Consider the following 139,317-nt stretch of genomic DNA (forward strand, 5'->3'; position numbering starts at 1 on the left):
GTTGGTTACATGTGTTTGCCTTATTCATCGTGGGAGGGGGCTATGCATGGGTGTGAATACCAGAAAGTGGGGCTCTTTGGGTACCATTTTGGAGGTCGGCTACCACACTGGGCAAACATATTGAGGGCGGCCGTTTGCTACTCAACATGAGGTCACAACAAAAACAGCGAATGTTTATTGAGCACTTCCTGATACGCACAGTGCTAAGTACCAATGCACTTAAACCTCACGGTCACCCTGTGATAGGCTGCTGGTACCCTCCCCCCTTGACAGATCAGAGAGCTGAGGCCGAGAGATGGTAAGGAGCTGGTTCAAGGTTATACAGTCCATAAGTGGTAAGGTTGGCATTTGAACTCAGGCCTTCTGGGCTCCAGACCTGGACCTGAACCAGAATGCCGGGACCCAGAGGCTCTTTAGCGGGGGCACATAGGTTCATTGGTTTTGTACTTTTTTTTAGTCACCAAAGTATTTCATCATTTGAATTCTTTGGAAACTCCCAGTGTATAAAGCCAAAATGCAGAGTGTGGGTGTCAGACCTTCACCTTTCAGGGAGAAGGGGGTCCTCAGCGAAACCTGTGGGGTGTTCCCCATTGAACCCCCAGGGGGATGGGGAGCCTGGTTTGAAAACTTCCAGATGGGGAGCCTGAAGCCCAAGGGTGGTGGCTGGGGTGAAGGCCCGTCAGCCCCGAGCCCAGGCCCCTCCGCACCTGCGGGTGGGGAGATGTGGCCCTGGGGCCCTACCCCTGACCCTTCCCATACCCCTTCTCTGTCCCAGGATGGTGGAGCATTGCCTGCACATGTTCGACCGCATGGTCATCTACTTCTTCATAGCGGCATCCTACGCGCCCTGGTGAGTACCTCTGCGCAGTCCCTGGTGGGGGCGTGGGGGAGACTGGCTTCCTCTCCCTGAATGTCTTCTTCTATTTGGTGGGGTAATCTGTTGACTGACTCGGCACAAAAGAGTGTAGGTAAAAAGACGCCCTCTGTCCATTCTCCTTCTGCAACTACTTACAACTCTTGTGTCTCTTGCCGGAGTTATTTTGTGCAAAAAAAGCCAAAGTGTGTGCCCAGAATATTGTAAATGCATCGGTATTCATATTTTTCCTCCTGCTTCTAATACAAAAGGAAAGGTACTATACAAACTGCAATTTGCTTTTGTTCTCTTGGTAATGTCGCTGGGGGCACCTCTCTGTATTTTAGTACATTGAAGATTTCCCCAGTCTTTTTTCTATCACAGCATAACATTTCCTGGCCGTCCCGTTTACGGACATTTCTGGCGTTGGGGCGCTCCGTCCCTTGGCTAGGAGACACCGGGCCGCAGTGAATCTCCTTGTTTGTGTATCATTTAGCACCCGTGTGTGGATATGTTGTCTCGAATCATATGAAGTTGCTAAGAGGTGGCCTTTTCTGACCTCCAGAAATAGTAGTTTCATGTGGTGGAACCTGATCTTTGTGGCGTAAATTCGAGACTTGGATTTCTGGGCGGCAGGGAGTGGGCCTTCTAATTTGGTTAACTGTTGCCGGATCACCACACAGTATATTGGTTTTAACCTACCCCCCCCCCCCCCCCCAGCAAGTGACCTGGAGTTTTCCAACTTGATTTAGTAATCTAGAAAGTTCTGGAATAAGGAAACACTCAACTTCAGGCCACATTCTAAAAGCCCACAGAGCCGTTGAGTTCACGTTTGGGGAATGCGTGGCCGGGCGGTGCTGGGGGTTGGGACCCCGAGGGTCTGGCTGCTCGAAGGGCATCTGTGACGGGACAGTGGTGGCATGGTGAGACCGGCCTGTGTGCATGCAGCCACGGGAGCTCAGAGGAGGCACTGCTGTGGCGTGGGGGCCTCTGGAGGGCTGCCTGGAGGAGGGGTCCTGCTCTGAGGACCCACACGTGTGCTTCTGAAGAGTAGTGGGCCATGGGAAGGTTTGTTCCGTTTTTGCCCAGGAAATTTCTGTTTTTGCCCAGGAAATTTCTGTTTTTGGCCATCACAAGTGGGGCCTTCTCTTTCATTATATCTGCTAATAAACGGGTTTTATTTGTATATGCGAAGGTGATTGCTCTTTTTTTTTTTTTAATTTTATTTATTTGACAGAGACACAGCGAGAGAGGGACCACAAGCAGGGGGAGTGGGAGAGGGAGAAGCAGGCCTCCCGCTGAGCAGGGAGCCCGATGCGGGGCTCGATCCCAGGACCCCGAGATCATGACCTGAGCTGAAGGCAGACGCTTAACGACTGAGCCACCCAGGCACCCCACGATTGCTTTTTAAATATGTTTCGTGGAGGTGTGCCATACCTGGAGAGCATGCACGGTCATAAATGTGCATCCCTGTGAATTTTCACACACAGCGGCCAGCACCCAGATGAAGAAGCAGAACATGTCCAGCCCCCTTCTCTCAAGGTAACCCCAGCTCTGAGATATGACAGGCCTGATTTCTTCTTTTGTGTTAGTGGAGTCCCCATTCTTTTGGATTCTTGCTTCTTCCACACAGCATACGTCTGGAGAAACCCAGGGAGTCACCCATCCTCCCGGCTGGACAGGGCCCGCGTGACCACAGCTCGGGTGTCCACGCTCCTGTGGCAGGCTTGCCATGGTGCCCACATCTCATACAAGGGTAGGGGCAAACGGAGTATAGATAGGAGGCTGTTTGGTCTGTTTTTAGGGGTGATGGGGCTTCAAAGCAGGATATTGATGTGGTTTTAGTGTTTGGGCTGATGGGAGCAGGGAGGTGTGAGGACAGCCTGGCCCAGGACCTAGGGGAGCAGCGGTGGTGGCCTGGACCCCAGGAGTGCCCATGGGAATCAAGGGAGAAGAGTGACAGATCGAAAAGACACTTGCAGACAGCTGAGTAGACTGACTCATGGACGGTGGGAGGGGGTGAGGGGTGCCAGGTTTCTTGGGCCAGCCTCCCCCCTGAAACCAGCCCCGCTGCCGGGTCCTCCCTGGGGTTGCAGGCAGATGCAAGCCCCATGCCCAGTTGGGCTTTGGGAGAGAGGGGGACTCGCTTCTCTTCCCAAAACTGGTACGCTTCTGGCCATCAGATGCCAAGTCGGCAGGCATATGTGTGGAGGCTTCTAGAATAAGCACAGGTCCTGGGTGAGTGGGTTGTGGGGAGGCCACTGGAGCAGGCCAGGAGCAGGAGAGTGAAATCAGGAGCCATGGGAGGGAGCCCCTTCCACGTGGCCACTTGTGGTCGGCCCCAGGTGGGCCCTAGGCATCACCTGCAGTTGCCAGGGGCCAGGTCATCTCAGATTTCCTTTTGGATGCGGCCAAGTATAATCAAGTCAAGTTTTGTGCTCAGCTGCAGTAACTCTCTTTGACGTGGATTTCTAAAACAATCGCGACTGTCGTCCCCTCTCTTGATTTATCGGCTGGGTTTCTAGTCTTTATCCCCAGCTGTGACTGATGGAGAGGTACAGACACTCTCTCCTCATGGGACTTAGGGTCCCACAGGGAGCACAGGTGTTGTACTGACACGGGAATGAGCCACAACTGTGAACGAGGGGTGCAGGTGACACGTCCTGGTTTGCGAGCCTTTTTAGGAGGAAGAGTTGGCCGAACGTGGGGGTTGATCGGATGTGCGGGCGGAGGTAGGGAGACGGAGGAGCTTGGTGACCAGTGTCCCAGCTGGGCACTTGGGTGCGCGGGAAAGGGGTACATGGGACAAGGTGGTATAGAATCATTTGGTGGGTATTTTTCTTTGAATGGCTCTGGTTTTCATGGCATTTTCTGCAGAGCCCCGGAGGTTCCCAGAGGACCATGGATGGGGGGGGCATGAATGACCGTGGGTTCCTCCATCCTTGCCTCAGTCAGAAAACCCCATTTTTTTTTGATGTTTGTTTTTGATAGATTAGACTTACACGTGAGATTCCTGCATACAGTCTTTACTTAAAGGGTGTAAAAGATGCTTGAAAGCCTCTGGCATAGTAGAAAGAGAGGAGCAGAAATATTTGAAATTCAGCACACTTTTTTTGGGGGGGGGATGTGTTCATTTTCTTCTGTTAAAGTCAAGTTGAAATTCAGTGTGATATTTTAGTAAGAAATGACCTGTGTAGTTCGAGACTCCCTCCCCTCGCCCCTCCCCCCACACCCCATTTTATACTCATCCTCCTTCCCATTGGCCTATTTTGTGTCTGTTTGGAGAGCTCTTCAGAATGATCTTCACTGATGGTTCTTCCGGGTAATGAGTCGGATTATTTTTTTCTACCTTTAAGCTTTCCAGTATAAATTAACTTCTTTATAATAACAATTGGACTCAGAGCCGATTGCTTTTTGGGGGACACGGGGTGGGCAGAGGTTGCATATCAGGTGGTCTCATTCAAGAAATTCACTCCGGAAAAAAGTGAGAAAGGGGGGCGCCTGGGTGGCTCAGTTGGTTGGGCGACTGCCTTCGGCTCAGGTCATAATCCTGGAGTCCCGGGATCGAGTCCCGCATCGGGCTCCCTGCTCGGCGGGGAGTCTGCTTCTCCCTCTGACCCTCTTCCCTCTCGTGCTCTCTCTATCTCATTCTCTCTCTCAAATAAATAAATAAAATCTTTAAAAAAAAAAAAAGTGAGAAAGGATCCCTCCCCTCAAGCACCGCCATCCTCAACTGTCCCTTTCTAGATGGAACTCCCACTACCCACTCGACAGGGGGGCTCCGATCGGTGTGCTGCGCATGTACACATCTCTCTTCACGCGTGCAAATAATACAGTACCGTTACTCTCCCCTCACCCCCCACCACCACACACAGCAACATGTCTGGGAGATGTCTGCACCAAAGTCCGGATTGTTCTGTTTTCCAAGCTGCTACGCCCATGCCACAGGATGGTGTATCCGGCAGGGTGCGGTTGGGGGACAGAAACCATACAGTGATTTGAACACGGAACAGCTGGTATAAAGGATTGATCATAGGAGATCGGAGAAGGGGAGAATTGATTAATGAGCGTCAAAGACAAATCTAGGGAAGCCCATAGCGGCAGATATAAGGGACAGTTATGACCAGCCCCGCTCCATCCAGGGCAGAGTTCCCCCCTCGTCCGAAAGGGCCTGGCCTTTGCCCGCGGGATGACAGAGAGGCTGCTGGAGGGGGCCATGGGTGTGGCTTGCTGGAAATCAGCCCTCTGGGGGTGCTGGGGGAGGCTGGCCACTGGAGGCCCCGAGCTTTACCCCTTGTTCTGTGCCGGGCAAGCTGCTGGTTGCTGGGCGCTCCTGGAGCCAGCCGCTGAGAGGCCCCTGCAGGAACCCCGAGCATTTCAGGGCAGATAGTGGTACAGGGTGGAGGTCAGGCAGCTTGCCGGACAGGGGTCCCCACGGGGGGCCGCCAGTGTGCCGGTGTGTGGGGCTGAAGAGGGGGTGCAGGAGCAGCTGTCTGGCCTGAGGCACAGGCCTGCCTTGTCCTCTGTGCCGCCACTGTCCCCTGCATCCACAGCTAGGGATCACACTGTGGCCAAATGCTGGAGAAAGCCGCGCCCTGCAGGCACCTGCCCGGGGGAAACCACCTCAGCCCAGCGGCAGAGAGAGAAGCCTGCTCTCAGAACCTGGTGGGAGAACCGCGGGTGCCAGGAAAGAGGAGCCTTTCCTCCCGCAGCGTCTCTTCACTGCCCTCCCCTGACAAAGCTTAACGTCGCGCCTGGTGGGAAGGAAGAAGGCACGCGGCCCAGCTCCGGTAGCTTGGAGCAGGCAGGAAGGGTGAATTCAGAGCCGAGAGGCAGTATATTGATAACCAGCACAGACGGACATCATCCTTATATCACCTTTCCCTTCTGGTAGATGGTTGGGTGCTTTCCTGTGGGTCCTGTTGGACCGGTGCTGTGATGAATGTCCTCTTCTGTGCCTCTGTGCGTGGATGAGACCGCATTTCCTTGGCTAACCCCTGGGGCTGGAGTGACGGGGTCACTGGACACGCGCACCTCGGGTTTGATAGATTCGGCCCGATTGCCCTCACACAGGCTTTACACTCCTGCCCATTTGAGATGCCCTTTGTCTTTGTGCTCGGACGGTGTCTGTTTTGCTAATTTTCCTCTAATCATTGCTTATTGTTCCAGTCAGTTTCTCCGTCTGTCTCTCCACCCCGAGAGCCCACATCCCACCTGCAGAGCTGTGGGGCACAGGGCTGCTCTGGGGTCAGTCTTCCTGGGAGGGGCTGGGTCCCAGGGGGCCCCCCTCAGCCTGTGCCCTTGGCTTTCTCTCAGGCTGAACCTTCGGGAGCTGGGCCCCTGGGCCTCCCACATGCGTTGGCTGGTCTGGATCATGGCCTCGGTGGGCACCATCTACGTCTTCTTCTTCCATGAGCGGTAAGCCAAGGCTGGGTGGGGGGGCTCGGGGCTCAGGTAGGCTGGGCCTCCTCTCTGCCCTTGGGGAGATGAGACCCCAGGATGACCCCAAAGCATGAGGGTACAGCTCTGCCTGGCATCCCAGGGCTCGGGCCCATGGATGGCCACCAGAGCCACAGCCCATAAGGTCGATCTGAAGAGGTTTTATTTATTTTATTTTATTTTTTTTAAAAGATTTTATTTATTTATTTGACAGAGAGAGACATAGCGAGAGAGGGAACACAAGCAGGGGGCGTGGGAGAGGGAGAAGCAGGTTCCTGGCCGAGCAGAGAGCCCGATGCGGGGCTCGATCCCAGGACCCTGGGATCGTGACCTGAGCCGAAGGCAGACGCTTAACCTCTGAGCCACCCAGGCGCCCCCTGAAGAGGTTTTAAAAAAAGACCTTGTGGGTCACGTGTTACCCACCCTCCCTAAGCTGGGTTGTCAGATGAGGGGAGAGGCTCCAGACTCTCTTCACTTCCGTCCCACCGAGTGAGGAAAGAAACAGAGCTATAGAAGCAAAGGGGAATAACTGACTTCTGGAATCTCCAGGGAGGGCAAATTGGTGTCAGCCCGTGCAGCCGCTCGGATGGGACGGAGGGCGGCTGCCTGGGCCCCTGGGGAAAAGGTGCTGGCATCACACAGTCATGACGGCCCCGGCCCAAGCGAGGCAAGGGCCCACATGCGTGCTGTACTCAGCAGCAGGGACAGCCGTGGCCAGTCATGCCACCCATGGAGACCAAGTCCCCGAGGGAAGGACACCCGCCCAGGGCCACCCAGCTCTGCCAGTGCCTGCTGCAGGTACCTGGGTGAAGTCAGAGCCCAGGAGCGCTGGGCAGAGGGTGGAACTCTTCTCACGCTTTTGGTTGGGGTGTCCCCTCCTACCCAGAGCGGGGAGCTGTATGCCGTTCCTCATGGGGAGGCTGTCCCGAGGCCCAGATGGCTTGTCTTCCTGCCAGGTACAAGCTGGTGGAGCTGCTCTGCTATGTCATCATGGGCTTCTTCCCTGCCCTGGTCCTCCTTTCAATGGTAAGTCCCACCCGGCCGGCCGGGAGTCTCTCTCTCTCTCTTTCTCTCTCTCTCTCTCACTCTCTCTCTCTCTCTCTCTCTCTCGATGGCCGTGTCAGCCCCTCCCCACATCCCCTCCCTGCGTCGGCCTCCCTGTGTGTTTTAAGGATTCAATAGGAAGACCTACAGAGAGGGAATGTGGTGCCTGGGACATAGTAAGTACCCAGTCGCTAAATTAAATCTGTGATGATAACATCTCTGGCTGTGGAGGCAGAGCTGAGGCTCAGGACTTCCAACCCTTTGGTGTTCGCACGTTCTAAACGGCTTGTCCGCACAGGAGACCTAAAGGGGCAGCCAAGGTTCCTCCCCCGCACAGGTTCCGAGCCCTTACGAAGGGCAGGAGGCCTACCCGCAGGATCTTCCTTCCTTGCCCCTGGAGATGCATGTGATGTCCCGTTCAAGACACCCAGGCTGGCCCACACTCGTGTGCAGCCCCTGAGTGGCTGAGCCGGGATTGGGCCCCATCACCACTGACTGTGGGGACCAGGATCTTCGGGCTGTTCTGCCTGGGCCTGTGAGGGGCAGAGCCCAGGAAGAGAAGCAGCTGGGGTGGCCACGCGTGGACCACATCTCCTCTGCGACCCTCAGTTGTCCCATCTGTCAAGTGGGCACAGTAAACTCACCTGCCTGGCACCCTCCATAGTTTATTATCTTACACTGTGATTATTGGCAGGTGGTAAAATTATATGTAGTCAAGTCTAGCAGGTGTTCTGTTTCTTTTAAATTTTATAGTTTTTACACAGAAAAGTGGTATGGTTAGGAAGGCCTTCCTTCTCTCCAAGTTCACATAAATATTTACCCATATTGTCTCCTGTTTCTGTTGTGGTTTAACCTTCCCACTGTGGTTTCTCCTGGACGTGGTGATTCGGGGCTGAGCCCCTAGCCAGTGATGTCAATTATTTGCCATTTAAACGTGCTCCTTTGGTCACATGTTAAATTCACACGTATATGTGGGTCTACTTCTGGGATTTCAGTTCTGTTCCGTCCAGAGGCCCGTGTCTATCCTGGCACCAAACCATTTTACGTAATCTAGCTTAATTACGTTTTAATCTGTGGTCCCGTCAGTTCTTCTGCTCAGCATTTTCCTGATGATTTGTGTTTATTCTTACAGACTGTCTTCTCCCCTCGCAAGTTCATTTTTATTTGAATATATATATTTATCTATTGAATTGTGTAATATCAAATTGTGTAATTTATATTAAATGTTTTAAACGTGTTAAAGTTATAAAATTTTATTTAAACTTATTTTCAAAATTTTAAAGAATTTTATGAAGAATATTAAATAGTACATTGTATAATTTATATTAAACAAATATTAAAGTTTTAAAAAATTTCAAAATTTATTTAAATTTATTTTTAAATGTTTAAAAATTTTATGAAGTATGTTAAATATTACATTATATAATTTATAGTAAGTAAATGTTTCTAACGTTTAAAAATCTTAAAACGTTTAAAAAATTTTAAAAATTATAAAGAATATTAAAATAAATATTACATTGTATCATTTATATTAAATAAAAAATTTTAATTTTTCTGAATTTTAAAGAATTTAAATTTATTTAAAAAATTTTATGAATTATATTAAGCTAAATATTACACTGTAATATTTTGAAATTTTTAAACTTTAATTTTTAGATTTTAAAAAATTTTATGAAGTATATTAAATATTACATTATATAATTCATATTAGATAAATATTTTTAAAAATTTTAAGATTTCTAAAAATTCATTTAAATTTATTTAAAAAATTTAAAATTTTATAAATTACATTAAATATTAAATTATACAGTATCCATCAAATTATGTGTAGGTACACATAGATACTTATATATAGTAAGGGTGTATTTTAATACATAGTCACTGCAAAAAATAAGTCTGAAGATGTGTGAAAGAGCCAAGCCCTCCTCCCCAGTACGATGCCCCAGCTGCAACCACCATTCAGTTTGTGTGTCCTTTTTATTTATTTATTTATATGCAAATCTATGTGGATATGCAGACATACGGACTTGTTTGTTCTTCTACAAAAACGAGGTCACACAAAACGTCCAGCTCTGCAACGTGCTTTCCTCACTTAGCATGTGCCGTGGGCACGTCTCCATGACCGCCACATGCAGTCATGCCTGCCTCATAAGGTGGTTGTGAAGGCTCCGAGGTGCGAGCAGGTGCGAGGAGGCACTAGGTATTCCTAAAGCTGTTACTGTGTCATTAATACTCCAGTATGATGCTCTCCAGGACTGAGGGAATCAGTGTCCACAGGGACGATGAAATACTATGTAGCTATTCAGGAGCTGGAGGTGGCTCTCGCTGTGGGATGCAGACTGGTCCCCCACAGAGCAGTTAACCCAACGTGGAGTTGCAGCATGGTGGGGATGGCGTGAGCCCCTTTGTCTGGAATGATCAGTTCCTGTGCATAGTACCTACTGTGAAGTGCATGCATATCCCGTGTTGCACGTGGGGGAGAACGTTTCTGGAAGGATACTGTTAACAGTGGTAGCCTGTAACATGTGTACAAGAGGACCCGGGGAGACGGGGCGATGGTGTGGCAGGTTCTTGGCGCTCAGTCTCTGCCATTCCCTTTAACCACCAACCCACTCGGGTTAATAAGTGCTTGTCTCTGATGGCTAGGACGACTCCTTTTTTCTTAACGTTTTTTGTTGGGTTTCTCTAAAATTCTTCACCCTGGCCATGTATTACTTTTAAAAAAATTGTGATACAGTGTACACAAAACTTACGATTTTTAAACCTTTTAAATCTATAGTTGAGTGGCAGGGAGCATGTTCACATTTTCGTGCAGGGGTCGCCACCAGCCATCTCCAGAACTTTCTCATCGTCCCAAACTGAACCTCTGTCCCCGTGAAACGCAAACTCCCTGCTCCCCCTCCCCCAGCCCCTGGTAACCTACTTTCTGTCTCTATGGATTCGATGGACTCTGGGGACCTTGTATGCATGGGATCCTGCAGTACTTGTCCTTCTGTGCCTGGCTCCCTTCACTCAACACCGTGTCCTCCAGGTTCATCCGTGTTGGAGCAGGTGCCAGAATTTCCTTCCTTTTTAACTGAGTAAGGTTCCATGGCATGAAATCCCACGAACAACAATTTTGTTTATCCATTCATCCATCCACGGACATGTGCGTTGCTCCCACATTGTGGCCATTGTGACCCTGGATGTACCAGGATCTGTCCAGGTCCCTGCTTTTGCTTCTTTGGGGTACACGGTCAGATGTGTTTTTAGAAAAGACAAGCTAGAAAGTAGTCTTTGAGATTTTGGTAGAAATGAGCAACATTTGAGAATTAATTTGGGGAGAATAGACAACACGTGTCGAGACCTCCTACCTGGGAATCCGGGCTGGCTCGCCATCCATGTCTCTTTTCGTTTTGGGGTGGTGCGGGAATGGCGGGGGGCTCCCAGCCTTGCTGGCTGCTCCTCTGACCTGTGCCTCACCCTTGTCCTTGCCGACAGCCCAACACCGAGGGCATCTGGGAGCTGATGACCGGAGGGGTCTTCTACTGCTTGGGCATGGTGTTCTTCAAGAGTGACGGCAGGATCCCCTTTGCTCACGCCATCTGGCATCTCTTTGTGGCCTTTGGCGCTGGCACCCACTACTATGCCATCTGGAGGTACCTCTATCTGCCCAGCACCCTGCAGGCCAAGGTGTCCAAATGAGGTGGCCCAGACTGCACGGGGCAGAGCATCAGGAAAAGTGTTTCTGTGAACTTTGGTCCAGAGCACAGCGCCCAGGCCCGTCTGCGCGTCCACGGGCAGAGCTTTGGATGGGTCCGAGGCCAGAATGTCCTTTGGGTCCCAGGTGAGAAAGAAAGCCCTTAGTCATTTTGACAGAGGAGAAATTAACCCTGTAACGTGTTTCTATCCTAGGCAAGTGTTTCCTAATACAACCAACGTTAATGTCCTCAGAAAAGGGAGCAGACACTGTCCTGGCAGATTGGGGGACCCTGGGCCCATATGCACTCTTTAAGGCCCTCAGAACGCTATTAGGGAGTCAGGGGATTGTGTGTATCCTGCTGGCCAGGGCCTCCTCTGCTACCAAAGTCCTGGCTGGGGAATTGTGCCCTGTTCAGGGAAAGTCACCCAGCCTGTAGATCAGGGACGGTGTATATCCGTGACCGTAGCAGACATCGCCAATCAACTGCAGCATGGTGCAGAATCAGGATTCTTCTTCAGGAGGTGCTCTGGGCAGCCACGACCTGTCAGTTCAGCACTCACGATGGCACCCCTTAGCCTTTCCTGTCTGATGTGCTCTGCAGTGGGATCACAGCCAGACTGTGTGGGGGAGCCTGCTTATCTCCCGACATGACACCTGTCCCTACTGGGGAAACTCCTGGAGCAGGCTGTCTGGGGGGCAATGAAGGGAGACTGAGGCAGACAGCCTGAGCAGCCCCTGGCCTTTTGCTCCACCATAGCTGGTTCTCAGTACAGAGGAGTGAGTGAGTGGTGGGGGTTGGGGAAGCGGTTACTTGGTCATTTCTTCTGCTGCAAAAATCCAGAGACATTATCAGAGCCATTCATTCGGGGGGCAAGCAGATCCTGGGGACTTGCCCACCTGCTCCAGATTTAGGGCTTGTGCTTGTGATGCCAACATTCGGATTCTCGCTTGGTGCCAGTCAGCAGCCCTGGGAGGCTCCTCAGGATGAGCCCCAGAGGGAAGGCCTCGCTAGTTTGATAGGGATCTGGGCAGAGCGTCTCCGGTGTTGGGATACCCCCCCCTCTGAAGTCCCTAGTAGCCCGTGACAAGGCTTCCGGGGACCTGCCCTCATAGCATCCCCCCAGGCCTGGGCAGGCCCCTCTGTAGCTGCCACTTGGACATTTACTGGCAAGGGGATCCAGCTCCTGAGCTGCACAGGAATCTGGAAATCTCTGAATCGAGCATCTCTCAAGGTAGACAGGCCTCAGCCAATGGCTATCCCAGCCAGCGTTGGCTGGGCCAAGAAAGGATGCCTTCTGCTTAGTTCTAGTACATTCCAAGGTATTTCAGGGTTCCAGCATCTGGAATCCCATGTACCGAAGCCAGTATTAAATCATCAGACACATTCCTCAGACAGGTGGGTTCTGAGCTGGCAGATGCTTTGGGGTAGACTTTGTCCTCTTGCCGTATGTGTGTGTGTGTGTGTTTCTGTCTGTCTGTCTGTCTGTCTACACTGGCACTCCCAGCCTCTGGAAGCTGCCTTCATCTGGTCTGCCCACCATCATTTGAGGTCGGGGTTGGAGGTTGGGGTGGGGCGAGGAAGCTTTGTCGGGGAGAGCCCCCTTAGGGAGGGGCTTGCCGGTGATGGGGGTGGTACAGGGACACTGCAACAGTGATCTCTGCCTGGGCCTGAGGCAGGGGGAGGGGGTTCATGTTTGCTCTTGGAAGCCGGTCAGGAATCTCCCAGAGCACGGCACCAGCACCGTGCCGAGGTGCTGTCCATGAAGGTCGTGTCATTGAGGTGCTGATGGGACAAGGCCCTGTTATAGGACGAGGGCTGGGCAGCCTGGGGACACTGACCTGGGACTTCTTTAGGGGTTCTGGAGCTGAGCTCCTCATGTGACACCTGTATTGCCTCCTGCCCCCTCCTTTTTTTGGCTAGTTGATCTTGCATTTTCCCCAAGGCAGCCTGCCCCTTTATGCCCCACCCCTTTGGAGGTGCCAGTTCACCCCCTCATCCACCCATCTTATTCCTGCTCATCCTCCGAAGCCCTGCTCAGGCATCAGTATTGAGGGATTTCTGGCCTTCCTAGGGGCTCCCGCCTGCTTCCCGCCACCCCCCGTGCTTACCTGCACCGAGGCTCAGAGCTCTGTCCTTCGTCACCCTGGTCCTTGCACCTGCCCCCCACCCCAGGAGCTATTTAAGGGAGGAGCTCTGTCTTGCTGGACTTGACATCAAATATGGCTGCTTCTGTTTGGGAGGGCTTGGGCCAGTTCCTTAACCTCAGTGTCCTCCACTATAAGATGGGGATAACAAGGCAGCAGCTTGCAAGGTTGCTTAAAGATTCGGTAAGGTAACGACTGTGAAATACCCAGCCTGGTATTCTGATTAGCTCCCTTGGCTGCCCGCTTGGGAAGCAGCCTTTGATAATGAAGACGACGCTCTTCCAGAAGCGTCAGCTATGCTAGCCAAAGGAGTGAATCACTAATGGTAGAATTTCCGACTGTGGACAGGCTGGTGAGGACACTGTTCTGTAGGGCCTTGACCACATTCCTTCCCCTTGGTCCAATTTAGAATGTTTCCCATGAACCCTTTCTCTTCCTCAGCATCATTGTGAAAGTGAGTTTCCCAGCATTCCATTTCACCCAAACCTAGGCCCTGGACCTCTTCCAAAGTGTGTCACCAGCAGTGCAGGGAAGGAAAAGATGTTCCTCAGGCCAGTCCCTCCTGTGGGTAAGCATTCTAGTCTGCGCACTGGGCGTGTGGGGTGGAGAGGGCAGGGCACTGGGAACTCAGATGTCAGCTCCCTCTTCCTGGCCACCTTTGAGGCTGTCACATGCTAGAACAATCTGGCAAAGAGGCTGTCATGCTCCAGGGAGCCAGGGAGGAGGTCGGCAGGCCTCTTTGACACTCCAGGCTCTTTAGCAGGTGCTCCTGAGTTAGGCGGGCGCAGCTGGGCTGGGGCGAGGGGTGGGAGCTGGTGAGAAGTGCGCATGAAGGCAGGTTCAGGAGGCTCCCACTGCTCGGCCGGCCTGGGGGTGACACCCTGCTTACCGAGTCCCTTGCCCAGCCAAAGCAGGTGCGCTTGCTGGTGGATGGACCTGCCGGCCAGATGGCAGGATTTCCTGGACCGGCCCTGAGTGGAGCTTGCCGAGGGCTGTCCGCAGGGCCAGCAGCCTCTCAGGCCAGGGGGCTTTAAGCCAACATCACAGACCAGAGCTGCCTTTTTCTCTTGATTGGAAATTGCACATATGGTGGGAGCAGGGCTGAGCGTCCTTCTCCCCATCAGCATCGGGCTCAGGCTGGGAAGAATCCTAGGAAAGCTCTGGGTAGGGGCGGGGGTGGGATGGGAGTTGCGAGGGGGCCTAGACAGAGGGCCTAAAGCCAGGCTGCTGGTGGGTGGGGGCCCCGCACAGTGGGGTGATGTGCAGGGCTTCCCGAGGATGCTGCCGTCCTGGGTTTTCAGGGCACCAGGCTCTCTTTTCTGTATTTGTCTGCAAACGCTGCGGTGCCCCGAATGTTTTCCCACAGCCGGGCTGAGCCCCTGCATTTGGAGTCAGGCCCCCATTGGGAAGAAGGGGGGAGAGGGCAGCTCAGGTGCTGAGAGGGGCAGGTAGAGTTCAGAGGTCTGGGAAATGAACCTAGTGACTTAGTCAAGAAGGCACTTGTCACCTTTGCCCCCCGACACCGTGCAACCAGATGCTGAAAGGTGGGTTCTGGGAACCACATCGCGGGGTCCTGAAAGAACCTATGGCCGTCCCAGCAGCCGGTCCCACGTGAGTATGCTGACACGTACACTCACAGGTATGGCGCGCGGGTCTCTGTGCTAGAGCTTCCTAGATGCTCTGCCCGTTGATTGACACCCTCTCCTCTGCAGGGTAAGGATCATTAGCTGAGCTTACAGAGCAGGAAGCCAGAGCACAGAGAGGTTTGGCGACTTCCCCAAGGGCACCCAGCATCTAACCAGCAAAGCCAAGCTTTGAAGCCAGGACTATCTAATCTCCAAGTGTCAGGTTCCACGGCCAGATCGCCTGTTTCCAAGGACACCCACTGCCCCCACGTCTGTCCTCCAGGGAGGAATGCTGGGCTGAACGGTTTTTTTTTTTTTTTTAAAGATTCTATCTATTTGACAGAGAGAGACAGCGAGAGCAGGAACACAAGCGGGGGGAGTGGGAGAGGGAGAAGCAGGCTTCCCGCTGAGCAGGGAGCCCGATGTGGGACTCGATCCCAGGACCCTGGGATCATGACCTGAGCTGAAGGCAGGCGCTTAACGACTGAGCCACCCAGGCGCCCATGGGCTGAACGTTTTTAATGAGTTCAAAAACAAAACACGGGTGTATAGCATTTGCTGATTTCCATGTGTCAGTGCACCCATGGCCGATTTCAAGCCACCAGGGTGACATCACTGAAGATGTCTTGGGAGGGGATGCTCATGTCGGGCCCTCGAAAGCCCGCACAGGCCCACCTGGCACACCATTGCCCCACTGCTTCCCGCCTGTGCCCCTCACGGAGCTGGCCAGGGATGCCCGGGAGCCTGAGCCGGGAGAACACGCCAGCTCTGAAGGGGCCCTGAGCTGCCCGGACACTCCGTCTGTGGGGTCTGGAACCTGGAGCCAGGCCCACCCGCTCCGGCTCCAGCCCTACGCAAGCCAGCACGCAAGACCCTCAGCTCCCTAGGGTTTGGCCACGGAACCTCTGCAGGGGTTTGCTGAACCCCAGATGCCAGCTGCCACCCACCTAGGACTGCTGCTGAGCCAGTAGGTCAGGGTGGCACTCTGGAGTCTGGACACCGTTTCTGGAAGCCCCACTCTGGAGCTCATCTACTTTGAGGCCATGCCCTGCATGTTAGTGATGGGGTTCCCGAGTCAGATTCCAGAGGACAGACTCGCGTTCAGGGGCGGGGTACCTAACCGATGCTCTTGCTTTGGGCTCTTTCTTACTTCGTTTCCTAGATTCACAATATTAATACACTTCAGCAGCCTGTGTTTCTACACAGGCCATTCCTGAAATTGGGCTCTGTTCCTAATCTTTCTTTTTTGTTTCTTTTTTCTTTTTCTTTTTTTTTGCCCCTAATGTTTCATAAGCTCTGTGCCAGGCCCTGTGGTTTATATTGTCTTTACAGGCACTCTACGAGGTAGGTATGATCCCATTTTACTGATGTGGAGACTAAGGCTCAGAGAGGTTAAGTAACTCATCCAAGGGCACACAGCTAGTAAGTGGCAGCCGCGGGCCCTCCCCCACTCCACTGTCTGCTCCCTAAAATGCTGGCAAGTCCATCTTAGGGTTCCCAGCCTGTGGATAGGAGCAGTTTGACATGCTGGTGGGCTCCAGGTTTTTGCTTCAGCTGGTCCGTGTGCTCTGAACGCTTATACCGAAGGTCTGAAGCTTCGTTCGCTAGCCCCATGTTTAGGCCGGTGTTGGAAACACTGGCAGAAGCTCCCACTCAGGCTTTCAAAAGATGCTTATTTGGGAGAATGTGTAGCCATATGGTTCCTAGTGGCAGGGTGGCTGGGAGGAGCGGTGCTGCCCCCATCCCCGGGCGTACTCCCAGGACATTCTCTGGCCTGAGGCTACAATGCCCAGCACAGGAACCGGATTTCCTGTAAAGGGCTCCAAGGCCCAGGTCCCGGCGGTACACCCTGCCTGTGCACGGGTGGCTGGCAGGAATCTGTAGGTCCCAGAGCCATTGGCCTTTATGGTTGACTTACTTGAGGTGTGATGTGCAAGACTGGGAGCCTGAGCAGCAAGACCTTGAACACGAGGCAGAAGGGGTGGGACAGCTCCGTTTTGTACCCAGAGGGTGGGGGTGAGAGCAGAGGAGTGACATGCCTGGGGCCCAGAGCCGGGGAGAGCTGGGGCCGGTGCCTTCCCCACCAACACCCCTCTCTTTCCCCGGGCACCGTGGCCACTCCTGCCCCTTCCAGTGACAGAATGTGCAGCCTGCAGCCTCTCTCACAGCCCGGTGGCTCAGGTGGTGTGAGGCCTCCGGGTCTGGCAGGGAGGAAGTGCCAGACCTCCCTCATGGCCTTGTTTTCCACTTGTGGATGTGATGCACTTGAGCTTCCCACTTGCTGTGTGACTTGGGGCAGATTACTTACCCTCTCTGGGCTTCCATCTGGTCAGCCGTAAAAGGAGCTGGTGGTCTTGCTCGGCTGATTGTCGCTGCTGATCCGTTTCCAGACTGTGCATGTCAGGGATGGGCACAAAGCCCAGACGGGTGGGCTGGGCTGGCTTGACTCAGCACAGCGGACCCTTCCCCAGTTTGTGGTGAGGTCCCCTGGGGGAGCAGAGGGCTGTGGACTCCGCTCCTCCCCAGAGCAACACTGAGACCCTCCTCCATGCACAGACTCCTCTGATGGATAACGTAGGGAAAATAAAGGAATCCCAAATGGGCTGGGAAACACCAGCTACCGAGTAAGGGAGTGCTGTCCCTATGGTAGCTATTAGGTGCAGGTGGCTAAGGCAATAAAAATAAATACAAATAAAACCTCAGTGCCTCACCGGTACTAGACGCATTTTAAGGGCCCAATAGCCACATGTGGCCAGAGGCTACCTTTTTGGACAGCACAGATAAAGACAGTCCTCACCTCCCAGAAAGTTACATCGGACAACGCTAGTAGATCAGTGTTTCTCAAACCTTTTTTGGGTCGTGGAACCCCTTCGTACCCTTAAAAACTATTGAGGACACCAAAGAACTTTTGTTTATGGGCGATATCTAATATTAACATTCATCATAGTAGAGACTAAAACTGAGAGTATTTGAAAGTACCTATTAAATCACGCAAAGATAAACTCTTTACACATTAACATCAGTAACATATTTTTGTATTAAAAATAACTATATTTTTCCAAACAAAAAGAGACTTAGGAGGAGGAGTGGCATGGTTTCATGGTGTCATGTTCTTGGAAATCTCTTGAACGTCTGGCTTAGCAGAAGCCCTCAGGACTCCCCTGCTTGTGTTTTCGTGAGCATGGAACAATCACCTGTTCTATAGTCTCTGGAAACCTTTGCCTGAAGGCAGGACAATGTTACAGTGTTATTACGAAAACCGCTTCACCTTGCGAGCCCCCGGAACGACCTTGGGAGACCAACGTTGTGGAGAGTCACTGATCTGGACTTTTCCCTCTGTTTTACAGCGGGGCATGAATGCCGAGCGAGGGGTCGAGATCCCAGCCCAACACTCCTCATTTTAGCCCATTTTAGCCCATTTTAGCCGAGCCTGGAGACGTGGGCAGGATGGGGCGGCAGGACGGGTGTGAGCACCGGTCCGGGACACCCAGTTCAGGCAGGCGCAGCACGTCCACTGACCGCGCTCAGTGCCCAGCTCCGTACCAGCGCTTAGTGGGTGCTCCGCACACATTTGGGGGCGGGGAGCAGGGGGAGCTTGGTCTCCTCCTCTTCTGAGGTTGGGAAGGTGTGGCTAGGGAGCCTCGTGGATGTGTTGGCCCTTTGCGTCCAGGGCCGGGCAAGTTCCCAACCGTGGTCCGCGTGGACACTGCCCTGGCCTTTACTCTTGGCAAGTCTGAACATCAGAGGGCAAGCTGGAGTGCTAGTAGGAGGCTCCCGGGCTGGTTTTTCCCAACCCAAGTCTGTAGTGGGTTTGACTCTGCCCCAAGTGGGTCCTATGCCTGGGCACTGCCCAAGAGCTGGTTTTTCTGGGAGATTTGGAGTAGCATGGGGCTTGAGCTGTGGAGGAGGGAGGGGAGCACGGAGCTGTTCTGCAGGTGGTCTGGTTGGTAGTGGGGAGCAGAGCAGAAGAGGGAGGTGGCAGGCCTGGGAGGAGTTGCTACCCGCAGCATGGTTGCTCGGGCCTACGGGATGCCGTCCGACGCTGTCCCCTGACTGTGGGAGTTGGGAAGTCGTGGAGGCGTCGGGGTGCTCTGCGTGCTTATGGCATCCTGGAGACCAGTGGTTAAATATCTCGGGGCGGGCAAGTCGTTAAAGCATGAGCGGTGTGAGATTGGCCTCGGCGGGAATGTTGACACCATGGGAATCAGCAAAGGCTACAGATCAGAGCTTACTATTTTTGGAGAGCTATTTTACCAGCGTGCTGCAGCCTGGGTACACCTCTCTGCATCCCATCCCCTCTTTATCAGCGTAACAGGCAATATACACACTGTTCTGAATGCGTACACATTCACATTCTTATATAGTTCTCTGGCAAAACCAGCAAGACAGGGAAACTGAGGCTGTTTGGAGCAGCCGTGAGACTTGCCCAAGGTCGTCCACGGTGCAGGGCAGGGCTGGAACCCAAGTCACGGCCCTTGGGTGTCACACCCTCCCCCTCTGCTGTCTCCCTGAGAGCTGAGCTCTGGGGCAGGGGATGAAGATCTCCTTAATGTCCTTCCGGGGCCCCATTCTCCAGACTTGAGGAACGCCATCCTTTGGCGGCTAGGTTCCTGCTCTCAGTCAGTTTTGCCTGAGCCCTGAGAAGCCTGAGGATGAAAAGCAGGTGTTCTCTGCTCCTGCCTTTGGGAACTGGCCAGGGCTGGGACACTCTCCAGGGAGTCAGCACACTGGAGCCCAATGCCTCCCCTGGGGCCTGGCAGCCATTGAGCCCTGACCTGTCGGGCGACCCTTCGTCACTGGGGCCCAGTGGGCCGTGGGGTGAAGCCATGGCTGGTTATCCCAGGTCTGCGTGGAGTCTCTCGGCCCACACAACCTCAGCCCGTCGGTGTCCTTACACCTTCTCTCTGCAAAGCTGGCCTCGTGATGGGCTCTCAAACCCTCCTGTACCCTCGTTGTGGCGTTGGGCGGTGGGGGGGGGGGTCCCGCATCCCAGCTGCGGCCCATAACGGGAGGCTCACCTGTACCTTATGGGATCTGCCTGCCCCATCGTGGGGATCAGGCTGCAGGCTGCGTGGGTCCGCTGTCCTCCATTTATTCCAGACGTCAGTGTTTTCGAAACCTTTTTGATCAATACCCATCATAAGAAAAGCATTTTACACTGTGATTCCAGTTCACACGTCCATCGCTGCAACAGGACCTACTTGGGGGATGCCCTGGGGTGTTTCCTACCCTGCCCTACCCTTCGTCTTCTTCTCAAGTTGCTGGTTGCAACCCGCTAAATTACTCTTAGGCGCCACGAGTGGGCCTGAACCGTCAGCTCTGGAAATTGCTCTAGGTGGTTCCGTCCTGGGAAGGCGTGGGCGTTGGTACTAGGTACTTAGTCCCTAGTGGCGTGATTGGCGGGGGTCCGCATGGGGCCAGACCTCGGGAACTTGGGTGCCCAAGTGGGGACCGTTAAGGAGAAAGAAGTTAGGAGCTTCCGAGGATCTGGCTGCTCAGAACACTGACCCCACTTGAGAGGAATACAAGACCCAATTTTCGGGTCTCTTGTCCTGGTGATGGTCCCAGGTTCTGGGGGGTCTTGGGGGCAGGACGGTCATAGAGACCTCGGGAATGTCGGTCAGCGTGAATTCAGGCGGGGCTGGGAAGGAGGGAGGCAGTGGATCTGATTGAAAAATGAGTGGACCCAGCTTTGCAAGAGCTGTCGTACCTCCAGAAGCAATTTCAGATTTCGGGCCCTGATCCCCGCGGCACAAATTGCCTGTCAGTCCTGTTTACAACGCCGGGTTTCACTAGGAATCTTTCCACTCCTGTTGCTTGTGAAGCCCTTTCTTGGGGGTGGGGGGCCGGGAGCAGGAACTCTGACTGCCTTTCACACTTGTTTTCCTAGACGTATATGGCATCGAGAGTGTTGGAGACTGGTATCTGTGGCATGCCTTTTCAAAAATGTCCTGCTGGTATTGGACCCTCTCTGTTTGTGAAATTGCTTTTTTTTGTATTAACACAACCTTTGATCAACATTTGTAGCGAAGAGGAAAAATCCTGCCGGTGTATGTTACTGTTTGCGGTGGAATAGAAGAACTTAAAAAAATAAAAATTCAAGATGCCTCCCTCTTGTCCAGCTGTCTTTTTAAAAATAACATCTGCCCAGGGGCACCAGGGTGGCTCAGTCGGTTAAGCGTCTGCCTTCGGCTCAGGTCATGATCCCAGGGTCCTGGCATCGAGTCCTGGGTCTGGCTCCCTGCTCAGCGGAGAGTCTGTTTCTCCCTCTGCCCCTCCCCTGGCTTGTGCACTCACGCGCGCGCTCTCTCTCTCAAATAAAATCTTTAAAACAAAAAAAATGCTATTAAAAAAAATAACATCTGTTCCTTCTTTTTGTCAAAGCAGTCTCTGTTCACTGTAGAAGATTTGGAGTGTTTGGAAAAGCATAAAGTAAATGAAAAACCCTGCATTAGGTGTCTCTTGCTGCAAAACAAAGGACCCTAAAATATAGTGGCTTTAAACAGCAATAATCATCGGCGTCTCTCATGGCTTCTGTCAGTCGGAAATTCAGAGTCTGGGCCTCAGCCCGAGGATGTGAGGGCTGGCCGTGAAGATCGTCCAAAGGCACATTCACTCACAAGTCCGGTGGGGCACACAGGCCCAAATGGCCAAACCCAGATCCTGTTTCAAAATGTAGATTTTATTATTCCGGGATGGTAAGGCCGAGAGATCAGGAGATGACTGACCTGAAAAAGATAGTTTGTCCTTCACAGTTCCCAGGGGGAGGGGGCACGGGATGCCACACGGGGCCACCCGGGGAAGATCTAGGGTCAGGGGGGCAGAAAGCAAGGGGGAAAACATGGGTATCAGGTTTATTGTGGCTTCTGAGGGAGGGAACAGATGAGATTTAGGATTAGCAGATTTAGGAGTAGCTAGTTGGAGGAATTTCCACAGGCTCTGGGGCATAGGGGGGCTGTCCCTCGTTGTGTGGCACTTGGTCCTGGGGTGATGAGGACAGGGGAGTATTGGTCTGGAGTATGTGAGCCAAATACGGAAGGTGGGGAAGGCTGGTCTCCAGACTGGTGGTTTTGCATATGAAAGATATGCCTTACAGGTGGGTGGTTTACTCTCTCCAGAGATTGGCTACCCCTGGGAGGGGCAGTCTTCCCACGGTTGGTATAAGGGCCCAGATATGAAAACATCAAAGGCAAAGACATCTTAATACACACCCAAGTGACTTCCCCATTGGTCTGGGCTTCCCTTTACAACAGGGCAGCTGGGTCCCAAGAGAAGGAAAGAGCCAGGTAGGAGACATGATGTCTTTTATGACCTGGCCCTGGAAGTCTTCACTTCGGCTATGTTCTACAGTTGACACAGCTAAAAAGTCCTTGCAGGAAAAAAAAGGGGGGGGGGCAGGGAAGGCAGACCTCCTCCCCATCACCTGACGGAGGAGAGTCCGAGTTACAGTGGGAGAAGGGTGTGGGATGCGGACGTGTTGATAGGGCTGTCTTTGGCAACTGCCTTAAACTCCATCATCCGGAAGTAATCACCGTTAATATTCCCGATCTGTCCCACTTCACCTCTCTTGAATGTGTTTGACAATGGAGAAGTGATGGTATTATTAAAACTTTGTGTTCTTGGGCAAGTCCATTAGCCTCTTGTGGGTTCAGGGTAGACACTGAATTAGTCTAAGGGCTCTCACACATGTCTTTCCTTGGGCGATAGAAAGATCTCCAGCTGGACCAAGCTCTTTCACCCCAATTTGAAAAATGACCACGTGTTCCCAATTCTCATTTCAAAAAGGTTACTGCATCGTATTTTCTCAATCTTAATTATTTTTCTCACACCTACATCATAAACCAAATGGCACTTTCTATAAGAAATGCTCACAGGCATCAAATCAAGTAAACAAAAAATGAAATGTCAGACTCAGCCAAACATATTTGGTTTCAGCCATGTGTTTCTTGAGGCCACCTGTGCTCATGTTTGTGATTTTATGTTGTGATCATATCACATGGTCATATTTGATCCTAACTCCTACTTGGTTTGAAATACAGCTCTTCAACATGTTCCCCAGTCCCAAGACTGGGATTAGAGTTTCCAGAGCCTTCCCCACCTGAATAGTTTATTAACCACGGGGGTAGTTGATTTCTCAAGTCCCACCTGGACTAAAATCTTTGACAATCAAGCAAATGTGGTTCAGGTTCTGTAGAACAGACCAAGCACTCAAGAGTCAAGTGAATTGACATCATCCATTTTAATGGCACGGAACCCTTTGCTTGTTTCAACTGAACAGGCCTACTACTCCTGGCTTCACTTCCCATCTCTGTGCTTGGAATCAGCGTTTTCCAACGCAACATCTTACCTGAGCTGCAGATCCAGATGCCTACTAGATATTGACATCAGAATAGACATACCAACTTTAAACGGAATAATATCAAATATCTTTTCTCTATAGTCCGGTACCCCATACGTTCCCAGTGCCAGGAGGTACGACACCTGTTGATTGGAAGTTGCTCAATATATGACACGGCAAGAAAAACAACAGTCACTGAGTTTTGGCTGATGAGTTAACAAGGAATGGCCAAACCCGAGTGCGGCTCTGTACGGGTTGTGGTGCTGAGCTCATCGAGAATGGGATCGCAGGACAGAAATGCCAGGATCTAAGGCTGTGCGTGTGCCTGCTGACACTTGTCCTTCCTCTCTGCTGGTGCCCCCAGGAGCCCAGTCTTTCTGCCCCTAGACAGGTCATCTCTTGGGAACCCTGCGCTTTCACCTTCACCAGATGCTTTTTCTTTGGGCTCCTTTGCCCCTTTCCTTGAGGGCGTCCCGGGACTCTGCCGCCCTCTGGTGGCCACGGAGGGCAGCTCAACACTCCATTTTATTCCGTGGATTTCCAAAGACGTTCACCCTTGCAGCTCAAAAACTTGTTTCGCCCACCTGCCCATGGGCCTGGCGCAGATGAATAAGATTCAGTGGTTGCCCTTGATAAGCTTCCAGCTGAGGGGATGAGAAGGCGACGGATGGAAATCTATTCATTCCTTTGTTTACTCATTTAACCAGTATTTATTGAGCACCTGTAGGCGCCCAGTCTAGCAGTAAAAAAGGCAAATGAGGTGCCTGCCTTTACAGGACACAAACCCCACTGGGTGTTAAATACTCCAGCAAATACTCCAACAAATAGTGATAAGCGCCTATGAGTTAAATAAAACAGGTAATGAGATAGAGAAGGGCCACAGGGGTGGCCGTCGAGAGAATGGTCTGGAGATGGTAGTGGAGCTGACTTTTAATGAGGGGAAAGTGCCAGCATCCAGACACAAGAGGAGGAACATTTTGGGAAGAGGAGACAGCAAGGGGAAAGGTTTCAGAGGAGGGGATGAGCCTAGTGCGTTTCAGAACAGAAGTTCCGTGCAGGTGGTGCGCTGGGATGGAGGGGGCATTGGAACGATCAGCAGGCCAGCTGGGTAGGGTTTGAGCCCTGCCTTCTCCTAAGTGCAAGGGGGAGTCATGGAGGAGCATAGGCCGAGGATTTGCATCTAAGGAACATAGTTTGATATAATGTGAACCCGTGGGAGCACAGGGGAGGGGTGCAGATCCAAGTCTGGAGGGCAGAGAGCCCTTCCTGGATAAGGTGTATTAGCTGTCTATTGCTGCATAACAAACTGCCCCCAAACTCAGTGGGTTAAATCAATAAGAAACATTTATCATCCCGCGGTTTCTGAGGGTTGGGAATTTGGGAGCAGCTCTGCTGGGTGGGTCTGGTTCGGAGTCCCTCATGAGATGCAGTCAGCATGTTGGTCAGGGCAGCATTGTCTGAAGGCTGCTGAGGCTGGAGGGCCCGCTGGGGGTCGGCTACCCCATAAAGAACACCAAATTTGAGTCTTGAAGAGTGGGGATTGGCCAGTGGGGATTGGAAGAGTGACGAAGATGAGTGTTAGGGCTGAACTGTGTCCCTCTAAAATTCATAGATTGAAGCGCTGACCCCCAATGCCTCAGAATGCGACTGTATTTGCAGGTGGGGCCTTTAAGAGGCGATTAAGGTAAAACGAGGTCATTGGGGTGGGCGCTAATCCACTATGACTGGTGTCCTTGTAACAGAAGATTAGGACACAGACCAGAGGGATGTCCACGTGAGGAAGCAGGGAGAGGGCAGCGTCTGCAGGCCAAAGACAGAGGCCTCAGGAGAAATCAACCCTGCTGACACCTTGATCTTGGCCTTCTAGCCTCCAGACTGTGAGAGAATAAATGTCTGCAGTTTCAGCCGCCCAGTGTGTGGTGTTTTGCTGTGGCAGTTCTTGAAAACGAATACAGTTGAGAAAGGTGTTCCAAGGCCTGAGCCAAGATCCAGATGTGTGAAACGGTGTAGTAATGCCGTATAGTTGACATTACTAGATCCTGAAGAACAGGGGCCAGCAAACTCCTGTACAGAACCAGATGGTAATATTTACTTTAGGTTATTCCAGGCTGTAAAGTATCTGTTGCAGGAAAATGACTATAGACAATACATAAGTGGGTGTAGCTGTGTTTCAATAAAACCTTGTTTACAAAAACAGTAGTTCACAGGCCATCGTTTGCCAACCCCTGTTGAAGAGGGGTGCAGGGCCTGGGTCATGGTGAGAAGTACTGTAGGAGGAGAACACAGAACTAACCCCAGGTTCTCCTTCCAGCCCTGATATTTGCCTTTTGAGGGTCAAGGTTGGGGAGGTTTGTGGGGAGTCCTATAAACGTTCCCGTGGGTACGTGGGGAGTCCTGTAAAGGGTATTATACAATCACACAGTCCCAGCCTCAGTTCTTGGCTCTACCTCTGTCTGGTCTTTCTGAACATTTTTTTCTTCATCTGAAAAGTGGAAGCAACAACATCTGCCTCCCAAGAGTCAGTGTGAGCTCTGAGTGAGGTGATACAGTAGGTGGTCCATTAATGACTGTCCCCCCTTTCCTCTTGCCTATATGGAGTCACTATTATAAGACTTTCTACCCCAATAGTGAGCTGTCAACAAAAAGGTTCACTGCCAGGGGCAGAATTCTGCATCTACATCCAAGACCGCGTGAATCCTCCAGGTGTGGACAAAGGGACGAGTCTTTCCCCAGCGGGAGGACTGGTGCCAGAGTTCTAAGGACATGAGCTTCTGTTAAAACACCTTACCCTCTGCCGTTGGGGCAGAGCTCTGGAGCTGACCTGGCCCCGTTTTGCATCGTTTTAAGCAGAAGTGCCATGATTCGATTTGTCATTTAAAACTCTGGCTGCTGGGTGGGGGACAGTTGTAGGGGAGGAGGGACACTTTCAGGGCCTTAGATGTTCATTATATTGGAGTTGTCCCCTTTTTGGTAGGCGTTTGCTTTACCTTTCTCTCTCCTTTTTCTGGGCCTGTTCATTGGGGGACTAGAAAGTGGGGACAAAACAGCCCACCGGTCCCCCCAGAACCTCAGGCCAGCAAGTGGTGAACCTGAGCTTAGCACAACCCCGCCTCTCCTTCAGAGGCCCTATCCCTTGAGCTGCAGACAGGGGTGGGCTGCTTATTCCCTTCTCTGGCAGCCAGCCCCGCCCTCCCCGGAGACCCCGCCCCTATGCTCGAGGCCACGCCCACGCCCATTAATTGGCCGGCAGGTGGCGCTGGCGCTCAGCCCAACTCCTCATCAGCTCCGCCCCTCCCTCGAGGCTCCACCCCCTCGAGGCCTTATCCTCGTCCATTAGGTGGTCGGCAGGGGAAGGCCCCGCCCCGCCGGCCCCGCCCACCAGGCCCCACCCCTCTGTCAGGTGGCCGAGAGGAGGCCCCGCCCCGCCAGGCAGGCCCCGCCCCCGCGAGGCCCCGCCCCGTCCGTTGGGCTGCCGGTAGGAGGCGCCGCGCCACGCGCGGGGCGCGGGGCGCGGGCGCGGGCGTGGGCCAACGGCTGTGTGGGAGCCGCGCGGGACCGCGGCGGCGGCGAACTGTGCCGGAGGTGAGTGCGGGGTGCGCGAGGAGCGGCGTCCGGGGCCCCGGGGCGCAGAGCCGGCCGGCTGGGAGGCCGTGGGGCGCGCGCTAGGGCAACGGGGCCCTCACGGGGCATCTCCGGGCCGTTCCGGCCGGGCTTGTCCGGTTGCCATGGAAACCGGTCACTGTCGGGCCCCGGGCGCGGCCCTGGGCCGTGGCGGGGGGGGGGGGGGGCGGGACCCGAATCGGGGCGAGCTTCGACCACCGTTCCCTGAGACGCGGGAGTCTGGCCTCCCACTGCAGGGCACCCCAGGGCCTCAGTCTCCCTGGTGGTTCCTTCGAGGGGATCTGGCAGCGCGGGCGCTGCGGGGGAGCAGGGCACGGGTGTCAGCGCCCTGCCTCCAGGGTCGGCGTGACATCCCCCCCCCTCGGCCACAGCCGGTCCTGGTTTTCCTGCCCACACAGCGGCGCGTTCCCCACTCGTGTGCCAGCTGAAAGCATTGTCTCCCAGCTATTTCTGTACCACCCCCAGCCCCTCGGCAAATACTGCATCTAAGAAAACAGATGCTGAGCTGGAGCTCCTGGGGGCCCGGAAGAAACTGGCTTATTTCCCATCGGGGAGCCGGTTGGTGGGACCGTGGTGGAACTGGGGCTGCAGACCCTCCTGCTCAGCAACGCCTCCCCGCCCCCCACACCTTGTTAAGTGTTTGGTTAATCTGAATTGCCCAAAAGAATTTGCAAGTCAAGGGTGATTACAGGTGTCTCCAGTTAGCACCTCTTGTGCATTCCAGAGAGGAGCCAGTCCTTAATCCCATTGGTGGAAAAAGTACCCTCTCGAGAGGATAGCATGTCAGAATTACATCTGATTAAATTATTTCTGTATTTGAAAGCACTGCTCTGGCTAGAGCTGTCAAGGTAGGATTTATGGAGGGTGGGGAGAAAGCAGAGCCTGAGAGAGTCTACCCTCTTGCTTCCCTGTCCTGGTGGAAATTCTAATGAGTTCCACATTGCAGTGTTGGGCCGGCCCTGTGCCTCCACCCATTTCTTCAGCCCGGCACTGACCTCGCTCATTGCACTCACTGGTGTGACTTGAGCTTGTTTTCATCAGAAATTGGATTCTTCCTGGAGAACAAGAGAAAAACATTGCCCAAGAGAAGCAACAGCAAGTGTCCTACACTCTTGGGCCTGTTTCCCCAAATATTTGTGTGAAAGAGAAGAGGAGTGGGCAGCAAAGGGAAAGACGGGTCATGCCTCCAAAACCCGGATCGGGTTACCCAGGGCGCACCCCACTCTGGAGGGTGTGCCTGCGCTCTTGCCCTTGCTGGGGATTGTCAGGCGGCACGGTGGGACAAATAGGTCGTCCTCTGCGTTTTGCACTTGCGAAGGGCGCTGACGAGGGAACACGTGGCCGCTGTCGGGGGCTGTTCTCTGCAGATGGCCATAGAGAGAGTGACCATGGGGAGAGAGAGGCTTCCTGACTAGAGAGACCACACAGACCAGGGTCTGTGTTTGCCTGGACTTCTTGGGGCTTAAGAAGGAGCTCCCGAAGAGAAAAGATCACAGTCTGTCCTACATTTTCTCTGCTCGTGATGTGATTTTGCGAACTTTGCCTTGGAATCCTGCTGAAGAGAAGGGAGGGGAGCTCACTTCTGAGGCCCCGGGGAGGGATCCAGCAGCTGTGTCCGTTTCTATTTCTTGTTTATTAAGGCAGAGTTGTATATGCTTCAGACCTTACAGAACCTGGACCCCGTGCCAGGCACAGAATAGCAGTTCCCTTCTACGCTGTATCTGGGAGCCTTTCTCTCAGCTTATGGCATCATATTTAAGTTCACATTCAGACATCTTCTCGAAAGGCAGCAGCTTCCAAGCCTCTGGGCCACTTTGGGTTTGGGCTGAGACCCTGCGGCCTGTGCTCGAAGGAGGCGGCCAGGTAAGCAGAGCGTCTGTGGAGGGTTCAGGTCCTTTGAGAAGGTGCTGGCCCAGAGGCTTCTGAGCCGGGTTGTCCTGAGAGGCAGGTTGTGTAACTCGCGGAAGGCTAGCGTGGGAATGGGCTGCTGGTGTAGTGTGCAAACTGGGCGTGCAGGTACTAGCCGAAACGCTTCAGTTGTGTTTGACAGGCCCGTGTGGGGAGGCCATGGCCAGCTCTGGCCTCCTTAGGATTTCACAAGGAGACAGGTCGTACATTCCTCAGGGGGAAAGAAACGAAGCCATTCTAGCCCGATTCATGGAGGCCAGAGAGAGCCCCAAATGCTTGTTCTGCTTAGGACACTAACTGCTCTGAGCGAGCTCCAGTCTTCAGGAAGCTGGTGTGTAATAAAGAGCTTTGCTGGGGGAAGGCACAAACGGTAGACTGTAGAACTGCAGTGTCCCCCGCCCACCTCCAAGTGGCAGGCGTCGGGTTTTGGAACCTCATCTTTGGTGCAAGAAGCTGTCAGAAGCATTTTGAAGAGTTTGGGCTTCTCTGAGGATGTATGGTGGCTGACAGACCCAGGCTGGTTCTAAAGGAGTTAAATGGTGGGTCTGCTTCCACACTTCTTCCCAACAGCCCTGGACGGAGTGAGGGACTTAGAGAATGTGACGGAAGCCTAGTGGACGGCTAGCAAGAGGCGCAAGCCCATGTCCACCTTGTGGGTCAGTGTGGTCCTTTTGTTTGGGGGTGCTCCTCAGTGACTTTCTCCTGCCCTAAGCACACAGCTTCACTTCCAGAAAGGCTTTTCCAGTGCCCGTGGAGCCAGGAGTGGGTCAGGCCTGAGGACGCTGACTCCAGCTGAGTGAGTGCTGACATTTGTCACAGAGGCAGGTGACCACTGCTATACTCACTGGGACCTGGGCCACTGTTTCCAGAGCCTTGAGAGAGTAGACTTTTCTTGGTCAGTCTGTCTGCTGTTGTCTTTGGCGAGGGCATGAGCACAGAGGTTGGGAGTAGGGTAGTTGGGAGATGGGTATGGTTTTTCAGTGCCCCGGGCTCGTTGCAAAGCTTTGGTGTTTATGAAGCAGAGACTGTCTTCCTGCTCCCACAGCGCCTGGGTGGGGAGAGGGGGGAACCTGGTAAACTGTCTCTGTAGAATCCCAAGTCCTTCAAGCTCTAGGTGCATTAGAATTATGATTTTATGACACACCAAAGCGTCCCAGAGCTGTTTTCTAATTTCCCCAGCAAGTTTGCTTCTCCGGCCCGGCCCGGGCCTGAATACCAGGCAGGATGCGGTGGGTGGAATGCATACATTCCAGTCATGCCTCCACTGGTCCTGGAAGAGCCCTTTTGTGTCCATTGTGGTTGCGTGGACATTGTAGAGCTGCTTTCCCAGAGAAGCAGCTCCTCCAAGCCAGGACCAGTCATCGAGGAGCCGCGTTTTGGGGGAATCTGTGTTCTGAGCATCTGATCACTCTGTTAACGTGTCTGTGACTTTGCCTGTTTTCCTAGATCCATTGGTGCTTGTGATTGATTTCCCGTATTAGAGGCTGTGGTGTAGGAGAGGCTGAGCTTAAGGAGATCAGGCTTGCTGCCCTCTGTGGGCTGCCTCCCACAGAACCGGGCCAGCCCTGTCGCGATTCTGCTAGGCAAGTATGCTCATCCGCACGCCCGCCGCCACTGTTTCTTGGCCGTGTGCCGTATGGGGCGCATGTGCCTGGCTTTCCACAGAAGTCAGAACCCTGCGGCCAAGCGGGTCTTACCTCTTGGTGACCTCTTCGTGCTTCCTGGTAATGGCGTTTCTTGAAGGGTGTTTCAGGCCATTCGAACTGGCTTTGTCTCCTGCGGCCCCTGCTGGCTTCAGTCATGTTCTGACTCAGGTGCTCTGGTGGCGCTAGCCAGAGGTTGCTGGCTGTGTTGGGACGCGGCCCTGGATGGCCTAGTAAGTCTGCCAGAATTCACTTGAGCCTTGTTTGCTCTTGCCACTCATGATGGTGATGCTAACCCACCGTATGTTTTTCTCCCAGGACACAGCCTTTTCTGTGCCATTGGCCAGAGCCCTCAGTCCTTGTCCATGACGACAGGCCCACCATGTTTTATGGGACCCACTTCATCATGTCTCCACCCACCAAGAGCAAGCTGAAGCGGCAGAGCCAGCTGCTGTCCAACATGCTGTCCCGGACGCTGAGCTACAAGTACCGTGACCTGGATGCCACCTTCTCTAGCCTGGGCGCCAGCGACGACCCTGCAGAACTCTCCACCCAGCTCTCGGCCCCTGGGGTCCTGAAGGTGTTTGGGGACAGCGTCTGCACGGGAACCCACTACAAGAGCGTCCTGGCCACCGGCATGTCCAGCGCCCAGGAGCTGGTGAAGGAGGCCCTGGAGCGCTATGCCCTGAGCCCCGAGTGCGCCAGCCAGTACGTGCTGTGTGACGTGGTGGGCCAGGCCGGTGACTCGGGGCAGCACTGGCAGGCTGAATGCTTTCGGGTCTTTGGGGATAACGAGAAGCCCCTCTTGATCCAGGAGTTATGGAAACCTCGAGAAGGCTTGTCCCGGAGGTTTGAGCTCAGAAAGAAGTCAGACGTGGCAGAGCTGGCGGCCAAGGACGTGGACACCATGACCGCAGGTGAGGAGGGGAGACGCCTCAGGGAGAGTGGGGGCTGGCTGGGGAGAACTGAAAGCCAGAGGCTCAGGGATCCGTTTGGGGGAAAACTCAGGAAGGTATGTTTGCTCTGTCACACGTTTGAGGACTTCTTAAATTTGCTGCTTTAATCCAAGCTGCCGTGGAGACTGCAGTTCATCTCCATTGCAGGACGCGTGCTGGTGCTTTAGTCTTGCAGTCAGGTGCTTGGGTGCACAGAGCCGTGCGCACCAGGTGCTCTGTGTCAGTGCGGGTGGCAGGTGCGTTACAGAAGTCCGGAATCTCAGGGACAGGCAGTGAAAGGGCAAGGGACGAAGTCGGGTCTCCAGAGGTGATGGGGTGCATCGGGTGTGCATGGGTTTGTGGGTGCCTGGGGCAGTTGGAGGCCTGCGGGCCACTGCTCTGTGTCTGCCTATTGTTCACTTGGTGGGAGGTTGATTCTCTTAATAGGTAAATGCCGTAAACGGTAATTTTCTTCAAATGCCAAAGGACTCTTAAATGTATCTCAAATCATATTTGACTTTTTCTTAATTTCCTGGAGAAAATGGTGGCTTTATGCAAAAAAGGGACTTGTCCTATGTAGCCCTGAGTTGTCATTTGATTGCATGATCCCCGGGGTTGAAAGGGGCCTTGAGCACTCCTGACCTGTTGTGTGTGTCCCCGAGGTGTGGCAAATGCTCATTGTCTCTAGCTCTGCTTCTGCTCTGGGGCCTGCTTTATATCTTCAGCATGTGGAGATGAGCGGCGGGGGGCGGTCGGTGGGTCTCCCAGGGGCTGGGGTTACTCAGGCCTGATGGGGACCTCTGAGTCTCACGGTCTAGACGGGCCACGGCTGACATTAAGCAGCAGCGGCCCTCTTTTACCTTAGGCAAATCAATTCACTGCTCGTGGCCTCGGTTTCCTGATCTGGAGAATGGGGGCATGACTTCAGTGTCGTGGGCGTTAGTGATAGGGTAAAGCACTTAGCATGGTGCTTGGCAGATGCGCAGGGAGTCATAGTTGTGTATTATTAACGTTTCCTATATATGGTAAGCAGTTTGTTCTCTGTGCTCCTGGGCAGAACTGTGCTGAGGAAGGAGCTGGGGGTCCTTCTGACGGGGACAGTTATCACTGATGGCTTGGGAGCTGCTGGCACACGATGATAATCAAAAGCAGGCCCAGGTGTAGTTGGTTTTGTTGTTTCCAAGCCTCCCTGGACCAGCACCCCAAGCACCCCTACCCTGCAGGCTCAGGCTTTGGTTTGTTGTCTGGTCCCATGAGGACAGGCAGACCTGCTGAGGGGCCACAGTGGCATTCGTCTCCTGGTCATTTCTCTGCTGAGTGGAGGGCAAAGGCATAGGGGTCATTGTGCTGTGGGTACCTGGCCAAGGCCTTGGAAAGCTTGCTCTGTGTTGCACAGGTGATGGCTGGTGGGGGACCGGGGCCAGATGCCATCTGCAGGACATGGGACTTTGTCTCCTGTTCACTAGCCCCTTGTAGATGGCCTTCCTTTTACGTTAGTCGTAAAGGTACCTTAGTCGAGGCAAGAGAAGGCCCCATTGCCCACAGCCTATTCAGCTTGGTGTTGGTTTTGCAAAATCTTTCAAATAAAGAGTCTATTGAATGGGACCAGTCTCACTGACACACTTCTCTGGGCTGGAAGTGGGTTGTGTTACCTGCCCGAAGCAGGCCTCCTGGACCCAGGGGAGATGGCCTTCACTGCTGGCCTTCCCTTGGGGTGCGGTCTGGGCACTCCCGGGCATCGTGACCATGCTGTCCCCCTTTGCCCGTGACGGTCAAGATGGTGAGGCCTGCGCAGGCTGTGGGTTGTCTGAGCTGACCCCCAAGTTGCTGAACCGAGTGTTCTGTGTGTGTGTTGATGATGCTGTGCCAAGTCAGATAATGAGAAAGAATCTCAAGCTTGTTGGTCTGCCGGCTCGGGAAGACTTTGCCCGGTGTCTCCTGCTTGGCATTCCCGCCCCCCTCCCACCGCTGCCGGATGGTGCTCCACGCTGCTCTGTCCTCCTCCTTCCCCCAAAGAGCGGGTGAGCTTGCCCTGAGCCAGTAGTCTACCTCATCTGCGGAAAGTGCTGGAAAAGGGAAGGGACTGCCTGCGTGCGCGCGTACACGTGCCTGTGTGTGTGTTATGTGTGGTGTGGCGTGTGCGTGTGCATGCATCAGTGTGTGCAGTGTGCACGTGTGTGTGTGCAGTGTGCACGTGTGTGTGCACGTGACTTCATGCCGGGCTGTGAGTCGGGGCTCACTAGTCCTGGTTTCAGAGTGAGCCGTAGCCAGCGCCCAGGGCGTGCGTCCTGGCTGCTCTTTGGAGCTGGGGAGCAGCTGGGAGTGGGTGCGAGGAACCCACCCCAGGCCCTTCTTCCTGCAGACTCATGGGGGTCCCCTCTGTATCAAGGTGTGAAAGAACGTGTGCTGGATGCTTCCCGGAGGCTCTCCTTAACCGTGTGGACCACTGTTATGCACCCATAGTGTTGCACTCAGGCACTTAGGGTTTTGTTTCCGTAAACAGTCTTTTCACAGCTGCCCGCTTCCCCCGGGTTTCCTGAGTATCCAGATACTGTGCATCTGCTCTGGGAGAGAGGCGGCTGGCGTAGGTGGGGCGGGAAGGCCTCTCCTACTCACATATTCCCAGAAGGCTGGTGTTTAGGATCAGGCGCATAGACAGGGCTCTGGGTCCTGTCACTGACATGTAGACAGTAATCTCTTCTGTGTGCTTTGGGGAGGGGTGACAGCTGGGCCATGTCTTTATCAGCAGCTTGGGAAGGGCAAGAGAGAAGGTTCGTTTGTGTCTCCAGGACAGAAGAGTGTATTTAGCCTAGATTTCTGAAGCTTGGCCTCACTGACGTTTCAGGCCCATGGTGTGCTGCGAGGGCCGACCTGTACGTTGGAGGGTAGTTAGCAGTTCCAGGCCTCTGCCTGCTAGCTGCTAGCAACACCCCTACTCGCTGTGGCAACCAAAAATGTCCCTGTCCCACAGTGGGTGTCCATTGCCCTGGATTGGGAACCACCAATTTGGACCTGGTGGCCTGAGATTAGTTTGTTGGCCACACCAAGTGCCTCACCACTGGGGCCAGTGGTCACGTGCCTTCCTGATCCTCAGGCCATGGTCTCTCTCGTGGCTCCCTGAGGAACTTGGGTACCTTGAAAGCCCAGTGTCTTTTTTTTTTTTTTTTAAGATTTTATTTATTTATTTAATTGACAGAGAGAGAGAGAGAGACAGCGAGAGAGGGAACACAAGCAGGGGGAGTGGGAGAGGGAGAAGTAGACTCCCCGCTGAGCAGGGAGCCCGATGCGGGGCTCAATCCCAGGACCCTGGGACCATGACCTGAGCCGAAGGCAGTCGCTTAACCAACTGAGCCACCCAGGCGCCCTGAAAGCCCAGTGTCTTAAGGGTGATATGCAGAGCTGCTTTTTTGCCTGTGGATGCCTTTCCGTGTGGCCTACATGGCCCTCGGAGGCTTGGTGTTGTTCCATTCCCTGCAGTTAGGGTCTCCCCTGCTTTGGGTGTCCTCTGTGAAGCAAGCAAGCTTAGAGTGTGTCTAAAGCTGCTGTGACCGAGGTGTGCAGGCTATGCCATTGCAGGGCATCTCTGCCTCAGCCACGGGGCTTGTGACTAACCACCCTTCAAGTGTCTGTACAGTGTGGGGCATACAGTAGGTGCTCAATAAGTGCCTGTTGCAGGACTGATGCACGTAAGGAGAGCAAGCTCCTCTCTAAGTCCCACTTCCCGTGTGCATCTAAGACTCCAGAGTTGGAATCCAGTTTCTTTGCCAGGGGATGGGGACGGGGAGGAGAGAGGGTGGTGTGCCGATGGCGTGGAAGTCCCTAGTACAAACTGTGGCTTGGGGGACGAGGAATGCGCCTCTTGGGCACCGTGACAGTACAACCCGCCAGTCTCCCCTCTCCGTCAGGCCCAGTGCGAGTGGCCGGTGGTGGCAGATTTGTTGTCTCTGAGCACTTGACTTTGGTGTGTGATTCCTTCCACCTTTCCATCCACAGATGGGCAGATGGAGCCTGGACCCCGGTGACAGAAATGTTGAGGCTGCACGGGAGCCCTCTGCTGTCTCCACTGTGCACCATGAATTCTGTCCTCACACGTCTCCCAACCTCTTCGTGCTTTTGACATTTTTCTTCTGCTATGAATCTGGTCTTTAATAACTTCTCTCAGAATGAATGAGGTGATCTGGGTTTTCTCCTTTTATTTAGGAGTAACTGCCTTGTGAGTCTTGAGTAAGACTCCTTTGAGCATATTTGCAGGGATAGAATCATTGTGGGCAGAGTTTATTTTATGTGGTTTGGTGAAAAGCAAGACAACTGCCAACTTTTCTCATCAGTTAGAGCTTAAAAGATATTTTTGAGGATTCTTAATTCAAAGAGAACAAAGTTGAATGGTTACCCCCTCACAGCCCGTCTCATCCTTTAATTCACTGTGTAGATTTTTAAAAGGTTCACAGGCTTCAGTTTCAACGTAGAAGTGCAGTGTTGGAGGAGGCTTAACTGCCCTGTTCCCCCAAGCTGGGTGTTGCCCACCCGGGGCCTGGCCAGCAGCACCCCCGCCTCCCCGGGGACTTCCGGCCACATTATATAAGGAGCCTCCAAAGCTTACCACAGAATCCACAGGGGGAGGTCAGAACTGGTATTAAATGTTGACAAGGTGTAAACTATAAGAGGAATTGGCTAAGGAATGGCCAGTGTGGACACTGCAGGGAAGGAATTTAGCCAGTGAAGGAAACGCATGCCTAAGGGGATGCAGGCTCTCCTGGGGTGTTGGAGCCAGAAGGGATTAGGTGTCAGGTTGAGGGGATGAGCAGGAATACCAGACATCTGTCAGCCCTCAGATCCAGGGTTCCTCATCTTTCTTCACATTTGGCCCCAAATTGGAATGCCCACAATGTGAGAGTGGATGTTAATTGGTTGTCACGAGTAACCAGTGATTCTATAAACTAAATAGCACTTAGCTCATATTTTCTAAAGCCTCTTTATAGTTTTACTGAAATTGATTTTAAAATTCTGGAAGAAGTATACTTAAAAAAAAAAAAAAACCTATTAGCCAGCATAGTACAACAAATCTGCCTGGTTCTTGATGCCTTCTGTGTTGTACCAAATTGCAACAAAATGAATCAACCTCTTTAAAGTTGTCTTGAAACAGGTAGACATAAAAGCAAAATTTCGAATTTGGTTAAATGGATAGAGAGACCTCACTTGGTCCAGTTAACCATGTGAAGCATTTCCAAGAAGTATTAATATATTAACAGCTATGTTTTATTAACATTTAAAGCAGGTTGATATATGTTGGTTCCCAAAAGTGACTTATAATTTTGGGGAGATATATTTAAATCATATAGAATAGTGTCTCTTACTGGTTTTAGATAATATACTCACATAAACAGAGAATGCTCAACTATCTTTTTTTTCCTTCTGATGGTTGAAGTGGCAGAAATGTTTCCAGAGATCTTGAATACATGTTCAGATGTGTACAGAGTGAAAGCAGTAAGTGAGACCCAAGTCCACCTTCTTTTCTGTGCTGTCCTTGCACAGACTGAGTCCATCTTTGGGAAAGGAGCCTGGTTTTCAGATGCCCAAGATAGGTTTGAACAAGATGAGCAGGGGTAGGGGAGATTGACCTCCTTAGCTCCAAGACATGTTTTAAAACCATGGTAATTAAGGCATGTGGTTTGGGGGCAGGAACATCCAAGCAGATGGAGGGAACAGAATAGAGAAGGCAGAGGCAGATGATGTTGAATGACCCAGTGGGAATTTGGTGCAATGTGGATTGCATCACAGATAGTGGGGAAAGGATTTTGTAAACGGTGTTGGGATAATTGGCATCAGCTAAAAGAAAGAAAGATTTCATAAGAAGGCTTAAAAGGCACAAACTGTAAGGGGAAAAGGTAGATGGATTTGACTATATCAAAGTTTAAACTTTCTGTTCAACTAAGGACACTACATAATAAGATTAAGATCTACCTGTGGTGCTGTAAATTTCAGTTCATTGCTTTTGACTGAGGCATAGTTTCCCGTTATATACATATGTCACATTATTCATTCCCCAAATCACGGGCACTCAGGTTGCCCTACTATGAACAATGGCATACCTGCCCTCTTGAGGGTCCGAGCAGAGTTCTCTGAGGGTATTCTCCCAGAAATGGAATTTTTGGCTTGTAGATATGTCCACTTGGTTTCCTATGTCCAGCAGAAGCTGGACCGCAGCTTCTGCAGAAAGGCGGCCATGACAATGGCGTGCTTTCCTATGTGGTCCTTCCGCATCCTTAGGCGCCGAGTATGAGCCCTTGACCCACGAAAATCTCCCCTGGAAACACTTTTAGATCAAAAGGTGCTGTAGTGTAGTGGGGTACTAGAGTCATGTGGCCATAGAGACTCCCTGTAGCCAACTGGTATGAGTAGCCATGAATCGAGTCATGAAATGACTTCCCAAAGGTTACAATGTGTAGATTTGAAACTGACCTCTACCTAATCAAAATTCAAGAAATGAGTCTTCTGGATATTGATTACCAGTGACTCAAAGGAAAAAGAATTGTGCTCATTCATTAATTTGTCAGCAAATATCTGTTGAGTGCTACTCTGTTGGTGCTTGACTAGGTGTGTGTGTGTGTGTGTGTGTGTGTATAGCAGTTGACAAAAGAAATAGATCGTGTTCTCGTGGAGCTAAGAGTCTAGTGGGAAGTAAAGGCAAAGAAACAGTCACATGGAAAACATAATTACAAATTGTGATAAGTGCTCTGGAGGAAAAGCACATGTGCTAATTTAGCATGAAGGTTAGGAAAATTCTCTCTGAGGAGATAAATTTTAAGCCAATCTCAAGAATGACAAGACGTTAACTAGGTGAAGAGTAGTAGACACTTAGAGCTAGAAGAGCTTTCTGGGCAGAGGGAAGAGCATTGTATACAGACTCGGGATGAGAGACAGTGAAGTGAATGCCAGGCATTGGGAGAAGGCCATGTGGATGGAGCATGGGGGAAAGCTGTGGGCCTTGAGGCTGGAGAGATGGTCAGGGGAAGACCAACCTGGGTTGTTAGGTATTTTGGATTTTAGACTAAGTATAATGGGTGGCCACTGAAGGGGTTAAAAGACCACTCTGGATTGTAGTAGAAAATACTCGAAAAGGTCAGTAATAGGAGATTAATTAGGTTTTTATAGGAGTCTAGATGAGAGTTGAGGGTACTCTCGAGTAGAGTTATGAGGGAACAGGTGGAGAGAAGAATATGAATCCCAAATATATTCTAGAGGTAGAATCAACAATATTTGTAAATGAACTAGATACTGAGTATGAGAAAGAGGGAGGTGTTGAGAATGACTTCCAGGTTTCTGGTATGCACAGATGGATGGAGATGCCATTCACTAAAATGGTGACTACTGGGAGAGAAACAAATTATGGAGGGAAGAGTAAGAGCTCTCTTTAGACTAAGTTAAGTTTCAGATATTCAATGGAGGTGGTAAATAGGAAGTGAGATAATATGGTTCTGGAGCTTAGAAGAGAGTCTGTTATGCAGCGCCTGGGTGGCTCAGTTGGTTAGGTGTCTGACTCTTGGTTTTGGCTCAGGTCATCTCAGGGTCGTGAGATCGAGCCCTATGTCGGGCTGTCTCTGTGCTCAGGTGGAGTCTGTTTGGGATTCTCTCCCTTTCCCTCTGCCCCTCTCCCCTGTCCTCTCTCAAATAAATAAATAAATAAATACATACTTAAAAAGAGTCTGTTACAAAAGCTTAAATTAAGCTGTAAATAGGTGATATTTAAAGCTGTGAAAATTGAGATTTAGGTAGTGAATGTACAAAAGATAAGGATAAATGAGAGCTTAATATGGAAACTAGAGAAACACCAACTTTAGAGGCTAAGTAATGGAGGAGCAGTCAGCAAATTAGGCTGAGGGGAGGCCCAAGATGTACAAGACAGCACAAAGAGTGTGGTGCCATGGAGGCCAAGAAGAGGCTACTATAGGTCAAAAAAGATGTAGACAATTGGATCCATTGGATTAAACGACTTGGAAGTCACCAAAGACCTTACTGATAGCTGTGTTGCTGGAATGTTGAGCATGCAAGCTATATTGAAATGGGTTGAAAAATAGGTACTTATATTTCTTGCAATATGTGGGATTACTTATCCTAGAAAATCTTTCTATATAAAGTACCTGGAAGTGTTGGTTGAAATAGAAAAAAAAATCTCCTTTAAGATGCATAGCTGAGTACCCAAGAAAATAAAGTAAATCAGCAGGAGTGAAAAAAAAAAAGAAGTATGTTGAAACCTCAGAATCTTAGCTGATTCTATAGCTGAACTATAATTGCTCTAGGGGCATTTGCCAGTCTTTGTAATCAAGAAACTTTAGTTTAGCAGCTGCCCAAGAGAGAGACATAGAGTTTCAGGACCTAAAGAGGCAGGGAGTTGGAATTGAAACCCCTGGATATGGTTGCAACTCTTGAAGGGCGACACACTGAATGAAAAGATGGAATAGGAAGAATCTGATACTTGGTGAGAGGAGGTGACAAAGAGTTCTCTTCCTCAATCTGGGTTCTGAGTGGGGAAAACTCTTTCCTAGAATCAAAAACCACTCTTTTCACATATGTTTGGGGTTTGAAATCGTACTACTCAGGTGATCTGGCTAGTCCCTGGAAAAGGAATTAAATTATAGTGTAAAATTTGATAGTGTACAAGGACATCTGATAGAAACAAAGCAATTCCTCTTTGGAAGGACATCCACACAGGCATCCCAAGCCTCACCAGAGATGAGCTCATGATCCAAAAATTACAAGACCCATGAAGCACTGCCTGTCTGAGTCAGTAGAAAATAAGCTAGAATCAAATTCTCAAGAATATTAAGAATTGGGGCCATTAGTTATAGAATATTAAATAAGTTTAAAATGTTTACTGAATAAAAGGTAGAAAGAAAACAGGAAATAATGGAATGTCTTAAGAGGGAGGGAAGATTTGGAAAAGAATAAGATAATGCTTCTAGTAATTAAAAATGTAAGTATTTAAATGGGTGCTTCAGTGCTGGCTTAGACAGCAGACTAACTACAACTGAAGAGAGAATTGGAGAATTGAGAGGTAGATCTGGCATCACCCAGGAAGAAACAGGAGGTAAGCTATCCCATGTGAACATGAGGAGGATCAAGAGAATGGTGCGGAGAGCATATTCCAAGGCCATGCCTGAGCTTCTTCCAGAGGTCATGGAGTGAAAAGCACGAATCTTATGATTCAGAAATCACAGTGTAAGGTAAATGGAAAGTTTACCCCTTGACACCGAGTGGTGGTCCCACTGCAGGACACTGAGGGCAGGGAGGATTTTTACAGCTGCCAGAAGGAAAAGACAGGTGAGCAGGTCAGCCAGACTGCATACTTCCCAACAGAACCATAGATACCAGAGACAGCAGACAGGACCTGCCAGCTGGAAAGAACAGAACTGCCAACCCAGAGTTGCAGACCCAGCTAAACCCAGCTAAACCACCAGCCAGGCGCCGGGCCCCGGACGACACAACTGGAGGCGCCTTGCACAGCAGACCCTCACTGTGAGGGGTTTCTGAAGGATGCGCCTTAGGGTGAAGCTGCCCCTGGAGAGGAAGTAGATCTGGGGTGTAAGGAAAAATGGTGATCAAGAGACAAGACGGTAGGTGTGTGTAAACAGTAATGATGAAGCCGAAAACCAGGCGTACCCCAGACCGCCTGCACCTGCCTGAGTCCTGCGGTGGGTCCTCAGAAACTACAACTCCCGTGAGGCTCCGCGCGGTGCACAGGCGCCGTGGCGTGCATGGCCGTTCTAGAATGCCGCTCTGAGGGCCCAGGCGCCATGTTGGGGCCGAGGGGACGGCAGAGAGGCGCTTGAAGCGGCGGGAGTGGAGCGGGAGCGGGTTGGACCTGGGCTGGTAGGAGCCCCGCCCCTCCCGCCTCAGCGGATCATGACCCGGGCAGCGGCCGTGGAGGTCGCGGTGGCGGGGGACGTGGCGTGGCAGGGCCGGCGCTAGAGATGATGCCGTTTCCGGTGACAACCCCGGGATCACAACAGACGCCGCCGCCGCCGCCCAAGTGCTATGGCATCTCCTCCCCCATCAGCTTAGCAGCCCCCAAGGAGACTGACTGCGTGCTTACCCAGAAGTTAATTGAAACCCTGAAGCCCTTTGGGGTTTTTGAAGAGGAAGAGGAACTGCAGTGCAGGATTTTAATTTTGGAAAAATTAAATAATCTGGTAAAGGAGTGGATACGAGAAATCAGTGAAAGCAAGAGCCTTCCACAAGCTGTAATTGAAAATGTTGGTGGGAAAATCTTTACGTTTGGCTCTTACAGATTAGGAGTACATACGAAGGGTGCTGACATTGATGCGTTGTGCGTTGCGCCGAGACATGTTGATCGAAGCGACTTTTTCACCTCATTCTATGACAAATTGAAACTACATGAAGAAGTAAAAGATTTAAGGGCTGTTGAGGAGGCATTCGTACCAGTTATTAAACTGTGTTTTGATGGTATAGAGATTGATATTTTGTTTGCAAGATTGGCACTGCAGACTATTCCAGAAGATTTGGACCTAAGAGATGACAGTCTGCTTAAAAACTTAGATATTAGATGCATAAGAAGCCTAAACGGTTGCCGGGTGACAGATGAAATTTTACATCTAGTCCCAAACATTGACAACTTCAGGTTAACTCTGAGAGCCATCAAACTGTGGGCCAAATGCCACAATATCTATTCCAATATATTAGGCTTCCTAGGAGGTGTTTCCTGGGCCATGCTAGTAGCAAGAACTTGCCAGCTCTACCCAAATGCAATAGCGTCAACTCTTGTACGTAAGTTTTTCTTGGTATTTTCTGAATGGGAATGGCCAAATCCCGTGCTACTGAAAGAGCCTGAAGAGCGGAATCTTAATTTGCCTGTATGGGACCCAAGAGTAAATCCCAGTGATAGGTACCATCTTATGCCCATAATCACACCAGTGTACCCACAGCAGAACTCCACATACAACGTGTCTGTTTCAACAAGGATGGTCATGATGGAGGAGTTTAAACAAGGGCTTGCTATCACACATGAAATTTTGCTGAGTAAGGCAGAGTGGTCCAAGCTTTTTGAAGCTCCAAGCTTCTTTCAAAAGTACAAGCATTATATTGTACTTCTAGCAAGCGCGCCAACAGAAAAACAGCATCTAGAATGGGTGGGCTTGGTGGAATCAAAAATCCGAATTCTAGTTGGAAGCTTGGAGAAGAATGAATTTATTACTCTGGCGCATGTGAATCCTCAGTCATTTCCGGCACCTAAAGAAAATCCTGACAAGGAAGAATTTCGTACGATGTGGGTGATAGGGTTAGTGTTAAAAAAGCCAGAAAACTCTGACGTTCTCAGTATTGATCTCACCTATGATATCCAGTCTTTCACAGATACAGTTTATAGGCAAGCAATAAATAGCAAGATGTTTGAGATGGATATGAAAATTGCTGCAATGCATTTAAGAAGAAAGGAACTTCACCAACTACTGCCTAATCATGTGCTTCAGAAACGGAAAACACATTCAACGGAAGGTGTCACTTTAACATCTTTGAGTGACAGCAGCCTTGACTTGTCGGCAGACAGGGAAGACAGCACGTCTGTGCCTTCACCTACTAGCACTGTGAAGCCTGGCCCAGTGACCGGCAGCTCTCAGGGCAGAAATAGTCCTTCTCCTGCTGTAACGGCAGCATCTGTGACTGCCGTACAAATTACTGAAGTTTGCCTGCAACAAGTGAATCCCGGTGAAAGCTTAGGGGGTGCATCGAGCGAAAGCATTCCTCAGACTGCCTCACAGCCAGCCCTTCTTCCACCACCGAAGGCCACAGTTGCCAGAGTTGTTTCTTCAACATGTCTGGTAAACCATCCACCCAGGCCTTCAGGGAGCACTGCGACGAACATAGCTAATCCTGTAGTGGGAGTCTAGCAGACATTCTCACCGCGTAAAGGACCAAGGAAACTAGAAGAAGAGGAGCAATCTCATAAAGAGAAAAGTACAACTCCATTAGAAACTATTCAGATGGTGGCTGGCCTTGTGGCAAACATCCAGTACAGAACTTACTAATATCCCAGCTCTGCCTGCAAATCCTGTTCCTCTTACCAAGAATGCAGTAAGACAGACTGAACTGATAAAAAACAGCCTCAAGAGTCCATAAACTATATCTGCCAACTCACCCTGTTGTCTTCAAATGCTAAAGGAGGAGAATGAAGGGTACCAAACTAGATTTGGCTCAAACTAGATTTAGCCTTATTTGGTAACTTCCCTTACTTGGTTAATCTTGATCAGAAGTCCAGGTTACTATATGATGCTAGAAGTACTATTATAAATGCGTCAGCAGCAGTTATAGTAACTATTTTAAAGGACTACTGCCCATAAAGAGAAAAACAAGAGAAAAAACCCTCCAGCTATATTTGTACCCATGCCTGACATCTGGACTGGATTTATGTTTGATGCATTGTTGGGGAAAATTTGCAATACAAACTGGTATCAGAATTCCTTATGCTGATGATGCACTTTATGTATATTTTTATTAGAAAGTAGAACTAATTTTAAGTTTTTCAGCTTGATGAATTTTATTTTTTTCCTGAAGAGTTTTCTTCATTATTAATTGTCAAACTGGATGCCATTGTGCAGTGTGTACCAAATGTCAGAAAAAGCATAAAAATCCATCTACCTCGGTCCCCATGAGGTAGCTGTAACCCTTTAAAATGAAGTGTCAGCTCACAGGGTATATATTTGACTTTGAAACAGTGATTAGTAAGTCTTTGGTTTTGCCGGGATGCAATCAAGAAATAATATGTTGGTTTTATCTGTGGAATTGTTTTACAGTGCATACAATCAGCAATCAAACAGCAAATACTGGGTCAGAACTATCGAACTCCATATTCTCTTGTTCTTAAGCATTTGTCCTAAAACAAAAAAGCTTTTGCCTCCCTTCCTTTCTTTATGTTTGTATGTAGATTCATAAAAAAACCTCAGAATGCTAGTGTATTCTTAACCATTATGTGAAACCCACAATCCTGTGGCCACATGGTACAAAACACTAGATTTTGGTTCCATGGCTAATATTTCACTTCACTGAACGTAACGAATTGGGAAACAGTTATTGGTCTTGGATGGCTGTTGGAGCTATACATATGAGAAATTTGTATGCTCCGCAGAGTATCTGCTTATGGTAAAGTTAATTTCCAATTTAAACATGTAAGCAAAAAGGCATTTTCTCCAAAATATTTAAACCAATTTTTATTTTTAAAGGACTCGCTAAAATTTATCAGTAAATTTTATATGTAGAAACATACAAAATAGTTTCTAGGAAGCACTTGATAACTAGGCAGCTTCCTGTTTTTGTTTTATCCTACAAGAGATTAGGAATGCCTTCCTTTAAATTAAAAAAAAAAAAAAAGACCACTCATAGCTAAGTGGTAGGATGTCCCTGTTTAGGACACATGAATAGCAGCAGATGTCGATGAATGGAAAGTTGGTCTGTCTTAATTTGGACCCAGCGAGCCTGACAGGTTTTCCAGTTAGCCTGGTCCCGATTCCTACCCTCCTCCAGCTGTGTTCCTTTCTACCCCGTGTGCATTTTTCATGTGAAACTATAATTTCTTAAACCCTTTCCCTGTCCTTCCAGATTAACTTTCCAAAGTTGGAATATAGTCTTCTTCCTTTTAGGCTCTGCAGTAACTGAGGCTTTCTTTTCAGCCCTACTTTGTGATGTCGAGTGCACAGTATTCCTGTTGCCCACATCTTTGCCCTGTGCAGTCACCTTGCCCTTCTGCTGCAGTAAGTCAGGTGAAGTGTGCACCGGAGCTGTGCATTTCAGATAACTGTGGGGTCTGGCTGGAGTTGCCAGGCACAAATGTAGTCTTGTCATTCTATTTACACATTGGGGGGATAATTAGTTTATTAAGTGTTTCATGTAACTATACTTGTTTAACCAAGCTGGAAACTTGGAGCTTTCTAGTTTTCATTAACTGAATATCAGGCTAGTTTTTTCACATGATGTACATAGTGTCTCATGGCTGGAGTTGGCTTTGTTTTATAAAACCTGTACCCCTTGTATTTTTCAAGCGCTATTTTGGAAAACATGATGTATTTCTCCATTGAAAACAAAACAATAAAAATAAAGAAGCAAGCAAAGGGGTTTAAATCTGACAATAAGAGTTCCCAATGCTCGGGATGCCTGGGTGGCTCAGTTGGTTAAGTGTCTGCCTTAGGCTCAGGCCATGATCCCAGAGTCCTGGGATCGAGCCCCATGTCGGGCTGGGAGTCTGTTTCTCCCTCTCCCTCTGCCCTTCCTCCTGCTCCGTTTCTCTCTCTCAAATAAATACATTTTTTTGATGCTCTTATATTGTTGCAGAGGAGGATAAAGACGCTGATGAAGTCTTTATTAAGTCTAGATTCATGTTACAATGTTAGGGGAACGTGAAAAGGCTAAAACTTCAATAAGGTAAAAAATGGAGTGAAAATTTTAATCAAAAGAAGGCAGGAAAAAGGGAGGCAAAAAAAGGGAGGGGGAGGAGCACAGGGAAAAACAGGTAAAAAGAAAATACAGTCTAAGATGGTGGAAATGAAACCAAACATATGTCACTATATATAACAAATGGACCAGACTTCCTGACTAAAGTGTCAGATTCCATGGAAAAACTGAGTGCAGCTGTATGCTATTTACGAGAGACACATCCAAAACCTAAGATATAAAGGAATGGAAAAAATACATGCTAAGGAAAAGAGACTGTTAGAGTGACAGTATCATCCAGGCAGATTTCAAAGTAGAAATAACAGCTAGGGACAAGAGTGACCACTGCTTTAGTGATAGCATAAATAATGTACCATGAAAATGGAACAATTTAAAACTTACTTTCATCTGATAAATTAGCCTCAACATAAAGTAACATAACAAGCGAGGATTAGCAGAATTGCCAAAGTGTCATTGTCATAGAAGATTTTAAAGCAGCTCTTTTCATTAATTGATATCAAGCAGACCAAAAAAAAAAAAAAGGGTTTTTGAGCACAACAGAGGTTGGCAAGCTTTTCCTATAATGGGCTAGATAGTAAATGTTTTCAGCTTTGTGAGGCCATACGGTCTCTGTCTCAACTACTTAACTCTGCCTTTGTGGAATGCAAGCAGCCAGAGATGATATGTAAACAGATGGCCAGGGCTGGATTTGTTACCCCTCCCACCCCCTCCCCCGCGGCTGGCGTTTGTCATCCCTGATCTATTGGATATTTATTATAGTACCTTCCACCCAACAAGTGGAAAGTGTACATCATTCTCAAATAAGCACTGGGCATGTGCAAAAATTAGCCTCCTGCTTGATCAGAAAGTAAGACTCAGCATATTGCAGAATATCTGATTCATAGAGCATATTCTTTGATTACAAAACAGGTTTTATTTTATTCAGTAACAAATAGCATAGAGAAGAATTCCTGAAACACACACACACACACACACACACACACACACACACACACACACACACAATGGCTCAAACCATTAAAGGCTGATGAACAGAATCTCTTAATTGTATTAAATAATGAACAGTGAAAAGTGAAAAACAAGCTCAAGCAGGGAGATTTTAGAATACATAAAACTGACAAATGATTACTATCTGGAATATATCAAGGACGCCAAAAACAATCTGGTCAAGAAGATCAAACTACCCAATAAAACATGGGCAAAAGAAGCGCATAGGTGTCTCAGAAGAGGGGCTAGGAATAGACAGTAAGTACAGAAAGATGCCCCTTCTCATTAGCAGTGAGGAGACGCGAGTTAAGAGCATAGACATTTGTCTTACAAAATGTCAGTCTAACAACATCTGGGCTCGTGGAGGAGGGGGAGCCTTGGGAGCTCTAGCCCAGGGTCTATGAAAGCAGGAAGTGTCTCCCTCGGGAGACAGTTTGGACTTACCTAGCACCATTGGACTGCGCGTGCATACCTCTGCCACTAGCCTATGGGACATTGATGTGCTTCATTTTACTGGTCCCCTGAACCCTCAAGGTGCCAGTCTGTGGGCCCCCTCTGCAGCTGCATGCAGAACTCTAACCCCTCCAGTGTGCATGTAAATATCATTTTCTACATATGCCATGGTGTCAGAAGAGTTGGGAAGCACTCTCCTAGAGACTCTGTCCCATGGCTCACCAGGAGAAGAGTACGGGAGTGTTGGTAGCAGCGTTTTGTAATAGCTTAAAGCTTGAAATAACCCACAAACCCATAAATGGGGGAATGGGTAGATAGCGGTGTCTTCATGCAATGAACAGTGTAGAGCTGTGTGGTTATATGAGCTACAGCTACGTGCATCAATGTAGGTGATCTCACAATATTGAGGAAGAAAGGAAATTGCAGAAAAATAGTGGGATACAAGCAAAGAAGAGCAGTATAACTTGGGGTTACAAAAATGTGTGATCTAACCATAATTTAAGAATAAGGGGATGTTGGGGCGCCTGTGTGGCTCAGTTGGTTTGGCGACTGCCTTCGGCTCAGGTCATGATCCTGGAGTCCCGGGATCGAGTCCCGCATCGGGCTCCCTGCTCAGCGGGGAGCCTGCTTCTCCCTTCCCACTCCCCCTGCGTGTGTTCCCTCTCTCGCTGTCTGTCTCTGTCAAATAAATAAAATCTTAAAAAAAAAAAAAAGAATAAGGGGATGTTAATCACAAAATCCAGAGTAGTGCTTCCCTTTGGTGAGATGAGAGGTGGGGAGAGGACAGGGAGGTGTAGTTTTGAGAACACACTGAGCCTAGAAATGTTCTACCTTTTTCAGGTTAGGTGGTGGATGAAGCAGTGTTCATTTTATTATTAGTCTAAGTTATAAATGCTTTTGTATGTGTGAACTATTCTCTGGTCAAAAAACCAATGCCACAGTGGTATCTTTGAAGCGTCTGTGTCAGTTAGGAACTGCATTTGGCCAGGTGACCAGCTGAGCCCAGGACATGTTTCTTTTCTTTCACGTTACGGTGGCGGTAGGTTCAGGGCCAACAGGGTGGCTTTGCAGGTCATCAGGGCCCCACAGCCCTTCCACGTTCGGCCCCACTGGAACCCCACGTTCTAGTTCATGCCTGCAGTCTGGAAGGTCCCCTCTAGTGAAGGATGATTACAGGGCCCCTGCCATCACATCCGTGTTTAAGGCAGGAAGAGGGGGCCAGGCAGAGGTGTCCCTGCCAACCGTATCCTCCTTCCGTGGAACTTTCCTAGAAGTCCCAATGGGAACATGCCCTCCTCGCTCCCTGACCGGACCTTCATCGCCTGGCCATGCCTATCTGCAAGACAGACTGGAAAAGGTAGTTTTTGTGAGCTGGGTGCGTTACCTCGCCGTTCCTCACCATGCTGCTGTTAGGAAGGAGGAGAGAATGTGTCCTCACCGGCAGTGATGGCCGTCTCTAACACAGCACTCGGGTATTTAGAAGTTCAAACACTTCCAAGTAACTCAGGGATCAAGAAAGACTTTAATGTGAATCAGAACTTGTGGGATGCAGCTGATGTGGGATTTGGAAGGAGGGGCATAGCTTTTTTTTTTTTTTAAGATTTTATTTTAGAGAGAGTGTGAGCATGAGGGAGGAGGGGCAGAGGTAGAGAGAGAATCTCAAGCAGACTCCGACACGGGGCTCAGTCTCATGACCCTGAGATCATGACTTGAGCCGAAACCAAGAGTCGGACGCTTAAGGAACTGAGCCACCCAGGCGCCCCAAGGAGGGCCATTGCTTTAAATGCTTTTACTAAATAAAGCCTGAACACTGGTGAGCTACCTGCCTACTGGATTAGGTAAACATATGTGTCTAATAAATTCAGTGAGAGAAGAAAATAAACAATGTAGAGCAGAAAGCAAACAAAACACGCGGGGGAGAGGATCAATGGAATGAAAAGTAGGTTCTCTGAGATGACTGGTGGTCAAACCGGAAGACTGATGAGGAAAACGAAGACGGCGCACAGCAGCTGTCTCAGATGTCAAAGGGGTAGAGCTCCAGCTGCTGTAGGCTTTACTGAGAAGGATCCCAGGGATAGCTTCTGCCAGTGAATTTGAAGACTTAGACGAAATAGACAATCTTCTAGACAAAGATAGCCTACCGAAGCTCTCTCAAGAAAGACAACGCTTGACAGTCTCCCCGAGAGAGAGAGTGAGTAGTTGGGACGCATGCCCAAACCCACCGCAGCCGTGCAAACACGGGACGCGAAGTCCGTACAGGCCAATTCTTCCTCATACTCAAGGACAGGATTGTTCCAGTACTGCACCTCCGACTGTTCCAGAGGACAGAAGAGAAGCAGCGTTTTACGGAGCCGGAACCCGGGAAGGGAAGGACGGGAGGGCAGGGAGGGTGTCCGCTGGGCGCTCCGACTTGGCAAGCCCCGGGCTTCGATTTCTCGCAGCACCACTGTTCTCGTTCCTGGAACCGGCCAAAGCTTTCAGGATCAAAGTAGCTTCAGAAACTCCCAGCTCTGGGATCTCTTTGTTCAGATGTTGGCCTGACAGCTTCTTTCTCTTTTTTTTTTTTTTTTTTTTTTTAAAGATTTTATTTATTTATTTGAGAGAGAGAGAGAGAATGAGAGATAGAAAGCACGAGAGGGAAGAGAGTCAGAGGGAGAAGCAGACTCCCCGCTGAGCAGGAAGCCCGATGTGGGACTCGATCCCGGGACTCCAGGATCATGACCTGAGCCGAAGGCAGTCGCTTAACCAACTGAGCCACCCAGGCGCCCTGACAGCTTCTTTCTCAGTTGTTTATGCCCCACGTGGCCAGTGGGGATGCTGCCCTTGTCCAAAGTCAGCTATATTTTGGAGAACAGACACCTCTCTTAATGCTAACAAATACAGTCACGTTTAATTTCACATAAATTTGTTCACGTGATAGAAACTTTTTTTTCTCACCATGGAATTCTCTCTCGCATCAGTGCCTCTGCCATTCTGTTTCCCATCCGATTTCATGGTAATGACCTGGTGTGGACCCGTATCAGTGTTCTCTTGCCATGTAATAAAGTACCCTAAGCGTAGCAGCCTTTCCTTAGCTCACAGATCAGCAGGCTGGCATGGCTGGAATCTCAGGGTATCACCAGGTCGAATCTGAGGTGTCATCCAGGCCAGGCTCTTGTCAGGAGGCTCATCCTTACTGTGGGCAGAGTCCAGTTCCTCATGGTTATAGGGCTGAGCTTCGCATTTCCCGGCCGGCTGTCGTCCTGCGGCTGCTCCCACGTGCTTTCCACCTGCCCTCCCTTCAGGTCAGCGGGGTTGCACCAGCCCTCCCTCGTTCTTCGAATCTTTGACTTCCTCTCAGCTTTTAAAGGTTCATGTGCTTGGGTTAGGCCCACCTGGAGAACCTCCCTTTAGATGAACCCAGAGTGAACTGATCCGTTACACCTGCAAAAGCCTCTTTTGCCATAAAGCAGAGCCTCGCTGGGGGCAGGATGGCTGCCACATGTACAGGTCCCTCCACACTCAGGGGAGGTGATGGTACAAGGGCAGGGGTCACGGGGGCCGTCTTGGGTCTGGCCGTAGCTATATCAGGGGAGGTGATGGTACAAGGGCAGGGGTCACGGGGGCCGTCTCGGGTCTGGCCGTAGCTATATCAGGGGAGGTGATGGTACAAGGGCAGGGGTCACGGGGGCCGTCTCGGGTCTGGCCGTAGCAACGACCAAATGCTTCAGCCGTGTCCAGGCCCCACAGCTTCGTGCCATCATGTATCCGTTCAAGTCCCAATGCTCGTGATGCACATAGTGTGAGTCAGGTGCGGAGCAGGTGCCCGAGTGAATCCCCTAAGTGCAGGCCTCCCCACCTGCGGGCCTGTGGGCCCAGAGGCTCCCGGCATGCAATGGCCGGCCAGGTGCAGGACGAGTCAGGGCGGGCTGGGTCAGAAAGAGGGCCGTGGACGGCAAGAAGGAGCGGCTGGTCCAGGCAGTGTTTGAAATCCAGCCCAGCAAACTGCAGCTGGAGTCCGTGGTTAAATTTCAAGGCCTGGGAACACTGCCTGCTGTCCTCTGGGCTCTGAGCCATCCTTTGTTTTCCTTGAAGATGGGACTCCTCTGTAGCCCAGCAAGTGGCTTCCTCAGCCTGCTGCCTGTCAGGAGCCTCTGTTGTGCCAGGCCCCTCCACCCTAGTCTGAGCTGCTTGTTCTGGAGAACCCGTAGGCCGTGCTGGGCGTGGATTCCTGGGGCATACACTGTCACACAAGCCACACCCACAGACGACGCTTCTGACACGGCCCTTCTCTGCTTCCAGCTTCTGCTGAGATGCGAGGGTGCTTGTAAGCTTCTCCAGCACCCCTGGTTGGATGAAGAGAACCGATGAGGAGCACCCTTAGTCTCTTGCAAGGGTCTTTGTGTGGCCCAGCGCTCTGACCTCCAGATCCTTCCGAGGCACCAAGAGAGGGTTGAGCCGGACACTGAGCCTTGTCTCTGTGCCATACTCCCCCACAGCAGGTTCTGCCTCTTGGCCTCTTGTCATGTGGAGAGGCTGAGCATTTGCAGTCATGCAGTTGGCTTCCCTTTTGATTCTCTGCTCTTCCATTTCTCTCCTCTTTGCCTCTCAAGGCATGTAGCGAGCGGAAAGCAGGTGGCTTCTGCTGAGCGGTCTGTTCAGGCCCTTCAGTTACAGGTCCTGCTTCTGCACGAGCAGGTCCCTTCCTGGATTTCCGGGAACCCACGTGTCCTTGTGAACCTCCGCTGCAGCTCTCTCAAAGTCTAGATTCCCAGGACGCGCTGCTCACAGCAGTTTCTGCTTCCTCGGAGACAGTTTAGGGAAGTGCTCCTGTCTCTCTTGGAGCCCCTACCAGCAGCGTCTTTCCTGCCCACGTTTCTATGAATAGCCTGCTGAAGGCTGTCGGGACTCTTTCTGCCATGCTCCCCGAATTCGTCCTACCCTGGAGTACCTGCCCCATTGTAGGTATTGGTTACAGCAGTGCTTTACTTCTCGGCACGCAAATCCACTGTCATCCCTGTAACAAATAACCACACATCTAGTGGCTTAAAACAACACCCTTTGAGTGTCTCACAGTGTCAGTGGGTGGGGAGTCTGGCATGGGGTCGCTGGACCCTCTGCTCACCTGGTGGCTGCAGGCCCTCAAGCCCACAGGTTATCGGCAGCATGCAGTTCCTTGGGGTTGTAGGACTGAGGTCTCTGTCTAGCCTCTGCCTTTCCTCCTGCTGCTGCTAGCTGTCAACTAGGGGCCCCTCCCAGCCCCGCGGTGGAGCACCCCCTTGTTCAAACCCTTCTCACCAGTCAAGTCTCTGATTTCTATGACCGGCTGGAGAAAACTCCCTGCTCTGATGGCACTCACGTGATTAGGTCGGGCCCCCTGGATTGCCTCTATATCTTAAGATCAACCCCGTCGGGGCCTTAATTACATCTGCAGAATCTCTTGGCCCTTGAACACAATGATGGGAGTAATCCCAGGAGGCGGAAATGGTGGGGGTCATCTTAGAATTCTGCCTCCCTCGGTGGCCTTCTGTAGTTTCTCTGCGCTTGGGCAATCCTGTGCAGCCCCTCCTCAAGCAGGTGCATGCGTGGGCTTTGGGTCAAAGTGTGTTGTTTTAGCAATGGGATCACATACTTGGTTTTCCTGCCAGACTCCCTCCACATCTTTTATTTCTTTTTAAGCTTTTATTTATTTGTCAGAGAGAAACTCCCTCCACTACTATTACAGTTCTCATTCATTCACTTTAGGAATTATGGAATACTCCATGGTGTGGATGGAGCGCTGTGTACGTTTTGGGATCATTAAGAACAATTTTGCGGGGTGCCTGGGTAACTCAGTTGTTAAGCATCTGCCTTCGGCTCAGGTCATGACCCCAGGGTCCTGGGATCGAGCCCCGCATCGGGCTCCCTGCTCAGCGGGGAGCCTGCTTCTCCCTCTCCCACTCCCCCTGCTTGTGTTCCCTCTCTCGCTGTGTCTCTCTCTGTCAAATAAATAAAATCTTAAAAAAAAAGAACAATTTTGCAATACAGGAATATGTATTACTTACCACTAAAATAAAAAGGACTATTAAACGGACACAATGCGGATGGGAATTAAAATTGCTTAAGACTCTGTATGTCTAGAAAGATCCTTATCCTGCTTAATGCTTGATTAATAGTTTATCTGGGTGTAGTAGAGTTTTAGAATGAAAACAACGTTCTTCCTAGAATTTTGAAGTTGGCCCATTTCTCGCAGCTTCCAGCGCCCCTCGGAGAAGCTGCTAGACACTGTGTTTCCTCACCCCTCGGGCTCGGTGGCTTTCTTCTGCTTCTGGAAGCACATAATTTCTTTATGCTGCTCCCTCCCCAGCCTTGCCCTGAAGAGTCACCTGTGCCTTGGGAGGGTGTGTTTGCACCCTGGGGGTAGAGTCTACTTTGTATTTAAAAAAAATTATGGTTGTAACTCTTATCATATTTATATATATATCCATTTGCATATCTTGACCCTTCATGCATTTTTAACCTCTCTTGTATGCTGGACTTTTGATGGGCCATTTTAATCTAAAAACTCATGATCTTCAGTTCTGGAAAGATATATTACTGCCTTGATGATTTCTTCTGGCTCTTGTGTTATTCAGGTTCTGGATCTGTTTTTCTGATTTTTTTTTTTTTTTTTTTTTGTCTCCTAGTTTCTCACCTTTGTCTTCTTGCTCTACTTTCAAAGCAACAGCCTCCACTGTCTCTTCCAACCTGTGGTGAGCGGTGAACATGGGGAGCTCATTCCAGAGCAGTGGTGCGTGTTGGCCGGGAGATGCAGAGTGGTGGGCGGGGGGGTGGGGGTGGCCCTTCTCTGGGGGCAGGAGTCCCAATGAGAGATGGGACTGCTCCGCTCTGATAGGAAGAACTGCTTCTGAGGCTGGACCCAGGGGACGCCCACCTGCTGGGGTTAGAGTGGAAAGCGGCCCCTGGGTCTATCGCGTCTGTGTGTGCTAGCTGTCACGTGTCACCCCGTCCTCCCTGAGAGAGGGCTTAGCGCCATCTTGTCATCTTGGGGGAACCAGATAGGGCCTTGGGTTCAGCTAAATAAAATTCTTGCTTCTGCCACACCGCTGTTTCTGTGTCACAGTTCTGGAATGCTCTGTTTCCGTCTGTGACTGACTGACAAATGGCTTGAGCATTTTTTCTACTCGGTTACCCATTATCTTAATTGGGTTATTAGTTCCTTCTAAAGAGGGGATGTTATTTCCCGACTGAGACTCGAATTAATGTGAGAGGGTCCAGGTTTTACCATGGAAATAATTCTTGTTAGTGCTTTAAAATGCAATTTCTCAGGGAGGGAGGTGGGGGGATGGGGTAAGTGGGTGACAGGCTTTAAGGAGGGCATGTGATGTAATGAGCCCTGGCTGTTGTATGCAACACCATATGAATGTATGAATTGTATGAATGTATGAATTACTGAACTCTCCCTCTGAAGCTAATGCTGCACTATATGTTAATTGAATTTAAATAAAATTAAATAAAAAAAATGCAATTTCTTTCCACTTAAAAAATGACATTTCTATTGTTGAAAATTTGGAAAATAGGGAAAGTATAAAGAAGAGAATAAAAATCACCTAAAATGTACCCTCCTATCATTCCAGTCTCTTCTTAGTGTTGCATTTACTTTCGTACACAATTTAAATAGACATAGTTATGTCCTCCATTTTTTTGAACTTTTATTTTTTTGCTCATATTATGAACATAATTTTTAGTGCCAGTGAATGAGCGTACCTGCCATACTCCTATTGGATTTTAAGAATAGTTTCCATTTTTTCTTTGTAAATAATGCTCTTTATAATGTCATAAACATCCTTGTACATAAATGTTTGATTCCTTTCTGATTATTTCTGTAGGACAGCAACCTAAAAGTGGAGTTCCTTTGTGGAAGGATGGAGATGTCTCTAGATGCTGAGATGTCTCTATCTAATGGTGGTATGTAGCTTGGGAGCTATTTTTAGAACTGGGGGTGAATCAGTGCCACTTTCCGTTCCCACCAGCAGTTTCTGAGAACGTCCATGTCTGTACCCTCACCATCGCGTGATTCTGTGATGTAAAATTGTCCGCTAGTTTGACAGGGGAACACGGTTTCTCACTGCTGCAGTTTGTGTTCCTGGAGGATTTGTGAGGTTGAATGGTTTATAACAATGTTTACGAAGTGTTTATATTTCTCATTCAGTACCCATGTGCTTGATTTTGAGATACTTTAAGCACCAGAATGCAGACACAGGGTAATAAATGAACGATTTGTGTACCTATGACCCAGCTGAAGGACTAGGCTGCAGCAGACAGAGTCCCAGGGGGGACATTGTTCCCTTGGAAGTTTTCCTGGACCTCGTAGAGGGAACTCAGGACATGTGCATTTCCCCGGGAATCAAGTCCCTGGGTTGCCTGCAGGAAGGAACGTTTGGCAGCTCCTTGGGGAGAGAGAAGGAGGTGTGCGGTAGAGACAGGGCCGGTGCAAGTGGAAGTTGCAGGGCTGGCAGCGGGCGGTGGGCGCGGGTGCCACGTGCCCGCTGCGGACAGCCTGTGTGTGCCCAGGAAGGGCGAACAAGATTCAACCCCTCCCAGCAGCATCCCGTTTTCAGAACTGCTGGTGTAGACTAGGCTGGTGTAGACCGTTACCCAGAGCGGACTCTGCGCCGTGTGCCTCGCTCCTGGTGTCCCCAGTGTCTCCTGCAGGCCTCTCCGTCAGCCAGGCTGCATCCTCTGTGCCCCCGAGAGGCAAGGCAGTGTGGCTGTGAGGCGGGGGTGGGGTGTGTGTAGCTGCGTGTGTGGGAGAGGGCGAACGCTGGACTCCGTGGAAACCCTACAAAGCGAGCATGGCCCACCTGAGCTGTGCCCAGAGTGCAGGCGTGGCCCCACTTGCTCATCGCCAGCTCCATCCACACCGGGTGACCGTGACTCCGCCCTTGCCTTTCCCGCGCACACGTGCCACTGTCTTGATTTCCTCACGCCCGCCTTCTCGCTTTTAAGTGATACCAGCCTTGTGTTTTGTCCTCCACGGTATTTCATTTCACCTGTTTTGAGTGTGTGGGTCTTTGGGAAGAGGATTTGCTGAGACCCTTCCTCAGTTGTTACCAGAGTCCTGAGCTCCATGCTGTGTCTGCTGAGAGGATTGCGGGGTTTGGGCTCTTAATGTATGGATTTGGTGTATTACAGTTACTGATTTTTGTATGTTAAATCTACCTTGTGTGCCTGGGATAAGTCCCACTTGGTGGTGATGTGTCATCCTTTTTATCTGTTGCTGGATTTGGTTTGCCAGTGTCTTATTAGAGACTTCTTCGTCTCCATTCATAAGGGAGATGAGTCGGTGGTTTTCCTGTGATGTCTTTCTTTCTTTTATTGGACTTCACGAACCTGTGCACTGGATTCTTCAGTCGGCCCTGGAAGATTCTCAGCTGTTTTCTTTTCAAATATCACCTTCGCCCCGTTCTTATTCCTCTCTTGTTGGAGCTGTCTTTAAACACATGTCAGACCTTCTCTCTCTGTCTTCCATATCTCGTAACCCCTCTTGTAGATTTTCTCTTTCTTTCGGTCTCTTTGCACTACTTCCTGGATAATTTCTTTTTACTGGTCTTTTAGTTCATCCATTCTCTTTTCTGTTGGGTCTGATATGTTGCACTGAAGTTGTAGTTTCTGTTACTGTATTTTTCATTTCTAGAGGTTCTAATCGGTTATTTTTCAAACTGGCCTTGCTGTTTATAACTGATTGTTCTCTACAGATAATTTCAAAGTGTGTTTTATTTCTTTGAACAGGTTGAGTGTAGGAGCACCTGAGTGGCTCAGTAGGTTAAGTGTGTGCCTTTGGCTCAGGTCATGATCCCAAAGTCCTGGGGTCAAACCCCGCATGGAGTCCCACATTGGGTTCCTTGCTCAGCAAGGAGTCTGCTTCTCCCTCACCCTCTCCTTCTGCTCCTACCCCTGCTCATGCTGTCTCTCTCACTTGCTCACTCTCTCAAATAAAAAAATCTTAAAAAAATAAAAAAATAAACAGGGTACATATAGTTTTATATCTGTGTATGGTAATGTCAACATCTGAGCTCCTTTTCTTGGAAGGAAACCTTTCACTGAAATATAGCATACAAACAGAAAAGTGCACAGATTATAAGTGTGCAGCTCAGTGAATTTTAAAAAAGTGAGTGTACCGTGCAGCAAGTATGCAGATCAAGAGATAGGACATTACCAGGACTCTAATGGGTTCCTGCATTGTCCCTCCCAACAGTTAGTCACTGACCCAACTGTCTTCCAACACCAAAGATCACTTTTGCCTATTCTTGTGTTTCCTATAATAGAATCATATCATATATACCTTTTTGTGTCTGGCCTTGTTTTTGTTTTTTGTTTAATATCATATTTTAAAGACTTATTTTGTTGCTTTGGGAAGAGTTCATTCATTATTACTGCTGTACAATATTGCATTATATGAATACACCTCAACTTATGTAGCCATTCTCTTGTTGACAGACACTTGGGTTGTTTCCAGTTTGGTTTCAATAGGAATAATGCTGCTGGGGGCGCCTGGGTGGCTCAGTCGGTTGGGTGTCTGCCTTTGGCTCAGGTCATGATCCTGGAGTCCCGGGATCGAGCCCCATGTCGGGCTCCCTGCTCAGTGGGGAGTCTGCTTCTCCCTGTGACCCTCCCCACTCTCATGCTCTCTCTCTCTCTCAAAAAAGTAAATAAAAATAAAAAAAAAGTATATACCTAGGAGTGGAGTCAGTGGGCCAGTGGGTGTGTGTATGTCCAGCTGTAGGAGATGCTGCTAAACCTTTTTTTCCTAAGTGTGTGCGCCTGTTTTTACTCCCACCAGCAGTGTGTAAGAGTTCTGACTGTTCCATTTTCTCTCTCACACTTGGTGCTGCCTGTCTTTTCCATTTTAGCTATTCTCACGGTTGTACGGCGCTATTGCTTTGTGGTTTTAATTTGTAAATCTGATGATTAATGAGGTTAACCACATTTTCCTATGTTAAAAGACCATTTGGGATATTCTTTCTTTGCAGTATCTGTTCAAAGCCCTTGTCTACTTTTCTGTTGGGTCCTCTGCCTTTTTCATATTGATTTTGGAGACGAGTCCTTTCTGTGATGTATGTACTGCAAATATCTCCTCTTATTCTATAGATTGCCTCTAATTCTTCTGAAGAGAAGTTCTTCTTTTTTTTTTTTTAAAGATTTTATTTATTTGAGAGAGAGAGAATGAGAGAGCTAGGGAGCACGAGAGGGAAGAGGGTCAGAGGGAGAAGCAGACTCCCCGCCGAGCAGGGAGCCCGATGTGGGACTCGATCCCGGGACTCCAGGATCATGACCTGAGCCGAAGGCAGTCACTTAACCAACTGAGCCACCCAGGCGCCCCTGAAGAGAAGTTCTTAATACAATTACTGTGCCAGTCAGGAAAGCAGAAACCACACCAGATGGCGAGGGGAACTCAGGTTCACAAACAGTCCTGTAATGTCCCGGTATGAGACCTCCAGGTGCCAATCAATAATGGGTTAGGAGTTGTTTCTCAAAAGGAAAGAAGCAGGTGTGCTCCAAACTCCTGAGGTTGGCCCCAGAGGGGCCACACTGCAGACCTATTTGCCACAGATTCTTCCAGTGCTGTTGGATCCCCAGGGTCGGAGTGGCTTGCCTGTAGCCCAGATTTGCTGCCCATCTTCCTCTTGCTCTGGTCTCTGCTAAAACTTGGCGCCTGTGGGTTCAGTGGTGCACCGAGGTGTGCTAACAAGGGTAGAAGTGGGTGTTCAGGGAAGGAGGCTTCCTCTTGTGGCTCCCATGTGAGGTTATTGTAGGTTCCGGAAGCAAGGGAAGGCTGGTCTTTTCAGATGCAGGAGGACAGGTTGCTTCTCTTGGCAAGTAAGGCTCAGATTGGATCAGCGGTTCAAGCTTCTCAGTGTCATTGGAGCCCTCCCTCATTTCCCTGTTCCAAGGTTTAGGGGCCCTCTTTTTCCCAATCAGTGCCTTAACTTTCACATAGGAAACTTGGTGAGGCTATGGATTCGGTTTTCACTGTTGTTCTGCAAACACAGTTTGCAGTTAAATTTTGTATCTGAATTTTTAGTTTGGTGGACAAAAGAAACATTCTTTTAGGGTCCCTCTAGAAACTTTCTTGTTTCTCTGACCAATGTAAGCGTCATATTTGAGGGGCTGTACTTGTCAGTCTCTGTAACCTCCCCAGGGCACTGAGAAGCATCCGTGGGCAGTCTTCCCTTTGTGAGCAGCGCCTTCCCCCCCATGTAAGAAATCTTTGTGTGCCCAATGCCATGAGGATCTTTGCCTGTGCTCTGAATGCTTTCTTGTTTTACCTCCATGGCCAGATCTGTAATCCATCTGGAGTTAATTTTTGTGGATGGTGTGAGGTAGGGGTCATGATTCCTGTTTTTTCCATATGGAGATTCAGTTGACCCAGTATCATTCGTTGAGAAGACCATCCTTTCTATGGATGTGAGATTCTGTTCCAGGACTCTCATTTCTGTTTCATGTCTGTTGGTCCACATACCAGTGCCACATTCTCTGTTACTGTAGCTTAGAAGAGGCTCTTATTTGGTAGCGCGAGTCTTCCAGCACTGTCATTGATCTCCAAGGTTACCTCACCCTTTGCATTGCCATATATGTCCTACCAGTTTGTGTACACACACATACTTGATTGTGCATGCACTCACACACACGCAGAGACTTGCCCATGCACACGTGTACGCACGCACACACATGCTGAGACCCTGTCTACGATTGTATTGCATTGAGCTTATGCACCAGTTTGGAGAGAACTAACATCCATACACTCCATCAACTTGGTATACACCTTTCTATTCATTAGGCCTTTAATTTCTGTCAACGATGTCACGCAGTTTTCAGTGTTGTGGTCTGCACATCGTTTGGTAGACTTTGTAGTAGTTTTGTGTTTCTTGACATGATTATAAATGGTGTCATTACTTGTGCATAACCTTTTCGCATTGATTCTCCTGTATGAAAACATGATTGAATATGCACTCACCATGTCTACTCACCTTGCTAATTCTAGCAATTTGTAGATCCTTTTGCAATTTCTACAAACACAATCACAGTGTCTGCAAAAGAATTATAATTTTCTTTCTTTCTTTTCAATTCTTAGACCTTTCATTTGTTTTTCCTGCCTTAATTGTACTGGGTAGGACCTCCAGTGCAATGTTGAATAGAAGTGGTCATAGCACAGGCATCCTTGTCTTGTTCCTGATCGGAGAGGGGAGCTCAGTATACATTTTGTTGAGAATTTTCTTTGCCGGTAGTCAGACTGGTCCTAATAAGCTAGGCTAACATATTCCCATCCACCTGCAGTATTAAACCTTTATAGGGTTTAATGTGAGAATGAAGTGGAATTAAATGCAAAATGCCCAGAATAAGGCTGGCTATGCAGTAGATAGGTGCTCACCAAACTGTCTGTAAGTTAGTCGTTCTTTTTTGTGTATTTCAAATACAAAAAAATTAACTTCAAGGACTGCTTGGTAGCAAGAACTCCATCCCATGTCTTTGCTAAGGTAGAAAAGGGCGTTCTAGTTCAAGAGGACTTGCTTGAGCCTCCCTCTGCATTTTGCAGCAGCTGCTGTGCTTCAGCAGACCTTCACTAGGTCCCCAACTGGTATTAGGGATCACTTAAAAAGTGTAATTCCCTCGATTTTAGTAAAATTCCCATAGGACCATTTTGTTGCCCCATCAACCGCCAGTGGTAAGCACATCCGTGAGACCTGGGCCATGGGGGTAGGCAACACAAAAGTTTCCAAGTTGTACATATTGTTTCAAACACTCACAGTCCCAGAGGGAAGAGCAAACAGGATTCCGAGGTAAAACCTGCAGGTTAAATTTATTGTGCTGAACTTAGTGACGTTCAGGAAAGAGCTGTGTTTTTCTTTCCAGTGCTGTTCTGGAGCCAGCATTGAGCCATGACCGGAGCTCTGGTGACAGCTACCTACTGTTTTCAAAATCAATTTTGCCACCCCTGGTATGGGCAGAGTCCTCTCCTCTCTGCCAGCAGAGGGGACATCTCACCAGCCTGTTGTGGCGGGAAGAGGGGTTTGCACGTCAAAGAGCCGTGTGGCCCAGGGTGTCACCCCCCACCTCTTCCTTCCCTGCCTGGTTGGCTGCGTCACCCCACCACGTCTGAGCAGGGGATGAGGACCCAGGGAGCCCTGCCCCGCAGAGCCGCACGCTGGGGGGTTTCACCCCGGGCAGGAGAGGGGCTAGCTAGAGTCAGTGGCTGGGGAGAGCAAGGCTCAGAGCTCCTTTCTGTGAATGTGTCCATTCTCTCTCTCACTCTCTCGATCACGGTCACACCTGCAGAGTAGGAGCCTCCGCCCAATTTCCGAGTCAGAGGCAAACAGTTCAGGCCAGGCTGGGTGGACCCTGCGCACCCATCAGCGCCTGTGACTGAGTTGTGCCTCTCCTCGAGTTCAGTTATCCTCTTAAAATGTGGAAAGAAGGGGCGCCTGTGTGGCTCAGTCGTTAAGCGTCTGCCTTCGGCTCAGGTCATGATCCCAGGGTCCTGGGATCGAGCCCTACATCTGGCTCCCTGCTCGCCGGGAAGCCTGCTTCTCCCTCTCCCATTCCCCCATTTGTGTTCCTGCTCTTGCTAACTCTCTCTCGCTCTGTCAAATAAATAAATAAATAATCTTTAAAAAAATGTGGAAAGAAATATTTTGCTTCTGGGTCTGGTGCCTGTGTGTTTTAGCAAGTGTTAGGTGGCATGGTGGGTCCTGTGTGTGTGTCCTTGGTTGTGGACATGACAAGGTGGGTCCTGCGTGTGTCCTTGGTGGGAACATGGCAAGGTGGGTGCCGTGTGTGTGTCTGTGGGTGGGAACACAACAAGGTGGGTCCCGTGTGTCCTTGGTTGTGAACTGGACAAGTTGGGTGCTGTGTGTGTCTATGGGTGGGAACATGACAAGGTGGGTCCCCTGTGTGTCCTCAGTGAGAATAGGGCAAGGTGGTCCCGTGTGTGTGTCCTTGGTTGTGAACATGACAAGGTGGGTCCCGTGTGTGCCCTGTGGAAGCAGAGAGTCCTCTCCAGGTTCTGATTACCCAGACCCCTGCTTTCACTCTTCTGCTCGGTGTGTTTCTGCTTTTCCACCACAGCTGATATGTCAGGGTGGAGTGGGGAACCCCATATCTGCCACCTTTCTAGGAGTTGACAAACACTTATCTAGAGAAAATAATTGGAAATCCAAAACTCAAGTTAAATTGGTAGGTGCTCAAGTAAGTTTACCAAGTGCTCGGTGCATTTCTGTAGATAGGGCTTTGGGTACAAAGGAGGGAGACTGGCCCAGCAGGAGTTCCTATGCCTGTCTGCTGTGTTCCAGAACCTTCTGGGTGCTTTTACAAAGTACAGATTGCTGGGTGTCCCTCAGACCTACAGAATCAGGCCAGAGCCTCTGGCCCCACTGAGCTCAGTCGCAACATGACAGGAAAATGTGTGGGATCAGCACATCCGGCCCATGGTTGGGGGGGGCAGTTGTGATGGGAGAGTGGGCTTATTCCGGCCTCCCGGCCTTGGAGTGCATCTCCACCCACTTCACCCACGAGCAAGGCCTGACGCTCTTTGTAGGATGAATAGCTTTCCACCTAGAGTCCCTGTGCTGTGGAAGGTGTGGACCCTGTGGCCCTTTTATTTCATTAGACCTCCTTTGCTGAAGAACAGTGATTCCCAGTCCAGTCTCCCCCTTGTGAATGAAATCCCCATTCGGTGGGGAGAGGGGGCAGGCAGAGACTCCACCTTTAGGCTCCTGACTCCGCCACCACCTCCCCCGGCCGCATGCCCCCAGCCCTTGCTCTCTGCTCCTTAGCCACATCAAGTGCCCTGAAAACGCCCGTGTTGTGCAGGCCACCGGCACGTGCCATGCCTTTGAAGGTTTCTGGGCTACGTCTGGCCAGGATTCTGTCCGGCTGTGTGCCACCTGGCATCCTCCACCCAGAACGGAGAACGGTGTTTCCGAGTTTGGCAGATCTGTCCTGGTTTTGCGGGGTGCTCAGATGCATGGATCCGATGACGGCAAAGCTGAAGGAAAATCAGATGTCAGCAGGGAAGGTGGCTGTCCTTATAAGCCCTCTGGAAGCCATAGATCCTTCTCTGAGCCGCTCCCTGGGCATGGGCCTGGGGTGCATCTGCGGCAGCCGCTTCAGGTGGGTCACATGCCTGGGGGAGGCCTACAAGATGTTTAGGATTTTTACTTTAAGAAAGTTTAACGAAGTAAAAGTATAAAGAATAATGTAACTGACACCCATACTTTCCTCCCAGGATGGACCTAACATTTTTTTATCATATTGATTTAGAGTTTTTTAAAAAAAATAGCTTTTCATACACATATAGGTAACCCGTGAGCAGCATGCCTGGATTGTTTTCTGTGCTTTTGAAGCATGGAAACAGAGGTCTCCTTCCTTACGTGTTATGCTCCAGCCTGCTTTCTCCACCCACCTCTGGGTGCACACTTGACCCGGCTTTTCCCCCTGCAGCGTCTTCATCCTAGGACCACAGTTCGCCCAGAGGGTCCTGTGGCCCATCCAGTGTCCTTGCGTGGGTGTCCACACGTGCCGTGGGCAGGGTGTGCGCGGGGTCACGTCAGGCTCGTGTCCGCGGGGCGCTGTGGGCATGCTTGTGCGCAGCCGAGCCGTGCTGGCCGTGGCGCGTCCATTTGGCGGCCTCTGTGCCACTGGCCCTTCAGTGCTCACGTGGCCGCCCCAGGACCCAGGAAGGAGACCTGGGAGCCAGACCAAGCTGCAGTGTTTAAAACTCCCCTGGAGGGTCTGAGCGCAGGCAGGGTGAGGACCATTGCTTTCCACAGCAGGGTCGGAGAAGCCGGCTCTGGATACCAGGAGGGCCGTCCGCCGGGGGATGGGGGTAGGAGTCCACCTGCAGAGGGGCCCTGTCGGCGGGGAGCTCCCTGTGTGGCTGCAGTCCAGGGGACACTGGTGTTGGTCTCAGGACTCATCTGGGGGGCGGCCCTGGGCTCCCCTGGGAATCTAAGAGGAGAGGACCACCTTCTCAGGCTCTGGACTTCTGGAAGGTCGTTCTGAGGTTCATCCTGTCCTAGATGGAGGGAAAGCTTTGGGGCTAGAACTTCATTTTGGACCGGTTTTTTAATGTTTCTTCTTTCAGGGATGGCCCCATGGTCATGCAGGGCTCCTCCAAGTCCTGGGGTCTGTCATCCTTAAGAGTAGCAGGTGGGACAGGACATTGGCCGGGGGGTGGAGGCTGGCTTCCATCTGCCCCACCAGCCCCTGCCTGCTCCCCTGCCTTCCCCCACGCCTCCTGGCCCCCCCCCCCCCGCCCACACTTCCTTCTGCCCCCCCCCCCCCCCACCGCAGTCCCGGGCAGCCCCTGCCTGTCCCCGACTTCCTCCTTCCACCTGCTCCCTCCTGCCTGCTCCCCTCCTTCCTCCCTGTGCCTGCAGCCTCCTCCTGCCTGCTCTGCCCATCCCCGCCTGCCCCCTGGCCCCAGCTGCTCCCTCCCCCCATGCCCCTGTTCCCCCGCCCTACCTCCCTCCTGCGCTAGACTGCCAGTAGCCGGCCAGCTCTGCAGCAGGCGGGGAGCAGCAGACGCTGGGCAGACAGCCTCGCTCTGCAGCTCCTCCGCCCGCCTGGCCTCCTGCAGACCTGACCTCCTGCGGGTTGCAGGCAAGCTGGCTTCCTCCTGGAAGGGCCGGGCTCCGGTAAGGCAGCACCCTTGCTCCGGCTAGCCTGCCTCCCTTCCTCCAGCTTTGTCCGGCCCGGGTGGAATGGTTGTAGGAAGGGAGGCTGCAGGTGGGGGTGGATGGAGGCTGTGCAGAGGGGGGTCGGCAGAGGGCTCAGAAAGCAAGCGCAGGGTCCGCCCTGACGGTGACGGGAGACTGGCCTCCTGGCTCCATCTGGCTTCTTGGCTTTCTGGCAGCATCTGTTTAAAAGACCACTTCCTGGATGTATCAGACTCTTTCATGGGGGGGGGGGCACATGTGCACATGTGTCCTTGCGTGTATACATGGGCATGTGTGTGCGTTCTGACCTGGCCGTGGCGGGGGCGGCCACGGGAAGGAGCAGCCGTGCTGTCCTAGACACACCACCCGGCCCGGGACCCCTTCCTCCTTGTAAATGGGGGGGCAGGGGGACTGTGCATAGTTCTCATCTCATCTGATCTCAGCAAGCGCTCATGTACGTGCACACACGCGCTGTCCCCCACCCCCCCTCACACCCACAGGCATGCACGCACGCGCACACACACGCTGGTGGGCCGGCAGGGCTCGGAGGACAGTGCAGTGACACACAGGACCCCCTGGCACGGTGACCTGGCAGAAGTCGATGCTGCAGTGGTTTTGGTGTCTGGAGCGGAGGGGCTGTGCTGTGGCTGGTCGGGTGGGTGGGTCATGGGCTCCTGTAAGGAGCCTCGGGACAACGGCCCGGCTGGGCTGCCTGCTTTTCAGGGGGAGCCCAGAGGGGCCCTGGCCTTGCCAGGATGGGGTCAAACGGTGGAGTCCTGCGCACTTCTCCACATCTGTTGATCAAACTGCCTGGTGTTACAAGTGGGTTCATGCGATCTGAATTCAGAAGCACCCAGAGGTGAGCCTCAGTTAGGCTCTGACTGTTTACCCCGTGTTGCTTCTGTTTCAGGGATCAACGCTCAAGCCCGGAGGCTGCAGCGGCACCGTGCCAAGGGAACCCCAGCCCTGGCTTCGGGGGGTGCGCGGAGCCCCCCCCCACTCCAGCTACGCCGCACCATCAGTGAGAGCAGCCTGAGCGCGGCCACGGCCCAGGGCCCCGAGGAGCGCGGCCAGGACACCATGCGCTACTCCCTCTATGAGTCGCCCCACCTGCTCCTCCTGCAAGGCTACAGCCCCCAGCACGTGAGCCCGACCCTCCCCCTTCCTGAGCCCCCCCGCCCGCCCCGCCCTGCTGCCTGGAGCCCAGCGGGCAGTTCTCAGACTAGAAGGCCTCCTCCTGCCGCTAGCTAAGTCAGCCGTGAGCTCCTGCGGCCACAGTCGCTCTGATGATGATGAGGCTGTAGAAACGTGGTGGTGGGGACCACCGTGCGGGGCCATCCCAGATTCTGGAGGAAGTGGAGGCTTTCCCTGTGCTTTGTTTCCAGGGTGTTCTCCGTCCAGGCTACAGTAGGAGGTGGTGGGGAAGGGGCTCACCTGATACCAGGTTCCTTCTCAGAGAACAGTCTACCACCTTCTAGATGGTGTCTGGGGCCATGCCGTGCCCTGGCTTTGGGGACCCCGACACAGGTCCACCCCCTTGTCCAGATGGTGGGTGCTGGGCGGACTCCTGTGGCACATGGCCTCGCGTGCGCTGTGGGAAGCCTTGTGTGAGGAGACCAGCATTTCCCACCACTCCTGTCGGGGCCCTTGGCTGGAGGAGCGGAGCTCTCAGAAGCCCCTCTGTTGGCGCTTCCTTCCCTGCTCACCTGTCCATGCCGACTTGCTGAGCTCCCTCGGGCGGTGCACGCCGTGCGGCGCCACAGCTTCCGGTGCCCGGGTCTTCGCCCCACCGAACCCGGCCGGGCGCCTGCACACCATAGGAATCGACAAGAGGCCAGCCGAGGGTTCCAGGCGAGGCTTTACCGGGGCTCATGCTCCAGCCCAAGGGCAACAGCACAAGGGAAGGCATCCTCAGGCTGACTCTCCATGGGGAGGTCGGGAGGGTTTCTTCAAGAACCAGGTGGGCAGAGGGGTAGAAGTGAGGGTTTTCTTGGCACTTGCGTACTCATCGTGCTTTTCCATACGTTGCATGTCTCAGTAGTGTGTTAAATCCCCACTCCTGGGTGTGCGTTTTAGCATTTCAATGAGGGAGAGGTAAGTTGAGGGCTCCCGGTGGTCACAGCACACGCTCGGAGGCCAGCGTTGGGGTCCAAGCAGGTGCAGACGGGTGTGGTCTGGATCTCATGGGTTCTGCCCGGCACTGACTCACTGCTTTAGGTTGACATCCTGTTTTATGCGCTCCTAAGACCTACTGCTCCAGAAATGCAGGCTCAGGAGTTTTCTTATAGGAAGCTTTTTCTTTGCGGAATCGTTGCATTGCATTAGGGTTTTGGGAGAGACTGGAGTCCTGTCCCTATTCTGTCTCACGAGGAGACATCTGCTCTCGGTAAGCGGGAGCCACAGAGGAGATGCCTGCACACGGCGTGTGACAGATCACCGGCTGGGGTGGGGGTGCTCGACAACACTCGGTCGTGCCTATGAACCAGGGTCTGTGCCCAGCGCGGCCCTTGTCTGGCCTCTGTTGTGTCCAAGCTAGAGTCATCCCTGGGTGTCTGGTGTTCCCCCGAGGCTGCTCTGGGAAGCCTCCACCCCTGGGGACAGGGTGGGTGCCCAATGTGCAGCAGGCTGGGGGCCAGCAGCAGGTTAGGAAGGACTCCAGGGCAGGGCTGGCCCAGGATGGCGGTCCTGGCCACGTGGCTTAAGTGACCAGACGGGGACACCCTTTCATTTTTTCCCCACTGACGGATTTGCCCGAGGTGGTGTCCTGCCCCTGAGGCCTGGGCTTTGCATTTCAGGACAGTCTGGTGTACCTGCTGAACCGGGAGCAGCACACGGTGGGCCAGAGGACCCCTTCCAGCAAGCCCAGCGTCAGCCTCTCGGCCCCTGACATCCTGCCCTTGCACTGCACCATCCGCAGGCACCAGCCCCCGGGCCCAGACCAGGTGGGGAGTGGGCTGGTCCTGGAGCCCATCCCCGGGGCACCCGTCTCCGTCAACTTCTCGGAGGTGGGGGGCCGGGCGGTGGTGCTGCGCCACGGGGACCTGCTCTCCCTCGGCCTCCACTACCTGCTGCTGTTCAAGGAGCCGGCGCAGGCCCAGCCCCTGCCGGCCCGGGCCCTGGCCAGGCTAAGCGCCGTGCCGCGTGGCTGCGGGGTGTGCGGCGCTATGCTCCGGACCCGGGACGCCTCCACCTCCGGCTCCATGCGGGCCACCCTGCCGCGGCCAAGGCTGCTGCACCTGGAGTTCGAGCCCGAAGTGGAGGATGCACTGCTGCAGCGCATCCTGACCCTGATCGAGCCCAGCGGTGATGACCACAAGCTGGCGCCTGCCTTCCTCCTCTGCCTCTGCGTCCAGCACTCGGCCACCCGCCTGGAGCCTGGCTCATTTGGGCAGCTCCTGCTCAAGATAGCTAAGGCGATCCGAGAGACGGTCTGGGTCAGTCACCGGGATGCCGGGCGCTGTGGCGGGGGGTGTTGGGGGGGCTGTGGCCACCTGGGGGGGGAGGTCAGGAGTCCCTCCTCTCTGAGGGCCGGCCTTCCCTGCTTGTGCACACCCAGGGAGCCTGGGGTGTCCTCTGTGGCACTGTGTCCTCAAGCGGTCGGCTGTGGCATCGGCAGCTCTGGCCGATGACATGGCCTGGAGCCCCGTGCTTTCTGCCAGGAGCAGGCTGGGCTTCTGCCAGCCCTCGGTGTGGAGCCCTTGTCAGCTTGGCGGTGGGGGCACAGGACTGGCTGACTTCTGTATGTGGAAACCCTTTCCTCCATCAGCATCTCTAGAGCACGGCACCACGCGTGCTTGGGCCTTGCTGCGGGGCCTGCCTGCGCATTGTCAGGTGTTGGCTAGCGCCCCTGGGCTCCACCCAGCGCACCAGCAGCTCCCCTCCCCTCCCGGAAATGGCTCCGGGCACTGCCAGGTGTCCCCTGGGGGCACTGCCAGCCTGTCCCTGCAGGACCTGGGGCAAGCGCACTGCTGGCTGCCTGGGTCCAGCCCTCACCCCCCCCCCCCCCCCCCCCGCCCAGCGACGACTCCCTGGGGACCCAGAGCATGGCTGGTCGTTACATGCAGTCCCTCCAAGGGACGCCCCTTTATCTCGGCCTGTAAACTGCATAGATTGTAGAAACTGGATAGAGTCCTCAGATTAAAATCGCACTTAAAGTGTTCGAAACCTTTTAAAAGCAAAAGCCAACATGGGCTGTCATGTCCAGAGGTTTGTGTAAGTTATCCATGTGCATCGCGGGCGTCTGAACCCACCTCCCAGGGTTCCCGTGAGGATTGATGTTGGGACTGTCCTGGTGTGGTCACTTTCCTCGTGTGGTCTGTGCACCGGCCAGGTGAAGTCCATGCCGTGCGGGAGCCTGACCACACCAGGGCCCGTGGTGACTGTCTACATAGACCACCGGCCCATCCCAAGTCTGCTCTGTGCCAGACACTTCCTAGTGAGTCAGATGCTCTGATGCAGGTGCCGTATCCCACATCCCAGCTGGGAAATCGAGGCTTGTCGGGGTGAACAACCTCATCCAAGGTCTGGAGCTCAGAAATAGAGTCTGGATCCAGGCCATCCCCTGCGTGCTTTCCCACCTGCTTCTCCCTGTGCTGTTCATGAGCCTCAGCCCTGGTCTGTCGAGAGCCCCAGATGTTTCATTTGTCTGTTTGTTGGGCATCAAGTGCTCTCTGTCCTACTCACTAGAGGCAGATCCTAGAACAAGTAACGGAGGCAGCCACTGGGGCTCTCCTTAGCCAGATAACAACCTGCTACTAAAGCAAGAACCATTTCTTGATTAAAAGAGACAGAAAATGTTGGCTAAGTCTGCGTCCTGCTGGGATGTTTAACTGTACTTGTAAATACTCAAGCACACATCCATGTACTCCTTGTCCCGGCAGCTGATGTTGGAAAGTGTATGTTTGAAGCTTAACAGTATGAGTGTTAGTAGAGACTTCGTTCTGGTGTTTGTAAAATGTTTGACCTGCTTTACTATTTCTTAACGTGCCGGCGGTTATGTCAGCGAGCTGGGTGTAAATCGTGTCTGTTGCCGGAAGTGTGCAGGTCATATTCAGGAACGGAATGGAAAATTATCCTTCCCAGCCTTGCTTTGCGTAAACAGCCCGCATGGTACAGGATGTCTGCAACAACAGTGCTGTGGTTTTTATGTGGATGGTGGACCGTGGATTTAGTGGTGTTCTCATTGAGCATGTCCTGTGGTATCCTGTTTTTTCTCATGTTTGCTTTTTTGTCTTTATAATTGTAGGAGAAAACCAAAGAACTGGCGGAGAAGCAGGCACAGCTGTAAGTATGGCCCCCTTAGGCCCCTAGTTCCGTAGGAGACCTGCACCTCCCCATGGGGCCAAGACCCCGGGGGACCCCCAGACACCTCTGGGGTCAGCTCTGGGCTTCTGTCGCGCGCCGTCCTTCTGTGTCCGAGTGGCTGTTTCCATTTCTGTGCTCGGCCCCCTGGGAAGCGCTGGGTTTGGGGAGTTAAAGCGAGCCTGCCTCTTTGGGAGAATGTACGACTCCCGACTTTGAGCTAGGGCAGTCTGTTTCCATTTGCCCACGTCCGTTTTCGTAGAAGGCACTGTTGACGCTGTCACACCGCTGCTGGGGTTTGGGAAGCTGTTTGGCATTAGTCAGAAAGACGGGCCTGTGCCGCCACCAAGAAGTGTAGTCCCGAGGGGGCCCCGCGGAGAGATGCCAGCACACGGTGGCGGGGCGGGGGGCGGCGTAGGCGGTGTGCTCTTAAGTCCTTGTCTGTAAGCACAGATCGGAACAACCCACTTGCCCCGTGGCAGTGTGCCATGTATTTGTGCAGTGGACACTTGGCGACAGTGAGCGCGACCACACTGTGTGCTTCGTCCATGTGGCGGAATCTGAGAACAGCCCCGAGCAGACAAAGCACCCGGCAGAGCACCCACAATATGACTGAGTGTGCAATGTGGGTGAAGCCCACAGCTCAGCCGCCCCACTTCTGGAATGTGCGTGTGCGGTAGCACCCAAGGAGCCGTGGTCAAGGGGGTGGTCCCTGCCCATTGCCGTTGGGGGGCACACAGGACATTACATCGCAGCTGGGTCCATGGTCTGCTCGGCTCCCGTGTCTGCTGCTGGTTTCTGGAAGCATGCTGTCACCACATGCATGTCCGTGTCCTCTGTGGTCCCGCACGGGGTAAGGAGGACTCGTCACTGCCCCCCCCTCGCCGGCAGGGATGGAAGCCTGGGTCAGGAGCAGCGTAGATTTGTATTCACCCAGCTGTCCCCCCCGGGATGGAAGTTGAGCGCCCAATTCTTGCCGCTCACAAGTGTGCACTCCCTGGTTCCTGTTGACGTCAGGAAGTCAGAGTGACATCTGGGGAAGGGTTTGCTGATGAGTGATGTGCTTCCGAGGCGTGAGGCTGCAGGGGGAGGCCCAGGCTCTGCCGCCCAGCTCACCAGGGCAGAGCTCAGTGTAGACCAGGCCCCTCAGAGGGTGGTGGATGGGCACGGGCCCGCTAGGTTTTCCGTGTGAGGGGGCTGGCCTTGGGGGCGCAGGGGCAGCTGACTGCCTCACCCCTGCCCCCAACCCCCAGCTTGGGGGACAGTGAGCTTCCAGGGCTGTGTTGGGGCCTGGAGGGGATGGAGCTGAGGTTTTAGGGGTTCATGCAGCCCTCGCCCTAAGTACCTCCTCCTCCTCCTAAGTGCCTGCTCACCGGGGGGAAACTGAGGCCTTCCCCCCAGCAGCTCCTGCCTGGTCTGTGTTCTAGAACTTGTGTCGTTAGGGCCTAAAAAGCAATCCTGGGTCCATCCCCAGGGAATGCTCCCTTTCTCCTCTTTTTTAAACAATTTTTGAATCACTTCCAACGTGGAAAAGCACAGACTATGTCAATCACCCAAGAATCCACACCCGAACTTTACATTATGAACATTGTGCCCCGCAGGCTTCGGATCCTCGTGTGCTGTGCTGCTTGTCAAATTGCGGTCGCCTGGTGCCTCTCACCGCATGCTTTCTGTGCATCTGTGACCCTCACGCCTCTCCCTGGGAGTCCGTGAGTGCGGGCGCTGCGCAAGCAGGTCTTCCGATCCATGGCCGAATCCCTGCGATTAAGCCCTTCATAGCTCCTGATTGTAGCATGTAGAATACTGATTTTTGTGGGCATTTTAATTAGCATTTCCTCATCTGAATTCATACATCAAATTGATCCAGGATTTTTTCCCCATTGTCCTGGTCTGACTTTAATAGCAAGGTTCACAGAAACTGAACTGGGCTGCCTGGTCTGTTTTCGGTTCCCGGTGTCAGGTTGTTGGAGGCGAGCTCTCAGGTGGCCCCGGGGTTGGCCCGTCCCATTTCTTCAGTGATTATTGGTGTATCTGGTTTTCAACCTCTGCTTGTGTTGATTTCAGTGGCTTCTGCTTTCGTTCTCAAAGTTACTGGAATAAAGTGGGACTGTTTTCATCTCTCATGGATTTAGTTCCCGTTGGTTAATATCTTTCCTTTTACCTTCCCCTTTGGTTTATCTTCTCAGGGATTTGTCTGTTGCCATCTGTTTCAAAGGACCAGTATTGTTGTTTCTGCTTACTTTTTCTTTGATTTCTGATCCATCAACCTCTTTATTTCCTTATTCTTGCATAATTTCTATTTTAACTTGATTAAATTGATTCATGAAGTATTTTAAACATCTTTTGAACTTAAAATTTAGTTTTTATTAGCAAAATGCTTTTGATTTTGTTTTCGATAATAATTTCTCTCCTGTATGCTTCCCAAATAGATTTAAAAAAATTTATATCAGAGCAGTCATTGATTTAATTTTTATTTATTTTATTGTTATAAAAAACACTTAACATGAGAACCACCCTTTTTAAAATTTTTATTGAGATTTTATTATTAGAGAGAGAGAGCACAAGCAGGGGAGGGGCAGAGGGAGAGGGAGAAGCGGGCTCCCTGTTGTGGGACTTGATCCCAGGACCCTGAGATCATGACCTGAGCCGAAGGCACCTGAGCCACCCAGGCGCCCAAAGAACCACCCTTTTAAATTTTGAAGTGTATATTAGCAATTTCCAGTCTCTCCCTCCCCAGCCCGGCCCCCTGGCAGCCACTCCGAGGCCATGAGTTGGACTGTCTTAGATAGCTCAGCAGCATCATGCGATATTTTTCCTTCTGTGATTGGCTTATTTCGCTTAGCATAACATCTTCAGGGTTCATTCGTGTCATAGCATATGTTGTAGGATTTCCTTGATTTTTAAAAGCTGAATAACGTTCCATTGTATTATATACCAGATTTTTTTTTATCCTTTCCACCATCTGTGGACATTTAGTGTGACTGCATGTCTTCAGTATCGCGAAGAGTGCGGCACTGAACATGTGGGGCCCAAATATCTCCTGGAGATACTGATTTCAATTCCTTTGGGTAAATACCCAGACGTGGAATTGCTGGGTCATATGGTAGTGCTATTTGTAATTTTTTGAGGAGTGTCCATCCCGTTTTCCACCGCGGCTGCACCCTTGCACCCTTTTGCATCCCCACCAGCAGTGCACAGGGGTTTCCAGTTTCTCCATATACCCTCACCGACCCTTGTCATCTCTTGTCGTTTTGATGACGGCCATTCTGACAGGTGTGAGGTGAGCGCTCATGGTGGTTTTGGTTTGCGTTTACCTGATGGTTAGTGATGCTGAGCACCTTTTCACGAGCCTGTGGCCATCTGGAGGTCTTCTTTGGAAAAGTGTCTCTTCTGGTGTTTAACCCGTTTTTTATTCAGGTTGTTAGTTTTTTTGCTTTTGAGTTAAAGGGGTTCCTTATAGATTTTGGAAATTAGCCCCCTCTCGGATGGTTTGCAGATATTTCTCCTGCTCTGTAGATTGCTTTTTCACTCAGTTGATGGCTTCCTCTGCCGTGCAGAAGCTTGGCTGTGTGAGGTCACCCCACTTGTCTGGTTTCGGAGCCCTGTCCATGGAATTGTTGCTTCCACTCAGCGCTCGCCTGAAGGGACGGGACGGACCCCGCTGCCGCTCATCCGCGCGCTGCCGTGTGTGGCTGTCTCAGCCTGCGGCCGGCAGGTGTGCGTTCGACGCTGACCTCGCCGCGATTCGACACCGGAACTCCAGCTGGCAAGACCTGGTGGTTTATTTGTCAGGAGAGGCCAGTCGGTCCCTCTGAGTTCTGGGTGAAATTGAGAAGGGCAGTGGATGTTGAAAACACAGTGGAATTCGGCTCCGAAGAGCCAGATGAATCCCTTCTTACTGACGTGCACCTCTTCACGCCTGTGAACACAAATGCGCGTGGCGTGCGCGGGCGCGTGGCACGGGTTTGGAGCGGCACTCGGGGCTCCGGGAGGCGGGTGGGGGGCAGTGGCGGACCCACCTAGCTGTGAGAACAGGGAGACCCGGCCTGAGGCCAGCTCCTTCCCTCGCTCGTGGGAGCAGGGCGCACAGAGAGGTCACGCTGTGGTGACACGGGTGAAGTTACGTCAGCAAGAACAACAAAAGTGCAGGCACAAGAGGAACGTGCAAATCGGAGCCTGAGGTCCCCACCTCGGGGCCAACGCTGCCTCACAAGCCCGCCACCCCTGTGGCCCCCGTGGCTTTTCCTGTGGGCCCCTTTCCCCGCGACCCTGGCTGTGACCATCACGAATGACAGGGAGCCCCTGAGCTGTTGTGGCGCCCACCAGGCAGGACAGAGGGCCCAGTGCCCTTGCTGGGCCCGGGGACAGCACTGTCCTCGCAGATGCCCCGCTGCCACCTGGCCTGCCCCTCATGATCCGCCAACAGCGATATTGCTCGGGCAAGGGGTCCCTGGGACCGCTGGACAGCCAGCCCGGTGTCCCCCTCAGACAAACCTGAGTCATGTCTGGGTGGTGTGATCATGACTGCACCGGAGACCGCGCATTCCGGCCGCTGCAGCCGCCGGGCTCGGGCATCCTCAGAGGCCGCCACAGCGCGGCCCACTGACCTGCCTCCGCCGAGTGGGTATGACGAGATGGGGGATCGTGTCCAGAAAGACCGGCCGTTGATGCTTGAAATTGAGGAGTTCCCAGAGCTGAGCTCAGCCTCGCCACATCCACCCTAGACTTCTGGAGAGGTGGTGCCGGGAGCTTCCTGTCACAGCGGGCGGCTCACAGGCACGGGGTCCTGCATCCCAGGGGCTGGCGCTTGGGAGACCAGAGGCGAGGAGAGGGGTCCCAGGGTGGGTCTGGGCTTGGCTGGAGCCCGCCGGACGCTGGAGGCGGATGGCCCTGACGTTGCCATTGTCCCCTAGATAGGGAGCACGGAGCCTCAAGGTGTCGGCCTGGGAGGGAAGAGGGCCTCTGGAGGAGCTTCTGGCTGAGCTGGCTGCCCCCCAGGCTTGTAACCGTGATCAGAGGGACGGGAAGGTCCCAGCCCCGTGCCCAGCACCTGGTAGCTTTCTGATTTAATGAGCTGCAGCGACAGGTTCAGCCCTGGTGGGGGAGTCCGTGTGGACAGTGTGTATGTGGGCGGTGCCGGGCCCATCTCAGGGGCAGCCTCTGGTTTTCTAACGGTTAACCCTAAATCTTCCAGTGCCGTGCTCTGATTGCTGTCTGGTCCACTGACTCCCGAAGCCATCTTCCAGCTACGGTCACCTAGTTCTTAGCTAATCTTGCCTGTGTGCCTCCCACAACAGTTTGTTTGCTGTTTGGTTTTTCCGTTAATTACGTTAACGTAAATAACACACGGACACTCCTGCTCCTCGTTCCGCGGGCCGGGGCCGCTCCCTCCCGGGGCACACACACATTTGCACACACTCTCCTCTACGCTCCTTCGTTAGTTACCCCAGTCCCAGAGGGATGATGTGAGAACAGTCTACAAGAGCCCTTTACCGAGGGCTGTGGCCCCTGGCAGTCCTTCCTGCGCCGCATGGAGGGCACGTGCCTCCGGCCTGTCGTGTCCCACGGCTTGCCTGTGTGCCCCCTTTCCCAGCCTGGCTTCGGTGGGGTTGGTGGTGTCCCATTGGAACGTCCTCATGTGCCAACTGCTGCATGTGGCCTCCCGGGGGACTGTCCAGGAGTAACTCTGGGTCCTCTGTCTTGGCAGCCAGGAGCCCATCTCCCTGGCCAGCTTCCCCATGGCCGGCCTGGTTCCAGACCTGCAGCACATCCTCTTCTGGATGTCTAACTCGGTGGAGCTCCTGTACTTCATCCAGCAGAAGTGCCCGCTCTACATGCAGAGCTTGGAGGGGGAGCTGGACGTCACAGGTACCACCTGCGGCCGCTCCCGGGCGGGGGCAGCGGGCCGTCCCCTCGCCGTCCCGGGGTGGAGTCGGCCGCTCGAACCGAGGGAGGTGGCACTGTGTGTGTCGGGGTCCCTCTGAGGGGGGTGGTGCTGGCGGTCGGGCACCCCCGCCCCTCGTGTCCCGGTCGTGTCATGCACTCGGCGCCTCCCACTGCGTGTCGCCTGCAGAGGCCGGCGGAAAGCGCACAGGGCCTCGGGCCAGGCTCTCCCTTCCGGGGCGCACCACGGTTTCCAGGACGAGACCCGGTGTCCCCGGGGGCTGGTTGGCTTCAGGGACTCCGCCACAGGGGATGCGCCCGCTAGAATCTGTGATGGCAGCACTGACAGAGACTGCTTGGGGCAGCCGACGGGGGCGGGGGGGCTTCTAGAAGAGGGTGGCGGCGGGCCGGGCCTGGGGGCCGGCTGGGATTTCAGCTGCGTGTGTCTGGTCGTGGCCCTGGAATGAGCGCGGAAGAGGGTGGGGCTGCAGCCTCCCATGGGTGAGCCTGGTTTTGTACCCCGGTCCCTCGCTCTGTGGCAAAACTGGAGCTGCTCAACCCCCTCTGTCCCTGTGGTGGTGGTGGGGCGTGGGGGGTCCCGGGCAGGCAGGGTCGGTGGCCCTGCCTCTGAAGGCTGCCCCCGGAGCTGGGAGGGAAGCCAGGCAGGCACGCTGGGGCCTGGCCGAGGCTCCCCCCTTGGGCTCAGTCGCCGGACACTGCCTGGCATGTGTGTGCTCAGTGGCGTGCCCCGGGGGTGGCTGTGGGCTCCGTGTGGGACAACCCCGAGCAAAGAGCCCTGGTGGCGCAGGACCCTGCCGAGCCCCCGGGAGGGGCTAGATTTCCAGAGCTGAGGGGCTCCTGGCGGCCGAGGATGAGGGGCGGGGGACTGCACGGGGCAGGCTGTCTTACTGTGTGCTGGGTTGGCCGCCCAGGAGCTATGCGGACGGGTGGGCGGAGGGCCGGCCGGGCTGGTGCCGGGCCCCGCGGAGCCAGTGGAGGAGGCCTGGTGGGGAGGTGGTGGGGTGACGGGAGGCAAAGCGGGTGTGTCTGCATCATGGCTTCTTCGTGTGTTCTTATCCTCCGCCTCACAGTGAAAAGGACATTGGGAGCTTCCTTGGGCTTCTGTGGATATGTAGAGGGACGTACTGGAACATTCTGTGTCCTGGTGGGCATTCAGGCCTGCTGACCTGTTGCCCCCATCCCCGTTCCCCTTGGGTGGACGTGGTGTGAGGCGTCCAGTGAGACCCCCCTGCTGTGCTCTGTCCGCAAGGCCTGCACCTGAAGCCGCTGGTTTCCTGGCTTTTCCCCCGAATGTGACGCAGATGACCTTCCCTGTGTGGCTCCAAAGCCAGGACCCTCGCTCTGCTCCCGCCGCCTGGGCTGTCCTGAGCTTGGTGCTGCCAGAACCCCGGGCCTGCCTCTCACCAAAGCCGCTGGTCTCCTTGGGGGCCTCCAGCTATTCTGAGTGGAGGGGCCCCGCTTCTTGACATGGCGTTGGCCAGGGAGCTGCCGGGCCTCTGGCTCGTCTCCAGCCATGCGGCCCTTCTGTGCAAGACGCCAGGAGGTTGGGGGTGTTGACAGGGAGTCCCACCTGCTTTGGCCCCAGCAGCGGCAGCTGGGGGAACTGCCCCCTCTGTGGCTTTTGGGCACAGTGTTGGTGGGTGAGGCCTGCTGACACCTCATCTCGTCTGCCCCGATTTCACACGCTCTGCTGACAGGCTGTGGTCTTTGGGCCCCAACTGGGCCTGCCTCCTGGGCACAGGGACCCTGCGTCTGGCTGTTTCCTTAAAAAGGCTTCTTGGGGCTGATGGGGGCTCTGCTTCCTTAGATGTGGCTTCTGCTCTCGGAGGAGGTTATTTTTGGTCTGGGGCCTGGATGTTGTGCAGCCCAGGCGATGCTGGGGGAGAGCACGCGGTTGGCCGGGGCCCCGCCCCCGTCCACCCCTGGGACCACGCGGGCTGGGAAGCCACAGCGGGATCTGAGCGTCCCACAAACAATGTCCTGCGTGGTGCAGGCGCTGGAGGGCTCGGAGGAAAAATCACATCAGCAGAGGGCAGAGGCGAGGTTAGAGTCGCGTCTCGGCCTCCTGACCTTCAGCGGGAAATTTCTGTGGGAAGAATTCTGAAAACAGATGTCATGTCCTGAGCACTGGAAAATCGCCTTTTTGTTCCGCAAACAATCTTTGTTGTCCGACGCTCTTATCCAGGACGCCTCCCTCCTACAGGCAGATGGAAGGTGGGCCCATTGGGGTGGGGGCTGTTTTATCCACTGAGCGCTCTCTGGGAGCTTTGCGGCTCTGCCTCAGCACCTGTGGATCTGGGGGCCCTGAGTGCAGGCCCCTGGCCCTCCGCGAGGCTCGTGCGAGCGTCAGCTTGGTCGGAAACCCCAGCAGAGCCTGCACCAGGGGTACAAGTGTTTCAGCTGGTTTTCCAGTGGCGTCTGAGAGATTCGTGTGGCATCTCCTGGGAGCCTCCCCGTGGCTGCTGAGTCCTGGCCGCCTGCTCTTTCTGCCATCCGTCCTCCCACCAGAACCCCCATGCCTACACGGGGGGTAGAGGTGGGCTTTCTTGGACAAGCTGGCCACGTAGGAGGCCCCCCGCGCAGGCCCTGCTCCAGGCAAAGGGTTTGGAACTGGTTTCTTGGCCCCGTTCCTACTGGCTTCCATCGGCTGTGGGTCGTGTTTGGTCTGCAGGTGCCACGGTCAGCACGGGCAGCCTTGCATGTTTTTGTAGGCCTGGGGTGCTGCAGCCCAGCAGCCTAGTAAGAGCCTCTTGCTCCCCCAAGCCACGGGGCCCTCAAAGTTGCCTGATTTGCCTCTCCTCTGAAGCCCAGTGAGGCTGCTGGGAGCAGCCAGACCCCACCAGGCTCAGTCCCAAATGAGACCCCACAGGCTGGGCAGGGGGGCAGGCCTCTGGCTTCCCAAGCCAGGCAGTTCCTGGGAGGTGAGGCCTTTGGGGGTGCTCTATGGGCCCAGGGGCAGGAGAGCCCCAAGCCCTGGAAAGAGAAGTGCCTCGGACAGGGATGCATCCCTGTTTGTAGGGGTGGGGTCTCTGATGGACTCGCATGCTCTTTCCATTCTGTTTGTCCAGCAGTGGGTGGTCTGGGTCCCTGTGCTCCAGGGAGGCCCCGCCAGACCCAGCACCTCCCTCCCAGTCCTGGGACGAGAGTCCTAGACCGTGGGGCCCACGCTGTGTGATAATGAAAAGGCTGTAGCCGGATGAGCCACACTGGACACACATAGCCCAGCCGCCTCCCTGCAGCTCCTGTGATGAGTGAGGCTCTGAGAGCGTGGGAGACGAGGTGGAGCGTCCAGGCCGCGGGCACTCCTGCTAAGCGCTGGTGGGACACCGCGTGTCTCCGCATTCTGGAGGCTCCTCAGGACATTTCCGCCTTGGTGGGGTTCTCTGGTATTGGGGTCCCTGTGGTCAGTTTGGCCTCTTGCCTTTACAGGAACCCCTCCCAGAGGGAAGGCATCACCGGGCATCCACTGACACCCCCGTCGCCCCACTGGGCAGGCCCCCCAGGCTCAGCTCCAGCCCGTCTGGGGAGGCCCAGCCACCCGGGCCTGTTGTTTGGGGGGACCTGCATGAAGCGGGGCTGTCGAGAACCCTGCTCTCAGAGCAGCGTCTTCCCTGCAGTCTCTCCCGGGTGCTGGGGGCAGAATGGGGCACGTAGGCCATTTGGTTTCTCTCTCCTTGGAAACGTCACGCTTCTGTGGAGTGACGGTCTCCTTTGGAGCTCTGGCCGATGTTCCTTTGACCTGCGTCCGGGGTGAGAGGCGGCTGCAGGGGAACTGGGGCAGAATCTGCTCTTGCTGGGGCAGCTGGTTCGGTGGACAAGGTGTCTGGAAACTAGTCAGTAACGAGCTTCAGATGGGCCTCGCGTCGCTTTAGCATTGCCGGGCCTGGAAGCTCGGGGCTGGCCGCCTTGGCCAGCATCTCAGCCCTGGAGCCCCGGGAAGGTGCGGCAGTCGGGTGTGCGGCCGGCCGGCCGGGCTGGGTGGCTTTGGTTATCACATCCCCAAACCCAAGATGGGGGCTTGGGTGGGCGCACTCCGGGGGTAACTGGGCGCCCTCCACGTCCCCACACGGTGACCGTGAGCTGCTGTCTCCTCGCAGGCTCCAAGGAGTCCCTGTTCTCCTGCACGCTGACGGCCAGCGAGGAGGCCATGGCGGTCCTGGAGGAGGTCATCCTGTACGCCTTCCAGCAGTGTGTGTACTACGTCTCGAAGGTACGGCGCTGCCGGCTCGTTGACAGATGCGGCACGGTGTGCTCCTCCTGGCCCTGGTGCCCCTGGGTGCAGGGGCACCGGGATGGGGAGAGCTGAGGATTTTGAGCTGGACAGCTGCCCCCACGCACTTGAACCCTGGCTTCCAGCTCCTCGCCCTCCTGCTCGCCCCACCCCTGTCTGGGAGCCCGCCGGCTGTGCAGGGGCCTGTGGTGTTGGGGAGCTGGAGGGCTGGCTGCTCTGGGCAATGATTTGGAAGGTGGAGCTCATGCTCCGTGGGCACTGGTGGGCACTGGAAGCACCGTGGGCACAATGGAGCCTCAGGGTAAGGAGGGGGGGCACAGGCAGGGGAGTGGAGAGAGGAGGGGCCCCTGTGGCAGGTGGTCCTATCTGGGGGAGCCCAGGGGATTTGCTGAGACTGAGTTTTAACTTAGAGGGATTGGTGGCGGCGTGGAATCTGCCACCCTGCTCTCCAGCAGGAAGCAAGAGTGGTTAGCTGGAGACAGCATGCGGGGGACAGTGCTTGGAGAACCGGATTCCCTGTCTGTTCCGCATGGAGTTCAGACGGTCGAGTCAGGCAGCCCTGTGCTCAGTTGCTCCCAGCTGCATGGAGCCCTGGGTTGGGAAGGGCACAGCCTCGGTGTCTTGGCCAAACAGGAAGGAGCCCCCATCCATGTGCCCTAGGGGTCCGAGTGGGGATGCATGTTGCCCTTAACCTGTCACCCCAGGATCACCTTGAGATGTGGCAGCGGGGACTCCCCTCGGAGGTGGTGCCTTCACCTTGTTTCTGGGGAGCAGCCGATGCTGCCCCGTCAGCCCCGAGGCGAGTGTGGGTGCCTGCCATCCTGCCAGGCCTTCCACCGGGGCCGTTGCCTGGTCCCCAGGCTGCTGCGCCCGGCTCAGCTCCGCGGGAGGGGTGCTCTGGTACTGGGGGTGTGGTCCCTTAGGGGACCAGCCGGCTGCCCCCTTGCCACCCTTCTGTCTGGTAAGACAGGAGGGGTGCAGCCCCCCCCCAAGACCTGTGGGGCGTCTCCAGCAGCCCTTTGGCCCGGGCTCTGTGCCCCTCCTGGTGTCCTCCGCAGCTTTAGCCAGAGCTAGTCCCGAGCCCCCATGGCCCCGGGCAAGCTGGGGCCCGTTCGGCAGGACCTGCGATCTGGCCCAGGCGGGGGGCTCGTGTGCAGCTGGGGTTTCCCTCTCATCCCCAGTCCCTGTACGTCTGCCTCCCGGCCCTGCTGGAGTGCCCCCCTTTCCAGACGGAGCGCCGGGAGAGCTGCTGCCCTGCCCCCCAGCTACCCGAGGAGCTGCGCCACGCCGTGTCTGTCTACCAGGCCACCCTGGACCTCCTGCGGCAGTTCCGGGTGCACCCCGAGATAGCCTCCCAGGTGCTGGCCTATCTCTTCTTCTTCTCTGGCACTCTGCTCTTCAACCAGCTCCTGGACAAGGGTGAGGCCCGGGATGGGGAGTGCGGGGACCCGGCCCCTGCTGCAGAAGCCGCGCGGGTGCTGGGGCGTGCTGGGGGGGCCGAGGCATTTCGCTGTCTGGGGTTCAGGTGGGCAGGCTGGGGCTCGGGGCAGCATCAGTGTGCGTCAGCGTCTGCACTGGCCCCGGGGTGGGCTGGGGGTCTGCTCGGGCCCTTCCTGGTTCCTGTTACCCCCACACAGCCCCACTGGGGAGCGAGGAGGGACTTGGCCTCTGCCCCCCAGGCTCCTCACTGCCAGGGGCTCGGGGTGCCAGTTTCTTCCAGCCCCAGGCCCCGCTGGGGCACGGGGACATGAGCATGCCACGCATGCAGGCCCGTGGCACACATGTGTCACCAGCATGGTCCCCCCGGCTGGTCGGGCTCCATGGGCAGGATCCGGGTGGGAGCAGGGCGTCTTGGCTGTAGGTGTGGAGTCTCTGCACTTGGGATTCCGTGGCTGTCCCAGCCCCATCCGTGCCCCCTCCCCCCCCCCCCCAGAGAGGGGTCCAGAAGCAGCCTAGTGGCCTTGGAAACCCACATACGGTTGTCAGGCCTGTCCCCAGAGGCTTGGAGTGGGGGAGGACAGGCGTTGGGCTGCCCCCCTAGGGAGGGTGGGGGGCACGCCTGCCGTGTGGGGAGCAGCTGGGCGTCACCTTCCCTGCCCGCTCCCAGGCCCCTCTCTGAGCTGCTTCCACTGGCCCAGAGGCGTCCAGGCCTGCGCCCGCCTGCAGCAGCTCCTCGAGTGGATGAGGAGCGCCGGCTGCGGGGAGGCCGGGGAGCGCTTCTTCCGGAAGCTTTCCTGCACACTCAACCTGCTGGCCACGCCCCGCGCACAGCTCATCCAGGTAGGGCGGCGCCTGAGAGCTCGCAGAGGGGCTCCCCTCCCACAGCCCTTCCCACCTGCAGGCAGGAGAAGGCCCCCGCGATGTCAGACCCCACACGGCACGGGGGGCTCTGCACGTGATTGAGGTTGGGGGCCCCGGGATGGGGCGCTTACCCCGGCTTGTCTGCTGGGCCCTGAGCACACAACCCTTCGAAGTGGGAGAGGGAGGCAGAAGCGTGGGTCCGACAGAGGACGGGAGGAGGGACTCGACGGCCCGGCTGGCTCTGAAGACGGACCGGCTGGCTCTGAAGACGGACCGTGCGTTGTGGCGGCCTCCGGAAGCTGGAACAGCCCCTCCGCTGAATTCGGACGGCCCAGGAGCGCAAGGAGAATGCAGCCTTGCTGGCTCCTCGGTTTGGGCCCCACGGTTGCTGGGCGTCTGACCCCCCAGGACTGTCAGGGTGCACATTTGCGGTCACTTGTCGGAAGCAGGACAGGAAGCTAGGACGGCCCCTCCTTCTCCTCCCTCAGTAGCTACCCGACAGTCGTCACGGATGATCCCTGACACCAAACCGGTGGTGTCCCTTTCCTGCGTGGCCAAACACCCGGCGCGTCCCGGGGATGACGGGGAGAGGTCCGCACGGCTGGCGCCGCCGGGAGCGTCTGGACCAAACGGGCACCTGGGGCGTAGCCAGCAGGAGGCTCCTGCGGGGACCGCGGACCTGCCAGCCCGCTGTAGAGTTGGACCCTCCGCCTCTGCCCCAGGATCACCACACAGCAGGTGTCATCTGGGTTTGGGTCACCGGGGCTCTCAGTAATGGTGGCAGCTGCCGTCCGCCCTGCAGCGTGCGGTATGACCAGCTACCTGCACAGTGACCTCTGCTTTGCGCTGGCCATGCCGAGGCCCCCGGCCAGGATCGCGTAGCGCATGCGGATAGTCTGCCACGTGTTGGGGACTAGGTCCTGCTCAGGTGTCTTTTAAGTTACTGGATTTTTATTATTTTTTTTAATTCTAAAAGTGACCCATGGGTTCACTAGAGGCAGTTCAGAAACCAGGCACGTGTGTGCGGATCGCAGATGCATCGTAGGCATCTGGTTGGCTTCTTGGTGGCACGAGCCCCCGGGGGGACAAAGAGCACGGAGGAGACGGGCCCCGTGGAGGCCAGGATGCGGGTGACCGCCGGAGCAGCGGAGAAGCCTGGCTCCTGGGGAAACCGTGTAGCCTCCATGCGCGACGGGGACAACAGGGCCGAGAAGGAAGATCCTGGCGCAGGAGCGGAGCCGCCAAACCCAAAGGTCTGTGGGCAGACAAGAGAGGAGCCAAAGGCCCAGAGTGGCTCTTGGAAGAGTGTAATAGAGTGGGAAATGACAAACCGCCAGCATCGAGACGAGGAAGGGGACATCTTCAGAGCGAATGCCGAAAAGGAGTAGGAACGACTGCATCTCTGTCGTGCCGGGAAAACACTTATTCGTAGCGGGGGCGCCTGGCTGCCCGGTCAGAGCTCGCCATGGCTCTCCCCCCACGGACACGCGCGCCGAGGTCACGGGCCCTCGTCAGCACGAGACGCACAGGACGAAGCAGCGCTGGGTCCTCGGCCGCCCCTTCCTGCGTGGCCGGCGCCCGCCCCCCCTCGCGCCGCCAGAAGCCCCCGGCTGATCTCTGGAGTGTTGACGACCCAGGGTCTCCAGGCCAAGAGACCAGGCGTCGTCCTGACACCAGGAGTCTCGTTCCGGAAAGGGGGCTTCCTAGGGGCCAAGGAGCATCTGAGGGCCGGAGGCCGTGGGCCGTTGCCTGCTCGGTGGGGGCAGGTGCCGGCCCGCCAGTGGCGGGTGGTCGGGGACAGCCCGGGCGTGGGCTGCGGGTTGGGGTGTGGCCGCCAGCCGGCCAGGCAGACTCGGCTCCCGCTCTGGGACAGGAGAGACGGCCGTGGGGAGAGGGGTGGGGGCGCACGGATCGGGCTGGCAGGCTTCTCTGTAAAGGGCCGGGGCGGGGGGGTCGATACTTCAGCCTTTGTGGGCCACAGAGAGTCGCCATCCCGAATTCTTCTTCGTCTTAAGCCCTTCATAAAATGTGAAAACCACTCTCAGCTGGAGGGCCCTACACACACAGGCCTCGGGCCATAGTTTGCCTTCCCCCGAAACGGACTTCTCAGGGAGGAAGAACTTAAAATACATCTTCATAAAGAGACGACTTAGCATCTGTAAGACAATAACCGCATTCTATAAATAAAAAGAACCAAAGGATTCTTGGAAACTAGAGCTGGCAGCAGAGAGGAAGGATTCCGAGGCAAGAGCCGGACACCAAGTCCCGGAAGTCACCCAGAATGTGTCCCCGCACTTGGGGGAAGGCGGGCAGGGGAGCGTGCTGGGCCCCCGGCGCCCTGACACTGGCTCTAGACGGCGCACGGCCAGGGGAGGGAAGCCGGGGTTCTCGGAACTGAGAAAACCAGGAGGCACCGCCTCAGGCCAACAGAGGCCGTCCTGAGCTTGGGGGGGGTGTGTGTGCGCGCTCCCAGCGCTGCCCTGTGCCCCCCCCCGCAACGTAGCCTCGGGCCACGCTTGTCCCTCCGGCAAAGGCACTTGCTACCCACAGCCCAGTCCCCTTGGCAGGAAGCCCAGAAGAGAGAGAAGCAGAGGGGTGAAGGCAAAGATGGGACGAGAGAAGGACCTGCCAGGGAGGCCCAGGCTCCAAACAGTAGGAGGTGGTGGCCGCGGCACAGGGGGGACCGAGACGTCCCCAGGCCCACCCACCCCGAGGTTCCGGAGAGCGCAGCGCCGCGGTGTCAGGACCACGGCCGCGAGAAGCCTGTGAACTTCCTGGAAGAATAAAGACGGGACACACGCCGAGGATCAGCCGTCAGAGCAGTTTCCGAGTTTCAAGGGCCACATCAGAAGCTGGGGGACAAGGGAGCCGCTGCCACGGAGAGCATGAGTGTGGACCGGGCCCCCTGACGGCAGGGGCAGTGGTGAGGGCTTGTCACAGAAATGAGAATTAGCCCAGAGAGCAGAAAACAGGGTTCCAGAGCACGAGAGAGGAGGGACATCCCTGGCCCGTGGAGACCAGGGTCACGGAGGATGGTGCAAGTTGTTGCATTTTGCACACGAGCTCAGGCTGCTGGCCCCCCCAGAGGAAGACTCCCTGTCCTGCGCCCACAGAGCCAGTCTCGGGGCCCCAGCCTGGCGGGTTGGGTCTCAGGCGCTGGGAGTCGGGAATCCCCTCTCTTTCCCCGGATCCCCAGGGCTCTTTGCCGCCCTTCCCAGCCCTGCGAGGTGACGTGGGGAGAGGTACGTTCGGTGGACAGAGCACTGGGTGTGGTGCCTGCTGGCCGCCCCCCAGGAACAGCCCCCCCCCCCCCGGCTCTCACCCTGGACGCCCATGGGGCTTTGACCTCCTCACTGACCTCACGGTGCCAAAGGCCCTGCATGAGCGAGCTGAGAGCACGTGGCCAGGGAGCCCCGGCCCTCTGCCCCTGCCCCCAGAGCGCCTAGAAGCCCCCCCCCCCCCAGGGGTGTGGCTGTGCCATCCAGGGGCCTCTGACCATGAGCTGCTGCTTGTCACCCAGATGAGCTGGACAGACCTGCGGGCCGCGTTCCCCACCCTGAGCCCCGCGCAGCTACGCCGGCTGCTGACCCAGTACCAGCTGGCCTCGGCCATGGGCCCCATGAGTGCCTGGGAGCCAGGTGTCCAGGACAGCCCCGATGCCTTCAGGTCAGGTGAGCTGCCTCTGGGGCAGGAGCCGGGGGCCTCGTGCACCATGTGGGGGCAGAGGGGAGCCTCCTGGGGGACTTCCTGGAGGAGCCCGGGGAGCATCTGGGACCTCCCCGTCCCCGGGCCACCTTCCTCTGGGCGCGCCCTGCCCCATCCCCCACCTGGGGACCCAGAGACCCCCACAGCAGGAGGTCAGAGTCCACAGTCCCCCTCCCCATCGAGGAGCCTGAGCTTGGGGCCTCGCTTGGGGCACAGCCAACCAGGAGGAGGGCAGGGCCCGCACCCTGTGTGCAGAGATGGCGTGCCTGCCACATATGTGCAGGCACACAGCCTACATTGGGCTCTCTGGGTCTTCTCTCTCCGTTGCGTGATGCACATGGGACACAAAAGAAGGGAGAAGACACAGCTGGAAATAGGGTCCCCACCCCCCAGGGCCTCGGCCTGGATGGAGCGAGTGCTCTGAGCGGGACTCTGGGCTTCTCACTTCTGAGGCCTGCCCTGTGGCGGGCGCCCTGCTGGGGGCAGCTTGGCCTCGTCCTGGGCGGTCACTGGATGCAGAAGGGCCCAGCGCTGGTTTGGGCAGGTCACTTTTGACTAGATGCCTCATGGCTGTGTCCCCAGTCCCACCGCTGTGGGGCGGGGTGGCTGGCGCGCCTGGGGGTCGGGCAGGAAGTCTAATCCTGGCTGGGTGGTCCCTTCGTCCTCCCCGCGCCCCCCCAGAGGAGGTCCTGGAGTCGTACGAAAACCCCCCACCCATCGTGTTGCCAAGCGAGGGCTTCCAGGTAGACTTAGAGGCGGACTGCCTGGATGACAGCATCTACCAGCACCTTCTCTATATCCGCCACTTCCTGTGGAGCCTGCGCAGCAAGCCCAGCCCCGTCGGTGCGCCTTCCCAGCCGGAGTGCCTCGAGGTACCCGGGCCCAGCTGTCAGTGCATGGACTCCGGTGACGGGTGGACAGGGGCAGCCAGCACAGGGCCAGGCTGCCGCCCCTGGGAGCTCCCAGAGCCCCTTTGGTTGTCCCACCATGCCGGGCAGCTGAGTACCTGAGCTCTTTCTCCACCCCGTGCCCTCCCCCGCCCCCCCCCCAGGACCCGCACCACACCACCCCGGAGGGGCACCCCGAGGGCCAGAGCTGCCCGCTGGTTTCCAGGGGAGCCCGTGAAGCCGGCCAGGCACGTGCTCTGCCTTCTGCTGGGGCTCCCCGCGCACAGGGCCCTCCGGGAAGGCAGAACCGCGGGGGTCCCCAGGCTGGCCCCTCGCACGTAGACTCCTCGTGCCTGCTGACGCCTCCCAGCACCCCACTTGGCCTCGAGCCTGCCGTCCCCGACTGGCCCGAGCCTGGCAGCACCTGTGGGAAAGCACTTCCAGAAGGGAGGAGGAACGTAACCCTAGAAGGTGAGACGTGTCCCCGGGCTCACGCCGGCACCCAGCCCTGCTGCCACCTGGCAGAGCCGCTGGGGGTCATGCCGCCCACGAGGCCCTAGTGGCATGTTTGGCCTGGGCTTGCGGTGCCTGCGCACGGACGCCCACAGCCTGGGATGCCGGAGGGCAGCTGGGCCGCGCGCGGCCATCTGTGGGACTACGTCGCTCCGCCCAGGGCAGAGGAAGGGATGGCCAGCTCAGGGGACGAGCACAGAGAAGGGCTGAGGTGGGGGGCGGGGGGGCTGTGCCCCCATGTGGCCTGGACGGGCCATGCTCTGGCAGACTTCGGAGCGTGTCCCGAGGGCAGGGGTCACACGGGTAGAGCTGGGCCTGAGGTAGGACCCCTGCCTCGTGGTGCTGGGTCTGCAGCCAACAGCTCGGACCTCCTGGGGAGAGAAGACACAGGAGCCTCAGGGGGGCCCCGGCTCAGGAAGGGGGCAGGCTCAGACATGGGGTGGATGGACACGGAGTCCCCCCTCAGAAGGTGCAGAGGGAACGGTCTCAGGAGAGCTCCGTGGCGGGAGAGGGAGCCTGAGCAGAGCCCCCTGCTCAGGCCCTGGGAACGGCCGGCCTGCCGGGGACTTGTGTCCCAGGGCAACCACGGGGGCGCTGGAGGTAGCCCCTCGCGGGCACACGTGGCCCCGAGGGGGTCTGCACCCCTCCCCGACGGCAGTCGGGGACCTGCTGGGGCTCTGTGAGCACGCTTCCCAGAGATGGGGTATGCTGCTGCGGCAGCGTAGACAGGGGCCCTTTTACTTGCCCGCCCAGGAGACGGTGCGGGTCCCGAGGACGAGCCCCCTCCGGCCCCGTCCAGCTGCAGCTCCGGCACCACGGAGGACTTCTGCTATGTCTTCGTGGTGGAGCTGGAGCGGGGCCCCTCGGGGCTGGGGATGGGCCTGATCGACGGCATGGTGAGTGGCCCCCGGGGCTCCGCCTGTTCCATGATCCCTCTCTACGGGCCCACAGCTTTTGTGGTCAGCACCAGAGGAAAGCTGGGGACCAGGGGCTGGGCGGGGGCGGGGGCGGGGGGGGGGTGTCCAGTGCTGCCCCTGCAGACCCTCTGCAGACCCCGGGAGGGAGCCTTTCCCGGGCGCGTGGGGCCCTGAGGCCGCTGCCTCTCCCCCAGCACACACCGCTGGGAGCGCCCGGGCTCTACATCCAGACCCTGCTCCCGGGCAGTCCCGCAGCGTCGGACGGCCGGCTGTCCCTGGGGGACCGCATCCTGGAGGTGAACGGCAGCAGCCTGAGGGGCGTCAGCTACCTGAGGTACCCCCGCCCTCGTGCCGCAGCGGCCAGGGGAGCCCCGGGCCCGTGAGCAGGTCTGGTCACGGCCCCCCCCCCCCCCCCGCCCCCGTTAGAGGTGAGGGAGTGGAGGCTCAGCGGCTCCACCGACCTCTGCTGACACAGCAGGGGCCCCCTCAAGGCAGGGGTGGGGCCCCATCCCAGACGCGCCCCCCCCCCCCAAGCCTGCCCCGAGGCTGGGCCTGTGGTGAATCCTGTCCCCCCCCCCCCCCCGGCTTCAGAGCCGTGGACCTGATCCGCCACGGGGGAAAGAAGATGCGCTTTCTGGTTGCCAAGTCTGACATGGAAACGGCCAAGAAGCTCCGCTTCCGCACGCCGCCGCCCTGAGGCTTGGCCACCTCCCGCCAAGCTGTTCCCGTGTTCCTTGCTGTGGATGATGTACATCTTAGTGTATATTTTATTTATATGACAGATAACACTAAGTTGTGATGTTTGTTATGGAGCTCTTATGTTTAAAGATTTTAATGGAAACGTGTAGATTCAATAAACTATATTTCGTAATCTCACGGGATGGCGGTGTGGGGAGCTAGGGTGGGCGCGGGACTGGGCTCCCCGGGAGGACACAGGATCCTAGTGATGCCCGCTCTCTGCCCCCCACCCTGTCCCGAAGCAAGGAGCTCCTCACAGGCTCAGCATAGTTCAGAGAAAGGTCTAGAACCCTCTGAGCCAGGCCCTTGCAGTGAGAGCCTTTACCCACTCGAGGCACCCAGGCCTCCTCCCCCACCCCCCACTGGCCCCTCTGCTCATGACAGCTGCGGCTTGGCCGGCATCCCCCAGGTCACCGTCCCTTCACCCCGGCACGAGACTCACCTCCTTCTCCACCAGGCGGCTGGCCGTGCTGGGGGTCGCGGTGACGGTGGGGTTCGGGCACCCGCGTGCCAGGTGTCTTCGGCAGGGGCAGCGGCGGCAGCCGCACGCAGCTGGCTCCTGGGCCGCCTCCCAGGGTGCGGAGCTTGGGGCTGGGCTCGGGGCCAGGGTCCTCCTCTCTGGCAGGAACAGAGACCTGGGGGAGGATGGGTTCTGGCCAGTCAGCTGCCAGGGGTCTCAGGGCGGGAGCCCCCCGCCCCAGTGGTGTGCTCGGCCAGCCCCGAGCGCGGGGGTCCGCGCAGCTGCACGCTGCCCCCTGGTGAGCGCAGGAGGGAGGCGCGCCTGCACCTGCTCCAGGCCCTAGGCGGCTCCTCGGAAGCCCCACCTGCAATTGAGTTTCCAGAAAGCTGGATAACACGCATTTTTTAAAAAATTCATTTTAGGGCGCCTGGGTGGCTCAGTCGTTAAGCGTCTGTCTTCGGCTCAGGGCATGATCCCAGGGTCCTGGGATCCAGCCCCGCGTCGGGCTCCCTGCTCCGTGGGGAGCCTGCTTCTCCCTCTCCCACTCCCCCTGCTTGTGTTCCTGCTCTCGCTGTGTCTGTCAAATAAATAAATAAAATCTTTAAAAAAGTTCATTTTAAACACGATGATTGGACCCAAAAGGAAAATGCTTAGAGCCTCAAACTCAAGCAAGGGCGCAAGTTCAAGGAGACCAAGAGCAGCGTTGTTCGCCACTCTGTGCGGTGAAGAAGACAAAGCTGTGGGGCCGAGTGGGGGACCCCACGTAACTAAGTTCCCAAGGGGCTGGAGCCGTGGGAGAGGGGACATACGCAGAGAGTTCACGGCAGGCTCCTTTACTGCTCGCAGCCCCTGCCCCCACCACTTTCCAGACGAGGAAACACGTGCAGAGAGACTAATTTTCTACATCAGCCGTTGCCATGACGCTCTGAAAAAAACAGGAGGGCCGAAACCAAGCTCACTTACCCTCAGCACAGCTGGAGGTGGTTCCGAGCTCCAGGAGGGGTCCTCCCGACCTCTTAGGCCGACACACCGGCCAGGGACGTTCTCTTCGCCACGGTGAACGGCAAACGTGCAAGAGGCCGAGCCCAGCTCCCCAGCACATTTCAAGCTCCTGTCACTTCTGCCCACGGCCTGTCGGCCAAAGCACATGGGACAGCAAGCCCCCAGTCAGTGGGTGGTAAGCACGCCGCCCCCACCACCAGCCCACAGCAAGAGTGTGGGCTGCAGACCCAGGGGGTGAAAACTTGAGACCCAGAACTCAGTCTGCCCCTTGGGAGCCCCCCCAGCGTTTGAACTCGCGCAGTTTCCGTCTACAGGCACCACAACGGTTCAGCCTGCGAAGCAAACATGAAGGGACCGTCTCTGGAGTGACCTTGGCTCCCTGGGAAGCAGGGAAAATGTGTCTCCTCAAAATCCGTACTCACCACCTAGCTCTGATGCAGGTTTGGGACCCAAACCTCCGGTACGTGGAGGATCTGAAAACACCCCAAGCTGAACACTCACTGAAAACAGGCCCCCCAGGCATCTTGCAAAAGTAAAACTTTTCTCTAGGTGAACGTACATCCTCAACCGTGACCTTCCTGAACTCGGGCCCGGGGCCCCGGGGGGGGGGGGGGGGTTGGTGAGGGAGGGTCGGCCGGGGGCGGGCGGGGTCGGGGGGGCCGCAGGGCTGGGTCTGCCCCGCCTTGGGAGGACCAGGGTGGCCCCTGGTGCGACCCGCCCCGACACCCACCGCTCCGCTCCAGGGGCGCGTCATCTGAGGGCCGGCGCCAAGGTCCGGTCCGCGCGCGGCGACCACCCACGTCTTCCACGGCCGCAGCTCCTTCCGGCGAGCGAGCGGCCCGGCGCCACGGATCCCGGGCCCGGGCAGAGGCTCGCGGAGCAGCGGCGCCACCTGGTGGCCCGGACGCATCTGCGCGCGCGGCGGAACCGAGGTGCAGCCTTGGGAGCTGGCGTCCAAGGCGGGAGGGGAACAGGGGCAGGAGGCGCTGGGGGGGGGGGGGGTGGGGGGACGGCGACAGGTTTCTTGCGCCACCACACCCAGCGTGTCTCCCCCACTCGGCATAAAGCCAGAGCGACCCCGGACTTGCTCTGAGGCTCCCGCGGCAGGTGTCGGGGTCCCCGCCGGGTTGGCCCTGCCCTACCTCCAGCGGGCAGGAGGCTGCAGGCCCGAAGAGGCCCCCCCACCGCCCCACCCCGCGGGCTCATTCAGCAGCATCAGAAAGCGGGCTAAGAAAGGACACCGAGCAAAGGCCCTTCCCAGTGGCAGCCGCACCCGTGGGAGGGTCACGCGGCTCTCTCTCTGATCGCCCACATTCGTGCTGTTATTTCTGTAACATCGGAGACGCTGTGGGGACTCGGTGGGAAGAAACGGCCCAGGTGTCTGGTCGCCCCCTGCCCAGGGCCAGGCCTCCCAGCCCAGCGGCGCACCCCGTACCCGGCCCTCTCCCTTGCCTCGTGCACACAGGGACGTTCTGAAAGAGGTTTATTGTTGCTGTACCTCTTCTCGCCCCCGAGCAAGGAGCACCAGAAACAGACCAGGCAGCCCCCATCCAGCCCCCAACAGCACGAGCGCTCCAGATCAGATCTGCTCCACCACACAGCTCAGCACAGCAGAGACAGACAGACAGACAGACACCCGAAGGCCGAGGATGGGACAGCCCTGCCTCAGCACGGAGGGACCCAGACCCTCCCGGGCCTCCTCCCCGGGCCTTGCGACCCTCTGACTTGCCCTCTGGTCACAGCAGCCGCAGCTTGGCCCTAATACCAGGCTCTTAATCTGCGGCCGGCCGGCGTCGCCCCGGCCACCGTCCCTTCACCCAGGCAGGAGGCCCGCCTCCTTTTCCACCAGGCGGCTGACTGTGCGTAGGGCCAGCGGCAGGGCCGTGTTGGCGTCACGGTGATAGCGGGGCTCGGACACCTCCGCGCTCGGCGTGAGCACAAACTGGGCCACGCTGGGCATCTTTAGCAGGGTCAGCAGCTCGGTGGCCCGCGTGCAGATGGCTCCCGCATCCTCCTCACCGTGCACGGAGCTCAGCGCTGGGCTCTGTGCCAGGGTCCTCATCTTTGACAGGAACAGAGAGACCCTGAGGATGAGCGGGTCCCGGTCAGTCAGCTGCATGTGCAACTCCTCACGTGAAACCTGAGGCCTCCGGGTCGTGGGGCGTTGGCTGGGAGAGATGAGGCCGCAGGGACGACGCCCACGCCGCTGGTGTCCGACCGGAGGCCTCGTGCTGCGGGCCGCGTGCAGACCTCGGGGACCGGGAGGGCGTCCGGGGCCAGCTCCCCTTCCCCTTCTGCCCCACCCCTGTACCTGGGAATCAGGTCTTGGCTCCGGGAGGCCAGCTTGGTCAGCGTGGTCATGAGCACGGCGATGACCTGCGGGGGGCACTTGGGAAGGGCGGCGGACGGGCGGGACTGGGTGACCTCGAACAGCAGGGCCTCCAGGGCCTCGAAGAACCTGGTGATCTGCTCCACGGTGCACCGCCGGTCCCAGGACACGGACAGGTACTCGCCGACGGCCCAGGCCTGGCGGGGGGGGGGACAGAGCCTCAGCCCCCTGCAGGCACCCCGGCGTGGGAAGGGGCGGTGGTGCGGTGGCCGGCCTTACCACGGCGGCGAGCATGGCGCCCCTGCTGTGGACGCTGCTCACGCTCCCCACGAACTCCAGCAGCTCTTTCGCCAGGTCGACCACCAGCGACGGGTGCAGCGCGCACAGGGCCAAGAGCTGTGAGCTCAGCACCCTGCCCGGGTAGGACACTGCTGGGCCGCGGCCGTCCCTGGGCCCGGACCGCGGCCCCCATCCAAAACCAGAGCCGGGAGGTGGGACGGGAAAGCCTCTGCGCACCGGACTGAGGTGCAGATGGTTCTGGCCCCTAAAGGGCCCACTGGAGGGGAAGCTGGGGCTGGCGAGTGGCGTGGACGCAGGCCTGTGTGGACCAGGCCTTGGGAAAGGGGGACAGATGGTCTGGAAGGCTCCATGGAGAGGGACTGAGGCCAGCACCGGAGATTACAGACCTGAGGGAGGAGGGACTGGGGAGAGGAGCGTGTGCAGAAGCTGGGCCTGGGGTGATGCGGGGCGGCAGGACACGCGCTGCAAAGGGCGCAGCCCGGGGGGGTGGGGACTCGGAGGCGGGGCAGGCTGGGGGGGGAGGGCCCACCTGTGCACACGGTCCTCGTACTGGGGCACCTGGTAAAGGGAGTCCCTTCTTTCCAGGAGCACCAGCACCAGCTGGTTGGTCAGGGCCCCGTCAGCAAACTGGGGGTCAGGAGGAAAGACCCAGCCTCAGCCCTGACACCACCCTCCCCCGCGCTCTGCTCTGGCCCCGACGATGTCTCGCAGCCTGGGGCCGCTCTCGGGGGGGGACGGGCCGCCTGCCACCCACCCCGGCGCCTCTCGCTGACCCATGGCGGGATCTGCATTCAAGGACACCGGCTCTGCCGAGGCCCAGGGCCAGCGGCCCCCGCGGGAACGGAGGAGCCTGGAAGTGGGCTCACCCGGGTCACCGCGGAGAAGAACGCCTGGAGCAGGGTGGGCACGGCCTCGGCGCACTGCACCACGCGGGCGCAGCCGGTCATGGGCCGGAGCAGCTCGTGGAGTGGCGCCAACCTGGAGAACATGTCACACGTCCCACTGAGTACCCGCCCTCCCGCTCCCCCGGGGCCCCCGGACACGCTCTCCACACGCCAACGGTTGGCTGTCGGGATCACCATGCTGTGGCCTGGACCAAGTTCTGAAACCACCTGCGGTGCCCTCCCAGGCGGGGGGCACCCTGTCACCACGCATGCCTCCCCCTGCCGACGGCTTTGCTCCCGTCGTCAGCTGCCGGCCCCTCAGGCAGCGCTGCTCCCACAGGCCACAGGGAGTGCGGGCGTGGGGGTCTGCGCTCGAGACGCCTTGCTCCAGTCCCGGCCCTCCGACTCTTGGGGGGCGCTACCCCTCAGCTTCTCCATCTGTACAACGGAGTCACCGCGCCTACCTCGCAGGCTTGTGCGGCCCGAGTCGGGGCTGGCAAAGAGCTGAGCGCGAGGCCCGTGCCCTGCGAGCACCCGCCGTGTGGCTAGTGCCTGCCCAGGGCGGGGGGCGGGGGGGCGACCACAGGGGCCTCTTTAGGTCAGAGCGCCTAAGGCCCAGGAGCAGATGTGCCCAGACGCGCCCCACCCCCCGGGAACAGGCTCTGACCACACGCAGGCGCTCTCCTGTCCCGCCCAGGGCCGTGGGGCCGGGGACGCCCAGCAGCAGGCCTCACCCCAGGCGCTCCCCGGCCCGCGCGGCCCCTACCTCTGCACGGTTCCGCTGGCCTCGGCCCGCAACAGGTGCTGGAGAAGAGCCTGGAACTCTGGGTCTCGGGAGGCCTCCAGGCAGCTAGGGTTCCTGAGGGAGGTATCCCACAGCGGCCTCTCGGACGCAGCCGGTGACAGCCTGTGAGCCAGCAGATGCCCGAGGCCGGGTTCAGACTGGGCTCCGGGCACAGGCCCCCGGAGGCCCGACTTGGCCCCAGCCCTCGTGGAGACACAGAGCAGATGTCGCCCCGTGCCAGTGATGAGCCTCAGAGGGACCGGGAGGGGCCTGGGGCCCAGCACCCTGCACGGTGAGGCTTTCCTGCCGAGGGAGACAGGCCAGGGGCTCCAGGGCCCAGGGCTGGAGAGAGGTGCTCTCGGGGCAGCTCACGGGACAGCAGGGGACGGGGAGGGGACCCAGGAACAGCTGTCGTCCCTCGGGTTCACCTGAGCTGCAGACCCAGGGACAGGTGTCGTCCCTCGGGTTCACCTGAGCTGCAGACCCAGGGACAGGTGTCGTCCCTCGGGTTCACCTGAGCTGCAGACCCAGGGACAGGTGTCGTCCCTCGGGTTCACCTGAGCTGCAGACCCAGGGACAGGTGTCGTCCCTCGGGTTCACCTGAGCTGCAGACCCAGGGACAGGTGTCGTCCCTCGGGTTCACCTGAGCTGCAGACCCAGGGACAGGTGTCGCCCCTCGGGTTCACCTGAGCTGCAGGTCCAAGGCCGCAGTCAGACAGGGCAGGTCCAGCAGGGCGTGGAGCATCTCCACGGCCGAGCCGGCGTCCACCAGGCTCGGGAGGAGCACCACGAACTCCGAGGTGAGGGGCGGGCTGTTCCAGGCCAGGAGCTGCAGGGACAAGCGAGGCGGCTCGGTGGGAACCAGGAGGGCCCGTGTGGGGCGCGTGGCCCAGCGGCAGAGCCATCGGCTTGGAACCCACGGGCTGCCGCAGGGGAGAGCCCCTCGGTCCCGGATGGGCGGGGGTATCGATCCCCCCCCTGCTCTCCCTGGGCCACCTTGATCAGTTTTGTGTCGCTACTCTGCTTCTGCGTTCACTTCTGTGCCAACAAGTAAAGCAACCACTTTCTACTTGTCGTTGTTCCTCTAGCTGAATTTGCAAAGACCACGCGGTAACCACAGCCAGTCACAAAAAACACATCAAAACCCAACAGCACGGGCACCTGGGTGGCTCAGTCGGTTAAGCGTCTGCCTTCGGCTCAGGTCATGGTCCCGGGGTCCTGGGATAGAGCCCCGCATCGGGCTCCCTGCTCGGCGGGAAGCCTGCTTCTCCCTCTCCCACTCCCCCTGCTTGTGTTCCCTCTCTCGCTGTGTCTCTCTCAAATAAATAAAATCTTAAAAATAAAAAGCCAACAGCACAAAGGGCTGAGCACAGCAGGCGAGGCTCCCACGTGAGGAGCCTACTCGACATGATAATTGGGACAAGTTCTAGAATCAACCACAGTCCAGCCTAGCTGCTCTTTCTCACGGGGCTCAGCATGGGGCTCTCCCTGGCGGAGACGCTGTTCCTACATGACGCCGTCCCTGGCCCTCCGCCGGCACCCTAGGCCGCCTCCCCGGAGGGAGAACGAGCCGGACACACTGCACACATTCCCCCCCGCCCAACGCTGGCCCCCCTCTCCGGCCCGAGGACAACTGAGAGTGCCTTGAAGAGATTGGGGAAGCTCCGCTTAAGAATGTCAAGGTTCCTGCCGAATAGGGGAAGGCTGTCCCCGCAGAAGCGGACGAACTCGAAGGCCAGCATGGGGCTGTGGAAGAGCTCGCAGGGGACCCTGGTGAACAGGTGCTGGAGGATGGCTTCCGAGTCCACGGCGGCCGCCTCCCCTGAAACACAGCGGCCTCATCAGGGCCCGGGCCCCGGCACGAGGGTCCCTGCCTCATCATGAGGATGCCCCTGCTGCTGAGTGGGGCCCTCAGAGTCCCGGACACCAGGGGCCCTGAGGTGTCCATGCTGCACGGGGAGCCCTGGCCGAGCTGCATCCAGCTCTCCACAAGAGTCTCCGGCTACCGCCCAATCCCTCCAAGTCACATGACATGGAATGTTCTTTGGAAGATACTGGTTTCACGGCACCTCCCACGAAACTCCCGTGAACTCTTGTGGCAAAGAGAGATCTAAGATCAGTGTGAAGCTTTGATCCACTTCCTAAACTCATCTAAAGACTCTCTTATCCGGTGCTAACGGTCCCTCAAAGCAACCCGGGTCTACACAACCAAGGAAGCAGCGCCACAAACAGGAAGAGGGGCCGAGCTTCCGCACGAAGCAGAAGAGTGTCCCGGCGCCGCGAGGCTCACCGTGGCTCAGGAAGAACTGCGCGATGGGCAGTAGCGCCCGCGCCCGGGCCGGATCCCCGCACAGCCGCGCGTGCAGGGCCTTCAGGCAGGACAGCGTGCGGTACAGGAAGGTCGGGTCCTGCCGGCACAGCGTGTCCAGCACCAGCACGGCCTCCACCAGGCACTGCGGAGACGCGGAGGCCCAGCTCGCAGGGAGCCGCGCGGGAGGCCGGCCCGCCCCGCCCGCCCGCCCCGCCGGGCACGTACGGCTTTCTGCAGGTCCGCGTCCCCCTTTCTCAGGGCTCCTGGGGAAGGAAGAGAGGCAGGCACCTGGTCTCCGGTCAGCATCAAAACAGAGTGCGAGGCACCCTGTTCTGGAAGCTCGAGGAGGCGGCGGAGAGCAAACTGCGAGCGGAGGGACGGGCAGGAGCCGCCCCCAGGATGGACGGGGGCGGGGGGGGGGGGCTGGGACGGACGCCTGGTGGGCTGGGGACAGGTTCTGCCCCCCCCCACTCCCCGGCACAGAGGCTGTCCAGGTCCCGGCCCCCCACAAGCAGCCCGAGACGCCCCTGGGGGAGGAGGCGCGACAGCGGGACTCACGTCGCGTGCTCTGCTCCACAAGGCGCTGACAGTACTCGAAAGCCTTCTCCCTCAGCCGCTCCTGGGGGGGCAGCAGGTGGCTGGCGGTAGAGGTGGCCGATAGCACAGACAGGGTGGAGCCCTCCAGCTCCGACTTGTCGTCTGGAAGAGAGAACGAGGTGCTCGGGGGGCGCGCAGGCCAGCCCATCCAGGGGCGCGGAGTCTCCGCGGCAGGCTACCTAGGCCTCGCCCGGCCGTGGCCACCTCCACCCTCACTGGACGTCCCGTGCAGTGGAGGCGTCTCCCCGCGGAAGTCTAGCCTGTCTACGCCGCCGGCCGGTCTGCTCTGGGGAAGGGGTTTGGTGAAGCTGTCTGAACACCCTTGCTGACGTCTGCCCTCAGCGGTCGCTCTGGCTTCTCCCACACGAAAGGGACGGGCCTCCCGGTGCCAGCGAGGCTCAGCCAGGGCTGCCGGCGTCGCCCGGGGCCACACCCGGTCCTGCCCACCTCCTGCCCAGGAGCCCCCCGCGTCCCACCTGCGTCCGGGGCGCTGGGGCCCTGGGGGCCGCTATGCACCAGCCACGCCCGCAGCATGGAGAAGGCCTGCACGTTCAGCCACTGGTCCTCCGTGAAGTGCTGGCCCGTGGACAGCACCGTGAAGAAATCTGTGGCCACCGCCCCATCCACCTCGGTGACAGGGCCCGGCTGCGGGAGGCAAGGAAGGACGGGCTGTGGGGACCCGGGCCAGGGGGGTGCTGGGATCCAAGGCTGGGGGGGGGGGGCGTGCGGGAGGCAATGGGCTCACAGTGGGGAGGGTGGGGGGGGCTGTGTGTGAGTGGGAGCCCCGCCCTCACGCTCTCGAGGACTGGGGACAGCCCCCGTGAGACGTGTTAACACTGGCACCGGAGCGGACGCCGTCTTCCGCCAGGTAAGGGATCTCACCAGCGGGTTTGGCCCACAGCGTCACGGGCTGGGGGGCTGTGACCCTGGGGACCCAAAGCCCCCCGACCCAAGTGAAGACAGAAAAGAGGGATCATTCTGGAACCAGGGCAGGTGGAAGGACAGGAGAAGTTGCTGGGACCCTGGAGGCAAGGCTGGCCAAGGTGGGGGAGGTTCTGAGTCTCCAGGCTCACCTGCCGGGCTCTGGGTGTGGAGAAGAAGCCTCCGGAAGTGTGTGCGACCCCTTGCTGGACGCTGGCATAGCGAAGCCAGTCCACCAGCCTCTTGCTGAGCAGGTTGGTCTGGTCTGCGGGTGGGGGGTGGGCAGGGACAACATGCGGGAAATCGTCAATCCCACAGACTCGGGCTGCAGGGGTGCTGATAGAACTTTCTAGAAAACAAGCTCTGGACAGGGTGCTGGGCCCCCAGGCCTCCCCAGACTGCCTCTCCACCATCCCTCCCGCGAGGGCGCTCCTCTCTCTCTGCGCCCGCGCAAGCCTCTTGGGAAGGGCGACTACCTTCATGGAGGGTGTGCGGGGCCAGGTGCGTGATCTTGGACACGACCGGGAGCAGGTGTCTCAGACTGGGCCCCTCGGGCTGCCGGCTCTCGAGGACTCTGAAGGCGTGCTGGCCCACGCTTCGGACCTCCTCCTTCTTGTCACCCTTCAAACGGAACATGGGGGGAGTGTGAAGCGATGACCCGCCTGAGTGTGTGAGCGACAAGTCATCCGATCTGAAAACACCTGGGAAGGGGCTGCCGATTCTGAAGGCCGCCGCTCCAAGAGCATCTTTGTTTCCGAAACGCCCCCTCTTAGCGCGTCCAGGAGCGTCACCACCAGGGCAGCCGGAATTAGCCTGCCCGGAGCCCAGAGCCCTGCCACTTCCCCGGGAGCAAGGGGGGATAGAGCAGGAGGGCACGGGGGAGGCCGGTGGACACCCCAGGCCACCAAGGGCAGGACGGGCGTGTCACCTGGGCCAAGAGCACAGAGGCCACCAGGCTCAGCTGCTGGCTGCTCTGGATGTGGTCCCAGGACAGGCTCAGGTTGTCGGCAGGCGACCTCTCTCTCAGGATGGCGGCACAGAGGAACTGGAGCTGCTCGGGGCACTTGGGCGAGCAGAGGGTGGTCTGCAGCAGGTCCACGCACGTCTTCTCCAGCCTGGGGGGGGGGGCACGGGCAAGGCCACGTGGCAGGTGGTACATCACCACGGGAGCGCCGGCCCCCCCAGAGAAGACCCGGGGCCCCCTGGCCGGCAGAGAGAGCTCTCCGTATGCGAGCGCCGTGAGCACCGCTGCCAGCGGGCGTAGGACGCCCAGGCCCGATGCGCCACGAGCGGACCCCCCACCAAGCTGCCCTCACGTGCTGGGAGCCTGCATCCCCCCCGAAGACCATCACGCTCACTTCCTCTTGTATTTCGTGGCTGAGACGATGAGGAAGAGCCTCTGCAGGGCGTCCACTGCATCGGGCCCCGGGTCATCCTTCTGCAGCAGCTTAACAACCCGGGAACAAAACTTCTGCAGCTCCTCATCCTGGATCTCCCTAAACGAAGAGCAGGGCGTCAGCAACCTGGGCTCAGGGGCCCCGGCCACAGGAGCCGGAAATGCTGCCCTGAGCCGTGACAGACGGCCCTGGGGCTGGAGGAACATCCCCACGGAGCAGAGAAGCCCAGGTGTCCCGCGGGAGAGCAAGGCCACCACCTGCGAATCCTCCCTCCCTGGGACGCGGCCGTCGTCGGGTCACTCCCCTCCCCTATGGGCAGGGCTGTCGGGAGACCACCACGCCAGCAGCTTCACCAGACCCCGTCACGGCGACACCACCCCTCTGGATTTTTTGTTGTCCCAGGAGCAGAAGAACTAAAACCGATTGATGTTAGGACTCAAAATGGAGGGTGGCCTGAAATAAGTTGCTTTTCAAAAAGATTCCTTCAGTGAGCCTTCCATTCCTGGGAACAAGAGTGAAATCTGCTAGGTCAGAGGACAAACACTGTGACATGTTGTCAGGTGTGCCTACTATAGTTCCTAGTACTTACTCTGCTTCGTTAAAAAACACATCTACCGAGCATCAACAAGAAGTAAGATACTGAGCAAAATCTCAAAACAGAAACCTGGGTTTTGGGTTTCTGTTCCAGTCCAGAAGGAAAGACAAACCTAGGAAACACGGTACTAGGAACCTCTGGGGGGGGGGTGCTCTCAGAGGAGGGCCCCCTCCAGCCCCCTAGCCATGGCTGACGTCCACCGAATCCAGGCCGGACCAATCAGATGCTCGAGCTCGGAACCCGGAAGTCTGAACCAAGAGACGGGCCAGCTCCAGCCCTGGGCTGACGAGGAGGTTGGCCGAGCCTGTGAGGCTAGGTGCCTGGGGCTGCTTCTTGTGTTTCTTGTTCTTACTCGAAGGCTGGCAGATGAACCTCAGTGAACTCCCCACCACTTCCGGTCTCCCTTCCACCTCCTAACCCATTTCCATTTCTTACAAACACAAGAGTCACACGTGGGATGAAGACGCAGAAAGACAAGAGGCCTGGTCAGGTCTGTTTCTCACTGGACTAACGAGACCGAGCGAGAAGCCACCAGGCTGCCTCAAAACAACACGGGAGACTCTTTCCTAGAATGGTGGTACCCCTCATCCCAACGAATCCCTTCCAGTATATTCTCTAGATCACGAGATTCTAAAAGGCCAATCTGCTCAAACCCTTCAATAGCTCCCCAGTGCTTTCAAACCCAAACTCCTACCGACACTAACAAGGCTTACAGGGTCCTGGGCCCGCCTTACTTCTCTAAGAAGCACAAGTCCTGTTGCTCTTGCTCTTGATCTTCCCGACAGACCCTCTGCCTGAAATATCCCTTGCTGGTTATGTCCTCACGCAGAGCCTCTGATTAGTTGTCTCAGGCTTCTGGAAACTTCCCCTGACCTGCCGCACACCCCCGTCCACCCCTTCTCTGAGGCCCACTTCCTTCACTTGTCTTCAGCTTGCGAGAGATGCTTCTGGTGACTTTTTCCACCCTTGCTTTTCCATCGCCAAGAAGTTCAGACACTAAAATTCACTGCAAATCCTAACTCCTGAACGTTAGCCATTTATTTTAAAGTGCCACCCCAAATCACAGGCTTAATTAGAGTGGAATACCCTGAACACCAGTAAGACCTAACTGATAATGACTAGCTTTCCTCTCAAACCCTAGCGGATATTGCGTAAGTCATGCATCTTACTTATGGATATTGAACCATACACTACCCTCAACTCCCCCACCCCCCTACCCGAGGCAGAGAGAGGAGTAAGAATTTAGATAGGGAGGGCTATTCATTCTGCAAATTTACGACCTGGAGTAGAAGGTGAGCTGGGCAGAGGTAAGCCCGGTGAGGTTCTGGGCGGGTCTCAGTTCTTCCCTGTCTCTTGGCAAGAACGCTGGGGTGTGTCACATGTTGAGTGAGATGCTATTTTCACTTAATACAGCCCCTAAATTCAAGTGAGCTCCAGTTGTAACACTGGAGCTTGAATACTGGAGTATCTGTCCGACAGTGAAGGAGACACAGACGGTGCTACGAAACCACAAGGCGCTTTCTGAGCAGATTTTCAAGGGTTATTTTGACCACAGATTTTTGCCCTCTTCCCAGCCTTCAGAACCTAATCTGCATTCAAGATCGTCTCACTAAATTACAGCAGCCTCGACCATCCCAGTCTTTCCCACCAATTGGTCCAGCTCCAGATCCAGTTTTAGGGTTTTTTTTGTTGTTGTTTTGTTTTAGAAAAGTTTACCACCGACTTGTGGTTCTGACGGCGTTTTCTTCTAAACAAGTGACGTCAAGTCTCACACTGTCAGATGGGCTCTGGCTCCCCTCCCTTGCTGCTGGACGTCGGGGTGCCGCCGCCAAGCCTCGGGGGGGCCCCGCCCCGCTTCCCTTGCACGCACCGTTCGCGACGCTGCTCACGCGCCGCCGCCTCCGGGGACCCGCAGCACCCTCCCCGGGCCTGCACGGCGTGGCCTCCCCGCCCCGCGGATCTCCAGAGCGGGTCTGGGTGGGCTGCTCCAGGTCTCCGCGCGCGGGCCCCGCTCGGTGGGGCCCTCCCCCCGCCAGGAGCCCCAAGGGAAACGCCGCGGCACCTGGCCTGGTGGAGCAGACTCTCCGCCCCCGCCGTGAACATGCCGCCACCGCCGCCACCGCCCCGCCGCTTCCGGGTCGCGTCACGTGCCGCGTCACGTGGGCGGGGCGGACAGGCCGCCGGCCAATGGGCTTTGGTGGAGCCCGTCCCACGGGGGCGGGGCCGTCAGCGAGCCGGCCGCCCGTTCAGGGGTGGTGCCTGGTCTCCTTGGTGGGCTGCGGACCCCGGAACTTTGGGACCTGGGACCCTGAGACCTCGGAACCTCCGCACCCCGGGACCCCGCAACTTCGGCACCCCGGACCCCAAGACTCTAAGATCTCGGCACCCCGCGACCCCGAGCTCCCAGGACACCCATGACCCGGGAACCTAGGCGCTCTGGGACCGTGGGACCCTAGGACCCCGTGACCCCAGGACCCCAGCTCCCCCCGCCCACCGCCATGGACCCTGGGCACCCGGGTGCCGGTAGGAGACGGCCTGTCGCCAGCCCCAGCACCATTGCCCCACTTCTGGGTTGTCTCCTGACCACAGGCGGCACTGTCGTGTGGGGGTCCTTTGCTCAGTATGACCTGAAAGCATGACAGACGCTCTGGCGTGGGCTGCATCCGTGTGCAGCGATTTGCAAGAACAGCCGAGCCTCTCAGCCCTGCTGCTTTGAGGCTCCATGTATTTAGGGCCTGTCATGGGCTGTAGTGCTGCTTTAAAGTCTTATTCCCTGCCCCCCATAACCACAGACTGTGAGGCAACAGGCTTAGAGAGGGAAAACCAATTTCTAGGCCTTCTGAAAGGTGTGTTGGCCCCAGTATTCCTGCCTGCAGACTGCGTGTGTGGTAAATGTGGTTACAGCCCGAACTGGGCAGGCAGGGTGCACAGGAGGGAGATTTCCAGAGGGAGAGGAGCCTAAGAGGAGCCCCGAGGGTGTCAGAGGTGGGAAGGGGCAGGCAGGGGCGAGGGCCCTAAAGGCGGCAGTGCAGGCCTGCTTCCTGGGGCGCACATGCACCTGAGGGGGGAACCTGATGTCTGGCAGCGGGATCAAGGGTGCATGGGGTGGTCCTGGGGGAGAGAGGGAGGGCCCCCGAGCTAGGTAAAGGCCATGAGGACAGGAAGTAGGCAGATTCAGTAACCATTTAGGGCTAGGATTTGTAGGACCTGGAGATGGATTTGGGGACAGGAGGAGGGACAGGGCAACAGCAGGTTTCTGGCTTTCCGTGTGGTACCGTTCCCTTGGCACTGGGGCAGAAGGAGTCCCTTTGCTGTGCTAGGGAGTACCTCAGGTTCTGGGGAACAGTGAACGGGGGAGGCTGGGCCCCTGCCCTCGGGAAATTTGCAGTCACCGCAGCCTAGTAGTGGGAAATGCCACGAAGGGGGGATGAAGCCGCGTAAGAGCAGGTACCGCAGGCAGTCGGGCAGGGTGATGGGTCAGGGGGGCCTCGGAGGGTTAAGCAGTGAGGGGACGCCTGATGCAGGAGAGGGGCGGAGACAGGATGGGCCAGCTACTCACCTGCCAGAAACCCGGACTTGGCGGTTTTGAGACGCCCTGATGGCACCCAGGAGGCGTGGAGGGCAACGGGTGCCGAGGGGTTAGAGATGGGAGCTGCAGAGTGACAAGGAGGGGAGCTGGGTCGGGAAGAGTCTGCTACAGGGGGTCCTTGGGAAGGCCAAGCACTGCGCATCGGTGATCTCATAGAACCCGTCGGACAGCTCTGAGCCTGAGTTTTATTATCACCATTTGAAGGATGATTGGGCTGAAGCTAAAACCAGGTAAGGTGCCCGAGGTCCACACCAGTCAGGGGAGAAGCACGCTGAGCCAGCAGCCACGCTGTCCCTTGCCTGCCGCCCCCTGAGGAATGGCCAGAGCAGTGGGAAGACATCCAGGAGAATGTGGGGTCGGTCGCAGAGGTCAAGTCCCAAGAGCCGCGGGGGCTGCCCGGCTAGGGGCTGCAGACCTGAAAGGGAGCGGGGAGTTGCAGCTGCTGCTAGGAGGCTAGGAGGGGGGGGAGTGGGGAGGTTGGGGGGGGGTCCCAGGGCTAGGAGGGGTGGCACCTGGGGGTGGCCCGAGGCTGCTGGCCCTGGCTGGGCGGCAGAAACTAACTGCAGTCGCCTACTGTTGTCACATCGTCAGATGAAGGATGTTGTCAGGGACAGGAAGCACTCTTCCCCGGTACTGAAGGGTGAGGCTGAGGAGCAGAGGCGGGGTGCCCCCCCCACGCCCCCGGCCCTGGAATCACAAGCGCACAGGAGGTTGGGAGTGAGGCTGCCGGGAGCTTGACCACGACCCACGGCTGTGGAGGGAGTTTGCTGGTTCACCTGGGCCGAGGCACGCACAGCCAATCTGCAGGCACCTGCGTTGAGACCTACGGCATCTGAGACCTGGGAAGGAGTTCCAACACTAGTTTCGTGGCTTAAAAGGGTGTTTATTAAAGTAAAATACATATGACGTACACAGATTTTGAGTGAACTCCGTGATCCTTCCCACTAATCCATGGTATGCTGGTAAATGTTTAACTGGTCACCGGGACGGGGGGGGGGGGGTTGGGGGGGGGGCTGACCTGTAGCGTTTCATGATTTCCGTGTACAAATACCCCGCAAATGGCAGATTTCAGGCTGCCCACGTGACGTCACTGCACCGCCGGGAGAGCCGCAGAAACCGAACGGACACGGGGGATGGGAATGACCCCGAGAGCGGAGGTAGAGTGAAACAATAGTAAGAGATGAACCGCGTACTTACCACCTTCGTTTTTAATGTAATGGATTTCACTGTAAGTTTATATCATGAAAATTTGAAGAATGACTTTAGCAGCTGGCTGCTCAAATTCCTGAAAATGTAGCAAGCCGCTCTGGCAAGCTGACCCCGGCCCAGCCCTCCCCGCTGGCTCCCGGCGCCTCCTATTATCACCACGGGTCAGTTCTGCCCGTTTGCACTTCACACAAACGGGGCCCTGCAGCACGGAGCCTCCTCTGTGGCTCCTTCCCCTGACACCCGTGAGGACCACAGGGACTTATCAGCACTCGGCCATCCTGCTGTCGGTGAACCCTCGGTCTGTCTCCAGCTTCGGCAACCACGGACGTGGCTGGACGTGCGGTCGGTCTGGTGCCCCGCTTCGGTACTAGTCCGGCTTCGCCTCTGAGAACAGAGCTGCGTGCCAGGCCTGTGCTCTCTCCGCCCGCACGCACGCACGCCCCAAGCCTCTTCCCAACAGTAACGATACATGATGGTTTCTCACAAAATTCTCGTTTGTGTAAGATGTTATCTCGAGGTCTGATTTTTACTATCTTTCTGTCTGTTTATATTTTAAGTGGGCTCCATGCCCTGCGTGGGGCCCATCGTGGGGCTCGAACTCACGACCCTGAGATCACGACCTGAGCCAAAATCAGGAGTCGGACGCTTAACAGACCGAGCCACCCAGGCGCCCCAATCTTAAGGTCTTACTAGTGAGAAATGGTTGTCTCAGTCAAAACCAAAACTGAAAAAGCTGCGCATTTCAGGAAGATGCTAACTGGCCATCATAGCTCTTGAGACTTAGCATCCTCATTGTTGCTTGTTATTTACTTGGCCAAATCCTCACACGTCCTGTTACTGGTGCGGGGAGGCTTACCATTAGACTTGTACGGTGTCCGTGGGGTAACGTGAAGGACAGCCGTGTTCACATGTCTGCTACAGCCACAGACCCTGGAAAAGGCCAGTGACTGACGCTCCAAGAGGTGACGAGCGACAGGCCCATGGACTAGAGAACCTTGACCAAAGGTGCATGTGTGACAAGTGCACACTTCTCTGAGATCCACGTCCAGCAGAGGCACACTTCTTCGTGCGATGATTTAATCGTAAAGCCGGTGGGCGCCGCAGAGAGGGGCTTTCACCACAGCCGATGTGCCCTGGGCCACGTGATGCACAGAACACTGTGAGGTGGGGGCACCCGTTCTGTGGATGAAGACATGGAGCTTCTTGCAGCTTAAAGCCCCCCCCCCCCCCCCCCCACCGCCAGACTTTGAACCAAGTCTGACTCCGGCCTGTAGGCAGACCACCTCTGCCTCGCGGCCCTCCACTTTGCCCTCAGTACCCAGAACGATCAAGTCCTAAGAGACATCACACAGGGGCAGTAAATCTCATGTAGCCGAGTGCCGGCAGGAGGGACCCCCAGCTCTCTAGGGTCTGCTTTGGGGGGTGCACAGGCGCAGCCACCCGGGACACCCCCCAGCTGAGCTGTTGGTGCCCAGGAGAGGGGCGAGGCTCCACTGGCCAGGGGCAGAGGGGAGTAGTGTTCCCGCCCCCGGGGCTGCAAACACCTGGATGCGGGAAACTCACTGAGGCTCGGTGAGGCCAGGAAATCACGGCAGCTCCCGTCAATTCGCGCCTTCCCAGGAGTGGGCTACTGAGCACAACGGGAGAACGCGCACCTTCCCCAGCAGCGGCCCCTCGGGTCAGGCGCCCCCTTGTCCAGGGAGCACACGGGGGCTGCGTGTCCGGGCCATCTGCCCATCCACCCGTCGGTCCCCCAGGAGCCACTCCCAAGGACCACACGGAGCCCCGGGCTCATTTCTGTAATATATAATTTTATTTCTGGTTATAGAAACAAATGCTAAGAGGAGAAACCGAACTTCCCCATCCACATACAACAAATTTTAATAGATAAAAGAACAGTTAAATGAAAAACAAAAAGTAGAAATTTTTAAACTTTGTTATAGCTTTAAAACATTAATGTCTGATACAATTAGAAATCACATTCAGATCTCAAACTTTTAAAAAAAAGTATGGCTCCTTATTAAAAAAATACTGTATCCCATTTGAAATGAAAACGCAGGCGGGCCCAGCTGCTGTGGGCCTCTCGTCTTTCTGAGGATGGGACTGCTGCTTCCCTGCCGCCTGCGGGGCGTCTGGCCCCCCCCCCCCCCCCCCCCCCCCCCCCGGGGCTTCCCGCGGACCGACGTGCGCACAGGTGGCGGAAGCCGGCAGCATGGCGGGGCCTCCGATCCCATGAGCTAGTTTCCACTGTCTGGGGTACCACTGCTTTTAAAGCACTGATTATCACATGTACTGTGGAAAATACTTTAGACAGCCACTGTAAGAAAACACGCTCTCACACGCGCGCACACACCCCCCTAACACCCGCCCCCCAAATGATCTTTACAGGAGAATTGCCAGCAGGTAAGGGGAAAAAAAAAAGCTCGCGTGGGCCGAGCTGCGGGGCACGCGCAGCTCGTGGGGCTGGACTCGGCGGATCCAGGCGAGAGTCGGGGTCACACTTTTGTCTCTCTCCTCCCCGGCCCCCACCCTGAAATACAAACCGAGCCGTGTAAATTAAGAATATAGGCTATCCAGAAAGCCTTCCGGAAAGGAAGCTGGGAGGGAAGCAGGGAAGGGCCAAACTTTAAATGTTTGATTTTAAATCCCATTTTTTATCGATTAAAAAAAAAAAAAAGAAAAAGATGGGGGTCAGTTAACACAGAAACTTAGAGGCTAAGAGCTTAAGAGACCACAAGGCCAGGTGAACATCCTTCACACCCGTTGACTTCGTGTGGGAAAACCCACCTCAGAGGCGCAGACCTCGTTCCAGCCCAGCCTGCTCGCTTGGCATTGAGGGGCCAGGTCACCACGCGCCTCGTGACTCTGGGAGACAGCTCAGAAGGGCAAGCCCCCTTACTGCGGCTAGGAACCTCCCTCCTGGGCACTTTTACTGTTTCTGACATGGAGTAAACCATCAATAAATATTTGGATGAATCAAATGAACAAGATTCCCGAATGGAGAAGGAGCCAAGATTCTTCCAATTGTATTTGACTCTTTTAAAATAACAGGGTTGGAGCAAACAGGAGAGAGCCCCCTGGAGGCTCTCTGGCCGGCCTGGGACGCCGGTGGGAGACTAGAACCCACAGGAAGTAGGCTGCAGACACGGCTCTTGCACGGCAGGCCCCGTGCCCCGCCCCCCGGATCCCTGCTTCTCCCAAGTGCGCCCTGATGACACGCAGGTGCCAGGATCGGACGAAGTGCTTTGTGGGGTTTCTCCCTAGAGACAGAGATGCTCCGCTCACTCTTGGCTGAAACGGTGAGGGCCAAAACCAGCGATTAGGATAATGGAGACACAGAATCCCCAACTCTCACTAACTCCAAGAAGATTTTCATTTCAGTCCCGTGTAAAAATGCAGGCCGGCGCCAGTGCCTGGTGGTGGGCGGAGCTTCCGTGGAACTCCTGGTCCTGGGTGATACGCAGGAGGGGCCCCCGTCACTAATGGCTGGGCTCTGGCGTCCCAGGGACAAGGCTGTGTCTCAGGGCAGAAGCAGGTGGTCCAGATGGGTCAGACCCATCACTCTGGGTCTCCACACAGAGACCCGTTCTCAGGGAAGCGAGAGCACGGACCCGGTGATGTGCGAGGCCTTGAGCCAGTCCTCTGCCAGTCCCAGCGAGGAGCAGAAGAGGGACCAGGAGGTCCCCACTGAACCCTTTGGGGTCAGGCTGCCTGAGGCAAAGTGGGGATCCCCGCCCTCCAGCCGTGGCAACACCCCTACCCTGAACTCATTCCCTCCCAGCTTGAGAATCACGGAATACTCATTTTATCAACCCAGAAAACCCTCCTCATCTTCTCGACTTGGCTTGGTTCTTAAACAAAGAAAAAGAAAAACCGCAACCCTCAAACACCAACCTGCGGGAGAGGGAAGCTGACGGGCGTGGCCGTGGGCACTAGGACCCCATAACCCCAGGGCTGGCCTCGTGCCACTCTGCACGGTGGACCCGGCAATGGGTCCTGCCGTCCTCGGGGCGTGGGACAGGACCAGGGGCTGTTCCGGCGCCTGAGGAACCTCACTGAGGGATGCAAGCCATGTAACCTTTAAGAATTTACAGAGAAGATGGAAAAGGGACAGTCTGTCTGATTCCCCTCGGCGCTGCACTGGCCGGTCTGAGGCTAGCATGCGGTACTTGGGGAGGGCCTCAGCATGGAAGAAAGACGCAGACAGCTCAGGAGGTCCACCCTAGGGCGCCAGGAGCCATGCCTCCGCGGCTTTGTGTGTCGCACACTGCTCCATGCACCGGGCCCTGTGACACCACCGTGACCTCCGGGTACAACCCTCCTCCTTCCAACACGATACCAGACTATGCCTGGTGCGAAATGCACACTACTGAAAAGTAGTTACTTGTGTGACTTCCTTCCTGTGCAGACAGGGTGTTTTCCTGTCTCTGGTGCTGGTAAACGTGGCGACCGGTCAAGCAGGACACTGAGAAGAGGAACCTGGTACCACCCGGTGCAGAGGGCCTGCGTGCCCTGGGTCACAGCGCAGGAGGGGGTGGGCCTGTCCCAAAGCCCGCACACCTTTGGCCTGGCTGCCCTCTCCACACACACTCAAGCCCCTGGGAGATCAAAGAAAAGGTCCTCGGACCCGAGGCCATTGGTGACACCAGCACCATGCCAGAATTCACCTATTTCCACTTCTGCCAATCTTGGCTGGGGTTGGCCCGCCCGCTACAACCCACGCTTGTGGTGGGTCACAGGCAGGCCAGAATCGGAGGGCCGCAGTCCTCGGGCCACGTCTGGCCTGGTGCTCTTGCTTCCCAGTTGGTGGAGACCATCCCTTGGTCGGCTCCGAGGGCACAGACCTGTCTGCTATAAGGTGCGTCTCCTTGAGGCGCGGGCTGCCCTGGGCCTTCGGCTACCATCCCAGGACACGTGCCGGCAGGAGCCAGGCCTGCTCTCTGGTCAGATGACCAGAAACCCATCCAGAAGCTCACTGTCTGTGAACCCCGAGGGGCCGTTCCCCCAAGGCCCAGCCTGAGCTGACCCCACAGGGTCTCCTCGGTCCCTGCAGGAACTGAAAAGGCGTGAGCTCTCCACATGGCGGAATACCACCAATCGACATTCTGACCCCTCTGCGCTCCCTCCTCATGGAACCACTGCCCGAATAGAGTGCGATCATCACGAAAAAGGAGCAGAAACCAAAACGTCTTAAAAGCTGGGAAAGCAAAGGGTCAGGGCCAGACCGACCCGATGAGGCAAAGGCTTGACGCGTGTCCGTGGCTGACCGTCCTGTGTTCTCTCTAGACGGTGCCAGGTTTTCTACGGAGCAAACCGGGGCAACCCCCTCATCGCAAGGACCCCGCGAACGATGACCGTGGTGGGGGGGAAGCAATAGGTGAGCCGAAGGGAGGCCCTGGGGTCAGACCCTCAAAGGTGAGGCCTGCGGCAAGGAGCCGAACTGCCCATGTGTGTGCCACGGCCTCCGCCCGACCCGCGTGCCCTCTCACGCACACAACAGACTCTGCAGAAGACAAAGTTTATAAAGCAACAGAAAACATCGATGCGGAAGAGAGCGCGACTTCTCATCACCGAGGACGGCACACCCGGCCAATTCCATCCCAATGTCACTGAAGGCAACACGTATGGATTTCACAAAAGAGCTTTTTTCCCACATAAAGGTTGGTGCCATAGGAAACGACTGGTTCGGGGCTTGAAGGGTGCCAGGACAGGCGTCACGCTGGGCCAGGCAGGAGGACGCTCCGCACGTGTCCCCGGCGACCGACAAATGTGGCAGCAAGACAGCTCGTCAAACCCACCCCGGCCACCGACGAGCCCTGCCTTCTGGGACGGCGTGCTTGGCACACAAGCCAATCTTGCCCTAACGGCCTCGAGACTGTGCTCCACGGTTTCCCTCTCGTTCCGAGCCAGTACCCGACGAGACCCGCGAGGCCTGCTCCTTCCCTCGGCGGCTTTCCAGGGGCCGCACCCTCTCTCGGGGCGGGTGGAGCAGGCAGCTTTGCTGGGGGGAGACTAATGCTGAGCACAGGCTACTTCCAGGAAGAAAAACTGTCCCCGCTGGACTTCTGTGCGGGGCCTGGGGCTGCTGTGCCGGGTGGGGCCCAGTGCCGGGGCGGCCAGCCAAGTTTAAAGTCACTTTTCACAGACGCGCTTAACATTTCCTGAGAACGTTCTCCAAAAGGAGCTGGAGAACTATAGTCTGGATCCCAACCTGGGCTATATATGTGGCAGTGCGGGCTCATCTCCTGTCCGGTGACAGCTCCAGGCAGCAGGGGCGTCTGCAAGGGCAGGGGTCCCTCTCGGGGAAGCTGGGGCCACTTGCCGGGTTGAGGGCAAGACCGACGGAGTCCACAAGAGCCGAGCGCAGGGGCGGTGTGGCCACCGCTCACAGCCCCAGAGCTGCAGACACAGGAGAAGGCGGGACGCACAGCAGGAGGTACGTGTCGGCAGGAAAGCGAGTGTGACTCGGTGACAGTGGTGGTGGGAGAGGCCCACGCCAGCGCTGGGTGTCCCACGGCATCCAGGCGCTGGGGCCTCGGGCCCGCAGAGGACGCAGGGCTCACGGATTCCTGGCTTCGGAGCCTTTGGACGAGGGCTGCCTGCTCCTCACCCGGACAGCTCTCTGCCTCCAACGCCAATCCAGGCGCCGTCGATCCTTCTTGAAGTTAGCAGACAGAGCAGCAGTGGCAACTCCTCACGGGATTAATGCCGGTCCACAGCCCGGACCCACAGCCACTGTCCACAGATGCGGACCTCGCAAACACAAGCTTCCTTTTGTATTTACCTCAGATTTAAGATTAAGCCTCAACTCGTTTCAACAAGACAAGAAGTATTTGGGGTCCAAAGCCAAACCAGAGCCCCCTCCCCCCGATTAATGCCAAGACTATGTCACTATTTTAGGGCAAAAGGCCCACAAGACAGTCTGAGCTTTGGCAGTTCCTGCCTCTCTCCGGCCTCCTCCCGCTCGGCGGACACAGGCCTTATGCCCGCCACCGGCCCCTCCCGTGCAGGCCTCTGTCCGTCCTCAGGGGCCGAAGGCTGCTCCGGAGGCCTCGCCTCTGCGCGTGGCCGGGTCGGCCCGTGATCCGGCCCTCGACCACAGGCCCGGGAGCGAAGACGGTGTGAGGGAGAAGGAAAATAAAAACAAGCATTCCCGAATCGTACAATCAGCTGTCTGAACTTGTTTATGTGTTTTGTTTTAAACCACAGCAGGGGCAGGACACAGAACAAGGAGAGCGAGCGTATCCGGGTGCAGGCGGGTGCAGGCCGTCCTGTCTGCTCGGCGCGTGCGCAGGTCCGCGTGGAGCCTCCGCGTCACGGGCCGCAGGCGGCAGGAGGCCGGCGGCCAGGGCCCGGCTCCAGAATCCCTTTTGGCGAGCATCGCACTCGGCCCACGCGCAGGTGACTTCACTCCCCGGTTCCCGGGCCCTGCGGGCCGGCGGCCGCGATGACCCCGGCCTGTGCCGTCACAGTCCCGCCGGGCTCCTCCACACGCGACCTTTTGACCTCGGGCTCCCCGGTGGAAGAGGCGGCGGTGGCGGCGGTGGCTGGGGTCGCTGGGGTGGCGGCCGCTGCTGCCGGCTCCTCGGGCCCCACCTCGCACACCCGCGTGACCACCACCGGCGTGGATGAACTAGCCTGCGCCGCCAGGAGCTGCAGGGGGCTCGTGAGGGCTAGGAGTGGAGGGAAAAGAGATCTGTGTCGGGAACGGGTGCCCTGAGCCCGCGCAGTCACTGCACGAGGCCAAGCGAACCACAGGGGACCCTGGCTCCCAGCGCGCCCGGCCGCTGGGTGCCGGGGCCTCCTTTTGCTGCAGCCGTTCACATCCCCGCAGACAGCCAGGGGCGCTCCTGCCCTCACCTCTAGCAGGTGCTTAACACGGGCCGCCGGCCCTGAACCACCCTACACACACTGAGCACCCCCGCCACCCGCCCGGCAGCCGCAGCCCTGCTCCGTGTGCGCCCACCCTCCCTGCCCACCTCCAACTGCTTCCCTTCCTCCCTTCCCTCCGACCTCTTGTCTAACCCAACGGGGCGCGAGCGCTGCGACGTGGTCATCTGCCTCCGCGGCAGGCCTCGGGCCTCGGCCTGACCCCGCTGCCCGCAGGGCGCAGACGCTCAATACGCCGGCCGGCCGCGGCGAGGGCCCCACCGGATTGGGAGGGCGTGCCACAGGCACCACGGGCGGGGCGGCGGGGCCGAGCCGAGCAGGTGTGCGCAGGGCCTCACCGTAAGTGCCGCCGGCTAAACTGTTCGCAGGGACCGTGTGCTTCCCATTCTGAGTGACGGCCCGGACGGGGAGGTGGTGCTGCCCGAGGGTCACAGGTGTGGCTGGCTGCAGGATGGTGACCGTGTGTCCGGGGACGCCCGGGGCCATCTGGCTGGCCACGGTCTGGATGACGCGGCTGGTGGCGGGGATGGTGGCGAATGCGATGGTGGGCTTCTCTTCCAGGCCTGCCGGGAGAAAGGGTGTCAGAGCCCTGTCTGCCTGTCGGGGCGGCCCGCCCTCTTTGGGCTCAGCAGGAAGTCTGTTTATGGGGGGAACGGACTGCGGTTTTGAAGCATCAACTATTCTGAAAAGAAACATCCCACCAATGAAATACATTTCAAACAACAGAAAAACGATTAGTAGGGTTTTAGAGAAACATCTAAGTACTTTGAACTTTAAGCAACCCAAACGTAATCGGAGAAAGAAAACATTATTTGGAATGAAAAGATCGCCACTTGGAGCCACGGTCTTCTTTCTCCAAAATGCTTCGTCATTGTGACGCTATGAATGGGCTGCCAGGGCCAGCAGACAGAGGCCCGTGAGCCCAAGAGCCCATGGGCGGCTTAAGGGCTCCCGCCGTATTGGCCGCATTTTCAGTATTGACCCCGTGACCCCTTGGGCCTGAGACGCCCAACGTAGGAATCTGCGGCGACTTTTTATTTTATGTGACTTCCAAGGACTCCCAGCTGGAGGCTCCAGAGCAATCACCCTCCAGACCGCAACTTCAAGCCCGTGACACAGGGCTGTCACCTTGGGGGCCGCGCACCTGGAGGCGCCACCACCCAAGGAGGGCACGCTCTAGAGGACGATCGGTGAGGATTTCAAAGCAATGCACCCCAAAAAAGCAAGTAGCAGGGAGGAAAGGCGGCAGCCTGAGAACCATCGGTCCCCAGAGATCGCCCGCGGCCCCAGCACGTGGGCTCTGTCGCCCCATGGCCCAGGCTGCCGGGCTCCGTCCTCGAGACCAAGGACGGCTGTACGCATCCCAGCCCGGGGAGCGCACGACCGCGTTACCTCTGGCCTCGCCGCCCAGGTCCAGCACGGCCGTGCCCGCCGCTTCGTGGGCGCCCCCTGCCGAGGCCTGGCTGGCGAGGATGTACCCGTTGGCGGAGCTAGCGGAGGTGGTGACCACCCTGAGCATGGTGACGGGGGGAGCCTGCTGCACAACGTGGATCGCGTGGCCCGAGGGCGGCTGTGCCGTCACTAGAGACGCTGGCATGTAGGCGACGGGCTTGGCCACCAGGCTGGGCGGCCGGGGAGGCACGGCCATGATCACTGGCTGGGCGCTGACTGGAGAGCCTGCACGAGAAGGAGCACGACCGCTAAGGCCCACGGGCCCACGAGGCTCCGCGCTGCCACGCCAGCAGGAGGGACGAGAGCGTTCTTACCAGGTGCGCTTTGGGAATACCGATACTCCGGAACAGAAGCTAACTTCGACCCAAAGTCAGGGTCGTGTGGAATGGGTGAGCCCTCTCGAGACAGGCACTCTGGGGTCTGCAGGCCACTAGAACGAGGGGACATTAGCCCAGGGTGAGTGGGTGAAGCTGGAGCACTCCTACAGAAGGAACAAGAGAAAGGACCATGGTAGTAAGTACACACGGTCAAACAAAAGTGGTGTTTCACAAAACACAAACATGCCAACATCCACGCTACACGGCCCCTTATCAGCCTTTCCCCGTGCTTCTCCGTCCTCCTGAGGTGTTTCCAACACTAACATAACCTTCCGCGGTGGCAACGAGCTACCCGATAAATGCAACAGCAACCGGGCATTTAAGCCCAGTAAGTGGGAGAACGCTGCATTATCTGTGGCTTCCCAGAGCACTTACTTCCTGAAGGGGACCAGCCAGTCCTCCACGAAAGCATTAAAGACATAGGCTTTGGTGGGATGGGCGCGAATTTCCCACCAGGACAGGCCTACGACCGAAGGAGCAGATAGGCTTTGGGCGCACGGCTATTCAGCTTGCACGGCTAATAGTGCAGGGAAGGCTGGTCCCTCCGTCACTGTTCGCCTACGTTCTAAAACAGAGCGCTGTGGTCCAGCTCGTGCCCTGCTGGGGCTGGCCAGGGGCCGGCTGCACAGCATGGGGACACACGGTCCCGTGAACAGAATCCCGGGGTCAACGCAAACTCTCCAAGGCAGGACGCTGGGTCACTCCGCGTTTATCATCACCACCACAGTAAACGCCGTCTGCCTCTCCGGATACGGGGGTGCTGCGGGCGCCCTGGTCTCCTCAGGCACAGACCCGGCACCCTCCCCCCCCCCGCCCCCGCCCCCCGGAGTTCTCCCACCTCTCAGCTGGCTTGTCTGCCTCCCACCCAGGCCTGGAGCCCGTCTGCTCACGCCCAGGTCCCTCCCAGCCCCCGAGCCTACGACAGCTTTCCTTCTGACCTCAGGAGCCCAAATTCCTGGCAGCTCCTCTTTAACTCTGCACCAAATCTACCCTGCTTCCTACCTGCCTCCCACCCAACACAAACACACCCACCGCCTCCCTCCCAAAAAATCCAGGTTCTGCAGCCATGAGAGTCCCTCCCTCTCCTTAAGTCACAGCTCACACAGCTTCCTCCTGGGCCCAAGAATTTCCTGCCTGCCACTACGCAGATTCACAAGACTGCGTCCCTCACTCCCAGAGTGACCGTGAAGACAGGCCCACCTCGTCGTCCTCCAGAGACACCCCTTATCAGGGCTCCCTGGGCAGTGCTGGGTGCAGAGAGCCAGCCCCGGAACTGCTCCCCTAGCTGGCCGACCCGCTGATCTACCAAGTGAAATGTTACGGCGGTCACTGTTAAGGGTGGGACTTGTGTCCCCAGAAGTCACCCGGGCCTCAAAAGGGGACCTTGCTTGGAGTCAGCAGGTAGGATTGGTCCCTAACCCCGTGACCGACGTCCTCAAAGGGGCAATCGAGACACCGACATACTCAGGGAGAATGGCAGGGGAGATGAAGGCAGAGGTCGGGGAGCTGCCTGCCCGAGCCCAGGGGCGCTGGAGAGGCCCGGAGCAGACGCCCTCACGCCTCGGAGGCGCGCACCCCGCCGCCACCGTGACCTCTGGCTGCACAAGTGTGAGAGAAGCGCAGCTGGCTGCCAGGTCTGTGGGCCGCCACTGCAGCCCTGGCAACCTCAGCTACTCTAGCAACATTTCTTTCCAAGCCTTGTTCAAGCAGTGTGGTGTTCTGGAAACTCGGAGCTCAGCTGAAGCATTCTGAATTCCTAGCTTACCAGTACGACCGTTACCTCTGTTCCAACTTCTACTTTCGCTACAGCCCCGAGAATCACCGCAGACCCCGTACCAGACATTTCTGGACGTCTGAGCGGCCTTTCACGGAATCACATTTGCTCCACGATGAGGTGGAAAGCACAAGGTGCCAACGGAGAGCATCTGCCCTCTCCTGGCCCATGCTTTGCCTGGACTGGTGGCCTTGGGAAGACCTCTGGGCCTGTCCACGAGCAGCTCGGCCTGATGGACTGGGCTGGCCAAGCGTGCGGAGCGGGAGGGGCCCCGACCAGAGGGCAGACGGCGGCCACATCCCTATGTCGGCTTCATTAATGACACCACGTGCTTGAGCTCGACCAGACCTGCTCGGTCGGTCCCCCTGCCGGCTTCCACAGAACCCTGCAGGCCCCTTCCACTCTCTGGTTTTAGGGTCTGTTCCCACCACTGCCTGCGCCTCGGCTTCTGAGAAGGGACACATCAGAGGTGCGGCCAGTGGTCCGCCTACTAACTTTACTGTCCTGACATCGTCTCGCTCAAAACCACAAAGGTGATGCGTTTACAGCGCCGAAGATGCTCCCGTGAACGCGTACGTGTGGGGGAGCCAGGCTGCTGACCGAGGAGCACAGCAGGGACTCACCTAGACGACAGAGGCCCGAACGGGGTGCGGAAACAGGAGACGCCCCTCTGCCTCCGTTTTCGGAATGCCTGTTCCACGAGCTTCGCTTCTGAGGCAGGGTCTATTCGCCAAAAAGACCCCTTCCCAGGCTCCTCCTGGGAACGAGGGACTTTAATAAAGTAACGGTTCAAAGAGAGGTTGTGTCGGATTGAATTCTGTGGGCAAGAAGAGATATTCGCCAGTTAGCAAGTCAGAAAACAAACTGCATCTGAACGTTAACAGACACAGACCAGAGGTGATGGGACAGCCCAGCGTTCGTGCTGGCGACGGTGCTCCAGGGGGTGGCAAGATCACTGGATTCTACCAGGAAGTACAAAGGCACAGTGGTGGCTTTTCCTAACAAAATCCAGCACAGCGTTCCTCGTAGAAAAAGTGAAACAGAAAGACAAGCCACGGCCTAGGAGTATGCGGATCAGAACTCATACTAAGTCAACTGGCCAGGGGGAAAGAGCAACTAAGGGGAGAATGTCCCGGAACAAGCGTGACACGAGGTCTGATGGTCCCGGGACACGTGCATGGTCCATTTCCAACACAGCACAGGATCAGAAGGCATGGTAAGCGTGAAAACACCGCAAGGTGTAGGAACTAACCATCCCTTCTCTGGACGTTGCGGGGGAGAAGGCTATTTGGTCTCCCTGGGGCCAGTCTCTCGGTTCAGATGCACCACACACCATCAGCGGAGACATCCCTGGCCCACTGTGTCCCACAGAAAATGACCTGAGTCCCTTGTTCCGCGACAGTGGGCTGGACACCTGGCTTCCCGGGCTTGGGCCTCACCTGCCAGCCTTTCTCAGCCGTCCGGTAGTAAGGGTGATGCTTGGTGATGTGGGCGTAGATTCCGCTTAGTGTTAGCTGCCTGTCCGGTGCGGACGAGATGGCCTGCACAATCAGCTGAGCGTACGAGTACGGCGGCTTCGCCTCATCCTGAGGACGAAGGCAGCACGCCGTTAGCCCCGGCAGGCTTTGCAAGCCCCACCCGCCGTGTACCCCCGCTCCTGCAGAGGGCCCCAGCAATCGGGACAGAGGGCAGCGGTGTGCCCACCCAACTCAGTCCCAGGGACCACCACCCGTCTCGCCAATGTGCGAACACTCAACGAGGGACAGCCATTCCGGCCCCAGATTTTCATCATAATTTAGTTCTGAAATTTCTCGCTTCCTCTGCAAATTGACCTAAAGACTGGCATCAGAGGAGCGTGAACTAAAATATGAAAGCTGCAAGGAAAAACCCTGAAACCGTCCTTTCCCCCGCACACGGGACGAGGAGGTGCGGCGCGGGAAAGGGCAGTGTCCCCGGGGCCTAAGTGTGACGTCAGTGAAGGAGCAAGTGCGCTCTCCGGCAGAGGGCCGGCGTCCTGCCCCCGAGCGCGGCTCCTCCTCACGCCGGTACCCGCAAGCCCGCCGCGCCCCCCCGGAGCAGCCCTGTGTGTGCCCGCGCTGTGCCACGTGCGCCATGAGGCCTGGCACCTTAGGGCTGTCACCCCCGGACGTGTCTGTCTGTTGCTCCGAGGCGGCCTTCGCGGCAAATTCTGCGGCCAGCTGCAGGTCCGAGGTCACGTTCTGAACGAAGCGGTAGCCGGACGACCCGGCCCCACGTGGACTGGCCGGGCAGGAGTTGGGAACACTGCGGAGAGAAACGACACGTCCTGAGGTCATGGCCCTGAAAAGGAGAACCTGACATCACAGGATTTCAGGACCTAGGTGGGCGATGCTGGGCGATGCAAGGTGACAGGGAAATCTGACCCCTTTCCTCCATGTGCTGTCATGACACCACATCTCGCCATCGATAAAGGACGGACCGAGTGCAACCAGAGAACAGCTCGTGTCCATGCGTGGCCGGCGCAATGCGTGGTATTCTAGCAGCGGTTTCTGCTCGCGGTGGGAGCTGTGGGCCCTGAGAACCAGGTGTACATAGCAGCCACCCGCTCCCCACCGCACACAGCCTGGGCCCGAAGGGCACCACCCGCAAGGCAGGCGGGGCTGAGCGAGCTCACTGTCCACACGGGGGCGCCGTGGGCCAAGGCTGGGGAGACGGGACCTGAGAGAGGGGCCCTCGGCTTCGGCCTCTGCGGCCCACACTGGCTGTCTCTCTCCGGGGCTGCCTTGCCAATCGGAGGTGGGAAACTGTGGCCAAATACACAGGCCGGACACACCCATGGCTCAAGCGGGTCCTGAGTACACAGTGGCCGGTGCCAGGCCTGCAGGGTCCCCGGCCCGCTTCCTGCTGGAGCTCACTTGGCCCAGCTCAGCGGCGAGAGGTGAGGTACAGTGCCTCCTATTAACAAGGTGGACTTTGGCCATCAAACGACAATGAAATTCTGATTCTGAAAACTAATTCTATTACAAAATATGCAGAGGAAACCAATGCAAACACTTGAGGTAACGAGCCCAGGTAAAAGGTGCCCCTGCTGGGAGCTGACCGGAGCCGCGATGGCCAGCTTCACGCGGACCACAGGCGCCCCTCCCCCCACCGACCCCGGCCCGCGGAGCAGGGACAAGGCCACTTTGCTCTGCCTCCCTAAAGTCACAGAGGACCCAGGCCCCTGCCCTCAGAAGAGCTCCCTCAAGGCCAGCACCCCACCAGGAACCATCCAGAAGGCCCCAGGTTTCCGAACCTGCCCCACGGGCTGTTGCATCCTCCCTTCTGACCCTCTACGGAGCCGCCCGGGTGCCCGGGACTTCGAGGGCTCCGCTGGATTCCCCAAGTGTGACAGAGACAGGTGTGAACAGAGCCTGTGATCAACAACATAAACAGGCTTGGTAAAGGCAGCAAACAGTAGTAAAAACAGCTTTTTCTTAACTTCATTTGGAACCAAATATACAAAACCCAAGCTTATAGCGTTTGGGCAGGACTGGTAGAACATTCACACAGTCGGAAACAGGCTTCTCACATGCAGCCATCTGGGAACTAAACGCTACCGCATGCGGCCTAAAGCTGTGATTCAAAGGTCACGCGACCCCGAAGTGAGGAGGGTGTCCCGAAGATTCTCTGCACTGTTTTCTGCCAAATGGTGCGGAAGCGCAGGATGCCCCGGTGCACTGAAGCCCTGTCAGCCCCGCTCGGTTCCCCACACACCCGACCCCCGCTGTGGACGTGAGCACAGTAAAGCATGTCGCACCACAAGGGACGAGAACCGTCACTCCCAGAGACGGAGTCACACCCAACCAGGGGGCAGGTGGCTTCCTGACCTTGCCTGACACTGACCAGGCGCCCTTACCAGTGGTGAGGACACACGCGACCTCTGGGTTTAGACGCACGGGGTGTGCTGCCTGCCACAGGTCACTATGTTGCAGAGAAGTGCAGAAATTTACCTCTAACTCTCAGTGGCAAAACCCAGAGAAAACGCTGCCATTCACCAAAGAATGATTTCGAATGGGAATAATCCACCGGGGAGTGTGCGTGGGGGCTGCCAGGTGGCTCGAGCCAGCAAGCGCTTGCGGGGAAGCTTGGTGGGGACGGAGTGCAGCTGGTCACCGGCCGTGACCCCAGAGCTGCCCAGCCGGCCCATCCAGGAGAACGTGCGTTTGTGCGCACAGCCTTTCTGGCCTCAGAGCAGCGAGCTTCCCCATGAGCCCTACTCCGCTGTCCCTGTGGGCCTGTCTGTGCTGGGAGGGCTGTGCCTGACACCCGGCCACCCTGACGGCGTACCACCATCTGAAGAGAAGGACAAAAGGAGATGCCACGTGAGCTCAGCTCCAAGACGGGCCTCAGAGGGGCATGTGTGAGATGGGGGTCCGGGGGCCCTGGGGTTCAGCAAGGCTCCCACTCTGGGGAAACCCACCAAGACACTCAGTGTCTCATACCAGAGCTGTACCCTACCCGACTGAAAATCTCCCTCACTGCTTGCAAAGGCTGGAAAAAAACTTTTTAGCTTTTGGAGTAGACGCCATGCCCAGTGTGGGGCTTGAACTCACGACCCCGAGGTTAAGAGCTGCACGCTCTACTGACTGAACCAGCCAGGCTTAGGCAAAGAACTCCCTTTGTGTCTCCCCCAGCCCCAGGTGTGTGGGAAGCCTGCATCTGGGCACACAGGGAAGCAGCAGGGGCCGAGGAGCCGCCTCCTACAGACGTCACACTAAATAAATGCCTGTTCTTCCTGATTCAAGATTCCAGGTGGAAATGCAGCGGAATGTGCACTTTAGACCATTGGTCGCTGGTTCCCCCTTTTGTGGGAATACAGCTCCTAAGTCACATTTTTGTTTCAGGCGAGAGAAGCTTATGGTCTCGGGGGCTGCGGTCACAGGCTGTCACAGCGGGGCAAACCCAAGCTGGCTCTGTAACCGCCCAGGCCCAGGAAGGGACCTCTGCGACCATGCAAGTCATGCCTGGCGATGACTCTGCGTCCTATGTTTACAGATACTGGAAAAGAATGAACAGCCTGGTGGGAAAAGGTGTTTTCAGGTCTCACTATGACGGTAAGAATTCACACTGAGAAAAACCAATGGAACAGAAGGCTGGCCAACCACGTCTGTCCCTGGAGCCTGCAGTGAGCATTTTCCGTGGCACCCGCTGCCACCCTTCCAGGATGCCCCCAAGCTCCGCCAGGCCCCCACCCCCACTCAGATGCCTGCCCAGCCTGGTCTGCCCTGGGGCTGTGAGCATTTCCCCCCTGTGCCAGCCTCCTGGGATTCAGACCGCACGGCCCTGAGATCAGAGTGGGCACCTGGGAGCACCCAGGTGTGTGTGTTGGGGGGGTGGGGGAGGGAGGGAGCCAGAAGAGCCGCGCTGAAGTCCGTAAGGCGTGGCCAGGTCCTCTCCCCTCTCTGGACCGCCCCTGGGTCTCATCCAGAGAACCCCGGACCCTGGGCCCCAAACAGTGGGCCCAGGAAGGTTGCTGGGGGTCTATGCTCTACCTCCCCACCCAGCCCCCAGGAGGGGCCACTTGGAACCCCTCCCTGGGCCCCGGCCCCACACCACCACCTCAGAGATCATCCAAATGGTTTTCTGGAAGCTCAGTCTTTTTTGGGGAGTGTTACGCAGATTTTAATTAGATTATTAATTTTCAGTCAAAAAAACAGAATTAGCTCCTCAATGGGATGGCAGCTGAGCAGAAAGGCTTTTCAGGCAGAAGATCATACTTTTGATGAATACACAGAGGTAAGTGGTAATTCTGTTTTTCATTCATGCCTTTTGAACTTTTCTGAAAACTAGGATCTTTTTATCATTTCTCATTGAAACACCATTTCAGTGCATTTACAGCCTTGCCTCCTAATCACCCCGGCTTTGCTGAGGCACACCTGCAGCGCCCTCACAGATGGGCGGCGGCGGGGCCGGTGTGTGAAACGGCAAAACGGAGTGTGGCCTTGACCCCAGAAGGGCACAGACCGCGTTGATTAGAGGTGAGAAGGCCGCTAAGGCGCTGACAGAGGACGGGGAAACGTTCCTCAAATTTTAAAAAGAGGAGAAAAAGAAGTTCAGTGAAGAGGGGGAGGAGAGCCCCCCCCCCAGGGCCTCCCCAGAGCCCATGGGAAGCGGTGAGGGGTAAGGGCATGAGCAGAAGCTCCCTGGAAACAGGAAGGCGAGATTCTGGCGCTGCAGACATGCTGGCAGGGGTGGGGACGCAGCGACACTGCGTGTGCTCAGAGGACAAACGTCCGGTCCAGGAGGGTCAGGAGCCAGGCGGCACCACACTCCAACGGCAGCACTCAAAGCTAGAAAGTGATTTTAAGTTGTGAGGGAAAAGTGTGTCCGCCCGAGAATTCTCTACTAGTGAAACCTTTCATCTAGTGTGAATGGAGAAAAACAATGATTTTCAGGCCTGGAAGATGTCTCGTGATTTTCATTCACCTGTCCTGTACCCATTTCCAGGAAGCAACTGGAGAATGTTCCCCAATAAAACCGAGGAGCAGATCGGGGAAAGGGCAAGACTGGCCAGAGGGAGATCCCGGACTGACCGGGGGGGCCAATCCCAGGGTCAGAGGTGCCCCAGGCTGGGTCCAGGCCGAGGGAGACCGGGCTCCTGAGGAAGGCCTTCCCAGCAGGTCCGCGTGACGGATGTTCACGGGGGTGGTGGGGGGTGTGCAGGTCGGGTCACAGGGACAGGGAACAGAACCAAAGGCAGTGCACAGGCCTTCAGTCCCTCCCCCGCCCGGGGCCGGAGCGGCCAGAGCGCGAGTGAGAAACAGTGGGCGCTACAGGCAGCACGGGCACACTCAGAAAACGCCAACGCTCACAGGCCCCCCCATGGTCCTGAGGTCTCGGGGTGGGGAGGGAGGACAAAACCCCGACTTCCCACCTGGGATGTTAGTATGAGGCACACCGAGAAGCCGAGAGTCGTGCAGCGGACCATGCAGAGGTGAGCCAACACCAGCACAGCCTGGAGGCGGGCGGGGACTGTCCCCGTGCTGCCGCCTCGGGGCACGTGTCAGTTCTTATACCACGTGCACGGATCCCTTTGATAAAAACCACCTGTTTAAAAGTTTCAGTGGCATCCATGAGGCTGGCGCCACCCCTGTGCACAGAGCACAGACCTGCGGGCGGCATCCGGTCTCCGGGCATCAGTGTCCCATCCGGGAACGGGCCACAGCGCCGCCCTGCAGGTGCAGGCAGACGCCCGGCGCGAGCACCAGCAGCGGCTCCTATCCTCATTACTTGCCCTAGAATCCCAGGGCTCATGACTCTCAAACAAAATAACCAAATCTGAGAACTGTGTTGCCTCCGCGTAAGATGTGCAGACGTTTCGGAAGGGCAGCTTCAGAGAGCCGCCCCTGAGGCAGGACACTGGAAATGGCCCATGGGCCCCCTAGTGGGAAGCTCAGGAAGCCAATTCCAGCCCCTGCAGTGCGGTGACTCGGAAAGGCGCCCAAGACCCAGCAGGAAAGGAGAAAAAGACCGCGAGAGGACACTGGACTCTACGGGGCCTTCCTGCGGAGGGGGGACCCCCAGCAGTCCCTGTGAGAGAAGCCATCGGGAACGCGTAGAGGAGATGCACCCCATGACCTGTCCTGGGAACAGCAGGGTGGGCGGGAGCTTCATTTTCTGAAATGTTTGCATTCTGTATAATGCATACACAGTATTTCTGTAATCTGGAAAAAAAAAGTAAGAGAACAGGGAAAGAAAATCCACAGAGGCCAGCTTCTGAGACCGCTCTTAAGGAATGCTTAAGATAAATGTGATGCCGCGAAATCCTGGGAAGCTATTTCAAAAGCCTAACTCGTTTCTGAAACATACTCTGCCCTGTGCCCAGCAGTCAGTAAACTGGCCCAAGCTGCTCCTCAGCCCAGAACTCACCAGACACACCCCCCCTGAGGGCAGCCCGTGCGGTGCAGACCTTGGGGGAATGCCACCCCCCAGCCCCTGCCCTCCAGGTTCTTCCAGCTTCCCAGAGTGTGAGGCCTGGGAAGGGCCCTCCGTTGCCGGGTCATGTGCCCACGCGGGAGCAGCAGTGCACACAGGCCAGGCGTCACCCAGAAGGCGCGCCGAGAACACACGACACAGGAACCAAAGGGCCCCAGTGAGATGTGCCCAAGAACCGGGAAATGGCCACCCCAGCGAAGATAAGAACTTTCTCTCAACGTTTTAGAGCCAAAATACATCTTGGCATGGATTTCGGCAGAAGGGAAAATGCAAAGAAGGTGGAGGGCCCACCTTTCTGTGTGGATGAACCGATTTTTATTTCTCAGAGCTTTTGGAAGGGAAAGGGACCGGGTGGGGGTGTGAGGTCCACAGGAGAGGTGCTGGAAAGGAAAGTGGCCCCCAGGTGAGCCACAGACGATGGGGCTCCTGGACCAACGGATCAGCGGGCACGGGCCCCTGCTGGCATTACAGGAAGCATCTGGAGACTGAGCTGGGAGCTGTGACGCAGGAAACGTCACCCCAAGGAAGGGCCCCAGTCGGCTGGAAAAACGCAAGCACTTCTCCCAGACGGACCAGACCGATCGCAGGGAGGGGAGGGCAGCCGAGCTCCAACCACAGATGGGGTGGAAATGCGCCTGAAGACCACGGTCAAAGGCAGTTTCAGTTTGAAGTCAGTGGCTTAGACTTTGCCAGATTTCACAACACAATTACTCTGGTTTTTGAGCTCTACCTTGAAAAAAATTGAGGAAAGCCTTCTTAAAGAAACAGCTTGTAAAGTCTGGCTCTTGGGAAAGACCAGCTCCCCTCCTTCTGTGCTGCCTGCCTCCTTCCTCTGGTTTTATTTCGGCTCTGTCCCTAAAACTCCTAGCTCCAAGAGCTCTTTATAGATTGGTCTCTCATTTTGTAAAACCCAGAAAGTGGTGAACTGATTTCTTCTTCCTAAAAACACCACTTCTTTGCAAAACGAAAAAAAAAAAGTCAATAAAATGCTGCTGAAGACAGCAGAATTTATTTCAAAGAGCATTCATTCATTTTCTGGGTGGAGCACATCAGCGCAAAAAAAAAAAAAAAAAAACAACCACAAACAAACGCCCCAAAACAAAACACAAACCCAACCACCACAGGGTGGCCACACCCCCTGGCTGGCAGGGGAAGCAGAAAAAGGCCAAACAGAAAGGAAGGCGGGCGGGGTCGGAGTGTGGGGCGGGGCTGTTTGTTCTCGAGAATGTTCCTCCGGGGAATGTTCCCCCCTGGGGAACGCCGCTCACAAAACCCTGGAGGGGACAGAGGCTCAGGCCAGGGTGCTGGAGAAACTGGGTCCAGGCTGGAAAGTGACCCAGACCAAGGCCCCCAGGTGGCTCGGGGGAGCTGGCCAATGGCGGGAGCAGGAAGCAGGCACACCAAACTAGGAGAAGAGGCACCCTCCCCTCCCCCTCCCGCTGTGTCGTCAGAGGGACGGGTGACAACTGTGCAGGCTGGCCGGGCGCAGGGTGCCAGCTCCCCGCCCCCCCACCCTGCGGAGCCGAGCCCTCAGCCCTGCTCCCCTCCTCGGTCGCTGTGGGGGTGGGGAAGTCGGGGGGGCATCCCAGGGTGGAGAGGAGGGGTGGCGTGTTTGTAAACACGGGGCTCCACCCCTGCAACAGCCCAGAAGTTGAACAGGATCTTGGCAAGCAAAACCACAAGGGCCTCTGAGGTTTCTAAATTGGATTCCACTGCGCTAAGATAAGCGGATGTAAACAGAAGTCCCTTCTCTGATACTTCAAGGCCAAAAAGGGAGAGAGGGCCAGTCCCACAGTGGCTACTTTCTCCCCAAATCTTCCGCCAGATAAAAAGGAGAAGTGGCGGCGGGGGGGGGGACCCGGGACACAGTGCCCCAGCCCGCCCGGCCCGGGGACTGGCCCCTCACACGCACCCGTGCTCAGCACAGCTCCAGCCGCACCTGCTGAGCTCCTACTTGCACTCAGTCCACACCTCCCTGAACTTCTTCCAGCTCCGGCCTCCCTTCCGACACAAAAGTAACGTCAGGACACAGAGCCTGGCTTGAATATCTTAACCAGCTGTCTACTGTTTTGATTTGGAATATCCCTGGGAAATGTATTTATTTTCTGAAGCCCTCCAGGTACAAACCAGCACGTTTTTCTTTCTTAGTGTCTATCTGGCTGGATCATAACCCGATTATTAACAATGCCATGCTGACGGCCTGCCCGGGGTTTGCTGGGTGCCAAGGGCCCTCCACAGCTACACCCATGCCGCCCAGGACCGGCCCCCAGCGGCCAGCAGCACGGGCATGGGATGTCGCTGGTCCATGTGCCCGCGGCCGCTTTAGGCTGCTCCGGGTGAAGGTGTCAGGACAGCCAGGTTTTGTATCAGCTTCACTGAGATAAGTCCCCCATTTAGAGTACAACTGAGGGGTTTCCGGGGTACTCACAGAGTCAGCAACCATCATCACCACTGTCTGAGTCCAAAGCGTTTCCACTGTCACCCCAGAAACAAAGGCCATACAGCTGGCTGGCACGCCTTCCGACCCCCAGCCCCCACAGCTGCGCGCCTGCTGCCTTCCCCGAGACCCCCTGTTCCAGGCGTTTCCTATCAACGGCATCGTACTGGGGTGCGGTCCTTCGCGTTCAGCTGCCTTCACTCCGCGTCACGTTTCCACGGGGCAGCCACGCTCTGCCAGGTGTCAGCACTTTATCCCTTTTTATGGCCACGTAACATTCCACTGTGAATAGTCCACGTCTGACCTAGCTGCTCATTAGTTGACAGCCACCGAGTCGCTCCTGCTTCGCGGCTATTAGGAATAGTGATGCCCTGAGCCCTTGTGTACGAGTTCTTGCCTGGACCTCCCGCTCCGGGGAGCTGCTGGGTCACGGGCGGCCCGTTAGCCGTGTGAGGAAGAGGCAGAGCGTCGTCCACAGGGCCCACCTCATCTCCCCACGTATGACTTTTTACCCGTGGATAAATTACAGGTAAGTACGTGTAGGAACATTTTCACAGCGTGAGCATAAAACTCATGCTCTAGATTAAGGTCCAGTTAGCCGTCTGAAATAACAATGAGATCACACACTCGATTTGGGGCTTTAGACCAGAGCCATCCTAGCAACCTGAAGTGAGCGGAAGGAGTAGTTGAGACCCTGCAGGCACCGCGCTGAGCACAGGACCTAACACACGCGTGGGCTTTCAGAAAGCTGCCGCTCATCCCCGTCTCCCAGAGCCAGGACATCTGCGTTCTGGCCTTACGACAAGGAAAACAAGGCCTAACGAGGCCCCTGGTTCTCCCACTAACTGGTCACATGGCCAGAACCAGAACTGGGGGCCAGTCTTGAGCTCCAGGCCACACCATGATCAACGCTGTGCCTACCACTCTCTCCGTAAGAGAGAGACACACTTCTTCCCTGGTTCTGCAGGACGCAGGCTCCAAGCCAGCTCAAAGCAAACTGTTCCCAACATGTCTGCAACATGTCCCAGCGGGAAAACAGCAATGAGGCATGACTGTCACAGAAAGACCGAGTGACACATGGTCCTAGAACATGAGGAGAACATGAAGACCGCCAGAGCGTGGCCGCTTGGCGAGGGAAGGCACGGTGTCTGACCAGAAGACTGTGGGGACAGCAAAACTCCCGCCCGAGGAGCATCGGTTTTCCCAGTGTGGCTCAGAGGCACCCCTGAGGACTGAGACCCCTGCAGGAGGTATGTGGGGGCAAAACCAGACTCAGACACGACCTTTATTTTTTCCAGGTCTGACATTTGCACTGATGACGCACCAGCCACAGGGGAAGCTGCCAGTGCCGTGGCCGGAGCCGTGGCGCCAGCGCAGGCAGAGGGTGGGACACGGAGTCGAGAGCCCAGCTGGTCCCTCTCTACGGGGGTCTCCCCGAAACCTTCCCCTGAGGTTTCTCTGTACACCACACCAAGGATGGGAACGTTTGAGAAGTTTCTCTCCTTCAAACTCTAGATCAAGTCCTAAAACTTCATAAATAAAGTTTAGAAAAACAAAGTTCAAATCCTGGCATGCACAGATTACTTTAAAATATTGTCAATGCCTCTAAAGCAATCAGACCTGTGCTGCTTTTAAGGAAAGCCCCTAAGACACAGAACTGCAAACCGGGAAAGTGATTAATGCTGTAGGGACTCTTCACTCTATGAGAGAATTCTCCAGAGATGTTCTTTAAGTTGTCAGGTCCCTTGATGCACTTAGAATAGTTTCAAAATCTCCATCCCCCTGCAGTTTTCCAGAGACCTACTGAGTCACCTGGGTCCTCCTGCTTCTCACACAGATGGCCAGAGCAGGGGGGACCCTGGTGCTGTGGGGGGGGGGGGGGTGGGGCGCATGTGGCCAGGCCCGAGTCGGCCACTCACCTGATGGTGCCGGTTGGGGACGGGATAGGGCTGACCAAGCTGCGGAGATCCGGCTCCGGAATGTGAATCTTCAGAGGGGAGATCTGCGGGTAAAGGGGCCGGAGGGGAGACGCCGGGGCTTCTTCCTGACGGTACAGAGATGTGAACTGGATCTTTATGGCCGTGCTGGGGAATCGAAAAGTGCACCTGCAACAAGAGGGAGAGCTCACATTAGCGTGGGAAAGACGGGACAAGGCCGCGAGGCGGCAGTGGAATGTTCTGGTTCGCCATGACGGTGGGGTTCGCCTTACGTTACGGAACCCCGGTATCACTCTGCAGTTCACAGAGTGAACCAAAAATCCGATCTGGGACACTTGCTGACACCGATACGGGTTTTCCTTTTCCCCGCCCACGTGAAGACAGAGGTATGAACCCATGCGGGTCCCCAGCAGAGGCTCAGACACACCGCCACCTCCCGTCCACCAGGATGGCTGCAGGGGTACCTGAGCGGGGTTCACTAGCTTGCAGAGAACACTTGTCGGGAGGCTGAGATACCATGATTACCGCTCAGCAGTGAGCGTCAAGACAGCTGCGCTGCGAGAAGCCATCGAGCGGGACCAAATGGTGGTACCATCCCCAGCCAGGCCGGCAGGCGCCTCGCAGAGTGACGGCACCATGACTGGCTGCACAGTCAGCTCCCGGCCTCGGTTTCTCTGCTGGTAGGTGACCACGTGCAAACAAACCCGGCCTCACACATCCGAGTCACACCCTGCGTGTGGGTGCGCCACATGAAGCCAAGGTCCCCTACCTCCAAGAAACGTCTATGCACAAAATCTGGACATTATGTATCCAGCACACCTCATTTCTAGACCACAAGTCATCAACAAGTTGCTAAACTGCAACTTTAGTTACAAACAAAAATGCAAACCCAAACGAGAGCAGAGACAAGGCATAGTCTCACCTGTAGCAACTGCTTAGAAAAGGCTCTTTTTAAAACAAGGGAGTGTCGTGGGGGGTGGCGTGGGGGGGGGGGTGCTGGAGATGACAGGCACTCCTAACAGTTCTGGAAAGGTGTTGAGAGCACACCGGGTGTTTCACAACTTGAGAAGTGTGCACCGCACGAAGCCTCGGCCAGCAGGCTGCTGGTCCACTCCGGCCCGTGTTAATTCAGCAGTGCTGTTTACATAGCAGGGACCCCTCCAAACTCCCAGGGACACAGCATTTGAATTCCCTTTTTCTCTTAATCAAATCGTTTTTAAAAAAACCAGATTCAAGAGTAGGTCGAAATAGGTTCTGGACCCACGAGAGGCAGTGCATGTGAGCAGACGGGTACTCGAGCCTTCCACTCGGGAAGACCCCTTCTCATGAGATGACTCAGCAGCATACGCGGCTGTCTGCTCCAACAGCCAGGCTGCTTGCACCTCCCAGAGGAAGTCAGTAACTAAACCGGCTTGACTAGCCAGTACTGATTCTTCCAGAGATACCTGAGCACGGGACCGGCCGTATCTGCAAAGGCGGGGAGCAAAATACCAGGCCGCTGTCTGAGCCACAGACACCAGCTTTCTATTTCCAAACCTAAAATCAGAACAAAGGGATTCTGACACCATTTTGGTTCTGGGAGATGCAGTCTAAACACCGGCATGTTAGGGCGGGGGTGGGACACCTGTCATGTAGGGTCCACATCACCCCCCCCAACCCCGGGTTCTGTGTACGGCCACCTGCGGCCATTTAAAGACATTCTGCACTTTTCCTCTCGTAAGCCACAGTTAAAAACCGTTCGATGTTGCTCCCACTTTCCTTAGTTTTCCCACAACCCAACAGAAATCTCCTTCATTAGTATTTTGGCTAGAAAGTTACATCACACATTTTCCTATAATGCTCTCTGAGGTCTCGGGTCTCTCCAGACCTGGAGGGCACAGAGCTAACATCCGTCCCAGCTCATGCCCGAGGATGGCTGCTGTCCCCGAACCAGAGAATGAAGGAAAGAGTTTGGAGCCAGGAATCTGGCTGAGGGCTCCACGCGCACGCACACACGTGCACACACACATGCAAACATGCACGTGCACACGCACACAGGCCCTGTTCCACAGTGTTACATACAGAAGCAAGAACGATGAATATTTAAAGGCAGTGTCTATGTCCTTCACCATTTGTCTCTTCCTTTGGCAGCTGCAAATCAACACAAGAAGCTACACTCCACTACCTGCCGAAAGGGCGCATGGCCGGAGTTGTGCCGTCCCGCACTGAGAAAGCCCTCACGCGAGCACGAGATCACAGCATCCTACAATCATCGGGGCAACGAGAAACAGGATGTGGCTTCTGGCCTATGACAGAGGTCACAAGGCAGAGCGGAATGTCAAAAAACAGGGTTGTGGGTGAAGACAAGAGTTAGCACAGGATCCTTGGAATGGGGATGGGGAAGCCAGGCTCCAGGCCAGCTGGCCCAGGGCTGCATCACTCCCAGACCACGGGGCGATTCTCGGGAGGAGAACGAGGCGCCCAGGGAGGGCTTCTGAGTTCCCCGTGAAGGTGAGGTGTTGGGGTGGGAACTGAGACGCAGGGAAACAGGGTGTAGGAAGAAGAGGGGCTGAGAACTCCCAGTGAGTTTAGTGCCCCGACCTCCGTACTTCTGTTCTTAGCTAACAAAAGGACAGGCTCTGAACACAAAAGATGACCTCTTAGGCACCTTCCAGTTCAAAAAACAAAGATTCCAGATAAAACGTGCACGCACGTGGAGTTTTTAGTAAAACAAAACACAACATTTTGTAGGTCAGGGATTTGGGTTAGCAAATTCGTAGCAAAATCGAACACCATCTATAACTGATTCAAACAGGGCAATTTCCCACTGTAAGAGTCATTTCCAATTAAGGTTTAACAGTAAACATTTTCATATTATTTACTTCAACAGCTATTTCAAAAGCAGCTCCTGACTCACTCTTCCAGAAATTATCCCGAGGCAAACTGTCTCCTACCTAGGAGGAGAAACACCAGGAAGCTACTTAATTTTAAACAGACATCTCCCTAGGGAGCTCCCGGGTTCACCAATTACTTCTCTCCCTGTAATATTTTCATTCCGGTTTAGGGCCCTGGTTGGTGTTTTAATGAGCATGTTTTGCAATTAGAGCTATTGTCTTGGAGGTGTTTCACATTCGACCTGAGCCCGACCGCACACCTGACCCCGACTGCACGCCGCGCGCCTGCCTTCAGCACCAGGGGCCCCCGGCTACCGGTGAGCGTGCGTGCACGTTAGCCCGCCCCGCCCCGGCCCGGGGCACAGCTCTGACAGGCAAGCGCCCACCCTGGGAGAGACAGCCCTTCATTTTTTTTTTTTTTAAGATTTTATTTATTTGCCAGAGAGAGAGAGAGAGAGAGAGAGCAAGCACAAGCAGGGGGAGCAGCAGGCAGAGAGAGAAGCAGGCTTCCCACTGAGCAAGGAGCCCGATGCGGGACTCGATTCCAGGACCCTGGGATCATGACGTGAGCCGAAGGCAGACGCTTAACCAACCGAGCCACCCAGGCGTCCTGGGACAGCCCTTCAGACGCCTCTGCAGAATCCTTGCCCTCATGTACAGAGATGGGGTAGCTGGGTGGTGGTGCAGGGTGGGGGGTGGAGGGCTGGCTTTCAAGGGTGACACAGATGTTCTAAAATCCACTGTGGTGGGTGCTGCACAACTGTGAACAGACAAAAAACTTAACTGGAAAATTTAAGTGGGTTAGTTGTGAGCTCCATGAATTACATGTCATTCAAATTCCTCTGAAAAAATTTTCATGCTCTACAGCCCCCACGCTCAGGGTCTGTCCCCGACTTGCACAGCTCCCTGGGCCACGTGGAAGCCAAAGGCTCCTAGAAATCAGGCCAAATTGCAGATGCCCTGGTTCCACGTGAAGCTGCCCTCTTCAGCAGCAGGTCAAAAATCATGGCACAGAAGGCTGGTTCTGGCCCTGCTCAGGCACGAAGGAGCCTAAGGGATTCAAGGGTGGCTGGGGTGGTCGCTTACTTTCACTTCCATCTGGTCCTTAAGGTGGAATCTCACCACCTGCTCTACTAGCCAGGACATTGTTAGACATAAAAAGAGCTCATTTAATCCTTACTGATATAAATACACGTACAATGATCTTCATTTTAGACACAAGAAATAGGCACAGAAAGAACTCCATGTGAAAGTTTCCAGAAAAATTAAAAAAAAAAAATTAAGGCCATAGAGCATTCACCTCCAGAGCTATCACGGCCCCCAGCCCCACACCCCTTCTCTTGCCCCATTGCATCCCAGCAGCTCGGATGAGCCTGGGCATCCACACAATGACCAGGGACTGACATTCTGCACTGACAGTGGATGCCTGAAATTCTGCATGCCAACCAAGACACCCCCAACCTTCCCAACACCCCCCAGCAGATGACAGCCCAGGACGAAGGCTGCAGACGGGCATCTGTGCACCCCCGCCCCCACCCCCCCGCCCCAATGAAGCCCACCGGACAAGGAACCAGCCAGCTGACCATCCCGGGAGGTGCCAACAGTGGTCCACGTGAGCACCTAGCTCTTATGTGTGGACAGAAAGCCAGGAAAGAACACACATTTGGGGAGCATCTCCTACAGGAAGACAGTTTGGGGGGCAGACTCCGAGAAAGATGATCCGGAGCAGAGAAGGCAGACCACTTGTCTCCCAAGGTAAGGCAACTGCTGCCTACGGACTGAGGGCCCCAAAAGGCACCTCAAGGAAAAAACAAGAAACCTGGACAATGAGATGTACAAAGAAAACTCGAGAAAGAAGCCTGGAAGAAACTGGAAAACGTCTCCCGAAAAGACAAAACTTTGGTGGCTCCGGCCAAGAGGTTCACATCTGAACAAGAGTTCTCTGGAGGAGCCCTTCTCAGGAAGCTACAGGGAAGAGGCATGGGACCCGACGACCAGACCTGTGGCCTCTGTAACCAAAGCCACCCCATTTTCTGACCATCAGAGAACCTAGTGTTTGCGACAAATCGGCTGCAGTGGTCCCAGGTGCCGCTTCACTGGTTAGGAGGTGAGGACATGAATGTTACAGGCTGGAATCCGTTCACCCTCCCTCGCGGCATGTGACAGCAGGCCCGGTGTGGACAGAGCCTGCCACTGGGACCAGACGTGTGGGGACGCCCGCGTGGATTTTAGCGGCCCGACACAATGGGCTGCAGAAGGAGGTGCCATGTCTTTCTCAAGCGGCTGCCATCTGGCTAGAGGATGGGAACCAGCCTGGCAAGCCTATGGCTTCGGGTGGCCTCAAAGAAGCCCCCACTCAAGTGAGACTGGCAGAGAGGGCCCGCGCCTGGCAACAGTATGTAAATAAAAGACCAGTTTTCAAGAATGACACCTGCTGCCAGAGATCCCTGCCGTGGTTCCTGCAGCAGGTGGGAAGGGCCCCTAGGAAGCACATCATCTCCAGGACCCACTTCAGACGAGGCCAGGGAGGCCGGTTGGCAGAGATCCTTCCAAAATGCAGACACAGGGACTGGCCCTGTGGGGACCAGTAAGTGTCCTTCCTGCTCTTCTCTTTGCCAACTGAAAGGTGGGATTGCCTTCCCCTGCCTTCTACTCGGCTCAGCATTTCAGAGGGACCACCTGGAACGCCCTGATGAGGGACGTGCTTGTCACCAGAAATCCTGCATTCTATGGGGTGCAGTCACTGAGTGGGACTTGGGCTGCCTCCTTTGATGATGGGGAGGAGTGTTTTTATTTTGGAAGAAATATGTGGGTGGCCAAAAGGCAGACTATGACAGAGATGGCTAGTTCCCTGGACACACATCCTCTCTTGCTCCTACAGTGATCTAGTTTCAGCTGGACACACAGCCGTCCACCTAAAGACAACGCTTCTCTGCCTCTCCTGCACCAAGAGGCTGTGCTGGTCAATGGGATGCAAAGAGTCATGCCCTCAAGAGGAACAGAGCGTCTTCTTCATATCTTCCCCTTCGTAATGGCCAGGATGCGGGTGTGATGACAGGAGCTGCAGCAGCCACAATGGGCCATAAAACGGACACTGGGTAACACAATGATGTAATAGCAAAGAGCTAGGAATTGCTCTATCAGCTTACGTTAAAGACTGTTACATCCAGAAAAAAAATGAACTTCACCCTTGTTACTTTGACCCTGGTTACCAAAACCAAAACGATAACCCAACTGTAAACAGCTAAAGAGCTCCCTATAGGGAAGAACCACCGAACAAAGTACGGTGTGTATTCAGGGGCGAACATTCTGCAGCACTCAGAAGGATACTTCTCATCACTGTGCATCTTTGGGCAAATCTCTTCATGCACTGGCCTGCCTTCCTCATCAAGGAGCACTGGGTAACTACAGAGCATGCTTCAGAGGGTCCTTTGGAGCATTAAACAGAATAGTTTAAACAGCACACACAGCATCCAGGCATACCACATGCTCACTAAGCGCTGTCCCACAGAGGAGCGTGATGGTGCTAAATCAAATGCAGAGACCAAATGGCTTGGAGTCATGGCGAAAGGTGTGGGATCTGAAACTGGACAGGCCTGGTTTGAGAATGAGCTGTGGGGATGGTGTGGGGGGACCTGGGAGGTCTCCATGTGGCAGAAGCCCAGATGCAGCGAGGACACTGAGCGCGAGGCCTGGCACACAGCAAGTGGCCAACCGCACACAGGTGTTCTCGTGAGTAGAGGGGACGGGAAAGGGACTTGGGTGGGCGGGGCCTTCCAGGACCCCCCCCCTCTTTTATCAAAATATTCTTCCAGCGTCGTTACCATGTCCTTTAAGAAATGAAACATTCAAGAATTGGGGGCAGGAGCAAATACTTGATAACGAGTCCTTTTGAATTTTGCAAGGTACAATAGGTCTTCTGGAAACCTCACGGAGAATTAACCCCGGCTCAGTTCTGCCCTGGGGTCCAGACCCTGGGGGAGAAAGGTGGAAACACGGCCGGGCCTCTAGGTCTGAAGGCAAGGCTGGGAGGCCCGTGGAACATGACTCCACAGACAACCCGCAGGGCCCCTCCAGCCCGGCCTCTCCCTGCCTGCCCTGCTCCAGCACCGCGTTCCAGGCAAGGCAAGGAGGCAGCATTCCTCGGCCGGCCCAAGCGGTTCCCATCTACCTAGGTCTGCAATTAGAAAGCCAGAGGAGCTAGAAGCTCTGACTTCCGTAAGAACTCGGGAGAAAAAGAAGAGTGTTCAGGAAAAGGTTTTGAAAAACTTTTACATATACAATCCCCAAATCAAGGGATTCTGACAACCTTATTTTTTTTTTTAGCCTGAAAGACCTATTTTTACTGACAACTTAATACGTTTTGCTAGAAGAGCCAAAACTGCAGAAGGGAGGCTGCAGCCACAGGGGCTCGTCAGGCCGTGGGGACCACCCTCACGGCGAAGCTAGGGGCCATCGGTGGAGGGGGGTGAATCACAGGCAGACCAATAGGGCAGGAATCAAAATACAGGCTCGAACCAGGAAGAGCAAAGGGAAGCAGATGGCGAGCTTCGGGAAGGCAGGATGACCACTGTCCCTGACCAGGCTCTGGCTCTGTCGGTCCGACACACCAAAAACAACTCAAAACCCAACACCTTCTCTGCCTGCTCTTTGTCCCTCCTCCATGAACCGAGGCTGTGATCCTGACTACTCGTCAGCTCACTCCACCTTCGAACTGACCCCTCAGCCTTGCTTTCCTGGGCTGGCCGACTCACACGGCTGTGACCTTGGCCAGCCATGGCAGCCGGGGAGCAGCTGGTCACACACTCAGCTCTATGCACACGCTCAGCTCTGGGTCCTGGTCAGTGCAGCAACAACACGGAGGTGCGAATTAAGTACGGCAACTTAAATAATTCTTGTTTAGAAATTAACTTCGTTTTCTTCTTTATAGATTTTTATTTATTTATTTCAGAGACAGAGCCAGCAAGAGAGAGAGAGACTGCACCAAAGGGGAGCGGCAGAGGGAGAAGCAGGCTTCCTGTGGAGCAGGGAACCCAACGTGGGACTTGATCCCAGCACCCTGGGATCATGACCTGAGCAGAAGGCAGACGCTTAACCGACTGAGCCACCCAGGCGCCCCTGCTTTCTTCTTTACATGTTTTCCTATGATCTGTTTTTTAAAAAAATAAACGATATTTTTACAGTCAGGCTGAAACTACTTTTACGGAGAAAAAAAAAAAAGACTACAGGATACTCAAGTCCCTCTGATAAACACTAAAACACTGTCAGAAATGCAGCCAAAGGCCTGGTCAAAGCCGGGGCTCCTTGGTAAAAATGGAGGTTCAGCCCCCATGTGAGAAGCCCCCGAGTAGACACCGCAAGGGAGGCAGTCGTGATGACTCGCCTTCGCCTCGCCCGGCCTGCGAAGTGGGGCTCGTGGCAGTCCTGGGCACCCCCCTGCAGGAGGTGGCCAAGGAGGCACGCCCTGGGGTTCCTGGTCCCTTCGGAATCATTTCACCCCACCCCCTTTCTCAGGAGCAACACCCTGCCCCTAGGAGATTCCGACCAAATCCAGCTACAGGGGATTCGGGTCGTCTCTACGGTTTCACGCAGAGGACTCCTGCTCACGTCTACAGTGTTACTCAAGAGTATGTGGTCGGTTCGACAGTATCATTTGCAGGATCCATAGTGACTTCCACATGTGACTGTGTCATCTGCATGGGGGAGAACCCCAGAATCTGTGCTTTCCGTGGGCGGGAGACTCTTCCCCCCCCCCCCCCCCCCGGAAGCCTCGTGGTCAGGCACGTTTGGGAAACTGCCAAATACCCTGGGATGCAAGGGCAGGGCCTGGCTCGGGGCTGCTTACCACCCTGCCGGCTCCTGAGGGTGTAAGGTCCCCACCGCGGCCGCTCTGCCCTCCTGGCACACGGAGCGTGTGTGTGTCGGAGCCCACGACAGGGTCACCACGACCTATTCTGGAACTGAAAGTTTATCAAGAGGTGAGGGTGTAGAAACCAGCGCATGGGCAGGAGGCAGGAGGAGGTACGTTCTAAGCGCAGTGCCGCACAATCGCCCGAGAGAAAGGACTAGAGATTCACCTCGCAGTACACCTTCACTGTGTTTAGTACAGTTAATTGGCTAGAGAATCCAAGAACGTTCGGCGGGCGAGGGAGAGCCATCGCTCCATCGCTCATGGAGGCCCGGGAGCCGCGGACTCGGCCGCTGCCATCCACGTCCACGCTTTTTAAAGAGGCTCAGGTGGGGATGGCAGTGTTGGCGGTGGCCCGGAGCGCCGCCCGGCAGGCTGGAGACACTCCACCCGCAGAGCCCAGCGGTCCTCGGGCCAGGCTGCCAGGGGTCAGGGTGTCACTGAAATGGGGGGGAGTGGTCTGTGCAGCGACCGGTACCTGCCGGTTGTAACAGCCACCTGGTCAAGGGACGGGGGCCCGGACGGTCCCGTCTGAATGTCCCCTCCTCTCCTGAAGCACTGGGCACTCGGGCAAGGGAGCAAGCCACCAGGAGCCCCAGGAAAGAGTCCGGTGCGACAGAAAGAGAAGGGACCACCCAGTAAGTAATGGTCACATTTACCCTTTGAAATTCTTTGCCCTTCCTCAGGTCACGGGCCCCCACCCCACGGGGGACGACATCCAGGTGACATTAGGAATTTTGGACGGGTCAGGTAGGACACTCTGCCAGCCACCCGGGACATGGCGCTGAAGGCGAGACATTCCATGTAAGAATAATCTGCAAAATCAAAGGTCTTTTGCCTAAACCTTAACGCGAAATTCAGTAATAATGCATTAATAGTTAAAAACTAAGGGGCACCTGGGTGGCTCAGTCAGTTAAGCATCTGACTCTTGATTTCGGCTCAGGGCATGATCCCGGGGTCCTGGGATCGAGCCCCACATCGGGCTCCCTGCTCTGCGGGGAGTCTGCTTCTCCCTCTCCCTCTGCCTGCCTGTCTG

The 139,317-nt window shown here is 55.9% G+C and overlaps 4 protein-coding genes across 11 annotated transcripts in view; 2 read left to right on the plus strand and 2 right to left on the minus strand.

Annotated features, from left to right (window-relative positions):
• The first annotated feature begins 6,174 nt into the window (after positions 1–6,174).
• RADIL (Rap associating with DIL domain) lies at positions 6,175–89,437 on the plus strand. 8 transcript variants are annotated; one of them, XM_035722126.1, is made up of 17 exons: positions 6,175–6,271; positions 7,249–7,318; positions 30,617–31,215; positions 53,772–53,837; positions 65,713–65,945; positions 67,598–68,236; positions 70,048–70,085; positions 75,811–75,971; positions 80,105–80,217; positions 81,420–81,657; positions 82,346–82,518; positions 86,060–86,210; positions 86,926–87,116; positions 87,296–87,602; positions 88,398–88,540; positions 88,756–88,895; positions 89,153–89,437. In XM_035722126.1, exons 1-17 carry the CDS (start codon positions 6,265–6,267, stop codon positions 89,256–89,258), a joined length of 3,375 nt encoding a protein of 1,124 aa, XP_035578019.1. In that variant the 5' UTR covers positions 6,175–6,264; the 3' UTR covers positions 89,259–89,437. The 8 variants fall into 8 exon arrangements, with proteins under 8 accessions (XP_035578019.1, XP_035578022.1, XP_035578026.1 ...); XM_035722129.1 differs by having other exon boundaries at positions 81,468–81,657; XM_035722128.1 differs by having other exon boundaries at positions 6,180–6,271; positions 7,179–7,318.
• Positions 41,027–43,700, plus strand: PAPOLB (poly(A) polymerase beta). Its single transcript, XM_027610869.2, has one exon. The coding sequence runs from the start codon at positions 41,202–41,204 to the stop codon at positions 43,131–43,133; it is 1,932 nt and encodes a 643-aa protein (XP_027466670.1). The 5' UTR covers positions 41,027–41,201; the 3' UTR covers positions 43,134–43,700.
• A 2,794-nt stretch (positions 89,438–92,231) lies between the features above and the next one.
• On the minus strand, positions 92,232–103,028 carry AP5Z1 (adaptor related protein complex 5 subunit zeta 1). The gene is made up of 17 exons (XM_027613803.1): positions 102,942–103,028; positions 100,246–100,383; positions 99,816–100,002; positions 99,364–99,508; positions 99,040–99,152; positions 98,443–98,611; positions 97,928–98,068; positions 97,595–97,632; positions 97,349–97,511; positions 96,702–96,880; positions 95,745–95,887; positions 95,041–95,181; positions 94,257–94,368; positions 93,920–94,017; positions 93,370–93,502; positions 93,073–93,287; positions 92,232–92,845 (listed from the first exon to the last, which is right to left on the minus strand). The coding sequence occupies exons 1-17, from the start codon at positions 102,980–102,982 to the stop codon at positions 92,575–92,577; spliced, it is 2,427 nt and encodes an 808-aa protein (XP_027469604.1). The 5' UTR covers positions 102,983–103,028; the 3' UTR covers positions 92,232–92,574.
• A 9,817-nt stretch (positions 103,029–112,845) lies between these two features.
• FOXK1 (forkhead box K1) overlaps positions 112,846–139,317 on the minus strand; it is a 62,550-nt gene continuing 36,078 nt past the window's right edge. Inside the window, exons 2-9 of the mRNA XM_027609757.2 lie at positions 129,483–129,668; positions 119,297–119,453; positions 118,610–118,756; positions 117,794–117,987; positions 115,334–115,500; positions 114,960–115,244; positions 113,906–114,130; positions 112,846–113,350 (exon numbers count right to left, since the gene is read on the minus strand). Of these exons, the coding sequence (XP_027465558.1) occupies positions 113,085–113,350; positions 113,906–114,130; positions 114,960–115,244; positions 115,334–115,500; positions 117,794–117,987; positions 118,610–118,756; positions 119,297–119,453; positions 129,483–129,668 (1,627 nt within the window). The 3' untranslated portion in view covers positions 112,846–113,084. The remainder of the gene's footprint in view (positions 113,351–113,905; positions 114,131–114,959; positions 115,245–115,333; positions 115,501–117,793; positions 117,988–118,609; positions 118,757–119,296; positions 119,454–129,482; positions 129,669–139,317) is intronic.

This window comes from Zalophus californianus, chromosome 10 (assembly GCF_009762305.2).
Source record: "Zalophus californianus isolate mZalCal1 chromosome 10, mZalCal1.pri.v2, whole genome shotgun sequence".
Classification (NCBI taxonomy): Eukaryota; Metazoa; Chordata; class Mammalia; order Carnivora; family Otariidae; genus Zalophus; species Zalophus californianus.

Bases quoted from the DNA above. Each gene is read 5' to 3' on its own strand.
- RADIL (XM_035722126.1), top strand. The intron at 65,946-67,597 runs GTGAGCCCGACC...TTTGCATTTCAG, and splicing joins AAGGCTACAGCCCCCAGCAC to GACAGTCTGGTGTACCTGCT. The intron at 87,117-87,295 runs GTACCCGGGCCC...CCCCCCCCCCAG, and splicing joins CCCAGCCGGAGTGCCTCGAG to GACCCGCACCACACCACCCC.
- PAPOLB (XM_027610869.2), top strand. From the start codon at position 41,202: ATGATGCCGTTTCCGGTGACAACCCCGGGATCACAACAGACGCCGCCG.
- AP5Z1 (XM_027613803.1), bottom strand. From the start codon at position 102,982: ATGTTCACGGCGGGGGCGGAGAGTCTGCTCCACCAGGCCAG. The intron at 99,509-99,815 runs GTGACACGCCCG...TTCCGTTTGAAG, and splicing joins CCTCTGTGCTCTTGGCCCAG to GGTGACAAGAAGGAGGAGGT. The intron at 98,612-99,039 runs GTGAGCCTGGAG...TGCCTCCCGCAG, and splicing joins CCACACCCAGAGCCCGGCAG to CCGGGCCCTGTCACCGAGGT.